The 121050-nt window shown below is 45.6% G+C and overlaps 9 protein-coding genes, 1 long non-coding RNA gene and 2 pseudogenes across 16 annotated transcripts; 8 read left to right on the top strand and 4 right to left on the bottom strand.

Annotated features, from left to right (window-relative positions):
* The first annotated feature begins 1761 nt into the window (after nucleotides 1–1761).
* Nucleotides 1762–6899, top strand: LOC307221699 (claudin domain-containing protein 2-like; annotated as a pseudogene). Its single transcript, XR_013843847.1, has 4 exons — nucleotides 1762–1977; nucleotides 2916–3056; nucleotides 4822–4944; nucleotides 5741–6899. The product of XR_013843847.1 is annotated as a claudin domain-containing protein 2-like (transcript).
* Nucleotides 6900–16095: 9196 nt separating this feature from the next.
* LOC307221628 (uncharacterized protein) lies at nucleotides 16096–39711 on the top strand. Its single transcript, XM_079986330.1, has 6 exons — nucleotides 16096–16925; nucleotides 19716–19868; nucleotides 22308–22436; nucleotides 34650–34802; nucleotides 36605–36733; nucleotides 39191–39711. Exons 1-6 carry the CDS (start codon nucleotides 16748–16750, stop codon nucleotides 39283–39285), a joined length of 837 nt encoding a protein of 278 aa, XP_079842456.1. The 5' UTR covers nucleotides 16096–16747; the 3' UTR covers nucleotides 39286–39711.
* A 1905-nt stretch (nucleotides 39712–41616) lies between these two features.
* Nucleotides 41617–47464, top strand: LOC307221712 (uncharacterized protein). Its single transcript, XM_079986488.1, has 4 exons — nucleotides 41617–41992; nucleotides 43662–43814; nucleotides 44531–44665; nucleotides 46987–47464. The coding sequence occupies exons 1-4, from the start codon at nucleotides 41815–41817 to the stop codon at nucleotides 47064–47066; spliced, it is 546 nt and encodes a 181-aa protein (XP_079842614.1). The 5' UTR covers nucleotides 41617–41814; the 3' UTR covers nucleotides 47067–47464.
* A 1345-nt stretch (nucleotides 47465–48809) lies between these two features.
* On the bottom strand, nucleotides 48810–56629 carry LOC307221709 (uncharacterized protein). Its single transcript, XM_079986484.1, has 5 exons — nucleotides 56500–56629; nucleotides 54679–54874; nucleotides 51457–51603; nucleotides 49531–49665; nucleotides 48810–49334 (listed from the first exon to the last, which is right to left on the bottom strand). The coding sequence occupies exons 1-5, from the start codon at nucleotides 56500–56502 to the stop codon at nucleotides 49246–49248; spliced, it is 570 nt and encodes a 189-aa protein (XP_079842610.1). The 5' UTR covers nucleotides 56503–56629; the 3' UTR covers nucleotides 48810–49245.
* A 3647-nt stretch (nucleotides 56630–60276) lies between these two features.
* Nucleotides 60277–69103, bottom strand: LOC307221706 (uncharacterized protein). Of its 3 annotated transcripts, XR_013841446.1 has the most exons (7): nucleotides 68850–69103; nucleotides 67928–68109; nucleotides 67321–67510; nucleotides 65777–65923; nucleotides 63776–63907; nucleotides 62676–63122; nucleotides 60277–60588 (listed from the first exon to the last, which is right to left on the bottom strand). XR_013841446.1 is itself a non-coding variant. In XM_079986476.1 (6 exons), exons 2-6 carry the CDS (start codon nucleotides 67949–67951, stop codon nucleotides 63034–63036), a joined length of 582 nt encoding a protein of 193 aa, XP_079842602.1. In that variant the 5' UTR covers nucleotides 67952–68109; nucleotides 68850–69103; the 3' UTR covers nucleotides 62617–63033. The 3 variants fall into 3 exon arrangements, 2 of the variants coding, with proteins under 2 accessions (XP_079842602.1, XP_079842603.1); XM_079986476.1 differs by lacking the exon at nucleotides 60277–60588 and having other exon boundaries at nucleotides 62617–63122; XM_079986477.1 differs by lacking the exon at nucleotides 60277–60588 and having other exon boundaries at nucleotides 62617–63122; nucleotides 67928–68087.
* A 110-nt stretch (nucleotides 69104–69213) lies between these two features.
* LOC307221770 lies at nucleotides 69214–71656 on the top strand. The gene is made up of 3 exons (XR_013841494.1): nucleotides 69214–69289; nucleotides 70366–70493; nucleotides 71211–71656. It is a non-coding gene; the product is annotated as an uncharacterized lncRNA (long non-coding RNA).
* On the bottom strand, nucleotides 69958–77030 carry LOC307221692 (uncharacterized protein). Its single transcript, XM_079986454.1, has 5 exons — nucleotides 76878–77030; nucleotides 75151–75349; nucleotides 73398–73544; nucleotides 72109–72243; nucleotides 69958–70279 (listed from the first exon to the last, which is right to left on the bottom strand). The coding sequence occupies exons 1-5, from the start codon at nucleotides 76893–76895 to the stop codon at nucleotides 70170–70172; spliced, it is 609 nt and encodes a 202-aa protein (XP_079842580.1). The 5' UTR covers nucleotides 76896–77030; the 3' UTR covers nucleotides 69958–70169.
* A 1440-nt stretch (nucleotides 77031–78470) lies between these two features.
* Nucleotides 78471–89253, bottom strand: LOC307221686 (uncharacterized protein). Its single transcript, XM_079986447.1, has 5 exons — nucleotides 89074–89253; nucleotides 87791–87992; nucleotides 86398–86544; nucleotides 80085–80219; nucleotides 78471–78772 (listed from the first exon to the last, which is right to left on the bottom strand). Exons 1-5 carry the CDS (start codon nucleotides 89149–89151, stop codon nucleotides 78711–78713), a joined length of 624 nt encoding a protein of 207 aa, XP_079842573.1. The 5' UTR covers nucleotides 89152–89253; the 3' UTR covers nucleotides 78471–78710.
* LOC307222788 (AF4/FMR2 family member 1 pseudogene) lies at nucleotides 81861–86082 on the top strand (annotated as a pseudogene). The gene has a single exon. The product of its transcript is annotated as an AF4/FMR2 family member 1 pseudogene (transcript).
* Nucleotides 89254–91929: 2676 nt separating the features above from the next.
* On the top strand, nucleotides 91930–101048 carry LOC307222435 (uncharacterized protein). Of its 3 annotated transcripts, none has more exons than XM_079987690.1 (7): nucleotides 91930–92161; nucleotides 92568–92626; nucleotides 94926–95129; nucleotides 96385–96507; nucleotides 97247–97378; nucleotides 98609–98761; nucleotides 100478–101048. In XM_079987690.1, the coding sequence occupies exons 2-7, from the start codon at nucleotides 92608–92610 to the stop codon at nucleotides 100582–100584; spliced, it is 738 nt and encodes a 245-aa protein (XP_079843816.1). In that variant the 5' UTR covers nucleotides 91930–92161; nucleotides 92568–92607; the 3' UTR covers nucleotides 100585–101048. The 3 variants fall into 3 exon arrangements, 2 of the variants coding, with proteins under 2 accessions (XP_079843816.1, XP_079843817.1); XM_079987691.1 differs by lacking the exon at nucleotides 100478–101048 and adding an exon at nucleotides 100183–100461; XR_013841764.1 differs by lacking the exon at nucleotides 100478–101048 and having other exon boundaries at nucleotides 97221–97378; nucleotides 98609–98624.
* Nucleotides 101049–105298: 4250 nt separating this feature from the next.
* On the top strand, nucleotides 105299–110569 carry LOC307221676 (uncharacterized protein). The gene is made up of 4 exons (XM_079986434.1): nucleotides 105299–105836; nucleotides 106480–106626; nucleotides 107661–107795; nucleotides 110268–110569. Exons 1-4 carry the CDS (start codon nucleotides 105662–105664, stop codon nucleotides 110447–110449), a joined length of 639 nt encoding a protein of 212 aa, XP_079842560.1. The 5' UTR covers nucleotides 105299–105661; the 3' UTR covers nucleotides 110450–110569.
* Nucleotides 110570–111752: 1183 nt separating this feature from the next.
* LOC307221657 (uncharacterized protein) lies at nucleotides 111753–120094 on the top strand. Its single transcript, XM_079986389.1, has 4 exons — nucleotides 111753–112089; nucleotides 117444–117593; nucleotides 118719–118853; nucleotides 119751–120094. Exons 1-4 carry the CDS (start codon nucleotides 111873–111875, stop codon nucleotides 119963–119965), a joined length of 717 nt encoding a protein of 238 aa, XP_079842515.1. The 5' UTR covers nucleotides 111753–111872; the 3' UTR covers nucleotides 119966–120094.
* The last annotated feature ends 956 nt before the right edge of the window (nucleotides 120095–121050 follow it).

The following is a 121050-nucleotide window of genomic DNA, read 5'->3' as shown; positions in this document are numbered from 1 at the left end:
CAGTGTTGTACCAGAAGTTGCACGAAACCGAAGAACGAGAAGAGAGCCTTGCAGCAAACTCTGTTGGAAACCTAGCGTGAACGTCTTTGAACTCAGCAAGAGGGAATAAGGCGGAAAACATGACCTCTTACAGCATGGACTACAAATACAGCATCCGCATCTGAATTTCCCTGGAGATTTGTGGCATTCCAAATTACTTGGTGCTGTTTCCAAGGTGGAATAAAGCCACTGGAAATCCTCTACCATTATATTTTGGAGAGTATGGTGTACGCACATTGAGTCCCTTTCGATTATTTGTGCCTTCCAGGACAGCTGTGCTACTAGCACACCTGTTTGCGTTAATTAAAACACTGTGAAAAATAAACTGAATTATTTCATTTAAGGTCTTTCTACTCCACATTTTGCAGCAGAGCCTGATGATGGCTTGTAGTGTAAGCATTAAAAATATAATGTGTTTGCTTGTTTACTTGTTTGTTTGTTTATCTGATCTAATATGCCCGCCCTTTGCACAGGCCATAGGGTGGGGAAGGTTCACAATAAGATCAAGTCGATATATCCCATTTTTATACAGAAACTACTTAAGGTACCATTTAATGGAATAACAACATGAACAACAAAAGAGAAAAGGGGCGGTAGATTTTAGCTCCAAGTTTCCCTCTTCCCAGTGGACTTGCAAATTGTAGCTCTGCCAGTGGAATAATATAGGTCTCCTAACTACTCTCAGAACCCTTAGCAAAGCAGAGATCCCAGAATTATCTGGAGGAAGCCCTGACTGTGTAAAGTGTTATGATACTGCTTTAAATGTACAATGGAGACTGGGCCTTTCTCTGGAGAAAGCCTTTTGCATTGCAATGGCTTCAGGATGGGCAGGAATGCAGTCAGGGAAGACATACACAACAATATGTCAGAAGCAAAACCCTTTGGAGAAGAGTGTTGGGGCTTTAGTTTTCAGTGACATGTAGGGACAGGATAGTAATATGGTTTGGTTCACACTTTCATGCAAGCATCCCTCATTCGCACCTTCCATCCAGCTCCATCAGGCCTCCTCTCCATCAGGCTGCCCCAGTGGAAGAAGCAGGAAGCAGGGCTCCTTCCATCGGCTTTGCTGAAAGACCAGCTGCATTAGGTACCTCCTTACCCCTGAACTGTGCCAGCTGGGGATTATAAGAGCAGCTGTTTAGAAATTGGTACCTGGGTTTGACTTTTTCCTCCTCCCTCCCTCTTCTGTTCTCCTTGTGTGCCCTGGCGTTTTTTGGCGGGAGGCTGGAGCTTAGACTGTAACTATCTTGTTTTAATTGATTGTATGTAAGCCACTCTGCGAGCCTTTCTGAGGGATACATCTGTTCTAAACAGATAAATAATAAATATATGTCGCTGTCCTCAGAAATTCACATGTCTCTGAATTTTGTGACGCTGTTTTCCAACCCCTTCCCCCGCAAATGGGAATAACACTCATGCTTATCTGTTCCATTTTTGAATCACTTCCTATCGGGCACCCATAAGTGATTTACAGTATAATAAAGCCTACATAAAACAGTTACAGTTAAAACAATTTCATACATAAAAACATATATATATATATATATATATATATATATATATATATATATATAGTTTAAAACAACAGCGGCATGTACATCAATCCACACCCAGAAATAAACAAACAGAAATAAATGTCTCCTTTTGGAAACCTTGCTGAAAGAGAAGTTTGCTGAAAGGGCAATAGAGAAGGTGTCTCTCTGATGTGTAAGGGGGTTTTCTCCAGAGCCCAGCTCAGCTTCCAGAGACCTCCAGCAATGTGGCAGATCCTTCTCCTGCTCAGCAGTCTGGGCTGCTGCTTGCTTGGCTCCACAATGCTAATTGCTTCCGTGTGTACCACTAACTGGATTATTCAGCCCACCCTATTTGGCTATTACTATGAAGGGCTCTGGAACTTCTGTATAGAAGAGCAATGTATGAGCCTGAATCGAGATTAGGGTGAGTCTTTCTCTGGTGGCCAGTATGCTAAACTCTCGATGGATGTGGGTGGGGTGTTGTTACCAGATCAGGGCTGGCTCAGTGATGAGGCAAGGCAAGGTGCCCATCTTGGGTGAAGAAGCGAAGAGGTGGCACCCACCTCGCCTCCACCTGCCACCCTGCCACCCTGCCACCTCCATCCCTGTACCAGATACTGTTCCTGTGCTTTTGACAGCAGCTTAATCTATATGCATCCAGAATCCATAATGCTTATCTCTAGCCTGTGAAAAAGACATTGCTTGTTAACTCAGATGTGGCGAATCTCTGGCCCTCCAGATGTTGTGGACTCCAGCCAGCATGGCCAACGATCAGGGATGATGAGAGTTGTGGCCCATCAACATCTGGAGAGCCACCGGTTCCCATCCTGTGGGGAAACCCAGCCAGATCTGTGGGGTATAAATAATAAATTATTATTTTGAATTATGGTGCTGGAGGAGACTCTTGAGGGTCCCATGGACTGCAAGAAGATCAAACTTCTCCATTCTGAAGGAAATCAGCCCCGAGTGCTCACTGGAAGGACAGACCCTGAAGCTGAGGCTCCAATACTTTGGCCACATTATGAGAAGACTCCCTGGGAAAGACCCTGATGTTGGGAAAGATTGAGGGCACAAGGAGAAGGGGACGACAGAGGACGAGATGGTTGGACAGTGTTCTCTAAACTACCAAGATGAATCTGACAAAACTGCGGGAGGCAGTGGAAAACAGGACAGCCTGGTGTGCTCTAGTCCACTGAGTCCTGAAGAGTTGGACACGACTAAACAACTAAACAACAAAAAAAGTTATAACAATACCAAATACATATCCATATACAGAGATTTCTCTACACATGGGGTAATGGTAGAAGGCAAGCATATCTGATTTTCCAGTATTACTAATTCACTGTTGCTTCTCTTTTGCAGCATACAAAGTGTTTGTTTTAGGATTCCTGAACGTGGGAACATTTTCTGGATTCTTGTGCAACCTTCTTTCTCCACTCTTGTGGGTGTGCGGAAAGAAGGAGCAGATGCGAAGGGCTACCTTCAACTCAGCTTTCCTGTCAGGTATTGCAGATACAGAACACCCCCCTCTCCAACTACAGTACTCCGATTCTTCTAATATAGCCATGGGTCTTTAAGTATCAAGAATATGATACTTAAGAGCCACTAAGCTCAAACCAGATCCATAAAATTGTTTCTGTTTTGCCCTGCACTGGAGGGCAGGACCCAAACCAATGGCTTCAAGTTACAAGAAAGGAGATTCCAGCTAAACACCAGGAATAACTTTCTGACAGTAAGAGTGAATGAATGAATTTACTTTATTACGGTCATAGACCAGCATAAGCAAAACATCTAAATAAATAGCATAACAGTATGAATCTAAGCGAATAATTATTAAATAAATGGGAGCAAGAACCAAACATAGATTTAAACATATACATAGAATACTTAATGAAGCATAGATAATGAGTGAGTAAAAATTGATAAGAAAAATTGAAAGATCAGTTAACACAGGGTGGGCTCCAGAAGTGTGGGTCTAACAATATGGGCCTTCAATTTAGGACTGAATTGTAGCATAGACCATTCTTCGTCAGATATCTATCATGGCAATCTAGAAACAGTGGCTCATGTTCTCCTGTCCTGTCCCCTTTATAAAGATCTGAGGAATGAGATCATCACCCCACTCTTGCTTACCATCCCAGGCTGCCCATCTGCGGCCACATTGTTCTTTATTTCTTCAGATCAAAATGATCAGACAACAGCAAAGGTTGCTAGATTTATCGAGGGTGCAATGAGATTAAGGGCCACTATCTGAATGATAACCATGGTCATTTGATTGCCATTTTACCCATTGTTGTCTTTTTAATTGTATATATTGCTTGTTTTATGTTGCTATGGCCGTTGGCTAATGTGAATAAAGTTTATCATCTATCATGGCAGCACAAAATCTGGTAACTGAATATGTGACTTCTGGGCTCTCGTCCTGTAGTAATAGGGAGATGTTGTGTTCTTCTGAACGCCCAGGGAATTTATATAAGATGGGTTGGATAAACCTAGTTCGAATGGGGTTGGACTCGATGGCCCTTGTGGTCTCTTCCAGCTCTATGATTCTATGAATGTCTATATAATACTGGCAGTGAAGAAGGGCATGCTCCATTGTTTCCTGCTTCCCAGAACCACATGGACATTTCCTCTCCTCATATGGTATCTTTCTATAGCGGCCTTCCTGAACTGCTGAAGGGAGGGCCTGACAACAGGCCAAAGTTGTTTTGTTATTTTGAGATTAGCTATGTGTGGCATTTAGGAAGTCAAGTATCTTCTAGTTTTGCTAATTAAAATTTGGGGAGGACAGTAACAGGTGTTCGATAGTGGAACAGACTCCCTTGGGAAGTTGTGGATTCTCATTCCCTGGAGGATTTTAAGCAGAGGTTGGATGGCTTTAGTTGAGATTCCTGCGTTGCAGGAGTTTGGACTAAATGGCTCTCGGGGTCCTTTCCAACTTGACAATTCCACGAAGAGCCCACCAGGCTCAGTATAGCTCAGTTACACTCTTAAAAACAAATGGATCAAAAGACCCAAGTGAACAATATCAACAGCCATAAGAATACCTTCTAAGCTAGAACCACAGATCAAAGTGCACATCGACATGCCTGGGTAAGCTTCCCTAAGCAGAAAAGTTTTTAGGAGGCTGCTAAATATTTCTACCCAGCTTTTCAGGTGAGGTTGGCTCAACAGGATGAGGTAGTGGGGGTGTGGTAGGTAACAGTGCATCTGACAGCTGACTCTGGAAAGAGTCACTATTGAGATGCTTCCGTTTGCTCGTTCCTAGTGGTTACTACGTTGATTGGAATGAGTGTGTACACAGGGAAATACACTTGGAGTACACCTCTGGAATACCGTGGGTGGTCCTTCATCTTGGCCTGGTGTAGCTTCTCCCTCTACCTTGTTGCTGGTGAGTGCGACTAGCAGAAATATCCAGTAGACTGAGGTTTGCTTCCATTCTGATAACAAGAGTTCCTCCCCCCCCCCCCATCATTGCATCTGCTATTGTTTCCTGGGATGCTCAATCGCTATATCCCAGGGGGAATCAACATGGCGCTCTCCATAGGTTGCGGACTTCAACTCTCATCATCCCTGTTGGTCTGGCATGATGCCTGGGTCTGATGGGAGTTGTGGTCCAAATCCTCTGGGTGGGACTACAATGGCTACTTCAGCTATAAACAAACTTGGTTCTCTTATTTGCTTGTTATGTGGAGTCATGGGAAAGGCAGCACAGGGAAAGATAGAAACAGATTATGGTGGTAAGCATATCACTTGACATCAACTGGGCTTACTTTGGAGTAAATATGCTGTGGATGAGGCTGCCGATTTCTTTTCTGTTAGAAGAACAGAAGAGTGATCAGCGGCAAAACACCCGCTGTGTATGCAAAATGCCCCAGATTCAATAGCCCTCAATAGCTGCTTATTTTGGGGGAGAGAAGAGAGAGAGTCTGCATTTCCAAAAAAGGAATAAATCATGGCCCAGATTTGCATAAAAATTGCATGTGTGAATATATGGCAAGGGAGGTGGAAAGTATGGTAAAAAGGAGTGTAAGAAATCTAATAAATAATAATAAATGCTTTCATTTTTAAAGTAATTTTAATTGGTTTTCATAAATGTGCAACAAAATGTAGCTAGATAACTAAGCATAACATAATCTCGCCAGTGACCAGTTTTCATGTCTTTATAATATTTGTTCCTCTTTTAGCTTTCCTTCGGGTTTTTCCCTTGTTGTTCGGTCAGGGTTGTGTGGATACCTCCATCTTCCAGAAGTCATCTCCTCCAACTGAAGTATCAGCAATTGCCAACGGTCATGGCAACAAGATTTGTAGTAATGAGGCTGATAAAATATCTTCCACGTAGACCCTTTTGGTTCATATATAAAATAAGTGGCCACCAGATGGAATAAAAGGATCCATTTTCCTGTTTTCCTTTCAGCACTATTACATTACTGGTAATTTTCTAAGCTATAGCCAGCTTCCATACATTTCTGTACCACAGGTCTATTCCCAAATCCTGTAGATTTCAACACGTTTTGGCAATGGATAGCCTTGTTGCAACAAGCAAAATTTCAGGAGTTTTCTTCTTTTAATGGACTTATTGGACCTTCAGAAATTGGCAATGAACACAACTGTGGGGTAAATCAATTTCTTCCCATGAAATATGAGAAAATTCTGAGTATATCCCCCCCCCTCAAAAAAATTGTATTTTGATGTCAGGGACTGGGCAGAGGAGGAATGGTGGAGACCGCCTCCCCTGCCTGACCCTTCCAGAGAAGAAGACAGTTCAGAATTACAACAGGGGTTTGAGGGAGGTCACAGCTCAGAAGAAGATGAGAGGGAAAGTTGGGAAATAATGGGAGAGGGGGAGACAGAGCTGGAGCAGTTGGTTGATATGTTATCACTAGAAAGCATTCCAGACCCACCATCTCCCAGAACCCAGCGAGCCTTAAAAGTAGGAGAGCAAAGAGCTCAAAGACAGATGGCCCTCAGTGCCACCCATAGAAAGGATGACAAATGAGGAAATGGGAAAGAAGGGGAAGGGAGATTTACCCAGGACAACACCATTATTCCAAGAGGCAGCATTTCCAATCCTCTCTCTGTGAATATTGAATAAAAAGCAATTGCTAAGAACTTTTGTTTGTCTTATCTGTTCCTGGCGACCTGCCTTGGGGGTTGGATCCACTGCCGCCTGACGGTTGCGCAGCCCCACCGCAAGTGGTGGTACAATTGCAATCTCTGCACCTCGTTGATACTGTTCCAGAAGTAATATGGGACAACTGTACTTATTCTCTATAGATGCAAGTGGAGAAATAGCCACTACATAGTAAATAGAAATACAATATATCTCAACACAGTGAGGAGGGCAGTGACCAGATGAGCTGTGTAAACTTGCTCAATTTACTGTTGAAAGCACTCACTGTGAGTGGGCAGCTTCAAGCCCTCCTCCTCACTTTCCTTTCATGGTGTTCTTTAAAAAAAAATGAAGCAAATGAATCAAATCCATACAATAACAATAATAAAGGTAAAGGTAAAGGTACCCCTGCCCGTACGGGCCAGTCTTGACAGACTCTGGGGTTGTGCGCCCATCTCACTTAAGAGGCCAGGGGCCAGCGCTGTCCGGAGACACTTCCGGGTCACGTGGCCAGCGTGACATCGCTGCTCTGGCGAGCCAGAGCCGCACACGGAAACGCCGTTTACCTTCCCGCTGGTAAGCGGTCCCTATTTATCTACTTGCACCCGGAGGTGCTTTCGAACTGCTAGGTTGGCAGGCGCTGGGACCGAGCAGCGGGAGCGCACCCCGCCGCAGGGATTCGAACCGCCGACCTTTCGATCGGCAAGTCCTAGGCGCTGAGGCTTTAACCCACAGCGCCACCTGCTAACAATAATAGTGTTCTTTAAATTTAAAACCATCTTGAACTGGTCAGCCTTCAAAACAGAGGATATCTTCAAATAGAGCAACTGTATTCTGTGGCATAGGACATGCAGCAATCCTGCCCCTACCACCAAAATAAACACAGCTAACAGGATTTGGAAATAAATAAAATAAAAGTTGTCCAGTAGCACCTTAGAGACCAACTAAATTTGTTCTGGGTATAGGCTTTCGTGTGCATGCACACTTCTTCAGATACACTGAAACAGAAGTCACCAGACCCTTGTATATAGTGGGAGGGTGGGGTGGGGTATTTCTCAGAAGGGTAGTAGGAGATGGGTGATTGACTCAATGAGTATGGTAAACCTGTTGACGACTGTTAACGACCGCAATTAAGTCCTACAGGAAAAAGCAAGGGATAGTATGCAGATGACCAAAAATAGCTTTAGCATGTATAATGAGACAATAATCCAATATCTCTATTCAGACCAGGTCTCTCCATAGTTTTCAGTTTGGTAATAACTTGTAATTCAGCAACTTTGTGTATGCCATCAAATGCCAGCAGTGCTCTTCAGCTCTCTGTATTGTACAAACAGGCCAAACCCTACGCCAAAGGATAAATGGACATAAATCTGACATCAGGAAATACAAGACAGAGAAACCAGTGGGAGAACACTTCAGTCTCCCAGGACATTCAGTACAAGATCTCAAAGCAGCTGTCTTATTACAAAAGAATTTCAGAAACAGACTTGAAAGAGAAGTTGCTGAATTTACCATACCCATTGAGCCAATCACTCATCTCCTACTACCCTTCACAGTGGATTTGCTCCAAGCTTAGGAAGGGCAGAGGCTAGACCCTAACACAGTGCGACAAGCCCTTCCTTCTGATCCCAGAGAATGATCCGTCAGCGGTAAGAAGAACACACTCTGCACATGCTCAGACATAATATTTATTATAACTTTAGATATTCCAGGGATGAGCACTAGTGGATTCAAGAGGAGGGTTCTGGAGGAGGCCGGCGACAGCAGCCATTGAGAAGCTCAGGACAAGTGCTGGCTCATCCTGTGAGAGCCAGTGTGGTGTAGTGGTTAAGAGCGGTAGATTCGTAATCTGGTGAACCGGGTTCGCTTCCCTGCTCCTCCACATGCAGCTTCTGGGTGACCTTGGGCCAGTCACACTTCTCTGAAGTCTCTCAGCCCCACTCACCTCACAGAGTGTTTGTTGTGGGGGAGGAAGGGAAAGGAGAATGTTAGCCGCTTTAAGACTCCTTCGGGTAGTGATAAAGCAGGATATCAAATCCAAACTCTTCTTCTTCTCGGTGGTGGCTGTGCTAGAGGGAAAAATCGCGACATTCCTGAATCGAATCAGAATCTGGGGTAGCTTCTGTAATTCTGGGAGTGTCCTGGGGAAATTGGGATGGCTGAAGGGTATGCATCATTTGTTTAATGAAAAGATAAGGGCCTAAGGGAATAATGGTACTTGTCAGCCTGGAACACCATTTCATAAATGAGTGAAAGGTCAACAAGATATTGACAGCTGCTAATGCCAGCCTGAGAAAATTTGTCACACCCAGCAGCACTCAGTTCTCGACCATCTAAGTGGAGAGTTATCAACAAGGCTCAACTCTTTGCTGGAGACTTTCAACCCCCAACACATGAGAGGCTGCAGCGACAGGTGTGTTCAGGTGGGGCCAATGGGTTCCCAGCTTCTCTCTCCCTTGTGTGATGTATCAAGCTGACTGGGTGGCGTAACCATTAAATAGGTGATAACAACTGCCAGAAAGCAAGAGCAGTACATTAGGCAATCCAAGGACTGTGAACCCTGCTGCCAAACTGCTTGGAGCCCGTTTTGTTGGCAAGATGCCTTCTGCTATAAATATCTGATAAGGGGTGGAGGAACTTTTCTGGCTGGATTCCAAGCTTCCCATCCCTGGCTGGCTGCTTTGACAGGTGGGAGCCAGATCACCCGCCTATCTAGTGCCCAATATCACGATACCAGGTGGAAACTGCGAAGGGGCTCACTCTTAGCATCGATCAGGAGGTTGAAACTGACAGCAAGCCTTCCCCCCCCCAGCTGTACTATGGGGTTCCCTAGCACAGCAGATCCCAGTGGGGATCGCTGTCAGTGCTGTTCCTTTATAGCCATGTTTTTATATGTCCCAGACCTGACAGATGTGGGGCAGCTGGGGGCAGCTTGTAGAAAACAGCCTCGTGGGTCGAGTTTAGCACTCCTGCCGGGTCTAATTTGTCTCATGGACTGGAGGTTATTCATGTTTAATAATTTATGATGATGATGATGTCTGCCCTGCTACCAACACACAGTGGTTTAAGGAAAGGAGGAGGGAACACGAAGGAAAGTCCCATTTCATATCGTTCCAATGACTTCCTTTTGCACCATATGGGCCGACCGTACGTATGTCTGACTTTGAAAAACTTTGCACTTTGTACGCAGCTAATGATAGCTTGCATCACACACGCCAAGGATATTCCCTGTTATTAATATATTTGCTGCTTCCTGTTCCTTTTCCTCCCTCTTGCCTGCGGTGTTCCTATGCGATAGCACCAAAGAGCTCTGACTAGTTCTGCAGTTCTTCCGCCTAAAGATCCAGCTTAAGAAGACCACCAGCAATGTGGCAAGTCCCTTTTCTCAGATTTGGCTGCCTGGGTCTTCTAACACTCAGCACGGCAATGCTACTTACTGCTATCTTTACTGGGCCCTGGGTTGTTTGGCCTTCCATTTTCGGACCTGCATATGAAGACCTCTTAAAGCAGTGTTTCCTATCAACCTGCATATCCCTGGAGCGAGGCTGGGGTAAGTGGCTGGTTGGTGACAATCACTCCAAACACCTTGGATGAAATGCCCCCATCTAGGGCAGCATTTCTCTGATGAAAATAGAGACCCCCACCCACCTGACTGGGTTGCCCTAGCCACTCTGGGTGGCTTCCAACATACATAAAAACATAATAAAACATTATATATATATATATATATATATATATATATATATATATAATCTCTCCTATACAGGGCTGCCTTCAGATGTCTTCTAAAGGTTGTATAGTTACTTATCTTCTTGGTTTGGTGGCGGGGGGGGGGGGTCACATAACTCCAAACCCTCCAGCATTTATCCGATTAAAATAGGGACGTCCAAAGAAAAGCAGGACATTCCGGGATCAAATTAGAAACTAGGATGGCTTCTGTAAATTGGATTACTATCTTTGGAAAATGGGGACACTTGGAGGGTCTGGGGTGGCCAACTTTTCTTCTCTTCTTGCCAGTCGCTGCTCCTCTGTTTTTTAACAGCAGCTAGATCTAGATCTTATCTTATATCCCTGTTCAGGGAAGTTTTTAATGTGTGACATTTTAATGTATTTTTAATCTTTGTTGGAAGCTGCCCAGAGCCGCTGGGGAAACCCAGCCAGTTGGGGGTTACAAATAATTTATTATTATTATTATTATTATTATTATTATTATTATTATTATTTACAATGGTCGCTCCGGTTGTGCATGGGATCTGTTTCGGAGCTCCAGTTGGATCCCGAGGAATCCGCAACTGGAGGTGCTGCTTCTGCGCATGGTGCGTAGAGCACTTCTGTGCATGTGGAGAAACCCGGAAAAATACTTCTGGGTTTGCCACGTTCACATCCTGAAGGATACACAACCGGAGGTGTGTATGTCCAGAGGTACCACTATATATCTCATCTCCATGTCAAACAGAGCACCCTTTGCTAATAATTCCTGCATATAAAGCTCCTCTCAAATGCTCCCAAGAAATTCCAGAGCATTGGTGCCACATGATGACGTTGATTACTGGTGTTTCTCTTTTGCAGTGTACGATCTCTTTGTCATAGGATTCCTTGGGCTTGGGGCAACCGATGGAGCCATTCTGGTTGTTGCTTTCATGTGGTTCTCCATCTGCAAGAAAAGCAAGACGGTGAACAAGTTAATGGATAAACATGGCGCCGTGCCAGGTATTTCAGTCACTGAATGTCCCCTTCTGCCCAGTTCGGGGTTGACTTTCCTGACCCGTCGCGCTCAGGAAGTTTCTAGGTGGGCCTGAACTGTATTTCCACTGTTGGAGGTGACCTGCTTCTGAACACCAGTTGCTGGCAACCATGGAAGTGCCTATTTGATCTCACATCCTATTTGTGGGTTTTGTCATCTGGGTGGCCATGATGAGAACAGGATGCTGAACTGGATGGGTCATTGGCCTGATCCAGCGGGCTTGTCTTACATACTTAATGTTAGCATTGCAAGTTGTATACTTCTGCCATGTTGGGGGGTGGAGGATGGCTCCAACAAATTTTCCTGATCTGATAATGCTTGCAAAAATCCCAAAACAAAACCCTAATGCATAATCTCCTAATCTGTGATGCCTGGCTATTATTGCTCTTCTTTTTCTTCTTTTTTAAAGCACTAATTACACTCTGAAGATTGGCACAAACAGTAATGTCCAGATTGATAGTGGAGCAACTTGGGTGTATTATGTGAGAATCGTCGTGGGTTGTATTCAACAAACCTTTACTCAAGAGTAGACCCATTGAAATTAACTCCGAGTTGTAAACCACTTTTTTAAAACAACAACTACTACAACAACAAAGCAGTGTATATATTCAAATAAATAAATAAATAAAAGACTAACCTAGGTCCATTAATTTCAGCTTTTAGTTGTATTTCTAATTACATTTAATAAATTTTAATAAATTTCACATATACATTCCAACGCATAATATTTTTTTCTTTTGCTTGGTTGACTTCCCACCCTATTTCCCATGGTGTGTTTTTTTATTACTCCCCCTTGCTGCACCCCGTCTTCCCTCTCTTATAACAATCATACAATAATCTCTAATTCCTTCTGATGCTCATAGTTCAAATCTTGCTTGCGAATTCATCGTACTGTAATATTTCTTTAAATAGGTCCAGTAATTTCGATGGCTCTGCTCTGAGTAAATGTTAGTTGAATACCAAAAAAAAAGGGAAGAAATGATTATAGGCTCCTGTGGGTCCTAAGTACTCATCCACCATATAAGATTATTTGCAGCGCTTCTGCATAGTTGGTTGCTTTGGCCTTGAATTCCTTCAAGCAGTACCCAATGTTGGGATGGGGATGGGGAAGAGCAGGGTAAGAAGACAGCAAGGTGGGGGGCAGCAGCCCCACCATTGTGCACACACCCCAATGTGGCTGCTGCTGGCAACCCAGAACAACTCTCAGAACAACGCCATCCCCCTCCTGCCCAAAGTGTACAGTGCCACTTCTAGGAGGATCCCAATGCTTCAATCTCATGAGTTGCCTTATCTGAGCATCAGCTTGGACTCCATCACGTCCAGTGAAGAGAGGTAACCATTCAGAGGAGATGTCTTTTGTGTCTCGGTGTGAGTCACTGGACTTCCTGCTTTCAACTGGAAGGTTCACCCAGGACCAGGACAAAACCAGGGCAGGTTGGGATTCCTCTTGGGACAGGTCATTTGGACACTTGCCTGCTTTAAAAGCAAACCTATGGAGTGTGCCACCTCTGGCCATGTGTACCTGTGCGGACGTTCCCCAAGTTTCTGGTAACAAGCCTTTCTGGTTTATCCACAAATGACAATTGGAATGTCCAACTTCCCCTATATCTGCATCACTGGTTGACTGGACAATCTGTAGTGAGTCAGGAGGACCCAAAAAAAGCAATGAGGACCAGAGGACGAGGCAGGATTCAGAAGGCGTCAGATTAGGAACGAAGCCCCAAGAGCAAGACCTGACCCACCAGATCTCAGGTAGAACTTGGTCACCCATGCAGAGTCCCTTAGCCTCCTTATACTCTTTCCTTCCCAGGAGGAATTGGTAGCCATCGTGGAAGGCGTCAGCCCAGCAGCTGCTGTACTGAGAAACTGCAGTGATGCAGCTCCCCACACGGGGCAACAGTCAACATTTCCCGACAGGGACAGAGTGGGGCAGGGCAACTGTGTAAACTAAGGGATATTATGAATACTCCTCTATTTACTCCTTCCTAGTGGTCGCTACGTTGATAGGAATGTCTGTATATACTGGGAAATACACTCCACAAGTTCCTGTGAAATACCGTGGGTGGTCCTTCTTCATGGCTTGGTCTTGCTTTCCGCTTTTCTTCATTGCCGGTGAGTTAAACAAAGATTGGGGGGTGGGGTGGGGGACTTGGACTTGCATCTCTTGCAAGGGGCATGGAGCCCATGGCTTCCTTCTGGAAGTGGTGGCATCTCTTGAGAGGGCCTTCTTGTTCGTTGCAAGGAAAAGATAGGCATTCCCTGGACGCTGTTACCTCCTGAGCTTTTGCAAATTTGGGGGTTCCGCCTAGCCAAGTGACACCTCTCTCTTGCATGCAGGGGGTGATTGGGGTGGTTAGACAATTGTGACAAAAATGGAAGCAGAACCAGATCTTGTGAGCTTCTCTTACTCACCCTATGTCTGGAACGGGAATCAGTCCCAGGAATACATTTTGTATCTGCTGCTACTGTAGCTTTCAGTCCCCTGATGATGGCATAGTCAAATATGTATATTATGTAAGTTACTGCATTTTGCCACACACTGGGCACACTGAATAAAATAGTTTCCGGTGGGAGATGAACTGCAGCAGAGAAGGAAGTATGAATGCAGAGAAGCGATGAATACAGGGTGGAAGGAAAATGGCGCCTTCTTACATCCCTAGGGCTATTTTGGTGGCATAAAGATAAATGCTTACTGCCTGAACTTTGGAACTGGAGGAAATTATTTCCTCTCCCCCCCCCCCGACATTCTGACGAACATTTCTCTCTCTCCCACAGCTGTAGGAATCCTGTTTTATCAAGTGTACCAAGAAATAGAAGAAGAACAGCTTGAGGACAATGTTGTATCCCAAGGGATGCCAAATGGCAGCTATTCCTTGGAAACGGAAAGGGCTAAAGGCTGAGCTTTCTCAGCATGGATATGGAATGCATCCAGAATTATTTGCAATTTATTCTCGCCCCCACACCGCCACCACCACCAAAGATTTGGAAGTTTAAAGTTACTTACTCCTTGCATACTTCTTCTTCTTCCCTGAATTAAATATGCATAGGAATTCTCTGTCATTCTGTTCATAGATCCAAATTTTGTAGACTTTGCAGCAGGTTTCAGCTCCTTTGCATCTCTCTTAAACACATGTATTAATGCACATATAACACTACGGAGACTTCGGGAGGCCCTTGTGTGATGCTGGCCTTAGGGTCCAAGCTCCCCAATGTGGCTGCAAAGCATCAGGTGGCAGAATTTGTCATCCGATGTGATTATGTGTATGGGGGCAGGTACCCACATGGCTTGAAAGGAGCAATAAGGAGCTTAAAGTGGGGCCTCTTGCTCATTTGCTGGAACAAGGTGCACTCCCCCCCCAGCCATCAGTGCATGGGCAGTGGTGTGGAATGTTTTTCACTGGGAGCAGTCAAATACAACATTCCTTGTTTTCCTAGAGTGGGCATGCAAGGGAATGTTTGGTACAGCCAGTTGAAACTTCCTGTTCTTCCTGGCCTGGAGCATCCTTCCTTGCATATGACTAATAGGTGGGTGTGACCTTTCCAGACCTGGTGAAAGGACAAGGCATGCTGCCTCTCTCTCTCTCTCTCTCTCTCTCTCTCTCTCTCTCTCTCTCTCTCTCTCTCTTCCATCTTCCTTTTGTCCTGCGAACTTCCTGGATTGAACTGCTGGCTGCCAGCCAAGCAGTCCCCCAGCACATCTCCCTTATGGGGTAAACCTGCTTTTATACATTTGTAACTTTAAGCCTAAAGCCTGCCTTCAGGGATCACACTTTGCTTTGCCTGATTATGAGTAAACTTTATTTTTATTGCTTATGAATAAGACTGTGGTGTCTTTATTCTTTTAGGATGGATTCAAGGGGTCTTACCAGGAAAATATTAGAAGACATTTCAATCCAGACAAGCCAGATTGAATTGTGTATTGTCTTAAGAAACACAAGCCAGTTTGCAACTAGTTTTCTTTTGTGTAATGTGGCAATGCACTCTGCTAAGTAAAGGAACTTGCTGGCGCAAGTTAGGAAGGATATTAATAAACATTATATCCTCTCCTGCCACCCTGAGCCTTCCCACAAGTAGGAGTCTGCCTTGCTCCAGAATCAGAAAAGAGTTTGCATGGAAACTCCTTCTAAAATGGAGGGGGGAAGCTCTGTTTCAGCAAGGGTTTCAATGCCACCACCTTTCTGATCTTGGAGCAACCCTCTGCGAAGGTGTGCTGGAAGAGGGTCATTGTGCCGTCAGGTGATGGAATTTGTCATCCACCCAACTGTTAAATTAAACCCAGGATGGGTAGGTCAGAAACAGTTTTGGTCTGCTGGTGGAGGGGAAAGTTTCTCTATCACTGCATGAAATGAACTACAGGACACGGGTGGCACTGTGGGTTAAACCACAGAGCCTAGGACTTGCTGATCAGAAGATCGGCGGTTCGAATCCCCGCAACGGGGTGAGCTCCCATTGCTCGGTCCTTGCTCCTGCCAACCTAGCAGTTCGAAAGCACGTCAAAGTGCAAGTAGATAAATAGGCACCGCTCCGGCGGGAAGGTAAACGGCGTTTCCGTATGCTGCTCTGGTTCACCAGAAGCGGCTTAGTCATGCTGGCCACATGACCCGGAAGCTGTACACCGGCTCCCTTGGCCAATAAAGCAAGATGAGTGCCGCAACCCCAGAGTCGGCCATGACTGCACCTAATGGTCAGGGGTCCCTTTACCTTTACCTATATAATATCCCCTTACACCCAGGCTAGTAGTTACAGTTCCTACCTCCTCCTTCTTTGTCCAATTTATATACCACCCTTTATCAAAAGATCTCAGGGTGGTGTGCAACATTCAAAACACATTACAAGACCTCAGTGATAAAAACACAGTAAAAAGCATATTGACAGACAGCATAATGGTGAAATTATAGTAATACCCACACTTCTACAGGACATAGATTATTTAATAGCCATGGGCCTGGGTAAAGAGGAATGTTTTTGCCTGGTGTCTAAAGACATGTAATGATGGCACCAGGCGAGCCTCCCTTGGGGAGAGCATTCAACAATCAAAGAGCCACCACAGAAAAGGCCCGTTCCTTGTTTCCACCCCCCAACCTCTCTTTGGCCTTAACTTGAGTGAAGCATTGCAGATATGTTCATATGAACCTGCCCAGGTTCTGTTTTACCAAGCACATGGAAGTTCCATGGCAGTTGGAGTCTTAGAATGATAGAAGTAACGGGAAATAAACATTATCCCAGGACCCTTCTTGCACTGTACTTTACCTGCCCCCACCTCCTGTGTAATTCTAGGGCAAGGCAAAGGTTGGGTTAAAGGGAAATACAAGCAAAGCCTGTCCTAACTTAGGCCCAATGTCTCTGCACAGGGCCATAGGCTTTTCACTTTCCCTCATCCACGTTGTGCTGCTCTTCATTGTCCATGCATCTCATGGCTGGATTATGACTGATTCTCAAGTAGACGAGTATCATGCTGGCCTCTGGACCATCTGCTCAGAAAAATTTGGATGCAAGCCCCTGAGATCTCATGATGGTATGGTAGATGGGGCGAAACAAAAATCAGTATTGTGGTTTTGTTTGACATATGAATGTAGAATATACCATATGTTTTGCTCTATAAGACTCACTTTTTCCCTCCTAGAAAGTAAGGTGAAAGTAAGGTGCAGCCTGGAGCGAGTGCAGGCTGCACAGCTATCCCAGAAGCCAGAACAGCAAGAGGGATTGCTGCTTTCACTGCGCAGCAATCCCTCTTGCTGTTCTGGCTTCTAAGATTCAGAATATTTTTTTTTCTTGTTTTCCTCCTCCAAAAACTAGGTGCATCTTGTGGTCTGGTGCGTCTTATAGAGCGAAAAATACGGTGATTTATTGTGATTTGAAGCACCCTTTTATTGTGATTTGAAGCACCCTTTAGAAAGAAGAAAGAAAAGAAAGAACTCTGTTGCAAAGTAGCCAAATTATCCACAGCAGGGATGAAAAACTGATAGCATTCCAGGTTTTGTTGGACTATAGCTCCCATCATCCTTGACCATTGGCCATGCTGGTTGGGGCTGGTGGTAGCTGAAGGCCCCAACAACTTCTGAAGAGCTATCAGTTCTTCACCTCTAATCTGCAGGGCCAGAGCAAAATATTTTGCCTCTTCAACTGGCTGCTGTGTAGGAAAGTTAATAGTCCAAGAGTTCCCTGGGAAACGGGGTTGACTGTTAAGGGTGGAGTGCAGTGACATTCATTGCTGCATCAAACCACGTCCACTGGTGCAAGAGAAATTTAGCATGACCTGCAGGTATATTGGTCAAAAGGTCATGGCTCCATAATGCCACAGTACTGAAATGTGAAAAGAATGCTAGAAAATGGTGGTACTAGGGTTATGTCAGGGAACTGCAGGCAGCGAGGGAGCAAAGAATTGGAGGATACAGGGAACAATCTCCACTGCTCAGTACTGAGTCCTCCTCAGAAGACAGAGAAGAGGATAGTGAGTCTGGGGAGGAAGGGGTGCTTGAGAGAGAGGGGGATCCACATCACAGGGGAAAACGGAAGGGGCTGAGCCATTGGCTCTGTTGGTCTCGAGGGAGAGGGAAAAGAGAAAGTAGTTAGAGCAACGCGTCATGAGAGACGGGTCGTGTAATGGGAATTATGGTTGCTTGTGCGTAAGTAGCCACTGCTCCAGACAGCGTTGTCCGGCTAACTTTTCCCTGGCTGCACAGCCCTTACTCCGTGGCTGTGTCAGTCACTGGTAGAATCTGTCAGTGGGCGTTTCCTGAACTTCTTCCAACATAAAAGCTCCTTGACCCCAAGTCTCCGCCTGGCTTCTCTGCACGGAAGCTTTCTGCGCAGAGTGGGCGTGCCAAGTGGAGGTCCTGCGCTCCCCCCGCTGGTCTCGGTGGAAGAGTCTCTGAGCCCTTCCTCCGAAGCCCTCTCATGCTCCCCTTTCTTCCTGGTGTGGCTCTGATTTCCTTCCCCAGAGGAAGTGCTCTCTCTCTCTCTCCCTCTACTGGGTCCTTCCCCTGCATCGCTGGGGAACCTTACCTCCGCCCTTGGCTCGGATGGCAGTTCCCTGACAGGTCGCTTTGATTATTCTGCATGTAATCTTGTCAGAAGGAAATAAAGAAAGGAATTTATGGCTGGCTGCCGGGAGTGTTTCTCTGCTAAGTGCAGCAACGCATGCAGCTGGCTAGCTGACAGGTTATAATTGGGAAAACTAATACAATATTCCCCACATCTGAATGCACCCAAACACTGTGGCTGAAGGAGCTGGGCTGTTTAGATTGGATTCCTTGAGCATTAACCTGTGCCCTGCTTTCTGCTTTTTGGGGATATCTGAACACTATAGCAGACGTAGTCCCCGCTCTGACATCATGTAGGATTGACAGAGAGCCAAGCCACTGTATTGGGAGAGGTAAAACATAACTAGCTGTGTTTTCCAGCTTGCATCCTCTAACTTCTCTGCCTAGTGCCATCTGCTGGTTCATGCCTGTGCAACTAATGTCTCCATCTTATGGTTTTGGCTTCATGCTTGTTTGTTGCTGCTCACTTACCACGATGCCCAGGACTCTGTTTCACCCAAAGCAGCAAAAAGCTTGCCCAAAGGTCCTAGCCGCTTATCGAAAAATGGCACAGGCGTGACACAACGCCATATTCACCGTACATTTGAAGCACTGTGGTGCCACTTTCAAAAGCCATGGCTTCCCCCAAATAATTCTGGGAGCTGTGGTTTGTTATTATGGGTGCTGAGTGCTGTTAGGAGACTCCCTCTTCCCCTCCCAGACTTGCAGTTCCCAGAGTTTCCTGAGAAGAGTGACTGATTGTTAAACCACTCTGAGAATATCCTGTCTTAAATCTCAGGCACTACAAATGTTAGAAATACTCCCTCTCTCTTAAAGCTGGCAATCTGTGGATTATGGTTCATCCTTTGCCAGCCCCCTTGCCCCCCCTACCTCTGTGGAGAGATATGCATCTAAGTCCTACATGTTTTTTCATGGGAGATACACAGGCTCTCCCTTTATACCACATTATTTCAAATACCACACCTCGTTTTGAGTGCTGCAGGTCTAAATTTCGTAGGAAAGGGAACTGCTTTGTGTAACAACAAGCTCCCACTGGGTTTTTCTTGGGGGAGGGGGGAAGGAACCCTGGGAAATATATTTGTTTAATCTGTGTCGTTATGAATTGATTCAGACCCATTGCCGACCACACCCCACAACTAGAGAGCCATAGAATAAAAACTTAGTTGCCCCACCTATCCACTTAGCCAGACCTCCACTCCTCCCCACCTTTGGATGATGGAACAGAAGAATACCTTTCCCAAAATTCCTCCTTTTTCTTTTAGTGCACCTGGACCTCATCCGAAGCTTCATGGTGCTAGCAACACTTGCATCTGTCTCAGCTATGCTATGGGCAGTGGAATGGGACCACATCATCCACTGCAACTATTGCTTTCCTCCCAAATCCCTGATTACTTCCATCTTCAACTTCCTTGCAGGTACCATTGTGAACTGAATAAATTTTAGGTGGGCGTTGTTTGCATCCTATCACTTTTTGCGTGGAATTTGTTTTGGTCTGGTGCTCTGGTGCAAGCCAATGATTCGTGTGAGAGCATGAAACTCCCCCCCCCCGTTTTTTGGTCTGTCGCTCTGTTGTGATGGCAGACAAAAAAGGGGGCTATTCCAGGATCCAATCAGAAGCTGGGATGGCTTCTGTAATTCCAGGATGTCCTGCTCAAAACGAGACAGTTGAGGGGTGTGGACTACACAGTCCTGCAGGCCACCATTTTGTCTGCAGTATATGAAGCTGCTTGGAGCAGCTATTTGGCATTTTGGAGCGCACATTCTCTATTTCTCTGCAATGTCTGAATCAGCAGAGGTTGTGCAAGCCCTGCACTGATGCCGTATTGCAGTGGTGGACTGGATGAGAGCCAATACACCCTGCGGGTGGGTGGTTCCTGGGTCTGCAAGATGGGCCCATCTCCTGTTCTGACATGGTTTCCATCCCTCTAAGGAAGCAGGTACAGAGCTGGACGGTACTCTCCTGTATACACACCTGCCATTAGAGTCCCAAGTGACCCCTGTGGCTGGGTGTGTTTTTTGCCAGCTTCATCTGGCATGCCAGCTATGGCTATAACTGCAGAGTGCAGTGGCTGGACTGCTGATTGGGGCAGATGGCCATTGGCCAGTAGCATTTGACACTTTGGCTAAGACACCAGCGGTATGGTATGGGGTCAGTTTCCTGGTTCTTGTGCTGAAAGCTGGGCTCCAGGATACCTTAAAGACGGTTTGAGACCTTACTTCCCAACTCAGTCAAGGCTGTCTCCCATGCTATGGAGGTCCAAGTGGATTCAGCTAGATGGCGGCCATTTAGTGTCGCTAGTCTCATGCTGTGGAACGCTCTTCTAGCAGAGATCTGGCAAGCATCCTCATTTTTTAATTTCAGGTGTCTCTTGAATATGTTTTTGTGCCAGCAAGGCCTTTACAATCGTTAAAGAAATTGGAGTTCTTGTTGAAAGTACACTAAACAGGATATACCAAGAGCTCTGGCCAAAAGTTTCAATACAAGGAATAATTCCTACTCGAGAGTAGAGGGGAAAAACGTGTATATTCTGCTAAGAATACCAGTGTTAAACTAATAGTAAATTTAAACACGACGTATAAGTGCAATAGTTTTAAAATAAACACAACGTTTAAGTACAGAAATAGTGTAGTTTCAAATATGAAATGATATAGTATAAAGGTACATAAAATACCAGTACACAACAATAGTTTTATACAAGTCTCAATGGCAGTCAAAAAGAGTCCATATTATATAAAGTCAGAATGAAGAATCAAATAGGGCCAAAAAGAAGTATCCGTAGTATGAATCAGATGTATGACTCAGTAGTGGTGACCAGAACAGGGCCCTGTTTCGGAGTAAATGCCTTCTTCAGCTGGTAATATCAAATAACATGTCAAAATAAATCAAGGTTCTCCAATATCATAAATCATAAATATATTGAAGTACATACATTCTAAAGTGTATTAACACATATCATGATATTTGGTTCCATACCTCAGTTTTTTAAGGAATATAAATCTGTTGGAAGTTTGTATCATTCAATTCTTTTGTGTTTCTTTTTCCAACATGCGTCTAGAAATGAGAATGTACAAGAGTTATTATCCCAGTCAAATTGTTCGTAAAAAACAGACATCAGTTGAGTGTTTTCTCACCTCAGTTGAATGAATCCAAATTTTCTTGCGTTTCTCTGTGCGTTTTCTATTAGGGAGTGAGATAATTGTCTTATATGTGTGTCTGTGGGGGAGGAGGATAGGCTCTCCCTTCTTAAAGGTGTAAACCAAGAAGAGATATAAAGTCCAAGGTAATCTAGTGGTTTTTTAAAGAAACGAATTGTAGTCTTGATGTTCATTTAAGCCCTTTAAGACAATGTACAATCTCAGTACAAACCCAATTTCTGTACATAGGCACAGAAACTAAAAGAGATGGTCATTAAGGGGATGGACTAAACAAAAATCAAATTGCTGTAAAGGCCTTGCTCACTAGGTACAGTGTTGATCCCTTGGAACAACCTTGGACAATAAATCAGCAGGAATTTCATTACCTGGCATGTAGGACACCGTTACGAGTCCTTTCTGAACACATTCTCTAGCATGTTGCAGCTTCAATTGCAAGTGCTTCGTGCTTTGCTTACAACCCGTGCTGGAAACTCTGCTGGATGAAGAATGTGCCTGAGGCCTTATCAAAGGCTCAGGTCGTTATTCGTCGGGAGGCGATTCCGAACGGCTCGGGGGAAGAAAATGAGCTTTATCATCTTGGCCGAGCGGAGATCCTGACAATCTCTATGTATATATGGTGCTTTTATGTTTTGAAGGTGCCTTGATATTTAACGAGACAGGAATACCTCTATTAATCAAACAATCAATTAATTCCACAGGAATCTTTGTGCTGGTTGCTGTGATGGTGTTTCACATCAAAGTCAACCAGTTATCAACAACTGTGCCTCCTTCTAAGAAATGGGCTTTCTACTTAAGCTGTGGCATCTGCATCCTGTGTTTCTTGACAGGTGAGTGTGAAGGGATGAACATTATTCCTGAAAGGCTAATATTAATATTGTGAAATCTCCTGTGTTTTTATGTCACTCTCTGGCAGGCCAAAGAAAGGAAAGGGAGCCAAATCGGCTCTGTAGGCTGCTAGGGTACACAGGAAACACCCCCACTATAAATAAGTCAGAAATTAGATCGTTTAAAATATATATGGAAAAACGTGTATAAATTATATTTATAGCACGTTCAAATCATTGTTCCTTTACTAATGTAGCTGAGTCCCTAGTTGCCCACCTGCTCTCAAGAGCTCAGTCCATTTACTTACAAGGTGGACTATGAATTATTATTCTATGAGTTCAGAGATGGGACAATCCAACACACACTTTTTTAATGGATTGGGCAGTCTGTTTTCATCGGTACCGGCATCTCCATGGTCTATGCAATGGAGGGGGTTCCACGCAGTCTCCAATTTGTCACCAGGCACCTCTGAGGAGGAGAAAGGCTCACTGCTAGCATCGTGCTCGGGGTAGCTCTGTAGCAGGAGGAGCCCAAAAAAAGAGTGTCTGATATAACACAGGGGTGCAATCTTTCCCTCACAACCGACTTGGCCCTTCTCCAGGAGCCACATCCTTGCTTCCCTGCCTGCAGACCTTCTCCTCTGCCACTGAAACTGTTTCACAGGCATTGCCTTCCAAACCCCGCTGGGACCTTTCTCTCTCTTTTTTTGTAAATATTTCTTATTAAATTTCCATTTACCAAACCAATCATATCACATTAATTATTCCAAATTATATGAATACATATCACAAAGTCCAAATATTAAACCATTTTTTTTTTGTGGGGGGTACCCATGCTTCAAGTTCGGTAGGAGTCCAATTATCTTATATTTCTGCTGCTTTGATGTTCACAGTCCCATCTTCTCATCTCCTTGTCGTTATCCTTTTTCTTCTTAATAACCTTCGAGTTGTCTCCACAAGCGAGTTGAAAGAAACAGCCTTGTTTATATTTCTTTGTGAACTTTGTAATGCTCTCCCGTAATTCATCTCACATAGATCCAAGAATCCAAAAGTCCTGTTCAAGCGGCAGTTGCCATTTTAGTCAGTTCCGATGAAATACAATCTAGGCGTCCACTCCTTAATTTTCCCAGACCAGTTGCACCATAAATCAGTCTTTCCAGAAGGGTTATTGCTCTTTCAAATTTACGATCCAAACCTGATAACAGAACAGTGGCTCACCCCCCCCCAAGACTGCAAATCCCGCAACAAGGTCTGCCTCTTAATGGCGGATCGCTTTTGTAACTACGCCACAAGAAAGCCTCCCTTCTTTCCAGATCTTTCACAGAGTAAAACCTTTTATTAGTATTTTTTATTTCCACATAGTTTATTTTTCAGTCTCACTTGCTATCAGTCATTGTGACGGTTCTTCTGGGGGGGGGGGTTGTTAGGTAAATCATATTGAAAAAGAAGAAAGTCCCCCCCCTTTCCGTTCCATTCAACATACCGACATGGCTGTGATTCTTTGATGCAGTCCTCTGTTCATTCTGTCCCATCACTCTATCTTCTCAGTGGTAGATTTATTTAGCAGATAATACACTCCTGACCTCGCTCGAAACATGTGCATTTACTTCTCCAATTTTTTTTATCTTAAGCAACGCAGCTAGTTTCGCTCTTGAAAGCAGCGTCCAGGAGCTCCAGAGCTCACACAAGGGGTTTCCACGCAGTGCCTCCACCCCCTCCTTCTTTCGAACTCGGGGGTGATTTATGGGCAACCGCGGGTGAGGCAGCCCTTCTCCAGGAGCCACATCCTTGCTTCCCTGGCTGCAGACCTTCTCCTCTGCCACTGAAACTGTTTCACAGGCATTGCCTTCCAAACCCCGCTGGGACCTTTCTCAGAGTCATATGGTTCTCACATCCAAGCTCCTCCCAACCCTCCTCCTGATCTGACCACTCTCTCCAAGACACCACCACAGAGCTCATGACAGTACAGTGGCACCTCTGGTTACAGATGCTTCAGGTTACAGATACTTCAGGTTACAGGCTCTGCTAACCCAGAAATAGTACCTCGGGTTAAGAACTTTGCTTCAGGATGAGAACAGAAATCGTGCAGTGGCAGCGCAGTGGCAGCAGGAGGCCCCATTAGCTGAAGTGATACCTCAGGTTAAGAACAGTTTCAGGTTAAGAACGGACCTCCGGAATGAATTAAGTTCTTAAACCGAGGTACCACTGTACTGCCATATTTGTGTGCGTGCTTGAGAGATCATATAACACCTATAGGAAACCGTGGGTGAGGTCAAATGCGTATTTAGAGAAAGATGCCCTTCACTAGGCTGGCAATACACACCTCTTTTTCGTCAGAGGATGAAAGAAAGAGAGGAATGGGGAATGTCAGGTTCAGGGGCCAAATGTGGGCCCCAGGCATCTCTCATTGGCACTGGGTCTACATCTCCTCCTCCTCAGACACATCCCCTCTCCCAAGGCTACACCCTTCACAGCCCCTGCTTCTCCTTCCAAGGGTTTTTGCCTGGTTGGAAGGTGTCCTTGAATTGGCCTTGAGAATGCCTCTTGCTTGCCTCAGTGCAGAACAGAGAGGGGCATTTGAGTGTGTGTGGAACCTGCCTCCTTTACAAAGGTAAAATTTACATTACAGTGGTACCTCAGGTTACAGATGCTTCAGGTTACAGATGCTTCAGGTTACAGACTCCGCTAACCCAGAAATAGTACCTCGGGTTAAGAACTTTGCTTCAGGATGAGAACCATAGCTGTCAACATTCCCTTTTTTGTGGGAAATTCCTTTATTCCAGTGCCATTTCCCGCTGCTTCCTGCTGCTATCCCGGATTGTTAGATATCCTGTAGACTGTCCCTGGGACAGGTGAGGCTGCTGATCCCTTATTTTCAAATCTGAAAGTTGACAACTATGATGAGAACAGAAATCACACGGTGGCGGCAGGGCGGCAGCAGAGGGAGCCCCATGTTAAGTGGTACCTCAGGTTAAGAACAGTTTCAGGTTAAGAGCGGACCTCCAAAACAAATTAAGTTCTTAACCTGAGGTACCACTGTACAGTAGAACCTCACTTTGCGAACATAATCCATTCCGGAAGTCTGGAAGTTCGACTTCCGAAACATTTGAAAACCAAGGATCAAAGGGCTGTCAGCAAGTTCAATGGGGGAAATTGAGAAAGCCATTCGACTTCCGAGGTGCATTTGAAAACAGAAGCATTCACTTCACGGTTTTCAGCATTCGGCTTACAAAACAGACGAGACATTGAAAAACCGAGGTTTGACTGTAGTTGCTCTGCCTCTTTTGCCTCTGGTCCAGCCCACCACCAGCATGTTGCTCAGAAAGGACTGTGGCCCTCTGTCTGAAAAGGTTTGCCCGCCCCAGGCTTAATATGTAATATGCAGCTATGCTGAGGTTCCCATCTGTCTGAGGTCTGCCGCTCTCCAGGCACCTCAAGTTAACATAAGAACCTGCTGGGTGAGGCCAATGGAAAACTAGCCCTGCTGTACATCAGGGAGAGAGTCTCTTCCTTTAAATTCCTAGGAGTTTATCTCAGTGAAGACCTTACTTGGAAAATCAATATAACCCAGGTGGTTAAGAAAGCCCAACAGAGGCTCCATCTCCTCAGAGTATTGCGAAAGAACAATGTCAATCAACATTTGATGATCTCCTTCGACTGGTCCATAATAGAAAGTGTCCTTTCATACTGCATCACGGTGTGCTACGCTGGTTTGACCTCAACTGATAGGAAGTGCCTACAGAGGGTGGTGAATACAGCACAAGATATTACGGGCTGTCCTGTAAATCCACTGGATGACATTGAGGAAGAACGTTGCCTCAAGAGAGAGAGGAAAATTCTCAGGGATGATTCACACCCTGGCTGGCACTTTCTTGATCTCCTGACCTCGGGCAGAAGATATAGAAGCATGATTAGTCGCACCAACAGGGTAAAGAACAGCTTCTATCCGTGGGCTGTTAAGCTGCTGAATGAAAAGATAACAGGGCAACTGACTTTCGGGTTTGGTGGGTGTGCGTCAGTAAACGAGGGGAATTAAGACCAAGAGAGCTGAGTGGGGGGTGCTCGTGTAATCTCACTGTATACAAGTTGTACAAGTGACAATAAAGTATTTCATTTCATTTCATCTAGTTCAGCATCCTGTTCCCACAGGGGCCAACCAGAGGCCTGCAGGAAACCCGCAAGCAGGATTTGAGCAGAAGAGCCCTTTCCCCTCCTGTGGTTTCCTGCATGGCTATTCAGATGCATGGCTGCCTCCGACAGTGGAGGCAGCGCAATGCCATCATGGCTAGTTGGCTGCCAGAGTGGTGCCCCTTCATCTCACAATGGAGGCAGCCACTGTCTGCTGGTGCTAAACACCTGCGGAGTGCTCCTCACAATTTTAAGCCTCTTTCCACCACTTCTCTCCCAGGTATTTACAACTTCTTGTGCTACAAGTTCTCAGTGTGGGGGACAGGAACGTCAACCACTCACGTTGGCCCGGAAATTGAAACACCTGTGCTGCTTCCAGAAAGACATAAGGCTGTGCGGCCTTCTCTGCTCTGAACGAACCAGGTTCTTAATGTCCAAATTCATCTCATCGTGTGGGCATGCTCAGTGGAGGAGCCTCCTCCTTGCAGGGCAGGTCACCATCTGCACCAGCTTCTTTGAGATGTCCTCTGCCATCCATTTGGGAGGACTCTTTGATTTTCTGAACACTTTGGGAACTACTGAAAATCTCCCTTCTTTGCTTTGTGCTACTCAGCAACACTGGAGAACATTTTACTTCAGGAGCACTTTTCTTGATCAATGAAATATTCCTTTTGTTACCTGGACTCTCGTCCCCTATGTTAAACATCCATTCACTCGATATGTTTCTGCTGACTGTACTTCAGTGGATAGACATGTACCTCCCACCCCATCTATTGCTATTAAATATCCCTTTACTGACCAGGATGCTTTCTTGTTATGCCACTGGGATCCTCTCCTTTTTGGTCTGTGTGATGGTGTGTGTGTGTGTATGTGTGTGTGAAGGGTATATTTATATTTATAAATAACTAGGCAGATAGATGGGGACGCGGGTGGCGCTGTGGTCTAAACCACAGAGCCTAGGGCTAGCAGAGTGGAAGATTGGCAGTTCAAATTCCCGTGATGGGGTGAGCTCCCATTGTTCAGTCCCTGCTCCTGCCCACCTAGCAGTTTGAAAGCACATCAAAGTGCAAGTAGATAAATAGGTACCACTGTGGTGGGAAGGTAAACGGCATTTCCGTGCACTGCTCTAGTTAGCCAGAAGCAGCTTAATCATGCTGGCCACATGACTCAGGAGCTGTCTGTGGACAAACAATGGCTCCCTCGGCTTATAGAGCGAGATGAGTGCCGCAACCCCAGAGTTGTCCGCAACTGGACCTAAGGGTCAGGGGTACCTTTAGGCAGATAGATAAAAACATCTCTCCTAATATCAAACTCGGGTGAAGAGGGCTGTACATTTGTAGCCAAAATGGGGCCACTGAGGAATATGAGAAAGTTGGAAGTATGCCTGGAGGATTCTTGAAATTCACAGAAGTATGGGAAAATAATATTTACAAAGTGAGTGAATCACATAATAAAGCATAATATAGAAAAAAAAAACTGATATAAAATCCGCCCCCCAACCCCCCCCCCCCAAAAAAAAATAAGTACAGTACCAACAAGAAAACCAAATCAGTTGTGGAGGTAAAAGGTAAAGGGAAACCTGACCATTAGGTCGAGTCGTGACTGACTCTGGGATTGCGGTGCTCATCTCGCTTTATTAGCCGAGGGAGCTGGCGTACAGCTTCTGGGTCATGTGGCCAGCATGACTAAGCTGCTTCTGGCGAACCAGAGCAGCACACGGAAACGCCGCTTACCGTTTACCTTCCCGCTTCCTACTTGCACTTTGACGTGCTTTCGAACTGCTAGGTTGGCAGAAGCAGGGACCAAGCAACGGGAGCTCACCCCGTCGCGGGGATTTGAACCGCCGACCTTCTGATCAGCAAGTTCTAGGCTCTGTGGTTTAACCCACAGCACCACCCATGGTACTTAAATAATTCCCCATCCAAATCAACCCCAAATAAAACAGTTTTTCCTCACAGTTTCTCTTCAGCTGCTTAGTGGAGGGAAGCAGAATCTGGGGCCTTCCAGATATGGCGGGACCACAGCTCCTGTCATCTCTGACCAATGGCCATTCTTGCAGTGGCTGATGGGAGTTGGAGTCCAACAATAGCTGGAAGGCTGGTTTAGCCCCTCACTCCCCTGAGTGCCCCCCAAAAGCAAGAGGCAAGTAGCTGCTACCCACAGAAAAAGCTGTATTTTAAGGGTACTTTGTTAACAGCACAGGGTATTTTGTAAGTACAGCACTGGGTGTATGCCTCTTGTTATCTTTCCCCTTTGATCTTCGGTTTGCAGATCAGTAACAGTGTGCACCTAGCCTGGATCTTGATGAGCTTTGAGGGTAAGCTATGTAACTGTCACCCTCTTCTTCTCTCAGGTTCTCCCTCCACCACTTCAGCTGGAAGGACACTGAGTTGTATTCAGTCATGGTGAATGAGCTCTTCACGGTTCCCTTAAGTGGAACCCAACCGCTCTTCCCAGAGACACACTCTCCTCTCTTTCCTTGACCTAAGAGGAAACCTAAACTACAATTCCCACCAGCCCCAGTAAGCATGCGTAATGGCCAGGGATGATGGGAGTTGTAGTTCAGAAACATCTGGAGAACCAAAGGTTCTCCCACACCTGGCCTAAGGCTTGAGCAAAGAGCCCTGTTAGTGAAAGGCGCTAAGTTGGTGAAGGATGGCTTAGCATTATGCATAGACCAGACCTGCATCCTTATTGCCCATTGAACCTTTGGTGTCTGAATTCCAGCTCCACACAAGTACTGGTGATTCAGCTGATTCATTGACAGCATTCAATGGAATGCCCTGGCAGGGCTTCTTTAGATAGGCCTACAGGAGGGTTTCTCTTAGGGCAAGGGAAGGGAAGAGTGTGCATCTGTGCTGAGACTGCCTCTGCTCTACTTAAGGCAGTGGTTCTCAACCTGTGGGTCCCCAGATGTTGTTGGACTACAACTCCCATCATCCCTGAGCTCTGGCCTTGCTAGCTAGGGGTGATGGGAGTTATAGTTCAACAACATATAGTTATATGGGTGATGGGAGTTATAGTTCCACAAACCCACGTGGGGAGAAAGTTAAACTACTAAAACTAGTTAAGCACAAATATTTCTGTGGTAAACAAAGAACAGAACTACAAAGAAGAGCATCTGGTTATAAACAATCAGTACACATGATAAGAAGGATGGCCAGGAGGACAGTGACCATTATCCCCTTAATGTGAGATCTGTTTCCTGGCCCTAAGATTAACATCCTAAGATTAATATACATCAGAGAAACTTGCCCACTATCTTTATGGCCCAGGATGCCTGCCTGGCGAAGCAACTGCTGTATATGTGACATGTGAGGAAGAGAGGAATGGAACAGGGATGCAGGGGTGTAGATTGATCAAGAATCATATCAAAATAGCTTAAACCCAGTCAACGCAATGTTTTCATTGCTGACACAGATGGCTCACTCTATATCTGTTATAATTCCTCATAGCAATCCCACCTGATCACTACATCTCTGGATATTTGCACTCCTACAGTGGGGGATTCACAGAATCTCCACCTCCTGTTCTAGGTGTTCCAGACTACAACTTCCAAGCTGGCTGGGGCTGATGGGAATTGTAGTCCAAGACATCTGCTGGGTTCCAGTCCATGTAGACATTGCAGAGCATTGGGTCAAACATGCCTAAGGCAGCCTCCCATGTTACTTAGCAATGACCTGGCATCTCAAAGGTGGTTCAGTCATAACTTCTTGAGAATCATTCTATACTGCTCTGTATATCGGTCCTGGAGGTTCTGCTTAATATGATTAGAAAGGACCAATTGGTTAAAGGTATACAAGTCGGAGCTAAACAGTATAAATTGAAAGCTTTTGCCGATGATTTAGTTTTGACATTACAGGAGCCAGAATCCAGTACTAAAAGAGTATTGCAATTAATTCAAGAATTTGGTCAGGTTGCGGGATTTAAGTTGAATAAGCTGAAAACTAAGGTGTTAGAGAAGAACTTAACAGTGACTGAGAAAGAGAGGTTTTAGAAGGAGACAGGATTAACATTGGTTAAGAAAGTGAAATACCTGGGGGTTAATATGACTGCTAAGAATGTGAATTTGTTCAAAGATAACTATGAAAAACGTTGGATGGAAGTGAAAAAGGATTTAGAAATATGGTCAAATTTGAAGTTATCATTGCTAGGCCGAATTGCTGTGATAAAGATGAATGTACTGCCAAGGATGTTGTATTTGTTTCAAACATTGCAAATTTTGGACAAGGTGGACTGTTTCAAGAAGTGGCAGAGAGATATTTCTAGATTTGTCTGGCAGGGCAAGAAGCCTCGAATAAAATTTAAGATTTTAACAGATGCTAAAGAAAGAGGGGGATTTGCCCTGCCAGACTTTAAACTTTATTATGAATCAGCCGCATTTTGCTGGCTGAAAGAATGGCTGCTTCTTGAGAACACAGATATTTTGGACTTGGAAGGTTTCAACAATGTATTTGGGTGGCATACATATCTGTGGTATGACAAGGTCAAAGCACATAAAGCGTTTAAAAACCATATTGTCAGGAAAACACTATTTAATGTTTGGATAAGATATAAGGACTTGCTTGAAAATAAAACTCCAAGGTGGTTGTCACCAATGGAAGCTAAGGCTCTGAAAAAACACAATATGGAGGCAAATTGGCCGAAATATTGGGAAATTTCGGAACAAGAAGGAGATAGATTAAAACTGCAGAGTTTTGACAAACTAAAAAATAAAGTACGAGATTGGCTTCATTATTATCAAATAAGGGAGGTTTATAACCTGGACAAGAAAATTGGTTTTCAGGTGGAAAAATCAAAATTGGAAACAGAATTGCTAGATCCTAAAACTAAGAATTTGTCAAGAATGTATAACTTGCTGTTGAAATGGAATACACAGGACGAAATGGTTAAATCTGTTATGATCAAATGGGCTCAAGATGTTGGACATAACATTATGATGGCTGACTGGGAAAAGTTATGGACCACAGGTATGAAGTTTACAGCATGTATTGCCTTAAGAGAGAATATAATGAAAATGATTTACAGGTGGTACTTGACACCAGTCAAGCTTGCAAAAATTTATCATTTGCCCGATAATAAATGTTGGAAATGTAAAGAGATTGAAGGTACATTCTTTCACCTTTGGTGGACATGCCCAAAGATTAAGACCTTCTGGGAGATGATCTATAATGAATTGAAATAGGTATTTAAATATACCTTCCAGAAGAAACCAGAGGCCTTTCTCTTGGGCATGGTCGGCCAATTGGTGCGAAAGGAGGATAGAACTTTTTTTATGTACGCCACAACAGCAGCAAGAATACTTATCGCAAAGTATTGGAAAACACAAGATCTACCCACCCGGGAAGAATGGCAGATGAAGGTGATGGAATACATGGAACTGGCTAAGATGACTGGCAGAATCCGGGACCAAGGAGAAGAGTCGGTGGAAGAGGTTTGGAAAAAATTTAAAGTTTATCTTCAAAAATATTGCAAAATTAAGGATTGCTAGAAAGATGTTGGGAAAAGAAAATTATGTGGTTTTAGCAGAAAAGACATAAAGGATTAAGTAAAAATGAATTGGTGAAAGAGAGAATGTAAAATTATAGTATATTAAGACAAATTATTAAGATAAAAATAAGGTTGGAAGGATTTGATGGAATATCAAATTGAATTAGAATACAAAAATGGGAGGTGTGAGGAGGTCAAGGAAGTGAGTGAATGTAAGCAAGCGGTGTATAGGTTTGATTTGTTCTTTATCCTTTTTTCTTTTTTCTGTTTTTTGATGATATGTATTGTTTCTTCTTTTTCTTCCTTGATTGTTATATATATTTTTGTTCTTTTTTCTTTTCATTTTTTCCCCTGTAACCTTTAAAACCTTAATAAAAATTTATTTTTTAAAAAAAGAGAGAGAGAATCATTCTATACTGCTCTGTTCCAGAAGCAGAATGGAAGTTCCATGGCAGTTGGAGGCCAGAGTGGAGGGAGGTGTGTAAAACTGCCACCCTTGGCAGGAACTGGGTGCTGCTATCCCCATGGTGGGGTGGAGGGTGTCCCTCCTGTTCCAGACCTCCCTTCCCAGCTCCCCTCTATCTGTCTAAGGCTGCAGTTGAGGCAAAAGGAAGATTATCTGGGAAGGAAATTGTGGAGATGCCATTCGTGGCCTCGGGTCCTTTCTACAGAAGCACCAGCGTTCTCTTTTCCATGATGAATTTTCTGCAACTTGTCATTGCCCATGCATCTCCCACCTGGACTTCGTATATTGCAGATGTGGACCATTTTGTTATAGGACTCTGGCTCCTCTGCTCAGACAAATATGGATGCCAACCCACAGGAACTCGTGATGGTATGGTATATGGCGGGGTTAGGGAACTGTTGTTAGCTCAACCTTTTCAGCAACCTTGGGGGGTGGCACATGTGGGTGGGGCCAGAGGCAAAAGTGGGCGGGGCACCATGTTATCTTTGTACAAGAGCCTAGCTTCTACAGACACCTGCACATCCCTCTCTGACCTCCATCCAGGCATGCAAAAAGGTGTTATCCATGTTCAATGACAAATTGCAGCCAGAGGTGGGGGTGGGATATCCAAGAAAGATGCAAACCAGGACCCAGCAGGATGCTGACCTGTGAAGAGAATCTGAAGGCCAGATGGAAAGGGTTGAAGGGCCATATTTTGCCCCTGGGCTTGACATTTCAAACCCTGCCCCAATATATAAGGTGCAACGGAAACCAATATTGTTGTTTTATTAACATATGAAAGTAGACCTGCGTCATTTGAGCATGCATTTGAAAGTATGAGAGAGAATGGGGGCAGCATTTTCCTTTGCAAAATAAAGGTCTTGATCAGGTGTGGGGAACAGCCCCAACAAGCATGGCCAATGACTAGGGATGGTGGGAGTTAAGCAACTTCTGGAGGTATGACGGCTCCCCACACTTGCTCTAGAGGCCTGTCCTCAAATGTTTTGCTACTCTAATTAGCTGCAGTATATGGTCTGTCCTCCCAGCATCCCTTGCAATGTCCCAAAGGATGTTGGGGGCACAACTCTTGGATTTCATGGCACTTTGCCAATGCATGTACAAATACTCTGGTCCTGAGCAGCTCGTTCCTACTTTTAAAACTCAAATGCAATCTGGGGCCCAAGTTGTTTACCCTTTCTGCATTAATGTTGGAGCAGCCATGTCATTGAATTCGATTTCCCATCAGCCCCAAACAGCATAGCAGGCCAACAGTCAGAGATGAATAGGACCTGGATTCTAACAACATCTGGAGGGCAAGATATTGGCTGCCCCTGCATTGATGTGAGCACCTTGAATTGGGCTCAGAAGCAAATGGGATGCCAGTGCAGATGCTTCAGGATAGGTGTAATATGGGTTCTCCAGTCATCCCAGATGACATTTGGCACAAGTTGCAGCCTCTGAGCCATCTTCAAGGGGAGCCCCACATAGAGTGCATTGCAGTAGTCCAATCTGGAATTTACCAGGAATGGAATGCAGTTACCCAGTCATTTCTGTAGCTGGCAAACCATCTAGAACTTGAAATAGGAGTGCATACATTTGAATCATACACGTCTCCAAATAAGAAAGGTACACAAGTTATTCTATTGCACATTATACAATGGGCAAGGTAACTTCTGAGTGTTCCCTGGGAAGAGGGACCATTGGTTAAAGCACACTGCCATTTATAGCTCTGTGGGAGAATCGGGGTCTCCTAACAACTTTCACCATCCTAAATGAACTATACTTCCCAGGATTCTCTGTGGGAAGCCATGACAGTTTAAAATGGTGTTACGGTAGTTTAAATGTATAGTGCAGATGGGTTCTTACAAAGAGGAATCTGTTTCAATGGGTCTGCTCTTAGTAGGCCCAGCACTGGGATGTAACCCATACTTTTTGACTGAAAATCAATTGTATATTCCATGTGAAGTCACTGAATTTGTTCTTTTTGAAGTAGCACCAAAGGAACAGTAAAGGCCAAATGATAGATCTGACCAATTTCCCCATGAGTACAAACTGATGTGGCTGGGACCAGGCTCTTGCAAGGGGGGAGAAAAGTCTGGGAACTAGCCTCCGTTTTCACAAAATCTCTCCTTTTTATCTCTCTCTCCTTATAGTATCCCTGAATATCACCCGGATCTTCATGATACTTGCTCTCATTATGTCCTTCGTAGCTTTGGCATTATCAATGCCATGGGAGTGGATTGTTCGCTGCTCCTCTCCCTTACTTAGCAGGCCTCTGCTTATTTCCATCTTCAGCTTCATTGCAGGTATCATGGAAAGTGCATAAATATACATATGACAAAGTTGTAATTTGCGACAAGCACCGTGAGTTGCAAGGAGCCTCCCTGTTCCCCTCAAGGAGCTGCAATTCTCAGAGTTCCCTGGGAAGAGGGATTGATGGTTAAACCACTCTATGAACTGTAGCTCTGTGAGGCATATGGGAGTCCCCTGAGAACTCCCAGAATTCTTTGGGGGAAGCTATGTCTGTTTAAAGTGGTATGACAGGGCTTCAAATGCAAGGTGTGGATATCGCCAAAATTGTATCACATAATAATTTCAATCTAATAATAATTTATTTAATTTATTAAATTAAATTAAATTTATTATCTTGTCTTTAATATTCTGCTGGGAGCTGCCCAAAGTGGCTGGGGAAACCCAGCCAGATGGGCGGGGTATAAATATCTGGCTGGGTTTCGCCAGCCACTCTGTGCGGCTCCCAACAGAATATTAAAAACACACTAAAACACCAAACATTAAAAACTTCCCTAAACAGGGCTGCCTACATATGCCTTCTAAAAGTCAGATAGTTGTTTATTTTCTTGACTTCTAGTTGGAGGGCATTCCACAGGGTGGGCGCCACTACCAAGAAGGCCCCCGCCTGGTTCCCTGTAATCTTGCAGTGAGGGAACAGCCAGAAGGCCTCAGAGCTGGACCTCAGTGTCCAGGCTGAATGATGGGGGTGGAAACGCTCCTTCAGGTATACTGCGCCGCAGTTGCAGAGCTGCAAGCTCTGGCAGGGGGGGGCAGAGAGCGGGGGGCAGCCACGATGGCACCCCAGCGGGATTGTGCCGCCGGGAGCAGTGCGCTCCACCCGCACCCCTGTTCCTCTGACAGTGCTGGGCCAAGGCCGTTTAGGGCTTTAAAGGTCAGCACCAACATTTTGAATTGTGCTTGGAAACGTACTGGGAGCCAACGTAGGTCTTTCAGGACCGGCGTTATGTGGTCTCGGCAGCCACTCCCAGTCACCAGTCTAGCTGGTGATGCAGCTGTTTTTAGGGAAGAGCAGTGAAACATCACTTCCTCCTCTGGGGAGTGGCAGGAATAGTTTGGTACATTATGGCTTCCACAACGCCTTGGTGTATTCAGAGGTCTGGTGTATTCAGAGGTCTGTTGGGCTGGCAGAGGTGGGGAGACCTATGTCTCATCCAACTTCTACCTCACCTCAGTTGCAGCAAATTGGGGAGGGGGAGAGGGTTGGATTTCAGCCATACCTTTTTGAAAAAGCAGCATTCTAAAACTTTGAGGGTCATGTATAATATAAAGCACATCTTAAACAGAACAGTTTTGATAATCTATTTAAATGTTGGCAGAGAATAGGTGAAATTAGCCCCCCGAGAGGCTGAGTTTGAGCCAAGGGGCCATCAGTAAGAAGGTCCTGTCTGTCAGTTTCACAATTTTCCAATCTTTCAGTTCACCCGATTTCCGTTTCAGCTTCTGTTGCTGTTTTTTTAATCATGAAAATTCATGAGCAAACATTTTTGCAAAAAAATTCCCCAAACATAACACATTTGGGTATCTTCTGCCCCTCCCATTAATATAAGCACTTTCATGCACACTCTGCCTCAAAATTATACTTAGGGACCATGCATTAGAGTTTAAGAATTCCCCCTCTTTCAGGTCTCTAAAAATATCACACAGAAGCCAGAGGCCAGATTTTGTTGGACTTCAGCCCCCACCAGCTCCAGCCAGCATGGCCCACAGTCAAGGATTATGGGAGCTGGAGTCAAACAACAGATTTCTCCATCACTTATCAAAATGGAATTCTAAGTATCTCCTTTGTATTTTGTAGCAATCTGTTCGCTAATTGCTGTGGTGGTATTTGGGGTCCAAGTTGATCGGAAGTCAGACTCTGCACATCCTTCCGGGAAATTTGCTTTTTACTTAAGCTGTTTCACCTCTGCTTTTTCCTTCTTGGCAGGTAAGTATCAGTGGGGGGGTTCTTCTTCTTCTTCTTCTTCTTCTTCTTCTTCTTCTTCTTCTTCTTCTTCTTCTTCTTCTTCTTTATATACTGCCCTATATCCAGAATACAGAATAAAATCACAATATTAATCATAATATAGAGACCTCACCCTTAATTATATTCCTTCCACCTTGTAGGAAACTGCGTTGCTCACTGTGGTGGTATTGGGAAGTCTAAGACTTTGACTTTTTGCTTTATCTGTGCCTTCTCTTTCCTGTGCTTCTAGTTTCAGCATTCCCCATGAAGAAGGATTGATTGTTAAACTACTCTGGGAGCTGTAGCTCTGGGAGAGGAATAGAGGGTCTCCCAACAGCTCTCAGCACCTTTAACAAACTACAGCTCCCAGAATCCTTTGGGAGAAGCCATGCCTATTTACAGTGGAATGATACTGCTTTAAATAGATGGTGCGAATGTGGGCTTGAGCATAACAAGGAGCCCATTGTATACCTTTGACACTGTACCTATTTATAACTCACAGGGGGCTCTTTCCTTGGGCATAAGTGAAATGGAGAAATGTACCTGTGCAGATCATCTTTATTTTAGTGGGGCTTGAGCAGGAGATTTTCCTAATGGATTGTTGCCAATCATGCAGGCTTATTGGTCTGCTATGTGGTTCCCTTGTTGTTGTTTAGTTGTGTCCGACTCTTCATGACCCCATGGACCAGAGCATGCCAGGCACTCCTGTCTTCCACTGCCTCCCGCAGTTTGGTCAAACTCATGTTCGTAGCTTCGAGAACACTGTCCAACCATCTTGTCCTCTGTCATTCCCTTCTCCTTGTGCCCTCAATCTTTCTCAACATCAGGGTCTTTTCCAGGGAGTCTTCTCTTCTCATGATGTGGCCAAAGTATTGGAGCCTCAGCTTCAGGATCTGTCCTTCCAGTGAGCACTCAGGGCTGATTTCCTTCAGAATGGATAGGTGTGATCTTCTTGCAGTCCGTGGGGCTCTCAAGAGTCTCTTCCAGCACCATAATCCAAAAGCATCAATTCTTTGGTGATCAGCCTTCTTTATGGTCCAGCTGTCACTTCCATACATCACTATGGGGAAAACTATAGATTTAACTATACAGACCTTTGTCGGCAAGGTGATGTCTCTGCTTTTTAAGATGCTGTCTAGGTTTGTCATTGCTTTTCTCCCAAGAAGCAGGGGTCTTTTAATTTTGTGACTGCTGTTACCATCTGCAGTGATCATGGAGCCCAAGAAAGTAAAATCTCTCACTGCCTCCATTTCTTCCCCCTCTGTTTGCCAGGAGGTGATGGGACCAGTGGCCATGATCTTCGTTTTTTTGATGTTGCGCTTCAGACCATATTTTGCGCTCTCCTCTTTCACCCTCATTCAGAGATTCTTTAATTCCTCCTTACTTTCTGCCATCAGAGTTGTATCATCTGCCAGTGATTGCTGTCTCATTTTTGCATCTGCCTCTGACTGCTGCCCTGGCAATTGAGGGGGCCAATGCCATGTGATGTGCTCATGCCATGCATGCATGCATTCTGTGCAATGTGCCAACGTCACTCACACATGCCGTGCAACATGCTGACATGTCATGCACAAGGTACATGAACACACCATACTGCCTGCACATTTGGCATGCACACGGTTGCTGCAGAATATTGAGGGGGCCCAGTCCCCTCCTTGAAATTTTTTTGGGGGGCCTCAGCTCCCCTGCCCTTCCCCCAGATGGCACCCCTGCTACATGTGAAGAACAGCTTCTGCTGATGTTTCCAAGCAGTTGATATTTTAGGATGGGATTCAATCACATACCAGCAAGTTCAATAAAAGCTGGTCTGGAGTTCTTTTGCGACAAATCGGCTTCTCCCGAAGACCAGACTTTTGGTGATAAGAAAATTGATGGGCAAAATGCAGCATAAACATCATCTCAGCTCCCTGCTAACAAATCAGCATAAATGCTAACTCAGTAGCCAACATCACCTGATCTCCTTGAAAACAAATCTGGATGAATGTCCTCCCTCCAGTTGCTGGGAATATCAAGTGGGGAGTGTGCTCTTGTGCTTGAGGGTTGGCCACTCTCAGAAGAGGATGGTGGGCTACATGGGCCTCTGGACTGATCCAGCACACCTTTTCTTACTTCTTTATGCTCAATACACAGTTCATCTGGAAGTGCCCTGAGTGTCCCTCACAATTTCTAATGGAAAGACATTATTATGCACAGTGCAAAAGAGGAGAATGTGAGACCTCCTTCACGTTATAAAATATTTCGGTTGCTATGTTTGCATGTGGTAATGGGAGCTGCCACGTTAACTGGAATACAGAAACTTAAGGAGAAGTAAGTTCTGATGTAATTCAACCACCACATAGGCGGTTGGGTTTTATAGTAATGCTGGTTTTTTGTTCTTTATGTAATAAAAGAAAGCAAAAGAAACAATTTCCAATTTCTTTTTGCTGCTTTCTCTTCCAGCTGTTTACAGTGGTTTGGTCCACAAGTTTTCACTCTGGGAAGTTGCAAGCTCAGGCCGCGTTGAAGATACACAAAAGCCGGATGAGACAGCCTAGAAGCCAAGGCCTGCAAGCTCCATCGCTCTCCAAAGTGGACTCTAAACCCCGAGATCTATTTGCTCCATGGACATGTGAGGCTGTGAAGTGACCTCAAGCAGGGCAGATCACAATCTTCATCTCCTTTGAGATCTCCTCTGCCTGGACTCATTATGACATGGCAATCCATTGGAAAAACTTCTTTTTGCCTACAACACTTTGGGCACTGCTGAGTAATCCCTTTGTGTTTCAGTGCTGCTTGGTAATCCTGGAAAGATCGTTACTTGGGGAGATATTTTTCCTCTTCAGTGAAATACCCCTCTCCCACCTGAACTCTTCTCTTTGTTAAAATCAGTCAATATATTTCTCTTGGCAGAACTCATATGGACACATATTTCTAATGTTTAGATTGCATTATATTTTATAAATATAATTCTCAGGCATGTGGTTTATTGTATGGTTCATGTATGTGCAATTTCAGTTTTTAATGGTGTGCTATTTTGAAATTTGCAATTAACATGCAAACACCACATCACTAGTGCAAGCACTTTGCCAGTTCCCATGCAGTCTATCTACCCATAGGAGCCAACTCCTAACAGCTGTGGTGCCTTCGCCCCTTCAATAATTGTTGAATTAGGACCTGGGAAAGCAGGGTTCAAATCCCCACATGACCATGAAGCTCTCTGGGTCACCTTGGGCCAGTCCCTGCCTTTTAGTCTAACCTACCTTGCAGGATTTTAGTGGGGATTAGTTGAGGAGGGGGAGAACCATGTATACAACCTTAAGCTCCTTGAAGGAAAAGATGAGATATAAATGCAACAAACAAATATGGATGGGCGGATTCAGTTGGTTCCCATTTTATTGTGGAAACCCATAATTGCGTAGCGAGTTCCCGCCTCCCCCTGGTGGAAATAAAGACACATGACACAAATATTTAGGTTAATGGGCAAAAAAATGGCCACAACTTTATTGGTTACAGGAATGAGCGGTATTGGCTTAGGCATTGGTCCTAACCGAATATCCGGCTTCAGCCCGAATGCTTGAAGACTGGGAAGAGTTAATCACCAGTAGGGGGAGTCCTGCTGATGCACATCAACTAGGAACTCCCCTGGGGTCACCACTCGGGGGCATGCCTTAGGCCCTCACCTCCATAGGCTTCGGACAGGGCCATGCCCCCCGGAATCCTTTACCGGACTACCCTTCGATATTTGGGGGAGGTGACGGCGCTTCCTCCCCCCTTCATCTACATGACAATGCCCCTACCAATGCCCAACCGCCACTCGAGAAAGCACAAAAATCCCTTAAGCACAGCACGTGAAAACAGACGGAGAAAACAAGGCAGCTAAACCCGATGAGCTGAGGCGGCAAAAGAGGGAGATCCCTGGCCGTGCCAGTGTGCTATTGAGCAAGCCATGTTCCCCCCTCCCCAGCAGATGACGCAGCCAGGGATCCCCTCAATCGTGCGGAGGCTGAGAGCCAGCCCCTGTGCACATGGAGAAGGTGTGAAGCCCGCAACTCCACCTCCTCTCGAGTTCGGAAGTGGTTTTAAAAAACCCTACAACAATATGTATGGGACGCAGGTGGCGCTGTGGGTTAAAGCCTCAGCGCCTAGGGCTTGCCGATCGAAAGGTCGGCGGTTCGAATCCCTGCGGCGGGGTGCGCTCCCGCTGCTCGGTCCCAGCGCCTGCCAACCTAGCAGTTCGAAAGCACCTCCGGGTGCAAGTAGATAAATAGGGACCGCTTACCAGCGGGAAGGTAAACGGCGTTTCCGTGTGCGGCTCTGGCTCTGGCTCTGGCCAGAGCAGCGATGTCACGCTGGCCACGTGACCCGGAAGTGTCTCCGGACAGCGCTGGCCCCTGGCCTCTTAAGTGAGATGGGCGCACAACCCCAGAGTCTGGCAAGACTGGCCCGTACGGGCAGGGGTACCTTTACCTTTACCTTTTTACAACAATATGTAGCCAGAAATACAACCTCCTTCAAAATTCTCACTTTTCCAACTGCTGCAATGCAGTTCTCCAATCCAATAATAATAATAATTTTTAAAAATTGATACCTTAGGGGAAAGTGTGAAAATAACATACAAAAAATGCATTATGTTCAGGGAAATGTGTTTGCAAAAAAGGGGGGGGGAGGGAGGGAGGCTGTATATCCTGAGCCTTTCACACAAAGTTGCCTGGTTGAATTTCCAAGAGAACTATAGTCCAGTAAATGAGTCACAAACTGATCCATTGAATTGTGGAGAACTGAACTTCGGCTCAGAGGAAACAAGAAGCCAAGGGGAACTGAAATGGACAGATTCGTCCAATACTGAACTTCTAGCTACTCCCAGAGGAAGGTTCTCTCCCACCCAGTTCAAAGGTTCCATTTCAGTTGAAGGAACGGAACAGAGGAATCCAGTAGAAACCGTTTGAGGAGCACGTTGTCCGGTGGAAACTGGATCTCAGTGATCTCCTTGGAGCCTCCTGGGGTGACCTCGCTAGCACCACCACTACCCTCCTAGCCTCTTCAGGCTGCTGCCAGAGCCAAAGATCAGGAGAAGGAACCCCACCATGCTTCTCTACAGGGGAATTAGCTGCCTCCTTTCCTGCATCAGTTTTGTGCTTCTCTTGGTTGCTCAAGTATCCTCTGGGTGGGCAGTGCACGAAACAGATATTCTGGAAGCCTCATACACTGGTTTATGGACCACCTGCACAGAAGACGGCTGCAGTTTCTTGGCCATCAGAGAATGTACAGTATGCCTGGGTTGGGCTGGGTGACGTTGGGTTCAACAGATATTGCCGCTGTTGTTTCCCTCAGGCTTTGAATTCCTCTTTCCACATCCACACAAACTATGGGTACTGCTGCTACTAATAATAATAAATAATAAATTTTATTTATACCCCACCCTCCCCAGCCAAGACCGGGCTCAGAGCAGCTAACACCAGGTATAAAAACAATTGATTAAAATACAACTTAAAAACAAGATTAAGTACAACATTAAAATGCAGCCTCATTTCAGTAGAAACTCAAATCAAAAACTTTTTGGGGATGAAAACGTCAAATCTTCACCAAGGCCAACTATCCAGACTGGCCCTACATGGGCCAGAAAAAAGCCAGGGAAGTCCCCAAATAGGAGTTCCTTAACAGAAGGAGAAAGGAAAAGGGAAAGAGGGGGAGGGGATCAAGTTGATACCAAGCCAAAGGCCTGGTGGAACAACTCTGTCTTACAGGCCCTGCAGAAAGAAATCAGATCCTGCAGGCCCCTGCTCTCATGAGACAGAGTATTCCACCAGGCCGGAGCCGGTGTTGAAAAGGCCCTGGCTCTGGTTGAGGCTAATCTGACTTCCTTAGGGCCCGGGACCTCTAGTGTGTTGCTATTTGTGGACCTTAAGGTCCTCCGCGGGGCATACCAGGAGAGGTGGTCCCGTAGGTATGAGGGTCCTAGTGACTTGTGACAGAAAAAAAAGATGGCTTCCCTCATAGATACAGCTAAAAATGTTTTTGTTATTTGTTTTAAAGAACAAACAAATAAACAAATGGAAAAGGAAAACCCAGAAGGCTCTTAGACTGACTCTCTGGGTTTTATAGTTGCTTGGGGTTTTTTGTACAGATTTTTTAGGATGTTATTATTATTATTATTATTATTATTATTATTATTATTATTATCATCATCATCATTTCTATACTTTATATTTTTCAGAAAAATCTCAAAGCGGTTTACAGCATATTAAACATCAATAAAACAATGCAGAATCAAACATTTCTGAAGGAAATTCTGCCATTCAACAGAATGGGCTGGCCAGTCTATTCATGTTCAAAGCACATGAGCTGGATTAAGATCATTCCCTATACATCCCTGACTGGATCCTGCCCATGTTTATTATGACTAACTGATATGATTGACATTTGCTATTATTATACAATCACGAAGGTGTTTTTATTGCAGAAAGTGTTTTACTATGTCATTGCAAATCACTGTTGCCATTATTATTCCACTATTCATTTTTCTCTGCAACCATAGCAGCTGAACGAGCGCAGCTCTGTGAGGGGGATAAGGGGTCTCCAGACAACTTCCAACACCCTTCCAACTACAGCTCCCAGAAATCTGAGAGGCGCGGGGAGAGAAGCCATGACTGTTTAAAGTGTTTTTGTTGTACTTTAAAAGCATGGCATGAATATGACCCTATAATTTAATTGTCGCAACCTAACATTGTGGCACGCTCTTGAGTCCCTCCTGCAAAAACACTGATGATCTGGAGGCATCCATAAATTTCATATCCTTTTATTCCCAGTCACAGAATTTGGGTTGCAGAAAGGAGAGACTTTCTCCATGTTTCCTGAATGCCGTTGTTTGGGTGGGGAAGAGCTGCCTGGGACCACCCTCAGCTATTTTTACAAGTCTCTTATTCCGCTTTAGTGAAACTGGACGTCGTCCGGAGCTTTATGCTTGTGGCTCTCTTTTTTTCCCTTCTGGCCATACTGTGCTCTGTGGAATCGAAGTACTGGATGAAATGCACTGAGGACTTTTTCATGGATGGCCCTATTGCGGCTGTCTTCAGCTTGACCTCAGGTACCAATTTCGAGATGAATCATTTGTGTCCAACTGGGATGTAGCTGCTTTTGGGGACAAAAGCAAGGAAACTGGCGGGGAGCAGGGGGAGCACAAGTACTCGAGAACTGCCTTCCATAAACAGGACATTTATTTGTCTGTTTATAGCATTTATGCCTGTCTTTCAGCCAAAAAAATTCTCAAGGGTGGCTTACAAACACCAGTTCTAAGATGGCCGGTTCCCTCAGACTCTTGATATAAAAAGACACAACACATGAGGAAATGGGGAATGGGAGGGAGAAGGCAAAAGCAAACTGCTAAATGCCATAACTGCTAGTTCCTAGAGGCTGAGGCTGTTTTGGCCCCCTCACCAAATAATAATAATAATAATAATAATAATAATAATAATAATAATTCCCTGCCTCTCAGTCGAACCTACCACATGGGGTTGTTGTGAAGAGTATATGAGGAGAGGGAGAACCATGTATTCCACCTTGAGCTCCTTGGAGGAAAAAGGTGGGATAGAGATGCAATAAATGAATACATAAATGCTAACCTGCCGTCCTGGGCTCCATTAGGAGGAAGGGAGGGGTATAAATTGGATAGCTAAATAAAGAACCACAGCATACCAGGGAGAATAGTGTGTGAAAATCATCCATTCACCACGAGCATTGTTGCATTTGCAGGACTAGCCAAATATAATATTTGAATGGACCCTAATCCACTGTTTCTTGTAGGGATCTGTGTGCTGGTCGCTGTGGTGGTATTTGATAACTCCGTCCGCGAGACAACAGAGCCTCAACTGCAGGACCCTTCTGCTAAATGGGCTTATTTCCTAAGCTGTGTTGTCTGCGCCCTTTGCTTGGGGACAGGTAAATGCAAAGGCTAAAATGGTTATAATGGCTATTATAGTCCTTGGCTATAATGGCCTATAGCCAATTACACTTTAGAGTAGACCCATTGAAATTAATGGCCTTACATTAGTCATGTTAATTTATTCCAGTGGGTCTGCTCTAAGAAGAACTGGCCACAATTCATATAGAGATAGAGGTTCCAACTTTCTCCCTAAGATCTCAGGTTGGGTTACAACCATTAAAACACAGTATTGAAAACAGTTTTAAAAACAACAAAAATTTACAATCGGAGAAAGCAGGTGGGTCATAAAAATAAGGTCCATATAGTTAAAGCTATGGTTTTCCCAGTAGTGATGTATGGAAGTGAGAGCTGGACCATAAAGAAGGCTGATCGCCGAAGAATTGATGCTTTTGAATTATGGTGCTGGAGGAGATCCTTGAGAGTCCCATGGACTGCAAGAAGATCAAACCTATTCATTCTTAAGGAAATCAGCCCTGAGTGCTCACTGGAAGGACAGATCCTGAAGCTGAGGCTCCAATACTTTGGCCACCTCATGAGAAGAGAAGACTCCCTGGAAAATACCCTGATGTTGGGAAAGATGGAGGGCACAAGGAGAAGGGGACCACAGAGGATGAGATGGTTGGACAATGTTCTCGAAGCTACCAGCATGAGTTTGGCCAAACTGCGGGAGGCAGTGGAAGACAGGAGTGCCTGGCGTGCTCTGGTCCATGGGGTCACGAAGAGTCGGACACGATTAAACGACTAAACAACAACAAGTGTCAAAAGCCAGGGTAAAGGGGTGTGTTCGGTGTTCACTGAAACCTGTATAATGAAGGTGGCCAGACACACCTCCATGGGGAGGGAATGCCACAGGCTAGGGGTTGCCACAGAGAAGGCCCTTTCCAAGACCACACACACACCCGCGCACATCTGAGGAACTGCCAAGAGGGTTAACTCTGCCAATCTTAGCATCTGAGAAGATCTGGAGGGATGGAGGTGGTCTTTCAGGTATCTGAAAGGAGACGTTCAGAGTAACCAGGTCTCATGTTTTGACTCAGAGTTTCAGCATCTTGGGAGGGGCTTGTCATGCTGAAAAGTCAGGAACAAGGGAGGATCCCCCTCTCTCATTGACTATGGAATTTGCTCCAACAAGACATAGGGATGGCCACAAACCTAGATGGCTTTAAAGTAGGATCAGACCAATTGATGGAGGAAAGGTCTATCAGTGGCGGTTGGTCACAACAGCTATGTTGTATCACCACTGTATGCCTCTGAATGCTGGTTGCTGGGAATCACAAATGCGGGGGAAGAACTTTTGAGCTCAGGCCCTGCTTACAGGATTCCCAAAGGCATCTGGTCGGCCACTGTGAGAACAAGGTGCTGGACTAGATGGTAAAAGCAACTTATGCAAATGCCTTATATTAGAGGAAATGGCCCAGTCAAAACCTCATTGAACAATGTGTTACCTTGCAAGAAAACTACTAAAATGCAAAGTGGGTTTTTAGGAGGAGAAATTCTCTTTTTGAAAATTTCAAACTGCTGCGAAATGTGGATAACCAAATTTATGACTGGAAAACAAGAAACTGAGAGAATGGAAGTTGATAGGCCTTCCACACCTCAAGCCCTGAGGATTTTTCTGGTGCCTGCAGGGTCCCACCCCCTGCCCCTCCCCCTGCTGAAAGAAACGTGGAGATGCTTACGGATAAGCAAATATTTTTCGGTGGCAGAACTGCATCTCAAAATTTGGATAAGTGTGAATTTTGGAGGGTGGTGGTGTTTGGGTTAGCATACTGCTATAGAAAGTGTGAATTTGATAGATTTTTTACTTTAAATACAGTGGTACCTTGGTTCTCAAATGACTTGGTACTCAAACAACTTGAAACCCAAACACTGCGAACCCGGAAGTAAGTGTTCCGGTTTGCAAACTTTTTTCAGAAGCTGAAAGTGCTCCATTTTGAGTGTTACGCTTCCGATTTGAGTGCCACACTTTTGTTTTGAGTGCCACACTTCCGTTTTGGGTGTTAACACTGAAGTCTATCTGTTTTTGCTATTTATTTTGCTTTTTTGTTTTTGCGGATTTTTGTTTTTTAAGAGTCTAGAACGGATTGATCCATTTTGCATTACTTTCTATGAGAAAGTGTGCCTTGGTTTTGGAACACTTTAGTTCTGGAACAGACTTCCGGAACAGATTACGTTTAAGAACCAAGGTACCACTGTATGTACTGAACCATATTTCTCCTTCCCCCCCTTCCTGAGAGTCCATGTGTGTCCACAGGTACCATGCTGACAAACCATGCCATTGCCCACTCATCTCTGTACCTCTCTCTTTCTCTCCCAGGAATATTCAGCCTGGTGCTGTACCATCTCTCCCTCTGGAAACCAACAGCTTATTCCTCACAGGTGGCTCCCAAAGGGTAATCAGACACCAAAGGCCAAAAGTCTAGAAGGAAGAAAGCATTGTATGCTTCCCCCCATTTTTGAAGTGGCACTGGATCCTTGGAATCTACATTGACCATGTGCATTTTTAAATGGAGGAGATGTCCACACCCGGGCCACAAGATTCACTGTTTGCATTGGATATCATCCTGCCAGCACACCTTCAAGTACATACCCACTGGACTTAGTGAGATCAGAATCTTTGAACAACCCATGTGCAGCTTACTGCATTTCAGCAGCACTGAAGAAGAAACGACCCTTTCCCAGGTCTCCTCTTCATTGCATCCCATTTGATTTGTATTTAGACAATTTTTTTCTTCCTTTCTTTTCTTCCTGCTTCAATGCCTTGCCCTGCTATTAAATCATTGGTTTGTATGGAAGATTGATAGCCCTCTCCACCTCCTTGATCAAATGAAGGCCAAAGCAATGAGTTACAGATGATCATGTGACGGCACAGGGATTGGTTAGCTATGATTCCTGCATCACAGGGGAGCTGGACTCGGTTGACTCAACAATTCTATTATTGTGATAGCAGGGCAAAGCAAATAGCTCATTCCTTGGTGGTGGAGCTGCCATTACGAAAGAATGCTATGGGTGAAGATGCTATTCATTGCAGGGATGGGGGATCTGGTGCCCTCTGAATGTTGCTGGACTCCAACGCTCATCTTTACCATCCTCAAGAGCAGCGCTCTGTTGTGTAGGTAGCACACAGAGAAGACCACACGGCACTAAGGGGGGGCGAGAATCTATGGAATTTGGCTCCCCTCAGCTTCTCATTTTTGCTATCTTAAATTCAGTTCACATTTCTGCAGCAATTTGTAATAATAATAATAATAATAATAATAATAATAATAATAATAATAATCACAAACATTTGTCAACATTTTAGGGCAAATTTATCACAATATATGTGTCTTTGTATGACTCTTTTAACTAATTTTCACAATTTTGCAAACCATTTCCATTACCACAATGATTTTTTGTATGCTATCTTCAGTAATAGATATGAGTAATTCCACACTCACTTTCCCCTAATATATGCTTTTCTATACCAATGCGGGTGGCGCTGTGGGTAAAACCTCAGTGCCTAGGACTTGCCGATCGTATGGTCGGCAGTTCGAATCCCCATGGCGGGGTGAGCTCCCGTCATTTGGTCCCAGCTCCTGCCCACCTAGCAGTTCGAAAGCACCCCTAAGTGCAAGTAGATAAATAGGTACCGCTTTATAGCGGGAAGGTAAACGCCGTTTCCATGTGCTGCGCTGGTGCTGGCTCGCCAGAGCAGCTTCGTCACACTGGCCACGTGACCCAGAAGTGTCTCCGGACAGCGCTGGTCCTCGGCCTCTTAAGTGAGATGGGTGCACAACCCTAGAGTCAGACATGACTGGCCTGTACGGGCAGGGGTACCTTTACCTTTATACCAAATGTTTAGTTACAGAGAACCACATTGCAAAATTCAGAGATGTGTAAATATTGCAGGATAATTGTATTTCACTTTGCATATTGGTATGAGAAGTGTGAATTAGATAGTTTCTGATAAAAATACAAACAAAATCATTTTTCTCCCCTATCCCTACATAAGTACATCTGGCTCTGTTCTCCACCCCCTCAGTTGCTCCCTCTTCCTTAGCATATGAGGTCTGAGCAAGCCCCTTCACTCTTCCTAATAGTAGGACCAGCCCTGATTTCAAGAGATTCATGAATTTCCAGTAATATGAGAAGCAAAAGTTGCTATAAGACATTTAATACTTAAGTGTTCATCCATGGCATCACATATGACTGAGATGTGGCCAGTCCTCACAATATATACATATACTGTAATAAAAACAGCAGCAACAACAATTAGAAGCAAGTGGGGAAATGGGGCAGTCTTGGAAAGCAAGAGGGATATTCCACCCAAGTCAGAAGCGATTGCTGAATAAAAGGTATCTCGGTAATGGATGAGATCATTTTGATGGTTCCAGCAGGGCACTTGGGTAAGATGGCTTCTCAAAAGTGATGTCGCAGAGATGAAAGTGGGCATCTTTCCTGCAATCCAGGCTTATTCCAAATGGCTCTTGGTTAAGTGACATCACCAAACAGAACGCCCATTGGCCAGTCAGGTTTGAAGGCCCCACCTGACTGGGGAACACCTGTGACAGGTGTCATAGGCCGTGGGCTATACTCAAGGGTCACTGGGTGTTGATGGCTCTTCCTCTTGGGATGGTTTTACTCTTTTGTGGAACTTCCTGTCCCATAGCAGGTTTTGTGTACCTGGAAAAGAAATTGGAAAACAAGAAGAAATTGGGAAATGAGAAGACTAATCCTGGAAGTGTTAGAAAATGAAGCTTTTATATGAAATTTAAGCTCATTTTCTCACATATATATATTCATTCATATATATGAGAGAAAACGCAGCTGACCCCAGTTTACCAAGATTGTTATCTGACTCAGAATAGGATGTACTCACCCAACACTAAGCTGAGAGAGAAGGAGACGCAAGCTATGCAGAAAGCCCAGTCTGGTGCCAGGTGTATAACATCTGCATCTATGACAATACGAACCTCAAACAACACAATCATTAGAGAACTGACAGTGCAGAGTCCTGCAAGCAAGCAAGAAACTCTTATTAGACAGGGATGTCCCAAGACATTTTGCTGCCTGAGACAAAGGACAAGATAGTGAATCTTCCGCTCCGCCTCCAACCCCCCACATGGATTGTACTAAGCCCTATGAGACTGGCGACTCAAGGTGGATGGACCTTTCAATTATAGTTTGGTTTAACCCATTGCAATTCGTTTATTTGAAGTGGAAATTTGTATGTGTTTTTGTGCACATTTTCAAAAATAGGTGCACTTTCTTACACAGTTTTGCCTAGTATAAGCATTTTTGCAAGCAATTTAGCCCTCACCAACCCCACGTCGAATGCGTTTCTTTAGGCTGTTTTCAGTAATATGCACATTTTTGTAATCATCCCTTGGTTGGAGGCCAACCACCATTCAAAATTACAAAATTCAGAGAAGGGCAAATTTCAAAAGAGAGGTATGTTTTGGTTTGTATACTGATTTGAGAACATTGCATTAGAATGTGAACTAAATGAATCCCCTCCAACACACAATCCTTACTGGAAAATGAATCTAAGGTCCCACCACCATTTAAAGCCATGTCGCAGGGGCCACCAAGCCCATAGGTGCCACAGTGCCCAGGAAGGTTTTCACTACTGCTCCCAGGCAAATGCCCCAGACTCTGAGCTCTCATTAAAAAAAAATGAGTACATCTCTAGCTCTCTTAGAAAGAGAGTTGTAAAGCAAAATGTGCTGGCAGCCTTCTAAGCAATTTCTGTGAAATGAGCCAGCCTGGTTCTCGCCTATCAGTGTTTTTAGCCAATGAGTGAAGTCAGAGCTGTGATTGACAAGTAGGTTGTTTGGACACCAGGCAACAGGAATCCCTGGAGTCCTAAAGAGCTTCTGTTTCCTCCCCTTCCCATTAGTGTTCCTACTTTTGTCTTATTTTCAAGTAGTCCGTAGAATCTCTGCATTTTGCCCTTTCTTTGTCCCTTGCAACCAGCAGGCATCTTTCCTATGATGCATTTGTCTGAGATTGGCTACTTGCTAAAGATTATTATCTTTAAATACCACTCAACAATAATTGTGTGTGGATGTTAAAGAGTGCTGCCCCCCCCCAAAAAAAAATATCCAAAAAAATAAATATGAAAACTTGGGAAAGAGACTTGGGCATGTTTCTTGCTATGCAGGAGCTGATGTCCAGGCACTCATTAATAATGTCCAGTCACACATGCCTATTTCTGAAGTAAGTCTCTTTGTGTTTAATGGAGCTTTCTTCCAGATAAGTAGGTACAGGACTGGCATTAAGGAAAACAGAGTTATTGTCCCATTCAGAGCTATATCTTCACAAGGATACAACTGACTTTCTATACTTAGTATGAGGGTAACTAGGGGCAGGAACAATGAAACAGCAGTGGCTGTGCTCTCTCTAATGTTATGCCATGCTGACCACAGCAGCCATTTTGTCTTACTCCATGTCCCCTCCACGGCAGCCATTTTGTGACTGGAACCCTCGGCACTCTCAATATTGCCCTCTGGTGCAAAAAAGATTGGCGACCCGCTGCTGCCTCGTGCCATTTTCAACAGTCATGGCTTCCCCAAAAGGACCCTGGGAACTGTAGTGCTGAGAGTTGCTAGGAAACTCCCTATTCCTTTCACAGAGCTACAATGCCCAGAGCATGCAAACAGTCAAGCCCTCTTCCCAGAGAACTCGGAGTTCCTCTGAGCATACTCCACTCTTGCCCATGGCTGGCACTGTTTCTGCTCCACGTGGAGAAGCACTAAACTAAATTCACTGTTATGCAAGATGATGAAGTGCCCTGATATGATACCTGCACAGTAGATAGCAATGGAAGAAATCATACAGTCGGGAATCTCCCTCTTTGTGATGCGACTTAAAAGGTTCTGTCCACACAGCAAGGCAAAGCAAGTAAAAATGAGGGATATTATCATAAGGCCTCGGACAGCCTCCAGGCTCTCTAGAAAAAAGGAAAGAAAAACAGTCCCATTGCAAGTGCATTCGTGGCATTATGCCAGTGCTTCTAAGAACGGATTTGCAGTGCATTCCTAGTCAGTGTATATATGAATGGGAGGGTCCACATGCAGCCAGGGTGGCAATTACATGTTGAGTTAATGTAGTGTCAGGGAACAGGTGGTGCAGGAGGTGCTCCTGTGTCAATTTAACTGTTATTCTTAGGTACATGCTTTGATCCATGTATAGCCAGCATAATGTATTGGCCTGGCCAGCCGCAGAGAAAAGGAGCATGAGAAAGAAGGGAGTGAAACAGTTCACTTCAAAGATGAACTTTGTCTCAACTCTGGCCGAGACCCTCCCTGCCCGCAGACTGTCTTGCCAGAGTGGTGCATGCTCTGGTTATCTTCCGCTTGGACTACTGCAATGCGCTCTACGTGGGGCTACCTTTGAAGGTGATCCAGAAACTGCAACTAATCCAGAATGCGGCAGCCAGACTGGTGACTGGGAGTGGCTGCTGAGACCATATAACACCAGTCCTGAAAGATCTACATTGGATCCCAATACGTTTCTGAGCACAATTCAAAGTGTTGGTGCTGACCTTTAAAGCCCTAAACGGCCTCGGCCCAGTATACCTGAAGGAGCATCTCCACCCCCATCGTTCAACCTGGACACTGAGGTCCAGCACCGAGGGCCTTCTGGTGGTTCCCTCACTGTAAGAAGTGAGGTTACAGGGAACCAGGCAGCGAGCCTTCTCTGTAGCGGCGCCTGTCCTGTGGAACACCCTCCCTTCAGATGTCAAGGAAACAAAGAACTATCTGACTTTTAGAAGACATCTGAAGACAGCTCTGTTTAGGGAAGTTTTTAATGTTTGAAGTTTTATTCTGTTTAATATTCTGTTGGGAGCTGCCCAGAGTAGCTGGGGAAACTCAGCCAGATGGGCGGGGTATAAATAATAAATTATTATTGTTATCATGAACACCTGTATCAGAAATGATGTAATCTTGGCACAGAGCCCCCACAGCCTATGTGCAGGCCCTTTGCCAAGATTACAGCTCCAGCAATTCAATGAGACTTTCGCCACGGGGTTTCCGGGAGCTCTGCCCCAGAACATCAGACTGGCCTGTGCCAGCCATCCATTGTAATTGGGGTCTCTCACAGCAGGAACGATGGGTGGCTGTGCTAGCTTCACAGCTTACCTTTAAGTATTCTTTTATGTCCTTTAGTTATCTTTGCTTTGTATACTGGCACCTGTCGCTGTTTCTACACTTAGTATTATAGTATAGTAGTTATTAAAGTTTGCTTCTGCTCCTTAAGTGTTTGTTGCCCTCCATTTACTGAGAATCCAAGGGACCTGATACTGCTTAGTGGTTGCTTCTGACCGGGGTAATTATTGAGCAGGCAGAACAGTTAAATACAAGGTGTTCATGTGAGCTGTGTTGGCAACTGCATATCCAAGTCTTCCAAACCACTGAGATTGCAGTACAGAGTGGATGATTCCAGGCAGCCCAGAAGCAGGGCATGAGGGCGATAGCTTCTTCCCATTGTTGGCCCTCTCTTAAAGAGGAAAATGGCCAGTAAAGGTTCGATATCAGCAGTGAGCAGAAAGCAGATCAAATCTAGCAGAGCAGAACTCTGAGAGATTTCGAACACACCAACAAAGATTTCTGGCTCTGCATTGTTTAACAATGGGAAAAAAGGACATTTGTGTATGCATTGTGCATTCATTCTTATAAGAAATTAAAACTCTGTTTGCTTTGATAGGAAGGCTGGGGGGCAAACCAAGGAGATTGCTGAAATCTAAGAGGTTTGGAGGGGTTTTTTTTGGCTTGGAATCCAAACCAGTCACAGCTTCATCTATGACCTCTAATAGTAACAGTGAACTACAGTGGAAGGCTGCTGTATGATTTATGTATTTAATCATATGAAGAAGTTTACGTTAAATAATATAAAACATAAGAAAACAACTCCTAAAATCAACAGTTTAAAAAGCAAGAACATCACCAAAATTTGGCAACAACATCACCAAAATTTAGATAAAATCAACAGTTTTACAAACAAATGTGCAAAACAAACAAAAATTGCACGTCCCTCTAGGCTTGTCTAAACAAAAAAGTTGTTAGCAAGTGTTGAAAACAACGGGCTGGTTCTCCACTAACTTTTACTCATAGTAGACCCATTAAGAGTAATGGACCTAAGTTAGCTATGGTCATCAATTTCAGTGAGCCTACTCTGGGTAAACACGAATTGGCTACAACCAAGGTGTTAGCCTAATATTAAGTTCCAGAGCATAGATGCTGCCACACTATAACTCCATCTGCCCTGTACATTTAAAGCAATATCATACCACTTTAAACAGCTATGTCTTCCTCCACAGAATCATGGGGACTGCAGTTTGTTAAGGGAGCTGAGATTTATTAGAAGACCTCTATCTGCCACTACCCCAGAGCTACAGTTCTCAAAGTAGTTTAACAGTCAACCTCTCTCCCCAGGAAACTCTGTAAATTGTGGTTCTGTGCAGGGAAAGGGAGACTCTTAGCAACTCTTAGCACACTTAACACGCTATAGTTGCCAAAATTATGTGTGGGAAGCCATGATTGTTTAAAGTGATCTTATATTGCTTTGAATGATGTGTGTGTGTGAGAGAGAGAGTTTGGATTTGATATCCCGCTTTATCACTACCCGAAGGAGTCTCAAAGTGGCTAACATTCTCCTTTCCCTTCCTCCCCCACAACAAACACTCTGTGAGGTGAGTGGGGCTGAGAGACTTCAAAGAAGTGTGACTGGCCCAAGGTCACCCAGCAGCTGCATGTGGAGGAGCGGGGACGCGAACCCAGTTCCCCAGATTGTGAGTCTATCGCTCTTAACCACTACACCACACTGGCAATGTATAGCTGAGGTCTGAAAAAAATGCTACTTCTGCAGACAAAAGCTACTGAGTGGGTACCTAAGGGGTAAGACCGTCATTCAAGTCAACTCGTCCTAGCCTTCACTGCATGGAAATAAAACTCCTACCCAGAAGTCCGTTTGGCCCATGACCCTTAACCCAAGAAAGAACAGTAAACCAGTTGTGCCTCCTAACCGATGCTGTATGGGTGTGGTTTACAGCTCTTCTCAAAGCAAAAAAGCCACAACCCCAAATGGACATTGGATTTCACACAGTGATGGACCAGCCAGTTGGGAGATGCTATGCAGATGATGAGCAAGACGATATTGACGCAGCACATGACGCTGTATGTTTTTCTGACAAAAGGCATTGGCCGGACTTTGGCAAGGATCTGCAGAAAGAGGAAAGGCCAAGATTCAGAAGCCCTAAGAATGATACTTGGAATCCAGGTATGAAGGATGTGCTGGAGGGGATCATTTGCCAGCTTGGTGGTCTGTTCTACCCCAACGTCATATGGCCTCCAGCTATGTGGCTTCCGGTTACAGGGCATGCCTTGGCTACTAAGATAATCTACAGAGGCCCTCCTCGTTGTGCCACAACCTGAAAAAACTCAACTAGAAAGAAGTCCTTTTCTATGGTGGTATCCACTCTCTGGGGCCACAGGAGCCAACCAGATGCATGTGGGAAACCCTCTAGCAGGACCAGAGTCCAAGACAATTCTCCCTTCCCACAGTTTCCAGCAACTGGTACCCAGAAACATTGCTGCCTCCAACTGTGAAGGTAGAGCATAGCCATGATGGCTAGAAGCCACTCTTAGCCTTCATGTCCATGAATTTGTCCAATCTTCTTTTAAGGCCATCTAAATGGGTGGCTATCACTGCCTCCCTTGGAAGTGAGTGCAATGAATTACATGCTGCATGTCAAAGGACTTTATTTTATCTGTTCCGAGTCTCCCAAGAGTCCCCCTCTGTTTCATAATTTTCAAAGGCGATGATCATGGAAAAGTTTGGGGTACAGAACCTTACAATCCTCTGCCCTTTCCTCCCCAGAGTTGCACAACAGCAGCAACCAGGTCAGTTGTAACTGCAGCAGGATTAAGACTGAGAAGGCAGATGTGCCACAAGGCAGGTCTGACCAATGAAATAGACCTGAAGCTTCTGTTTTCCATAGGGGCCATGCATTTCCCAGCAACCTTTATTCAAGCTTTAGCATAGTATTGTCTTCCCAACCATTATGCATCCAGGGACACAAAATGGAACCATCCATTCTTGGCAACCCTCAAGTTTAGACTCGGGGCTAAAGACTGGCCTTGGTCCTCAAGTCCCCAAACAACATCACCTTGGCTATATATATATATATATATATATATATATATATATATAATGCTATCTCAAAACAGGGGCCAAACTTCCCTTGCAATGTGGGACTCATACCATTGCACCTTAAGTTGGCAAGCATAGAATCACAGAATTGCAGAGTTGAAAGGGACACTGAGTGTCATCTAATTCAACCCTCTGCAATACAGGAATCTTTTGCCAAACGTGGGGCTCGAACCCATCAGCCTGAGATTGAGAGTCTCACGCTCTACCAGCTGAGCTACTCCAGGTCCATCATAGGTTTAGCAGAGCCCTCCATGGAAAACTCAATTTTTTCCCCAGCTGATTATTTGTGCCTGATCATCTGTTGCCTTTTTAAAAGCATATCAAAGGTTCTCAGGCACCCCTTCTTTCAACTGAGTATTTTACCTTGCCTTCAATATCCCTCCCTTGGAGGAATACTTGAGGGAGGTTCTTAAAAATGTTTTCAATATTGTTTACAGTTGTTTTGGCAAATCGTATTGCAACTTGTCTTGGGCCCTACTGTGTGGGGTAGAGAAGAATACTATTTACATTTCTATTCTATTATTTCCATTATTGATGTTCTTCTTTTGGATATGTCTAATTTCCTTGTGGCTTAGGGCCTCAGTAAGTGGAGAAAGGGAGGCACAAAGGCCATCCCTCTTGCTTTTGGACTCACCATAATTCAACTTGAAAGGTGAAAGCTTTGACCACCCCACATTCCAGGCATGCACCATACCCTCTTCTTTGTGGTTGTTCCTCTCTGTTGCAACCCAAACAAAAAAAAAACAGAATGGCCACCCAGCTTCTGAGAGTCTTGCTGTTCAACTGTCATGGAATTTTCCCTCCTTCCATGAACAGAGGGTTGTCTCCAACTAAGTTCTACTCGGAATAGACTGGTTGAAATGAATGGACCTAGTCTTATTCATTTCTGAGTTCCATTAGCTGTTGCCAGACACTTCTCAGAATTCTTTTTCTATATAATTCTTTTTCAATTTACTCGTAACTCATATTAGCTTTATATTACATGGATACCCTGAAATGGATATACAGCCAATGTCTGAGCCCAAATTCCACCTACACTATTTTTAATCCAGATCATTGTCTGTGTAAATTCATTCTATTGCGCCACACAGTACTCACTGCACAGGGGAGGGTGGAACTGCAGGCCTCAGGTGTATCGCCTTCACACGGGGTTGCATTACAATGACAGTAGGAGCATTTCAGAGTTGTCACTGCATTAAAGTGATAGAAGTCGATGCAGGAGTTTTTGTGAGATGGTTATGAACTTAAAGGTATATTGGATGGAGATGGAACAGTAAGTCTATATAAAATATGAAAGCCCCACATGCAAGTATGTCAAATATATTTCAGATTTATCCTTCAAATTTTAAATTTAAATTTGAGAAAAATCAGAATATACAAGGGTTAAAATACTACAACAGATTAAAATTGCAAAAACTTTCTAAGCATCTCAGGAGGCTTGTCTAAACAAGAATGTTTTTAGTAGGTGCTGAGCAGAATACAGTGAGTGCCCCTGACTGTTCTCAGTGCTAGAGAAAGTACTAGCAAGAAATCCTGCAGAGTAACTGAATTATTTTGCTAAAAGACTATTTCCCAAAATTCAGCCACTTAATAGTACGACTAAAAGTGGAAATATGGCCCTTAGATTGTTCTAAAACAACCTTGCCCATCTGGGTTCGTATGGCACACCTGGGCAGCAACCCCACTGCACTCTCAAAGGACACACAGTGCACTAAGCACAGGTGCACATCTTGACTGACCCACATTTTGGAAAGGATCAAAGATGCATGAATCAAAATTTGCTCTATACAGTTTTCAGGACCAAAAATAGCAAGGATTTGACCAGGGGAAATGCAAGGCATGCAAGGAGTGAGGAATGGACCTAGTTCTCTACCCTTACCAACTTCCTTAGCAATCTTTTTAAAATAATGACCTCCATCTGTTTCACTGATTTCAAGCTTTGGCTAAACTGAAAAACTCTCAGACTAATATATGTATATATGACACAGGATCCTAAAACCTTTCAAATTGTAAGTAATATCATTTGGGTCTGGATAACCCTTCAACACCTTTTGTAAAACTAACAAATTGATGGGGGTTGATTGTTCCCATACAACCTTATATACACAACAGAATACATTTCTGAATGTATTTCCACCCACCCCTAAAGTTCTATTTTTGGACAGCCCTGCCACAAGCGGTGGCATGGCTCCCTCTAACTAAAAGCTCTGCAACACATTGGTTCTTTTCAGAAGCAATATGGACCATTGCTTTGCAACTCTATGCCATCTATGTATTACTTGAATGTCCAAGGGACTATGGGAAGTTACAGGGTCCTTGATGGACAAAGCAATATACTGGCTATGAAATACCATTGCTGTCTTTCCTATAACTTGGTGTGAGCTCTAATTTGGTTCACAGAAGCATTAAAAAACCCCACACACAATAAAAAACTTCCATGACCCAAATCAAAGAACAACTAAAGACTCAAGGTATGGCATGGGTGCCTGCTTAAGTAGCCAAACTAGATAGAGCTCGAGGGAATTGGACAGGGATAGGAACACCATGGTATGCACTGAATATTGGACAATGGAGCCAAAGTTATTACTGAGAGCTATTAAAAATCACTATTAGAATGTGGAACATTGTTTCTCCTTGTTCCAATTGCATCAGATTGTTGGGAAGGAGACAGGATACTTTGAGTCATCTGATCTGTTTGGTGAGACTGTACTGAATTGAACCAAACTTGTCATTTATGCCTCCTTCAAATCCCATCTTCAGTGCCATCCTTATCCATATGTCTAAGACAGAATTTGGAGAGATCGGTTGGCTTTTAATTGCAGATAAAATGGAGAATACTCTATTCCAAAGGTTTTTAACATGGGGGCATGACCACCCCATATGGATAAATGAACCAAGTTTTCCACAGCTGTTCGAAAAATGAAGGGGAAAGGGAGGGTTTAACTTTTGCCAACCAGACTGGCATCCACTGCCAGTGGAAGATGACCTTGAGTGTGGTTTCCTGCAAGTGAGCAGAGATCATTTAAGGAGCGGAGGGGTCCAGGCACCTTAACATTTGTGCTATTCAGTTATGTGGTCTAATTCTGATTCCCATACAATTTCAAGGCCTCTAGCATTCCCCGCTTCATGATCTACTAGATTGCTGTGTATTAGGGAAGTGGTACCCTTCGCGTCATATGCTAGATTTCTGCATAAGGATTCAAACAAGTTAAGTGTATGTAGGTGTATGTATGCAAGTGTATGTATGCAAACGAATGTGCCTGAGTGACTTGAAACCAGGTACCTCGGGTTAAGTACTTAATTTGTTCCAGAGGTCTGTTCTTAACCTGAAACTGTTCTTAACCTGAAGCACCACTTTAGCTAATGGGGCTTGCTGCTGCTGCCACGCCGCCAGAGCACAATTTCTGTTCTTATCCTGAAGCAAAGTTCTTAACCTGAAGCACTATTTCTGGGTTAGCAGCCTGTAACCTGAAGTGTATGTAACCTGAAGCGTATGTAACCTGAGGTACCACTGTAGTATGAATGCCTTTTAATTTACCTTGCAGTTCCTCTTTGGAGATTGCTTTGGGAAAGAGGCAACGGATTGTGTAAATGCCCACATCTTCCCGCCACATGACCACCAGGTCCCATTCAGTTAATATTTCTGCCACGTTTGGGTTGCAGATTTCGTTCACAGATTGGTGCCTAATTTGGTCCTTGGTTTCATCTCTGCAGTTACTGAAGTCTCCACCTATTGTAGTTTGTCTTCTTTTAAAATTGTTCTAATTCTGTGAGCGTGTTCCAGAGAAAGCATTCTTGTTCTGAGTTGGGTGAATATAGACAGGTGATGGTGAATGGTTGACTGCCTGTGACATCACAAACAAAGAGGTATCTCCCCTTTGGAACTTCCAAACTTCCCCCAAAACTCAGAGGGCCGTGCTTGCTTATCAGGCTAGCAACTCCCCAAGTTTTCCCAGAACCAGGAATTTGTAGTTGCTTGCCTATCCAGCATCCTTTGAGATAGGCAGCTTTTTGGTTCTTGCATTGATGTGTCTCCTGCAGGAGAACAATGTCTGGATCAGGGCTTTTTTCAGCTGGAACTCACCATAAATCAGTTTTGGCATCTCTCAGGTGAGCACCATTGCCATTCTAAGAGAACTGTAAAGTCTGATTGGGAATGTACTATACAGACTTAATGGGCAGGTCTGTATTTTAAGATATATATGTATCAATTGGTTATCACTGTACTTTAATTGTGCATCTATGCATATTCTGCAGTATCCATAGAATATTTTTTATCTGCTTTTTGGTTGAAATGACCAAGATGGTTGCAACAACAACAACAAAACCTGGATAGAACTGAATTGACTATCAAATACCCATTCTCTTCACTCCACACATTCTACACCAATAAAACATACAGATATATTAATGCAGATGTGCCAAAACAGTTTATTTTTATCATGAATTTCACCAACTGTGATAAAGAAAACCCAGGAGGCCAGAGAATCTACTCTCATCACTAGGCCCTAATATTCTTCTGTGGAATTCAAAAGGAGGAGACTTTTCCTTTCCCCTATCTACCCTTCATGGTCATTCTGCTTTGAGGAGTTCTCAGGGTCGTAGCATTTGGCTTCATATGCTTTTGATATAATTATTTTATAATGTAAAAGTTTTCCTTGAAAGGCACACAAGTCTTCAGATGCACAGCCTTGGAATGTCAGTTTCCGTGTGAACTTCCAATCTGGGAAATTAAAAACATAAGGTTTGCATGAGATTGGATTATGATGGTTATTTAAACTCATTGTGCTTAGAACCAACCCACTATATGATTAATATGGCTACCAGATATCCCTGGTGCATGCCTTAGAAACCTTACCCTGTGAGCAAAATTAAACCTAGCAGTTGGCCTAATTTCACCCTTTTACCAATTCGAAATCACTTGCCTTCAACTGAGATTCTACTACATCAGATATGTGGCACGTAAATTCACTGCTACAGCGAAACAACTGGGATTTCTTGAAAACCACTCTGAATTGCTGCTTGAAAAGCAGGGCTTGCAGACATAGCCAAAGAGCTGAACCCCTTGTTGAAAGAAAGGTATGGTCCTTAAAAAGTTGGTTATATTGTTTATGTATGCTACCATTGCAGCCAGAATTTTGTATGCACAGTTCCAACAAAAGTGGAGTGGGCTTTAAAACTATTGGTTTTAAACTACCGTATTTTTCGCTCTATAGGACGCACTTTTCCCCCTCCAAAAATTAAGTGGAAATGTGTGTGTGTTCTATGGAGCGAATGCAGGCTCCTTGGCTTCAGTGATAGCAACGCGAAGCCTCCAAAGCGCAGAAGGAGCGCTCCCTCCGCACTCCGGAGGCTTCACATTGCTTTCGCTGAAGCCTGGAGAACGACCCCTCTCGCTCTCCAGGCTTCAGGGATAGCCTCCTGAAGTCTTCAGAGCGCAGTGCAAGTTCCTGCTGCTCTCCGCAGGCTTCGGGTTCCTTTTGCTGAAGCCAGGAAAGTCTTGCTCCGGAGGCTTCGGGATGCCTTCTGCCTTCTACTGAAGTGCACCAACCCCTCTCGCTCTCCAGGCTTCAAAGATAGCCGCCTGAAAGCTCCGGAGCACAGCGGGAGCTCCCGCTGTGCTCCAGAGGCTTCGGGTTCCTTTCGCTGAAGGGTAGGTGCCCCTTCAGCTAAGCGGGAGGAGAAATGGAAGGGGCTCCGTTTCTCCTGCCACTTCACTGAAGGGTCGCTGCACAGAGAGGGGGAGATTTTTTTTTCTTGTTCTCCCCCTCTAAAACAAGGTGCGTCCTATGGTCAGGTGCGTCCTATAGAGCGGAAAATATGGTATATGAAATGGACAGCAAAAAATAAGATGACCAAACTAGCATTGCATCAGGTGCAACCCCAAAGGCTACACTCAGATGACGCTTCTTTTCCTTTTCCCAATATTTCCTTATCATCTGTTAATTTTTGCATTTTAAGTGATCTTTCACACAACATAAAAGCCAGATCTAGTGGAATCTAGCAGATGTTTAGCACTAATTTAGCACTAATCTCCATGATAATGGTTTCCAGAAAAGAAATCCCTCAGCAGTCATGTTGACTCAAAATTGCCTGGCACCCTTGGGTACAATGGAGGACACTGCCCTGTTGCCAGTGTTGATGTAAGAGTCAGCTGTCAGACAACTTTTGTACATGGATTAGGAGGCCAGTCTCATCTTGCCCTTTGCCTCAAGCAGCAAAATGCCTGGGGACAGCCCCGAGGAATGACTGAGAAAAATGCATTCATCTCTATAGCTATAGGTGTCATGTGGAACTAAGATGGAGACATAAGAATTATCTTGGAAACAGAAGAAAGATCTTTTGTTTCAGAGCAAGAAACAAATTTGCTTTTCAGTAGTGGCAATGTGAAAATAACCTAGTAGCAGCTGGGATAATGTGAGCGTTCCTGTAGGATCATATTGGTATTGCACAAACGCCCTTCCACATCCCCAATGGGTCCTGGTGAGGTGACATGACTGCTTAGATTATGAATGTCTATTGTCCATTTGGACTCCAGGACCGAACATTTGCCCCAGAGAGTAGAATGCCTGTGCTTGATCAGTGCCTGTGAGATGACCAATGAACCCCACATTAAAGATACTATTGGAGGCAAGGATTCGTTTTTTAAAAAAAGTCTTGTCCAAACTACCACCGGCTCTTCAGAGTGTCCAAGATCTTCAGGTCAAGCAGATGGTCCCCAGTCCCTCACCATTCATTTGACAAGAGAGGGTTTTTTAAAAAATATTTAAAAATCTGATTTATTTATTGTGAATTTTGCAAGTAATATACCCCAAAATGTGGAGAGACATGGACAATTGTCCTGGACACAGAAAGGGATGTGTTCTGTTTTCGGCAGAAATGGTTAGTTGTTAAATATCGCTGAAGAGGCCGCACCCCCGGGGAAGGTCAAGCAGGGCAGAAGACAGCTTTTCAGAAATGACGTTGCGGAAACAGGCATCTCCCAGAGTCCCTTCCCTCTCCAAAACATCAGCACTGTGCATTGTCCAAACAGGCTCCAGGACCGTTGAGCTTGTTTCAGAGAGCAGAATGCCTATTATGGTGGGCACGGCCCAGCAAATATCTCATTACAAGACCCTCCTATCTGCTGGTGTGATGGACCAAGGGAACTTTATTTGCTCTGCAGTTGTCATGGTGCTTCTTCTGCTGGGGTTATTTGGGTGGCTGCCTTTTTCTGGGCTGAGACCAAGTGCATGTACCACCATAGGTTGACTGTAGCTAGAAAAGAAACAGAAAAAGTAGAGGCCTTTAACCACCTGCCTACTTCCTTTAAAGCAGGTGTGGCAAAACCTTTGCCCTCCAGCTGTTGCTGAGCTACCACTCCCCATCATCCCTGTCTACAATTCCCCAGAGTGGGTTAACAACCAATCCTTCATCCCAGGGAATTCTGGGAATTGCAGCTCTGTGAGGGGAACAGGGGGTCTCCTCCCGGGAACCTGAACAAATGACAGTTCCCAGGGTTCTTTGGGAGAAGTCACAACTGCTTCTCCCAAGTGCTTTAAATGTACAGTGCAGATGTGGACTAAACACTATCTGTGTATGCCAAAGGCAGAAATCCCAAAGCCTGTCCCTTGCACTGATAATGCTTATTTATTTGGGATCCTTTGGCGTGGGTCTTTTTTTAAGCCACAACAAATGCTTTGAAAATATTCTGCCCTCCCTCCTCATTTAAGGGCAATTTAACTTTGTGTGCACATTAGCATGTGGAGCTTGCAGAATTTTGCCCTGACATTCCTGTCCACCTGGCATTGCTTGACTACACAGCTCTGGATTCTAGCTTAAATTAGACATCCTCTGCTTTAGATTGTTGGGCCAGACTACTGAGTTCACCATCTCACTCCACACCCTCTGGCCTGCCAGGGTATATTTACCTAAGGCGAAGTACAGAACAAAGACAAAGCAACCAAGGAAGAAATCCTGGCATGGCGACAGGAGCACAGCATCATCTACTGAAGTTCTGAGCTTTATGTATATAATCACTAGAGCAGTCAGCATGCAGATTGCTGCAGGCAAAGAAGAGAGTATTAGGGTTGTGGTGTCCTTCATGATCCCCTAACAGCTTATCCCCACCTTCCCCAACCCAGGGCTCTCCAGAAGTCATTGGACTACAACTCCCATCAGCCCCAGACAGCATTGCCAGTAGTCAGGGAGATAATTATAGGATCCGTAGTCCAACACATCTGAGGGGCATCAGGTTGGGGGATGCTGGGAGCATTACAAGCCTTTAAATTCCCCTCCATGCATTGTATAGGGGAAGTTTCAGGAGGGAAGAAATGGGAAATGGCACCTGACCTCTCCCCTTTCTGTTCCCAGAAACCTCCCCTCCTCCCCAATAAAAGATAGTATTATTGGGATAGTTCTTCGGTCACCATTCCTGAAAACAAAAATTGGCTCAGACTGGAGGGATCTGCTCTTTTGCAATGAGCACAGAAGCAGACTTCTGGTGGTTCCCTCATTGCAAGAAGCAAAGCTACAAGGAACCAGGCAGAGGGCCTTCTCGGTAGTGGCGCCCACCCTGTGGAACGCCCTCCCACCAGATGTCAAAGAGATAAACAACTACCTAACATTTAGAAGACATCTGAAGGCAACCCTGTTCAGGGAAGTTTTTAATGGGTGGCTATTATTCATCTACTACCCTGTTGTTTACTGGGTCTCAACCGTCCTCTATCAACTGTAAGGTTTCCTTTCCTCTCCCCCTGCACCGTCGCTGATTCTCCAGGGCATTTTTTGGTTTGTTTTTGTTTAATGCCAAGCCTAAATAAAATGTCTTTAAAGCTCAAACACTCACTCACTGTACGTGTGTGCACGCACACACCCCTCCCGCCCCCCGCAATATGGTGTAGTCATTAGAGTGCTCGACTAGGACCTGAGAGGCAAGGGTTCAAATCCTACCTCAGCCATGAAGGCCGCTGGGTGACCTTGGATCAGGTCACCGTCTCTCAGCCCAAACTACCTCACAGGGTTGCCGTGATAATTAATTGCAAAAGTTGAGAACTAGGAGCTCCCCTACCCTCCAACATTTCTCCAATGAAAATAGGGACAACCTATTCCATAATAACAATAATATTATTATTTATACCCTACTCGTCTGAATGGGTTGCCCCAACCACTCTGGGTGGCTTCCAATATATATATAAACATAATAAAAGGTTAAATATTAAAAAATCTTCCCTATACAGGGCTGCCTTCAGATGTCTTCTAAAGGTTGTAGAGTTACTTGTCCACTTGGCTTGGGGGGTTGCATAACTCCATACCCTGCAACATTTCTGCAGTGAAAATAAGGAAGACCTAAGGAAATGTGGGATGGATGCAGGTGGCGCTGTGAGTTAAACCACAGAGCCTAGGACTTGCTGATTAGAAGGTTGGCGGTTCGAATTCCCACAAAGGGGTGAGCTCCCGTTGCTTAGTCCCTGCTCCTGTTAACCTAGCAGTTCGAAAGCACATCAAAAGTGCAAGTAGATAAATAGGTACCGCTCCAGAAGGAAGGTAAACGGCATTTCTGTGCACTGCTCTGGTTCTCCAGAAGCGACTTAGTTATGCTGGCCAGATGACCCGGAAGCTGTATGCCGGCTCCCTCCCGATAAAGTGAGATGAGTGCCGCAATCCCAGAGTCGTCCGCGACTAGACCTAATGGTCAGGGGTCCCTTTACCTTTTAAGGAAATGTGGGACATTCTGGGATCAGATCAGAAACCAAGACGGCTTCTGTAAATCTGGGACTGTCCCTGGAGAATAGGGACACTTGGAGGGTCTGAGCTCTTTGGAGGAAAGGTGGGATGCAAATGCAACAATAATGAATAAAATCTACAGCTGTAATATAAAGGCATCCTGTTACTCTACCACCCTTCGTAGGTGTATGGCATATACATAATACCTGCAATGAAGTTAGTCACAAACGACATTATGGCTTTGTCAGTATTCTCTTTCAAACAGTGAGAAAAAGAAGTCCACGATGTGATCAAGGCCGTTAAACCACAGCCAATGGCTATTATCAAAAGGGCCCGTACAACAAATAGATATACTAAAGGAAAGAGAAAATAACAAGTACATATAAAGTTGTCTTACTATAATGTGTCATTCTACTGAGAGAAAAGAGTTTCAGACTACGACCTGGGCAGCAGTCTCCACCCAGCCATGAATACTCATTGAGTGACCTTGGGCCAGTGCTCTCTCTCATTGTCCCCTTGACAGGGTCCTTGTGAGGCTAAAAACGGGGAGTGTGGAAACAACTATGTCGGGATGGGGGAATTTGTGGTCCTCCAGCTGCTGGTGGTGTCCCAACTCCCCATCACGATGGTGGAAGTTGTTGTTCAGCAACATCTGGTAAGCCAAAGGTTTGCCATACCTGTGTTAACTCCACAAAGCCCCATAGCCCTGACCTGGGCATTTACAGTTCCACAAGAACACCAACCATTGGCCAGGCTAGTCAAGGAATTTGTTTGTTTTTCATTCGGTTCAGGCTTTTGTCTAGAAAGACGGTTCTTTTTGCTCAGACCTATGGGTAAAAAGGGGATGTGGGTGGTGCTGTGGGTTAAACCACAGAGCCTAGGACTTGCTGATCAAAAGGTCGGAGGTTCGAATCCCCGCGATGGGGTGAGCTCCCATTGTTCGGTCCCTGCTCCTGCCAACCTAGCAGTTCGAAAGCACGTCAAAGTGCAAGTAGATAAATAGGTACCGCTCCAGCGAGAAGGTAAACAGTGTTTCCATGCGCTGCTCTGGTTCTCCAGAAGCCACATGACCCAGAAGCTGTATGCCAGCTCCCTTGGCCAATAAAGCGAGATGAGCGCTGCAACCCCAGAGTCGGTTATGACTGGACCTAATGGTCAGGGGTCCCTTTACCTTTTTATGGGTAAAAAGCTTCCCCCTAAGAAAGTAGCTCAGTTTTCACTAACTGGAAGCTGATCTTATGATGAGCACCTGTGTTACCTCATCTAGGTGGGTACCTCAAGTCCACAATGGCAGTTTGATAATTCCTCAGTTGTGAGATAACACACTTCCTTTAATGTTCTGAAAAGCCAAATCCTTCTGAAAAACTACATCCTACAGCCTGATTGGCTAGGAAGACACACCAGTTGTTAGGCCAAATTCTGGAAAGTTACTCATATCCCTTTCTTTGGTGCCTCTCGTTTTCCTTGACTGACACCTGGGCTATAGCAAATATTATAAAATGTCAGCAGCGATCCCTCCTCTAGAAGGAAGTCTGGCTCAGAAAGGGCTGGTGCCGGTGCCAGTGTGGTGTAGTGGTTAGGGTGTAGGACTAGGATCTGGGAGACCAGGATTCAAATCCTGTTTCAGCCATGAAACCCACTGGATTGCCACATTGCATAATTTAGGCAGATTGTATAACTGCAACATCCCCAATTGTAACTCATTTGGCCAAGGACACTAAGCGATGTGAACACAAGTCGTGTCTCTTACCTGACCTTGCAGAAACGAGGCCACATTTTTTCTGAAAGCAATAAGTCCAAACCCCCATAGTAAAATTGTTTGCCTCTGCAGAATACTCCAGCCAGTAGGGAGATATGGTGATGATTATAAGCACCAGAAAGTTGACACAGCCGGCACCATAGTGTAGTTTTTTGTAGAAACCAGGCCGGAGCTTGAAGAACTGCAGAGGGAGGGAGAGGAAAGCTCAAGATCAGAATAGTAACTGGCACTGGTTGTTCAAAGCACTCCACATATGTGATGGAGAGGGACATGTGCAGAGGAGGGTGACCAGGATGATGAAGGGTCTGGAAAACAAGCCTTATGAGGAACGTTTGAAGGACTTGGACATGCTTAGCCTTGAGAAGACTGAGAAGTGATATGATAGCCATCTTTAAAAACGATACCCTGAGACCTCTGTGTATAGGGCAGTATATAAATTCAATTATATATATATATATATATATATATATATATATATATATATATATGTATATATGAAGGGCTGTCACAAGAAGTGCTGTGAGATTCAAGGCCCCTTCCAGCCATTTCTTTACTGAGGTGGCCTGTAAACAGGAACCCACTGCCTTGGCAATCTTACCTCTTCTGTTGTGTCAGCTTCCATGTCAAATCCACTCCCTGTTCCATGGTTTTCTCTTCATGCTTCTTTCAAAAGGGATCTAGAAGGGTTCTCCCCTGCTCTTCCAAATATCTTAGATGATCGATTGTTTCCCCTTAGGGATTTCTCCCCCTTCTCACTACTGCACACACATAAAGTAAAGGCTGAAAAATATTTTCCATGTAGGCAGGTCATATGCGCATCAAACTTACTAGTCTAACACATCCTCAAAACACACTCCCACTCTGTGACCAGGGTTATAACTAGTGCTGATTTTCTAGAAAAAGAGGTGCTGGAACTCACCGTAAATGCCTCCCTTGTTATAAGGACAGTGGTGCCCACCTGAGAGGTGCTGGAACTGAGTTCTGGCAAGTTCCAGCTGAAAAAAGCCCTGGTTATAAGCAACCTTACATGCCTCTAGTCAGCAGAGGAAGGGGTTGAGAGTAACAAGTGGTGGGAAATGCACTTTGTGGTTTCCCACCAAACTCTGGCCCTTCCTCTCTCCTGCATGAAGCGGCCATGAGAAACTAGCTGCCATCATGCAGGTTTAGAATCCCAAGCCATCATTGTAAGTAAGAATAAGCTGTGAGTAAAGAACCTTTCTTCCCCCTTTACCAATGGGATTTCTGTGTGTTTTATTTTATATTTTTAAAGCAGTGTGTGTATTAGACATAAAACACAACATAAAGGGTAATGGCTACATCCGGCTTCCAAGCTCTTAACTCTGCTCTAAAATAGAAAGCAATTTTATTTTTTAAACCCAAGAATTTCAATCTCGCATCTTCAGCCCACAGCCCACAACCCAATGCCTCTGTGTACACCAGAAGTGCCCATTCCACTCCCTGGCAAGGCAGGTTTCTTGATCACAAAGAGGCTATGAATATGTTCAGGCAAATGCACTTACAAGGCCTCTCTGATAACCCATTATGTTGCTTTCCAGGTGGGGCAGAGATGCTGTATAAGCTGTCATTAATATTGCTAGGGTTCTTGTTATCCTGGAAATGTCCTGTGGCTCAGGGCTGCAGTTAGTGGAGGAGCAGAAGCACAAAGACCCCCCCCCCCAAACACACTCTTGCTTTTGGCTTCACCACAATTGAGCCTGAAAAGAGAAGGCTTCAACTATCTCCCATTCCAGCCATGCTCTCTACCCTCTTTGTTTGCACTCCTGCCTTGTCATGACCCTAACAACAAAATGGCCACCCAGCTTCCAAGAGTCTTGGCTTCCAACTGCCATGGAATCTTCCCTCCATCCAGGAAAACAGTCTCGAGGAGAGAGACCAGAGCAGCTGCTTTTCATTAGGAGACATCCTCTTTTGTTCCTCAGGAGAAATTCACACTAAAATGGTGATTGACATAAGGGCTTTTAAAAATAACTACAACGACAAAACGGGTGGGGGGGTGTCAACTGCAGCAGAAGAGTGGAGAACTGAAATTTTCATTTGTTTATTTATTGTGTTTACATCCCCAATGTTTTCTCCAAGGAGCTCAAGGTAGCATACATGGCTCTCCCCCTCCTCATTTAATCTCTGCAACAACCCTGTAAGGTAGGTTAGACTTAGAGACAGTGACTGGCTCAATGTCAACCAGTGAGCTTCATAGCTGAGTGAGGATTATGAACTTTCAGGTCTTAGTTGAACACTCCAACCACTAAGCCGTACTGGCTATAAGCTTGGAAATATGAGGAAACGGAGATAACTGGAATGGGCAGGTTCCTACATTCCTCCTGTTGGGAGGTAGTTAGGGGCTGTCCTGGCCATGAGACGTCACTACATCCAGCAAAACCGGGTGCAAACATGGATGGGACGGATGGTATGAGGCAGGCATGGTTGGGGGAGCAGCCTGGAGATGGCAACTCAATCTCTGCCTACATATGAGGCAACAGGCAAGACTGAAAAACCAATAACCCTGAGTAGCACTGATTAGTACAGAGACAAAAAATAACCATGAGGTGTTGGAGAATTATGTGATCATCTGTTGTCTTGCCTCTGACTGAGAAACATTCAGATGTCAACTGTTTTTATTATTTTATTTTATTTTTCAATGTTGCTGAGTAAAAGTGATGTGGGTAAAAATTGAGAGTAAAGTAATCAGCTGTTCCGGGAAGATGTGGAGGCCACCAGGTTGGCCAAGGCAGACCATCCTAAACCATTATCCAATCATGTTCCAGGGCCCCATGTTTAGCTCCAATAGGGAAACGTCTGTGGTTGTAGATATGGACTATGGTCTACAATTGCAGCTCTGTGTGGTGGTGTGTACTCTTCTCTGGGGATATTTCCACGCACAACCTCTCCTCTGTTGAAGTGAAGCCCAAGTGCCGCAGCAGGCTCTGTGTGCCTGGAAAAGGGGAAAAGAGCGGATTATAACGAATCGTCCTGCAACTTGGCTGTTTCATGGTGCTTTTTTTTTTTTTTTGTAACTAGTAAAAATGCCCAGAAGACAGGAGTGCCTGGCGTGCTCTGGTCCATGGGGTCACGAAGAGTCGGACATGACTAAACAACTAAACAACAACAAAGATGCCCAGGTGACAATGTCACCAAAGTAGTTTCAGGTGAGCACCAACAACTTCAGCCAACCCGCCCATGTTAAAGGACACTACCATGCTGAAATGGTGAGCCATAGCTCAGTGTGCAAACACTCAACAATCCTGCAAAAATATTCAGCAACCCCCAGCTGAAAACCGGTGGAGGGGAAGTCCCGTCTGTAGCCACTGAGAGTCACTGTCCGAGGGGAGAAAAAGCACTGAGTCAGCATAAGGTCGCTATGAGTTCCTATTGTGCATAGTGTCATCTTTCCTAAAGGTAAAGGGACCCCTGACCATTAGGTCCAGTCGTGACCGACTCTGGGGTTGCGGCGCTCATCTCGCTTTATTGGCTGAGGGAGCCGGCGTACAGCTTCCAGGTCATGTGGCCAGCATGACTAAGCCGCTTCTGGTGAACCAGAGCAGCGCATGGAAGCGCCATTTACCTTCCCACCGGAGTGGTACCTATTTATCTACTTGCACTTTGACGTGCTTTCAAACTGCTAGGTTGGCAGGAGCAGGGACTGAGCAACGGGAGCTCATCCCGTCACAGGGATTCAAACCACCGACCTTCTGATCGGCAAGTCCTAGGCTCTGTGGTTTAACCCACAGTGCCACCAGCGTCCCTGTCATCTTTCCTAGGAATGCTGGAAAAAAACAATCAACCTTTGCTTTGAAAAAGGTTATGGGTGGGAACCTATTTATCCCATACTAATGATACTACTGGTGATGTGTTTGTTTTGAAAGCTTCAACAAATCAAGGACCGCTTTAATGCTCATAAATCTCTGCTCTTCTAACTGGCCAGCGTGGTAACATTCTGCTCAGTGAACACCTCATTGTGGAAACAGGGAAACAGAATCTACAAGTCACTTCCATTCATATTGCAGTTTCTATAGGTAGCCTAGAGAAAGGTGAGCTTTTCCCTACTGAGAGTTCTATGCAGACAACCCATTGGCACTTTGATCTCTTTCTGTGTAATTGATTACTCTTTAAATTACTGACATGGCAAACCAAAACCCTTCTATCTTCAATAGCAATGAGGAAGCAGAGAATAGCAATGAGGAAGCAAGAACTTCCTTTTGGTATGTAAATTCATCTCTATTCTTTTTATGTATTTCATGCTGTTTGTATCAAGTGTCATGTGGGACTGGTCAGTTTCAGATACAGTACTCTGTTTCTAAATTTCCCAGCCTTAAGTTCACTTTGCCCCTTCCCCAATTTCCACATTAGTTTTGAGAACTTTTCTTCAAGAAGTCTGCCTAAAAATCTCATAGAATCATAGAATCATAGAGTTGGAAGAGACCACAAGGGCCATCGAGTCCAACCCCCTGCCAAGCATGCGTTTTCACAGAACAAGATGACTTTTCACCTTGCCACGTCTCATTATGGTGCCCTTTTCTAGTCTAGCACTCCAACAACAACATGAAAAAGAAGAACAACAACAATGCACAAATTCAGTCTCTCACTCCCACAAATTATGTGGAGTCCCTTGCATTTGGGGAAATCCCAGGAGTCAGCACACCCTGAGAAATCTACCTTCATGGTCATGTCAGGTGAGAATGTAGACTGGCTCTCCTAGACTCCCAGCTTCACCTACATCCCATTCCTTCCCACCTGTGCCATGGTCCCATTGAGTGTACTCACCCAAGAGAAAGCACAAGATGCAGACAAAGCAAGCTAGGAAGAAACCGCAGAAAGGTGTGAGGCGAGTGCCATCTGTATCTACTTCGCTTCTAAGCTTCATGTCTGTAATCACCAGAGAGCACACCAGGATGATTCCTGCAGGCAAAGGCAAAGAAGCGTTGGGGTGATGTGTGTACCTCCTTGCCTTTGGAGCCTGGTTTCTCTTTCTGTCCCTGTTCATCTCCTCCACTCTTCCCACATTCCACCATCTTCAGCTGACCGGAGGTCTCCCTTGCCATTAAACAATTCCACCCATTATCCCATGCTGCCGTGTTGCTGCTGGTTGTCAGGACTTCAAAGCACTATGCTGGACTCTCTTCAAGCACCCAACTGGCTGGTTGTCAGAGTTTGTAAAGAGCTGTGTGGGGTGCTGTTCACAGTGCTTTGCAAATCCTTTGTTGGCTCTGCACCATCTTTACCTGCACACCTGATTTCATATATGCATGCAACTCCAAAGTTCATGAAATCAAAATCATCACACGTCTGTCCAAGACGCCATTCCCACCTTCCATTGCTGTTTCCTCATCAAATGTTTTAAATTCTAAACTCCAGTGGAGTAAAGACCTTTCTTACTTGTTGTTTGTGATGTTCTAGGTATGCAGCTAGCACAATATAAATATAACTGTCATAATGTACTTCTATCTGTTATCATTACTATGGACATCAGGCACTGTGTACATTTACAGCCAGTGTGGCATAGTGGTTAAAGTGTCAGACTGGGACCTGGGAGACCAGAGTTAAATTCTCCACTCAGCCATGAAGCTGACTGGGTTCCCTTGGGCCAGTCACTGTCTCTTGGCCTAACCCACCTTACAGGGTTGTTGTGGGGATTAAATGAGGAATTGGGGAGAACCATGTACACCCACCCCCTTGAGCTCCTTGGAGGAAAAAAGTGGGATATAAATGCAATAAATAAAATAAAAACATTATAAGAATGTATTTTATCATTATTGCCAAGAACATCGGCCAATGTGTACATTGACTCAATTAAATCAACAAAATTCTGTGCTCAGATGATCCTGATCAAGGATTCAAATGACCCCCTCCCACCTCTATATATTATGCCAATGGTGCAGAATTGCATATTTCCTCTGATTTAGTATGCTTTATTCTTTTTCTGTTAGTTAGGAGCAAGATGATATTTGAGGCACTGGAGGCATACATTGCAGTAAATGGTGTTCATCTCTCCCTGGCCCCATCCCTCTGGTTTCTGAGGTTTCAGAGACAGTGCCACATGCTTTCAAGCGTACCTGTGGTGAAGTTAGCCAGAGAAGAAATCAGCGCTTCACATATCTGCACGGTTGCAAGGCGAGAGAGGAGATCCCGTGATGAAACCACAGCAATTAAACTCATAAGGACAGCTAATATTGAAAGGACCTGAGTAGCCTCCATATATCCTGGAAGGGTTTTTAAAAAACAAAAAATTATTAAATATTAAGCTTCCTTAGACTCACCTGTGGCCCTCTGGTTGTCATTGGACTGCAACTCCCATCAGCCCTGGCCAGCCTGGGCAATGACCAGGAATGATAAGAGCTGTAGCCCAGCAGCCTCTGGAAGACCACATGTTCCTCACCCCATTTCTGCCCCAACTAGAATTTTGTGTGTCCAAGACCTTCTGCATCCCCCTTCCTAGATTTTTAGAGATTTGTTCCAGTCAGTATCACTCCATTGTAATACTGAAAGGTACTCCTTTCCAATACCCAGGGCCAACCCACCCATGAGACAAGGTGAGCTGACTGCCTCAGGCAGCAGAATCCCCTCCCACCTTGCCCCTGATGTAGCTCTTGCCTCACCCCTCTTCCCTGGCAGGGAGGGGAGCACCATTTTGGGGACCCCCTCAGGTTCCGAAATGTCTTGGGCCACCCCCCCCCAAACATCTCATTTCAGATCATTGGCTTTGACCGTTGTGCTGAGGTCCTGAGCCTTTCCCCCAAATGATATGTCCCTGGCGAGTGTTTTATTATTTCATGATTAATATCTGTCACATAAAGCCATTCTTCTTGTCTCAGAGAGACTTACTTTTTTTATAAAAAAGCAATGAATGTCAAATTGAAATGCACAAAAGATTTTTTTAAATAAAAAATTACCTAAAAATACTCATCCTGCAACAACTAAAAAAGGCCACATCTGATCCCAGCCCAGCTAAAGGATGAACACCAATTAAGAGCAAAATGTCTTTGCTGATTGGATGTTCTGCCTTTCCATATAAAATGTGCAAAGCAGCAAACAAGAAAATGCATAGTGAAAGATAACCAATCAAAAGCAATAATAAACCTGTCAGCAATAGCTCAATGAGAGCTCCACCTCGTTATGAGGAGATGGAGGTGTTTTTGGTTGGGATCATGATGGAGAGGAAAGAGTCTGGCCTCTCCTGTCTGCATGCTGTGGCTCTGGTGGGAGTTGCTCTCCCCACAACATCTGTTTACTCATTTAGAATACTTACATCTCCCCTGCATTGCCCCCAAAGGCTCTCAAGTGGCTTTCAAAATATTTTCATGATCAAAACCATACACAAGTCTGGTATCAAGAACAGGAGTAACCAGGTGCCTCTATAGAGCCAGAATTATCCAGGTGGCAATTTTCTGTTCTCTCTCTTTGTTGATGGCCTTTGACTTCTGCCTACTGGGTAGCAGAGCCCCCACGAATCATCTCTAAGAAAATAGATCAACTGGATCTTGCTCATGATGGAGGCAAATGTTACCCTGCTGCTAGTTGAAGTGCTGGATGGACGGGAGAAAAATCCCAGTATGTCTCGTACCTACAATGGTCCGACCCTAAATTTGGCAAAGTAGTAGAAATGTGCAGACTACAGTATGCAGTTTAAAACCTGCATTAATTTGCTCAGTTGGTTGTTGTTTTTGTGGTGGTGATAGTGTTGCTAACATAGCATAATTTCAGCTTAGCATACTGTACCATTTAAAGCCCTGATAATCAATTAACAGTTACCCATTTGGCCCAGGAACTCCCCACCCATCCCCAATATTAACCAAGCATGCCACTTACCATTTATGACAAAAATGGCATCGCATCCTAACTGATCACATATGGTCCACCATCCCAACATTAAATATTGAGCATCTTCATAATGATGCCATAGCATTAAGGGAGATCCTATGACAATTACGAGCAAGGTGAGGTTGATGCAGCACAAAGTAAAGTATGTCTTTTCCCGGAAAGTTGCCTGGCAGATCTTGAGGAGGACCTGCAGAAAGGGGAGGGGGGAGTCCATCGTCATCAGGCATCCTTAAAATAGTAAGACATCACATTGATATGTCAGAGCAGGTGTGGGGAACTGTCCTGTTCTGGTAACAGGAAGGAGGTGATAAAACAATGCAGGTTGCTTGTTTCAGTACCATGGAGACCTCCTAGTGAGCGATGGTCACACTCCAGTCCACCTCGTCTAGGCTACGTCTCCTTTTGAACAACTAGAGTCTCTTAAAGGATCAGCCCTCTGGCCTGATGAATGGCACTCCATAGGCTCCTACCAGATGTGTTCTCTGTGCCATTGGACTTGCAAGGTGGTTTGGGAGGTGCTCATAGGAACAAAGGAAGCTCCCTTATACGGAATGAGACTATTTGGTCCACCTCAGTAGAGAATGGTCCATTTGGAAGAATGGGGAAATGCCCAACAAACCTCAGTCTGCTCTCAGAAAATCCTCACATGCCTGCCTTCTTACTTCGAAACAGTTGAGAGGGTAGTACTATCTGTCAGTTTCCAGGCCTTCCTTAGTTTTCGTGTTTACCCTTGTAGAACATAACTTGGGAAGCCGATGGGGACAAAACTAGTATTAGTTGGCTCTGCTCTGGGATTCTTCTGAACAGAGTTCCACCTGCCCTAACTGCACTACACATTTGAAGCCATATCATGTCGCCTTAAACAGACACAGCTTCCTCCAGGCAGAGGGCCTTCTCAGTAGTGGCACCCGCCGTGTGGAACGCCCTCCCATCAGGTGTCAAGGAAGTAAACAACTGTCTGATTTTAGAAGACATCTGAAGGCAGCCCTGTTTAGGGAAGTTTTTAATGTTTGATCTTTTATTTTTTATTTTTTTCAAATCCTGTTGGAAGCCACCCAGAGTGACTGGGGAAACCCAGCTGGATGGGTGGGGTATATATTATTATTATTACTACTACTACTACTACTACTACTACTACTCCAAAGGATCCTAGCAGCTGTGGTTTGCTAAGCGCGTTGAGAGATGTTAGGAAAACCCCTTTCCTCCCTATGCAGAGATACAGTTTTCAGAGTTCCCTGGAAGAGGGATTGATTGTTAAACCCCACCAGAGTGTTGGACCCTCCACTCCTGGAAAAGAATGCCAACTGCCTGTGCTTCCCAGTTCATTTTCCACACATTTGTCCCTAGAAGAATGGGGTAAAGAGGAAGGAGAAGGGGGGGATGACTGGAAGGCAGAGGGGCAAGAACTATATGGAACTTAAGAACACAAGAGGAGCCTCTTGGATCAGGCCACTAGCTCATCTACACAAGCATAATGTTCTCTCAGTGGCCGACCAGATACCTGAGGGAAACATTTAAACAGGACCCGAGAACAAGAGCCCTCTCCTCTCCCACAGTTTCCAGCTACTAGTATTCAGAAGCATTACTGCCGCTGGAAAAAAGTTTGTGAATAAAGGAGCAGCTTGCCGGAGTCTTGCCTACTCTGTCTTCTTGACCAGATGCAAGATACAGAATGATTTGGTAGCATATTCTTGGGTCTGTGGACTGGGATGTACCTTATTGCTCAGTATCATCTCTCCCTATAGTTGGTTCTGTCCTTCAGCATCAGATCACAGGAACACTGTCTCCTTTCCTCTGTGCTGCTCATCTAGCAAGCATGATTCTGGGTGGTTTCCATGTCTGCCTTTGTGATATTTCCAATGATGTCACACACCCCTCTTTCTGCCTAGACCTAACAATCCCCAGCTCCCATGGGAACAAAGAAAGTCATGTTTTAATAGCAATGTACTAGCTGTCCTGAGGGACGCAGATGGCACTGTGGGTTAAACCACAGAGCCTCTGGTGTTGCTGAACGAAAGATTGGCAGTTCAAATCCCTGCGACGGGATAAGCTCCTGTTGCTCTGTCCCAGCTCCTGCCAGCCTAGCAGTTCAAAAGTATACCAGTGCAAGTAGATAAATAGGTACCGCTGCAATGGGAAGGTAAACAGTGTTTCCATGTGCTCTAGTTTCCATCACAGTGTTCAGTTGTGCTAGAAGCGGTTTAGTCATGCTGGCCACATGACCTGGAAAGCTGTCTGTGGACAAACACTGGCTCTCCTGGCCTGAAAGAGAGATGAGCACCGCAACCCCATAGTTGCCTTTGACTGGACTCAACTGTCCAGGGGTCCTTTACCTTTTACTAGCTGTCCTACACAAAGTTTCTTCTTTAGAATGAAAGAAGCCTCTGATTTCATACCACAGGTAGCCAATGTGGTGATTTTAGCACTCAGAAGGGTCTGTTGGCAGTCTTTCAGATATTTGGGGCCTCATTTAAGACTTTAAATATCCATGTGAGCACCTTGAATTGGGCCTGGAAACTCTTCTCATCTCTTCCTCTCCTCTCCCCCCCCCCATGCCAGAAAAAGCCTCCCTTGTAGCCATTGCTTGGCTGCAGAATTGTACTACAAAATTCAGATAAGTACATGTTTTAAAGGATGGCTGTGTTCCTGCTCACATATCATTGTGCAAAAGGCAAGTGAGGTAAGTTTGCCTCTAACTGCGAACTGAATCAAATTTATCCCTCATGTTCACCAGACTAAAAATAGTGCAAAGTTGTCCAGAAATATGGGAATCTATTAATTCCAGTTTCTCTCAATTTCTTATTCACATTTCCACATTCTGTATGTGATTTTAAAAAAACCCCACAAAAACAAACAAACAAAATGTTTCTGCATGAAACATGGGAAATCCTCCTGAAAATTGTGTTTGCTTCATAGTTTCTTCGTAGTTGCAATTTTACCAAATTATTAACATTATTTCAAGCAGCTTCCGACTATATAATACATGTTCTTCTGCCATTCTACCTAACATAAGCATTTTGATGCACACTTTGCCCCTCTACACACACTTACTTCTGTACCCATTGTGGGTTTGGAGTCATATTACAAACTTCAGAGAAGTGCAAATTTCAAAGGATAGCTGTGTTTCAGTTCATGTACTGATTTGGAAAGTGAATTGTTCATGCTGAAAACTGAACTGACTTTCTCCCTCATCCCTAGCCAGAAGTGAACATTTGGAGAGGTGTGGGCTTTTGAATAAAATTAACGCAGAGACAAAACTAGCCACGAGAAAGTGAATAATAAAGTGAGTGTGCAGATTGAGAAACATCCATTTGACAAACAGTTTATTTTTAATGCTGCTATGTGTATCTTGCTGAAGTCCTTCAACATCTCCAGTGACTCTGTTAAGTGACATCACCACACAGAATTTAATTTTCCAGACAGGCTCCAGGAACTGGTATGTGGCTTATGGAGAAGAATGCCTGCAATGATGGGTACAGCCCAAAGACTGCACAGGAGGTATCATGTGATCCAACAGTAATGCACTTTGAACCCATGGCTGGTGTTATTTAGATCTTCATTATTTTATTTCGAAAGAACCACCTCCTGTGCTGCAGCAGACTCAGGGTTCCTGGGTGCAGGGAGAGTAGAAAATTAAAAAAGCCATCACTAGTCTGGCAAGACTGCTGTTCAGAATCCACTAAGCAAGTAATAACAATAATTTTAGATTTTCAGCTATATGATTAGATTTATTTAGCAAGCAAAGGTGTCAGAGCTACAATTCTCAGAACGGCTTAACAGGCCATCCCTCTTCCCAGAGAACTCTGGGAATTGCAGCACTGTGCAAGGGTCTCCTTACAACTCCCAGCACCCTTAACAAAGTTTGCTGAACAGGTGTTGCTCACCAGGGGTACCAACTTGAAAAAAATAATGGGGAACCCAGGTAAGCCCCACCCCACATAATCAATCACAAGATGACACACCATTTGAATGGCAATGACCACCAGCTTTGCAGGGGCCTGGATTCCTCAAATATTTTATTGTGGGGATTGAAGGGACCTCACCCCCTAGGAGTGCCATAGCTGCTGTGCCGCTCACTGCTGGTGGGCAACGACAAGTCTCCTGCAGCTCTCCCTTCTGACGGCTCCTAATCATAAAAGTGAGCTTGTGTCAGTCAACTCTTCACGTAGTGGGCTGCCCTCTGAAAAGTAAGGTGCCTGGGCAGGGTTGGAGTGCCCTGTTTTGCCGCCTAATGTGAAAGGGGAAGGTGCAGCCAGTGTAATGTAGTGGTTAAGAGCGGTAGACTCGTAATCTGGTGAACCGGGTTCACTTCCCCGCTCCTCCACATGCAGCTGCTGGGTGACCTTGGGCTAGTCACACTTCTCTGAAGTCTCTCAGCCCCAATCACCTCACAGAGTGTTTGTTGTGGGGGAGGAAGGGAAAAGAGATTGTTAGCCACTTTGAGACTCCTTCGGGTAGTGATAAAGCAGGATATCAAATCCAAACTCCTCCTCCTCCTCCTCCTCCTCCTCCTCCTCCTCCTCCTCCTCCTCTTCTTCTTCTTCTTCTTCTTCTTCTTCTTCTTCTTCTTCTTCTTCTTCTTCTGTTGCGCCCACTGCTGCCCCCTTTACCTGGGCATAGCTGTCAACCTTCCCTTTTTTTGGTGGGAAATTCCCTTATTCCAGTGCCGTTTCCCGCTGCTTCCTGCTGCTATCCCGGAATGTTAGATATCCCGTAGACTGTCCCTGGGACAGGTGAGGCTGCTGATCCCTTATTTTCAAATCTGAAAGTTGACAGCTATGTACCTGGGTGTCACGGTGGCTCCCACAATGACCACAATGGCAGCAGGCTTGTGAGATCTTGCAGGGTAACTGCCATTTCTCTGCCGCCTGTGGGGTGCCCACTGCATGGGTGAGCCACTCCTGTGTATGGGCTGTACTTACCTAAGAGGAAACACAGGAAGCAGGCAAAGCACCCCGCGAAGAATCCCAGGTATGGTGCTGCATGAGTCCCATCTGAATCAACCTCAGTTGCAAGCTTGCAGTATGTAACCACTAAAGAACAGAGCAGGAAGAAACCTGCAGGCAGAAGGAGGACGAAAAAAGGCTTTGTGGTGATCCCATTCTCCTTCCCCTCTTCTTCTGGATGCCTTAATTTTATTTTCAGAATTATCTGGTATGGACACCTTAAACATACATATCCATCAATAGTTGACATAAGGTTTCCAAACACCCAAGATCAACTTAAAATCACACATAAAAGGTAAAGGTAAAGGTACCCCTGCCCGTACGGGCCAGTCTTGACAGACTCTGGGGTTGTGCGCCCATCTCACTTAAGAGGCCAGGGGCCAGCGCTGTCCGGAGACACTTCCGGGTCACGTGGCCAGCGTGACATCGCTACTCTGGCCAGAGCCAGAGCCAGAGCCAGAGCCGCACACGGAAACGCCGTTTACCTTCCCGCTGGTAAGCGGTCCCTATTTATCTACTTGCTTTCGAACTGCTAGGTTGGCAGGCGCTGGGACCGAGCAGCGGGAGCGCACCCCGCCGCAGGGATTCGAACCGCCGACCTTTCGATCGGCAAGCCCTAGGCGCTGAGGCTTTAACCCACACATAGTCAGCCCTATATTCCATGGCTGAGCAACCTTTGGCCCTCCAGATGTTTCTGGACAGCAACTTCCATCAACCTCAACCACTGGCTATGCTGGCTGGGGCTGATGGGAGCTGGTGTCCAACAATGTGTGGACACAGATACTTGACCCATGCCCTACTCTCACTTTCTTGAGAGTAAGTCCCATGGACCTTAGTAGGCTTTATTCTCAGCAAACATGAATATGATTGCATGAGCAATGCACATATAACAACAACAACAACAACAACAACTTTCTTATTTATACCCTGCCTGTCTGGCTGTGTTGCCCCAGCTTCTCTGGGCATCCCTGTCAGTGATAAAGGGAGGAGGAGGAGGAGGGAAGAAGGATGGCACTTGACATAAGAAATGACCAGCTCAACCTGGCCTTGTTCACTCGCATGCATGAGTTTCTGACTGAAATAGGAAATCCAAGGTCTTCACATAGGTTGGGGGAAAGTGAAAGGGGTTTAAAGATATCTGACCAGGAGACGTAACATACAGACATGTATATACAGATGTATTTTTAATATCTGCCAGCATTCGGTGTACAAAGCTGGGGCTTAAACAGAGAAAGGAAATGAATTATATGGACTATTTTCTTTTTCAAAGATCCATTTTTACTTTTGACCTTCCTGTTCCAACTTGTTTAATTCACACACACACACACACACACAGAGAGAGAGAGAGAGAGAGAGAGAGAGAGAGAGAGAGATGGCTTAAGCAAGGGACAACCCCTATCAAAGTAGTGTTCATTTATTTATAAAGCCAATTTGCTTGACATAATGGCCTTCATGAGCCCTGGGAATTTAGAGGCTACTTGCCTCCTGCTTTCCAAGCCAAGTGTGGGGTACCTTTCCTGCTTCCACCCAGATGTTGCCAAACTGAAGTTCTCATCATCCCTGCCCGGTGCAATGGGGCTGTAGAAGCTGCAGCAGCAGCAGCAACAACAGGTTATGAAGGGCGCAGAAAGCAAGAAAGCGAGCGAGTAAGCAAAGCCTCTCCTGGCTCTCTAAATCTGCTGCTGCTGGAGGGGGAGGCCGGTCCAGGCTTGGCCCCCTCCTCTCTTCGCTCCTGATGGGGTTTGCACGGCTGTAGCGGAGCTTGTACAATGAAGAGAGAAATTTGCTCCGCATCCAAGCAAAAGAGAGGAGGAATCAGGAAGCTCTCCAGGAGAAAGAATCATTCCCTGCTGATATCCCTCTCTTTGGAGAACCTTACAAGAACAACAAAGCAGATGAGCTATCCAGCCGGATTCAGAAGATGTTTGGCAATTACGAAGAGATGAAGGAGCTTATCGCCATCAAGTCTCAGCAAGATTTCATAGGGATCCCCACAAGCGTCATGTCTCTGATCCCTCAGCGCAAGCCAGATCGCCCACTCTTGCCTGAAAAGACCAGCAGCGTGGTACCCGCCTCATTCCAGAATGGTAGCCATCACCGCAAGCCCTTGGGACCCATTGCTTCGGGTGCTCCCTCTGCGGGCAACTCTCTGCACCACCAAAAAATTCACTCAAGGATAGAACTGGCCTCACAAAGCAGTGGGCTGCCCAGCAACCAGAGGCGAAGTCAAGAGCAGGGCCGCAAGACTCAAGAAGGCCAGAACAGCAGAGGCCAGAAGAAGAATGAAAGATGCATTGAAGAAGCCCGCAAGCTGCAGCCCTCCCTTTTGGAACTTTCTCCCTTGCTGTCCTCGTTGTCTTCCCCCATAGCACCCTTGTCGCCTCTACATTCCAGCCAACGTGTCAATTCCAGGTCTCTCGGCAGCATCAACAAAAACCACGGGCAGAATAGCTCCCCTTCTCTGGAGCTGGTGGCTGGAACACGTGAGAATGAAACCCAGGACAGCTTGAGTGCTCCTGTAGCCGTTGCTGCCCAGCCTTCCTCCCAGACTTTCCCCGGATCGTTGTCATCAAAAACCAGTGCAATACAGCAGAAACCAACTGCCTACGTGAGGCCAATGGATGGTCAAGATCAAGCTCCGGATGAGTCGCCGGAGCTCAAGCCACTTCCTGAGGAATACCACGAACAGTCCTACGGGAAAATAGCAAACGTGAAAACAAACGTCAAGCCCAACTTGCCCAGCTTGCCCAAATTGAAAATACCTGTTGAAGCGACTGAGCAATCGTTCTCCAATGAAGTCCATTGTGTTGAAGAAATTTTAAAGGAAATGACCCATTCATGGCCACCTCCTTTGACAGCCATCCATACTCCTAGCACAGCTGAGCCTTCAAAGTTTGCTTTCCCTGCAAAGGAAACCCAGCATGGTGGATCAGTCATACAGAGCCAGAAGCAGTATGATGCACCTTCTAAGACGTCTATTTCTCAGCAAGGAAAATCAATGCTACATGAAGACCTTGAGATCAGCGATAGTGACGAGGGTGACGATGACCAAGTTTCTGATAAACCGTCTTCCTCATCCACTCCTCCAAGTGCCCCACAATCACAGCCTGAGAGTGTGGCATTGGCACATTCCAGCAGTCCAGAGTCTGGGAGCACAAGCGACTCGGACAGTTCCTCTGACTCTGAGAGTGAGAGCAGCTCCAGTGAAAGTGAAGCAAATGATCCCCCAACAAGAGCATCCACACCTGAGCCCGATCCACAGACATCCAACAGATGGCAGCTGAACAACTGGCTGATCAAGGTGAACCAGCCGGTGTCTCCCACCGAGAATTTCCTTGAGGATGACCGCAGCAGGGGGAGTCTCCAGGAAGGCAAGGGGCAAGGGAAAACTTGCAGCGGCAGCAGCAGCAAAAGGGAATGCTCGCAGCCGACAGATGGACACTCGAAAACTGCCAGCAAAGCACCCCGGTCAGCTCAAGAGGTACACCTTCCTACCAAGCGCAGCTACCAGAAGTCTCCGGTGCACACAGAGGAACCCCAGTTCCACCAAGTCGTGGGCAGTAAGCAGCCCAGGAAGTCCAGCAAAGTCGCAGCACCGGAGGAACCGAAGCGAGGCCTGACGGTAGAGAGTGAGCCGCCCGGTCTGTATGGGGCGAAGGACCAGTCTTCCAAAGACAAGCCCAAGGTGAAAACGAAAGGGCGGCTGAAGTTTGGCGACAAGAAGGAACAGAAGCTGGCAGTGCCGGAGCCCGCCGAGAAGAAAAAGCACAAGAGCTTGCACCAGGCCACTGTTAAATTGTTCTCGGACCGGTGTGCTGCAAAAGACATTGTGGCTGGCAGTGCCCTGGAGCTTTTGCCCCTCAGCCCTTTGAGCCAGAGCCCCAGGGTTCCCGCCACCAGCAGAACTAGCGGCACGAAACCAGCTGTTGTGGTAAGAGAGGACAAGGACAAGTTTCTCTTGCCTATCAGGGATAAGAAGTTGCTGTCGCCCTTGAGGGATTGCCCGGTCCCTCCCTCACTTGTGGTTAAAATTGAGCTCGCTCTCCTCTCACGGGTCCCACATCCACCCCGGAAGGGGGGGGACTGCCCCAAAAGACTGGAGGTCAGAGAGAGCCACAGCTTGAAGAAGCAGGATGTAGACAAGAGGAGACAAGAGGATGCACCAAGCAAGACTGTCAAAAAGAGAAAGCAGGAAGATTCTCTGAGAAACGATCAGAAAAAAGTCAAGATGGATAGAGAAACCAAATCACCCCCGTTGTCAGGTCACAAAGACTCCAGTAAAAACAAGATTTCAAAGCCATCAGTAGAGACACAAAGACAAGAGATGCCACTGCCGCCGCTGCCGCCTCCACCGCCGCCACCACCACCACCGTTGTCTCCTGCGCAGAAACCAGCCAAGATGGCCCAGAAGAGGCCAAAGAATGAAAGCGGTGCCTGCAGCCAGCCTCCTGGTCTCAGTATCAGCACTACCAAGAGCAAGGAAAGCCACAAGGATTCTTCATCCTCCAAGCACAGGAAACTGGAGGGGAAGCCTTCCGAAAGCTCAAAAAGCAACAAAAGATCTGCAGACGATGTTCCAAATCCTTTTCCAGTGCCTTCTTTGCCAAATGGTACCTCCAAGCCAACAAAACCTCAGGGCAAGCCGCACAAACAACATCCAGTGGAATTTCACTTAAACGAGGCCAAAAGGTTGAGGCACAAAGCCGACACAATGACAGATGACATTGGAAAGGCCTTCAAGTACTTGGATGCTGCCCTATCCTTGATTGAGTGTGGCATTGCCATGGAATCTGATCCCCTCTCACCAAAGCCAGCCTATAGCATGTTCGCAGAGACCATAGACCTCATCAAATTCATAATGACATTAAAATACTTTGCGGACTCTTCAACAAACACGCATGAAAAAATCTTCATTGTTTTTTGCATGCGCTGCCAAGCCATTCTGTACATGGCAATGTTTCGCTACAAGAAGGACACAGCAATAAAGTATTCCCGGACCCTTATTGAACACTTCAAGAGTTCTTCTAGAATTACACAAGCACCTTCTCCGTGTGTTGCCAGGAGTATAGGCACACCGTCCCCTCTTTCCCCGATGCCCTCTCCAGCCGGCTCTGTGAGCTCCCAGACAGGTTCCAGCGCCAGCAGCTGCGGAAGTGGAAGCATTGGCTCCTCGGTCAACGTTCCTCACTTTATCCCAACCATCACTTCTTCCTTTGTTGGCATCACTTCTTATATTCTCTATGCCTACGATTTCTGGGAACAAGCTGATGTTTTGGCCAGGAAGAATAAGAAGTTTTTCTCCGAGCTCAGTGCTGCCGCCTGCCCTCTCTCGCTGAACAGCAGTATGATCGAACTGGTACACTACACCCGCCAGGGTTTGCAGTGGCTGAGACTGCAACCAAGTACGCCTTAACTGGTGCTTTGAGGCGAGAGACCCTTGCCTTGGACTCTTTGCACTTTGAAAAGCCTCCGAAAACAGCCTGGTTGGCTGACTTGTTGGGATATATAAGCACCTGGAACAAGGAAGGATGGAGCTTGGTGGAAGGGGGTCTGGCGCCACTGGAAAACTTTAAGGACTATATTTGCTACGGTGCCAATAGGCCACCTGGAAGATAAGAAGTGGAGAAGAGGCCTCAAAAGTGGAGGGTGCCTTTCTTTCTTTCTTTCTTTCTTTTTTTCAAAGGACAAAGTGCAATGTTCTCTTTTTCATTTCTCTTTTTCCCGTCATGGTTCAATGTGTCAATGGTCTATAAACATTTCGTTACATGAATAACCAGCAGGACAAAAAAAAACAAAATGAAAAAAAAAAGGACACACATGAAGAAGTGCCGGTGAGAAGGAAAACCGTCTCCCAAAGAATTTTCTGCAACACCTCAAAGGATGCAACGTCCATGGGCCCAGCGTAGGCTTCAGATTTGTTTGCCTCTCTTCTCCCCCCCCCCCTTTTCTTTTAAATGTAAACCACAAAATGCAATCTGCTCATTGGTCATGATTGGTGGGGCTGTTAGGAGTTGTAGTTCAGCAGTATCTGGAAGGACAAAACTCCCCACGCCTGCTCTAGGGAAAGACTATCACTCAGGGAGGAGGCCTCACCGTATGGCACAGGATTCCTGTCCCCTTTCACATTTGCTCGCTTTTGCAGTGTTCACAGTTGGTCCTTTCTCTTCAGTCCTGAATCAATATTCTTCCAAGGCTCACTGCTCTGTGATTTTTAGCTGGTTCGTGGGGGGGGGGGCGGAGGTCGGGAGTGCTGTTCTATCATATATTGCTATTATGGCTTACACAATACCTGCGCTGAAGTGGGCCACAGAAGAAAGCAGGCTTTCGGATACCACCTTTCTCATGAGCTGAGCAAGAAGCTCCCATGACAAAAAAAGGGCAACGAAATCACTGATTAAGGCTAGTATCAAAAGGAGACGGACCACATGCAGATATTCTAGAGGAAGTGAAAGGAGGGGGAAAGAATTAATGATATATAAAGCTGCCTTATACCATATCGGGTTACTTAGAGTTGGAGCAGTGCAGTGCTTTAGGCCATATGCAAAGCACACATTTAAAGCAGTATCATAAACAGTGATGGCTTCTGGGAGAGAATTTTGGGAGCCATTGTTTGTTAAGGGTGCTAAAAGTTGTTAGGAGACGCTTATTCCCCTCACAAAACTACAATTCTCAGAGCAATTGCTCTGCCCAGGGAAATCCAGGAATTATAGTTTTGTGTGGGGAATAGGGGTCTCTCCTGACAACTCTAAGCACCCTTAACAAACTGGAGCTCCCAGAATTCTTTGGGGGATGTCATCACTGTCTAAAGTGGTGTCACATACCCTCCAACACTTCTCCAATGAAAAGAGAGATGTTCCCTCCAAACGTTTCTCCAATGAAAATAGGGATATCCTATTCCCTACCCTCCAACACTTCTCTGATGAAAATGGGGATATCCTAAGGAAAAGCGGGATACTCTGGGATCAAATCAGAACCTGGGATGGCTTCTGTAAATCTGGGACTGTCCCTGGAAAATAGGGGCACTTGGAAAGTCTGGTGTCTTAGTATGTTTAATGTGTGGTGTGAACATAGCCTAGGAGTGGACAGGTGAGGGTTCAAGTCAACATTCAGCTATGAAGCTCTCTCACTGGTTCATCTCACATATCCTGTGGTGTCCAGTGGACGCTCGGGTTGTGAACATGATCCATGCGGGTTGCATGTTTGCAACCCACAGCGTCCGCAACCCGCAGTGGCGCGTCTGTGCACATGCAGGTTGCGATTCAGCGTGTCTGTGCATGCGCAAAGCACAATTTAGAGCTTCTGCGCATGCGCGACTGCCAAAACCTGGAAGTAACCCGTTCTGGTACTTCCAGGTTTCGGCGGTCCGCAACCTGAAGCATCTGTAACCCGAGGTATGACTGTACTGGTAAATTCTGAATTGCAGGAGCTAATAATGAGAGACCCTGTAGCCACACCCCCAAGGAAGGTCCAAAAACACATCTGTGTCCAAAAACACAGCAAACCTCCCTCCACCCCCAGCTCAAATAGCATCAGTACTATTATAGCATGATAGCCAGTTTTTTGTGAACCGCACATCCTCAATCCCTGCAATTTACATGGAACAGAATATATACAGCCCCGATCATTCCTAACTCATTTGTCCTGGGACTCAAGAAAATGGAAACCAGTCTTGTGTCTCTCACCATTGACGGGGAGAAAAACATCATCACACTCTAGCTGATGGTTGCATATGGCCCACAATCCGAAAACAAAATAGCCGTCCACATAGTCGTGTCGGAGCCATAAGGGAGTCGCCATGACATTCACGAGCAGCATGAAGTTGATAAAGCACAAGGTGCAGTAGGTGCTTCTGTAGAAGGATGCTGAGCATATCTTGGCAAGGATCTGAGGAAAGAGGAAAGCCCACATCAAGCCATCCTAAGAGAACAGTAAGGCTTTCGTGGTGGCGATTGGTACAATGATGGAGAACATTTATTATTTTGATGGGAGGCACCCAGAGTGGCTGGGGCAACTCTGGCAGATAAAGTTGATGGATTATGCCGAAATGGCAAAAATGACCGGAAGAATCAGAAATCAGGAAGACCAAAATTTTAAGAAAGAATGGGGGAAATTTATAATTTATCTATAATAAAATTGTTAGTAGGATTGGAATAACACTTGTAGATTAATGGTGAATTTTGGATGTAACAGAGATGTAAAAGATTTGGATTATTATAAATGGTGGAGGAGGAAATGACTAACAATAGGACCCACAAAGCAGAGGAGGGAAGTCCAGGAGATTCTTTGGAATCTTGTTTTTAAGTTGTATGTGGGATATGTGATTGTAAAACTGTAATTTGAAAAACCAAATAAATAAATTAAAAACAAAACAAAACTGAGTGGCTGGGACAGCCCAGTCAGATGGGCGGCTAATAATAATAATAATAATAATAATAATAATAATAATAATAATAATAATAATTTGTTGATAGACTGGCTGACTGACAGACAGAGAGATAGAGTTTTAATTCTAATAATGTCTAATAGCTTTTTAATAACTGTTTTCAATATATGCTTTTAGCTGTTTCTATTTTATCTGTAAGTCACCTTGAGTCCCTTCTGAATAAAGAAGGGATATCAAGATGATGATATCCCTCTCCTGCTGTGGCATCCTTACTGTAACCCTTTCCAACTTTGTATTTCAGACTCGTGTCTCTTGAGAGCTGCAGTACAGGTGTGGGCAACATTTGGCTTTCCAGAAGTTGCTGAACTATAACTCCCATCAGCCCCAGCTAGTGTGGCCGTTCAGCAACATCCAGAGTGCCAAAGGTCCCTCACTCCTGACCCCATAGGAAGAATGAGAGGGTGGTGAGAGAAAGAGAAGGGAGGCGAGATCAAAAGGAAGCAAGAGGCGGAAGAAAGAATACATGAACGATAAAGGAACCGTTTGTTTGTGTCCGAGCCTTGCCTACTGTGTCCTGCTTACCAGGGGCAAGAAAGCAGGCAATCTGGCAATGGATCTTTGGATCCTATGTATTGTCAGACACTTCTTAGTCACTATCATCTCTGCCAGGAGTTGTTACGGATCTTTGGCATCAGAGAATAAACAACTGGTTTGAGGCCTCCTTCGCTCTGTGCTGGTCACCTAGCAACCACCACCTGATGTTTCCACGCCTGCCTTTGTGATGCTTCCAGTGATGTCACACACATTCCGCAGAAGCGGATTTAGGGGAGCATGACTGGTTCTCCCACACTGGGTGCTGAGCCGAGAAGGCGCCTCAGGGGGTGCCGCAACAATGGCTTAGAATGGAAGGCGAGAGCCAGGGGACACTGAATTTGGGTGTTGCATACGGCGCTGCTGAAATTTGAAGAGGTCCACCACTGCATTCCACACATCACCTCTCTTCCTGCTTGTTCCTGGCGTTCCCCAGCTTCCACGGAAGCAACTGAAGTCATATATATATATATATATATATATATATATATATATATATATATTTATGTTATATTAGTATGCTATTCCATGAGCCCATTGGCTATGATACAGCTACGTGGTGCCAAGTGACCTCCATCTATTTATTTGTTTATATGCATTTATAAACCACTTGATTAATTTTTTTAAAATAAAGAAATAAATCTCTGTGTGGTGTACAAGGCTGCTGCAATTCTGCAAAAGCGTAAAAACGTGGAGCTGGTTGCATAATCCACTGTCTCAAAAAACTCAGGTTCTGGTGCTCACCTACTGGAATGATACAGAGAAGACTAGCAGGAAACTCAGGTTTCTGATTTAAGGACCAAGCAGGTTCCCAGTCCTTCCTGTTGCGAATATATGCTCACAAATGTCCGGGGAGTGCCTAGAAAGGCCTCATGAACCATAGGAGCTGCTCAGCTTGTGCATTTGTTACATCTGAAGTAGCAGTTAAATATCTGAAAGACCATATACATCCCTTACTGACTGTCTCAGGCATTAAGCTCTGCAATGGGGGCTTATTTGGTAGTTGCATCACCCTTAGAAGGGCAGAGAATAGCAGCCCAAAGAGGACTTCCTCCATGACAGCCCCTAAATTGTGGAAATCTCTCTTATTGGAGAGGCATCTAGCACCTTCAGGATACAGTTTCTGGCACATGCTTAAGGTAAACAATTTAAAAATTAATATTTTGTTTTTCATGACCCACCTGGATTTATGTTGTTATGTTCCATCTTGGAACGGTATTGTGTGTTTTAAAATTGCAGTGATTTTTATCCATTTTAAAATCACGTTTTGTGTTTGCTGTCACCCACCCTGGCAATGTGGGGATAATAAAGCTTATCAACCAATCATATGCTTACATTACTTAGACCAGGGATCTAAGCAGCCATGGACACAAATAATGCCAACTCTGTCCCTATATCTGCTCTGGCAACACACATTACAGGACCTAACCATGTCGCCCATAGCATCAGGGGGTTCGTTCGCTTGCTCATCTTCACAAATCACCCCCCGAGAGAGGAAATGTATCACCAGGACAAATGAGGACACAAATCGGCAGAAGTCTGGCACACACCAATTTATATGTACAGCTGCAAACTTAGAAATCATGGCTATCAATTAAGTAGAGTCATAATGCGTCCTATTGGAGTGAGTAAGACCAGGTGATCTGTGTGCCTGCTCAGCCTGAAACTTCAAGGTCTTTCCTGCATCTCCCCCTTTTGATGGTTCTTTATCTCTAAACCAGACTTGGGTTGGGCAGTCCTTCAAATAGACGGCACCTTCAAATGGAGGACCGTCCAATGAAAAGTAGGACACCTGGACATCATTGCCATAGGCTATGGCTCTAGTCTCTCTTTCCCTTGGTAATGTCTACCATTACAAAACATGTGGCGTGAAACCATTACAAAACATGTGACTGAAATTGACGGACTTTGCAGAATTGGATAAATTAACAGGGAAGATTCGATATTTGCGAGACCAGAAGTTCATCGAGGACTGGGGAAAATTTACACATTATCTGAAAAGTATATGTGATGAGCAGACAACGCTTGTAGGTTTTCAAGATGTTCTGTGAAAATATAAGGAATATTGTAAAAAAAGGAATAAGATTGGGGAGGTTATAATTTAAAGGCAATAGAAAAATTAGAAATGTGTAAACAAAAGAAAAGATTAAAACGGAAGATTGGCAGAGAAACTGAGGGAAGTCAAAAAAGAAGACTATGTAATAAATTTCGAAAATGGTTGTATAAATTTGTATTTGAAAATGAATAAAAATATTTTTTAAAAAAACATGTGGCGTGGCATGGGACTACCATGGAGAGAATTTCCTGGCCATACTTAATTAAGCAAAGTTGAGATATGGCATCACATGTTTTCAGTTTTGACACCATCGAAGGGAGCCAAGCTTGATCCCCATTCACAAGCTGCTCCATCACCCACCCACCACTAAAGCATAGGGCCGGCTGGTGCCTGTGGGGTCTAGTAGGGCAGAAGGCAAGGAGACCGACATTAGTTGGCGCCAAAACCAATGACAGCCAGAGCCAACTCACTCTAATTTTGCTCCTGTTCTTCTGCCTGCTAAGTTCTACAAGGGCAAAACTGAGCTTGAGGGGGGAGGAAGCTGACAGGCAGTTCCACCCACCTGGACTGGTTGCAAATACAAGGTAGACAGGCAGGGACTGGCTGAGGGCACACTGAGATTGGCAGGATGGTGGCCCATTTACCCAACTGGGCCAGCCTCCCCTGAAAAGCTGTCATATTGAGAGTTGGGTCTGGGTGTGGGGAGGGGGGCTGAGGAGGGAGTGTGGCCTGGAAAGAGTCCCCAGGGGCATATAAGGAGGCCTGGAGGGTCAAAACTGGGCCACTGTGGAGAGAAGTTCTTCTGAGAGCCAGGTGGGCGAAGAAGGTTCTATGGCAGTTACCGACATTTGGAACCTGGCTAGGAGATTCCAGAAAGCTGAGCTGAGCTGGGGATGTTCTACAGAAGAAGGGGTGCGTCCCACTGAGCTTGTTGCTGTGGCCAGAGGAACTGCTGACTCCAGAGGGTGAAAGCAAGCATCTAAGAAGCAAGCCTGAGTCACGTACATGGGAAACAGAGGACTGGTAAGTGGAGAGGAACCAGAAAAATAGCCACAGCAGGAAACAGATGTATGACAAGGATAGATACTATTTTAGAATAGCCCTCCTCTACATTGGTCGCCAATGTGGTGCCCATGGGCACACGTGTACCCATAGAGGTCTTCCCAGGTACCCCTATAGCAGGGATTAACAACTGCAACAGGTGGGAAAAGGTAAATATCGTCTCAAAAATCCACTATGCATGAGAATTGGCTTCAGGGTGGTGATGTCAGAGCGAGGGCAGGAGAAGGAAGTCCTTGCTCTGCCTTCATTCTGGACTCATCATCTGCACAGGAAGAAAAGCTTTGGCCTCTGCTCTGTTTTTATCCAGTGCTAAAATCTCTCTGCTGAAAGCTGAGCCCAAGTTTCCTTTGGTTGTGTCTCTTGACAGTGCCTCTGCTGTGTTTGTGACTCTTTCCCACCGCTTAAAGATGCATTTTACGAAGAAAAGTAAGTATGAACAGCACAAAAGATTTTGACGGAGACATCTCCATTTATTTAATGTGCCTACTATTTAATATGAGTTAGATACAGAAGTGTAGAAAGAAATAGATCTTATGATAAAATAATAATAATTTTATTATTTATACCCCACTCATCTGCCTGGGTTTCCCCAGCCACTCTGGGCAGCTTCCAGCACATAAAGGTAAAAGGTAAAGGTACCCCTGCCCGTACGGGCCAGTCTTGACAGACTCTGGGGTTGTGCGCCCATCTCACTTAAGAGGCCAGGGGCCAGCGCTGTCCGGAGACACTTCCGGGTCACGTGGCCAGTGTGACATCGCTGCTCTGGCCAGAGCCAGAGCCAGAGCCGCACACGGAAACGCCGTTTACCTTCCCGCTGGTAAGCGGTCCCTATTTATCTACTTGCACCCGGAAGTGCTTTCGAACTGCTAGGTTGGCAGGCGCTGGGACCGAGCAGCGGGAGCACACCCCGCCGCAGGGATTTGAACCGCCGACCTTTCGATCGGCAAGCCCTAGGCGCTGAGGCTTTAACCCACAGAGCCACCTGCGTCCCTTCCAGCACATAAAAAAACATAATTAAAAAGCTAAACATTAAAAACTTCCCAATACAGGGCTGCCTTCAGATGTCTTCTAAAAGTTGTGTAGCTTTTTATCTCCTTGACATTTGATGGGAGGGTGCTCCCTGGGCAGGGTGCCACTGTCTGTCTGTCTGTCTGTCTGTCTGTCTGTCTGTCTGTCTATCCTATCTCTATGACTTCATCTGCGTTATACATTTAAAGCTGTGCCATGACACTTTAACAGCAATGGCTCCCCCCCAAAGAACCCTGGGAAGTAGCACCTTATGTATGCATAGCAGATATCCTGCCATTAATCTACAGCCCGTCCTTGAGTGCTTTTGCCTGGCTGGAATGTGCTCTTCAGCTGGGACCATGCCTCTTGTTTGTCTGGAGAGAGGCGAATGGCCTTTGTATATATGCAAACCATTGACTCTTGGGTGACTGCAGCGCAGCCTCCTATAAAGAGTTAAGTACAATACCTGTTGCTTTGCCTACTTTTGCCTCAGTTCCTGCCCACCTTTGCTACATGGTCCCTGGAGAATTGTCTATGGGGAAAGGAGGCTCTTGTTGTAGGCCCCCTTGAGCTTGGAGAAAAGCTTGGTGGGAAACAGCAGGAGGAAGCAGCCCAGATAGCAGTTTCAGCCCCTCACCAGCAGCAACCTGAGGCCAGAGCAATGGAACAGAAATGAGCAGATGGTCAGGGGCTATATCTGGGAGCTCTTGGAGGAAACTGATTTTCTAGATCTATTTCAGTTGAGATTTAGGCCTGGTTTAGACACGGAAACTGCTGTGTTTGCCCTTTACGATAAACTCTCTTGGGAGAAAGACAGGGGAGATGTGTTCCTGTTAATTATCATCAAACCTCTCAACGGCTTTTGGAGCAACTGTCTGAGTTAGGCCTGGGAGCCACTGCTTGGTGGTGGTTCTGGTCTTACTTGAGTGGTCATTTTCAGAGGGTGATGCTCGGGGAGAGCTGTTCAGCCCCATAGAGCCCTCAATTTGGGCTTCCTCGGGGTTTGATTTTATTCCCCTATGCTCTTTAACATCTACATGAAACTGCTAAGTGGGGTCATCTGGAGGTATGGAGTATGTTGCCAGCAATATGCTGATGACACACAGCTCTGCTTATCCTTTACATCTGCAGGTACTTGGACCCTTGTCTTGCCTTGGTAATGGACTGGATGAGAGCCAATAAACTGAAGCTCAATCCAGATAAGATTGAGGCACCATTACTGGGTGGTTCCCTAGACCAGATGAATGGGAAGTCGCTTGCTCTTGATAGGGTTACACTCCCTGTGAAGGATCGGGTATGCAGCTTGGATCCTTTGCTCAAGCATGCTGGTTATATGAGGCTGGTGACCCTACAGATTCATTTATTTTTTAAGTTCGATTTATATTTACAAATTCCAGAGCAGTTCACAAGTCACACTGTCAAAAATAGAACATCATCATCGTCATCATATGAGCAGACCTTTCCAGAGAGGATGCGAGACTCTTCTTTTCCATAATGAAGGTGCCTGGTGCCTAACATCCTAGCATAGGATTCTATGCTGGCATTGGATGTTAGCACACTATTTAGAATACTGCTGCCTGCTTGTGTTTTTGATGTGGATGTTTGGAATTTAATGTTTTCACGAACCACGTTTTATGGATGCTGGTGCTTCTGGCTTGTTAGACGGGGGTTAAAGCATCTCACTCCCATCACCCCTTCCCATCCCACCTCCCGGCAGAAGTCCACCTTTCTGAAGATAGCCATTTGTCCTTCCGGTACAAGTTCTTCATCAGAATATTCAGCTGCGTTGGCCTGGTCGGTTTGTTTATCAGTCTTCTCTCTCCGTCCTGGATTGAGATCTTCCACAAGGATTTCGTCACCAATTTGGGCCTTTGGAACATATGCATAAGCAGAAGATGCAAGAGAATTAGGCTGAACTCAAGTAAGGCAGCCCCCTTCCCTCCCTGCCTCCCTCCATCTTTCCCCACCCCGGCAGTGCACCTGGGGGTTGGTCTTTGAATTTTGGCAACCCATGTCAAGGATTGGGGAAATGTGTTGCCAGGTCTGACTCTACCAGTGAATGGCAAGGGAGGAGGTGGAGTGGGAAAGTGATGTAGGGTGGGGCTACGGGCGCTCCTGCACCCCCTAAGTCAGGGTGGTCCACTATGCAGTCCTGAAGGCCTGTTTTGGCAGGCTGGCAAAAGCTTAGTTTACCAGCACCGACTATAAATGGCTTTGGGTGCCTGAGCACCCACAAACTAATGTGGGTGTTCAACATCCACACCATGGGGTGTCCAATGTGACTTCCAGTGCCTTGCAAAGCACCAAATGTCACATCTGAGGCCTCATGGGTGACAGGAATGTGCCCCCCCCTCCGAGTGCAGCAGAAGAGTCAGCCTCAGAAATTGAGCTGAGTGAGCAAGGGGCTGCCTCTGGGGATGAGAGCTGTCTGTCAGAGTTTAGAAAAGACAGCCTGCCCCCCCTCCTTCCCAGAGAACAAGCTGTTAGCTCCCAAAGAGAGAAAGAGCTGGAAGTCGGCCCAAGTGTTGCCAGGCAACCAGCAGATAAGCCAGAGTCGGAGGCTGCGTCTTCTGGGGAAGAGATAGGCCGGTCGTGCAGTCCCCATATGAGGAGGTTGGAAAGAATCAGAGAGCAACAGAAGGGAAGGAGAAGAAAGGCGGGATTTTGGCATCCTTCCTTTTGGGGGAGGGACGATGAGTCAGACTGAGCAACTAAGGTTAATGAGAGCAGGCAGAACGCCATGCTCTGGATGTTTTTTTCTTGTAAATAAACTGGCGAAGAGTCCTTACTGCTTAACAGGCTGCTTGCCTGCCAGATATCATTATAATGGGGGCCCCAGGTGCTGCTGCAGCGTATGCAACGTGATGCAAGTTGATGCCCTTGGCTTAGTGTTTTCCCCACTTTGGGAACAAGGTGGTAGGTCTCTAGGACCCTGTCAGTGTCTCCCACTTCCTTCCCAAAGCCTGGTACCACAATTAGTCCACCCGCCGTGTGACACGGCAATGTGTGGCCTGCAGGTCTGAAGTACCCTTGTGGCCCACTTGGTATGAAAAGTTGGACTGCTCTGCCCTAAGGGGTAGTGAGGAACACTTTCCTATTACCAGTGTTGAAGGAAGATTGAGGTGCCCGCCTGATTGGCACACAGGAGCGGGATGCCATCTTGTCCTTTGCCTCAGGTAGCAAAATTTCTTGGGCCAACACCATTGTCAGGGAGTGGCTGGAAGATGAGGAGTGGTTGGAGGCTTCAGCCAGGGAATTCCCAAGTGAAACTCCAGAGGAGGAGTGCTCAGAGCCAGGAGGTTAGTGGTGGAACACTGGGGAAAGTTCAGAGGGAGGGAACTGGGAGAAGGGGCTGGATGCTGAGGGGGGCAACAGGGTTTTGTGAGCAGGGAGAGCCTGTGACAAGCAGAAGTTCAGATTCCAAGGCTGCTGAAGAATCCCAGGAATTGCCGTCTCCTGCTGCAGCAAGCCCCTATTCCCCCCCCCCCCCGGTCTCCAAGAACATGCAGAATAATGAGAGCAAAACAGTGGCCAGAGGTGTGCAGACACAGTTTGAGACAGCTTGGAAAACATCTGGGAAAAGAGGAGCCTTAGAAAGGGTGAAAGGCAGGACCCTTCAGCCCTGGCAACTGTCCATAGAGGCAAGACCTGCTGGGAAGGGTTGCTGAGTTGTCTGCCGTTTCCTTGAATAAAGAGTTAACTTCACTGACAATTGACTCTGCCTCTTCCTGCTGACGTGCTTGGCTGACTCCAGTCCTGGCACCTGTGTACTTGCACAATCTCCCTTAAAAAATGCTTTTCTGTGCTCATTCTTTGGTTGCAGAACTGTGCTGCAAAATTCACAGGAGTGGGGATTGTAAAGGACAGCTGTGTTTCAGATTCCACGCTGGCTTGAGGAGTGTGCATGAGGGAGCTCCTCATTAAGATGCAAATAAATTTGAATGACCCCCCCCCCCGTTCCCTACTGTTCTGTAATGCTAAGAACCGATTCTCTCGCACATCTGTCTTTCAGCATCACTCACCTTTGATTCTCCCCAGACATCCTCCTTGTCACCAGAATCTTGATGTCAATCAGCACATTATTTGGCATGGTGGCAGCTGCCTGCACATTGCTGTCCAGCACCAGCTTAAGGCTATCCAGGTGGCCAGCTGTCACCAATTTATGCACAGGTACTGCTCTCTCTGCAAGGCTGATTATTTGCCCTTAGCATTTGTGTAATACTTCAGTTCTACTATGCCCACATTGCATTATTGTGATCTTTACAGCTCCCCTGTTAAGTAAGTGAGCATTATTCAGTGCTGGGATGACCCTCCCAGTTTTATTGCCTCGTAATTGCTGCACTCCCCATAGCCTTGGATGTGATAGAACTAATGTCTCAGGGCCATTGGTTCCAGCCCCACATTGGGCAAAATATTCCTTTATTGCAGAGGGTTGGAATAGATGGCCCTCATGGCCCCTTCCAATTCTACAATTCCATGATTCTATGTTTTATTTCCCAGTTTATATAACACCCAAGTAAGGCTTTAGAGTTTCACCAGCCTCTTCAGCAGGCAAATTGGGGAGGAAAAGTTGCAAACGTCTAGCTTGTTCGCAGCTTGACTCCCCTTACTTGATCTGCTAGTGAAAGTGTAAGTAGGATGTTGCAGTTAGGCTATTAGGAAATTTATACAAATAGGATATTAGCAGACAGAGGGAAAGCAAAGAATTGTTGTAGAGGAAACAAGGAGATAGAGAACTTTTTTCAGTTCAAAGGCGACTGAGGTCCAAAGTATTGCTGGGAGGGCAGGTAAGCCTTGCCCGCAAAATCAATCACAAGACATATATACACTCATCATTTGAGTGGCAATGGCTATCAACTTATTTGGGGGGGCTGTCCCCCTCCAATATTTTATGGGGGGGGGGCAAAGGGACCACAGTGCCTATGCTTCTGGGCAGTCTTCCAGGAACCCCATGCCAGTGGTGGGCACTGCCCTCTGGTGTCACATTTCAATGACGCATTATGAACGTTAAAGGCAGACCGTAATGTGTCCGTCTGCATTATGAAACCCATTCCTTAACACTTCCTTAGTGTTATAAACCATGAGTGTAGATCTGCTCTCACAATTCTCTGTCCTCCAGCCAGGCGAGCAAGAAGCACGGTCAGAGTTCAAAAATGCATTCCAGCCAGGCAATTGCATTCAAGGAGGGTGTGAAACAGTGTCAGTAAGGGGTGTCCTGGGGAGGGGGCAGATGGAGAGGCCTGGAGGGATGCTGTTGGCCTCCAAGCCTGAGTGAAATGATAAATGTGGGCCGAGGATCTTCGGTGCATCGAATAGCATACTGCAGGGTACGGCAACTCCCTGCAGGAGAAGGGTTTTTGTCAGGGCTTTCTGCTGAGTCCTCTTTTTTTGTACCCACAGGAATCATTTCCCTGGTCACCATGGTGTTGTACGGCACGTCAATCTCACCCAACAGCGCCTTGGGCAGCCCAATCCCTCATACGACCTCTCCAAAGTATCTCTCCTGGTCCTTTGGGATAGGCTGCTTGGCCAGCTTCCTGTTCCTGACAAACAGTGAGTTTTCCTTTTGCGCCCTGATATACGGGGGATGCAGAAAGGAGGAGGGAGACAGAAGGGAGGGAGAGGAGAAAAGAGAAGGAGCCGGCTGCTGAAGCCACGCCATGCTTGGCTCTGCATTTTGCCGCTGTGCTTTCTAGATGTTGAAGGGACTCTGCCCCACCCCAAAAATATTGGGAAGGAGCTGGCATCCCAGGGGGCTAGAAATTCTTTAAAAATATTTAACAGCTTAAAAGCATAGGCATGAAGTCCCAAGAGCCGCGGCAACAAAACTACTGCAGCAGCAGCAGCAGGCACTCTCCTGGACCGACCTGCGCAAACCGCCTTGCTCTGAAGGACCCCAGCCTTGCCTCAGAGCGAGCCAGAGGGGAGGAGGAGCCTGAGGCTGAAGGCATGGCAAATGGTACCCACATGTTAGTGGCTGCAAAAGTGTTAACAAGGGGAACGACCAAGCAGGAGCCAGGGCAGTGGGGAAGAGGACAGGTTGGTTCTGGAGGGACATGTGCAGAGCCAGTACATCCATGAAGCAAGTTTAGGTGTCTGCCTCGAGCAACAGGATCCACTGGGGCAGCAGATCCAACCACCAAAGAATACAGTGGCAGCAACAGCTGTGGCACACTCCTTAGAGGCCAGATCTGCTGCCACTTGATGAATAGGCGGTGTGGCTGGTCTCCTCTTACTCTTGTTCCTAATGTAGACCTTCGTTTCTCCCTTGTTCTTGATGTGAATCTTCACTCACCCCTTCTTCCCTGGCTGGGGGCGTGGGGCACCTCAGGTTTGCCTCAGGTGCCAAACGCCTTGGGCCAGCCCTGGCCACATGCGAAAGCCAGCAAGTGAGTGGAGAGCCTGGGGGCCAAATTTTACACCCAGCCATTGCCTCAGTTTGCTAGAGCTGGCCTTGCATGCGTCGATGGGGGCTGATGACTGCCAGCACATAGCTCTGGTGCTGAAAAGCTTGCACTGGCCGTGCATAGATGACCGGACCTGCTTCAAGACACTTGCACTGATTTACAAGGCCTCTAGCATCTTGGGTATAGTATAGTCTGCCCTTATACCCCTTCCTGATCACTAAGATCTTCGAAGAGTCTCTGTCATGGCTGACATGGCTCAGATATACAGCTTGACACTAACTGCAAATGATGTATTCAGTTTTGTGGGCCAAAACCTGTGGAACTCCCTCCCACCTGACATTAAGATACAGAGCCCTCTTTGCTGAACTTCAGGCCCATGGCAAGGGGCTTCTTATTCCAGGAGTCATTTTAAGGTAGTGTTTGGTTTTATGATAGCTTTTTATTTTTATTTTTTGGGTCTCTGTTTGGTCTCTTGCTTAGAAATGCTAATGATTAATAAAATAATAAATAAGTCTACCAACAACTTGTGTTCTCCCCAATCTCCCCCACCCACCCTGCCTCAAACAGTACTCCTGTTCATCCTGATAGAACTTGAGGGAAACAACAGCACACATGATGGCCTCAAGCCAAGACAACGTCGCCTGATCTTGGTCACATAGAAGAGTGCGGAAGCGCATCAGACTTGAACCAATCTAGAATGTCCACATTTAAGGATTCTGATGCAGGAGTTTTTTCTTCCCCCGTTGCTGAAGAAATACCCTGGAAGGAATATCCAAAAAATCTTGTTATATCAGAATGCAGGTTTTTTTTCCCTAAAAAAAAAAAAAAAGATTTTTATTTATTTATTTATTTATTTATTAAGGATGCAGAGTGCAAGAAAGAAAACCAAGCAAGAATAACCATATGCAAAAAGCTTCTTGCACATCCTGCCTGGATCCACAATGGTGTGAACAGGGAATCCCAACATAAAGCAGAGTCACAAGATCCGAAATTTACTGTAACAGGAAAGGGCCAGGAAGTCAGCCTACATCTTCAAACCCCAAGTGTGCCATTCAGCTATTATTATTTTTTACTGAGAGCTGAACCATTGAAACGAACATCCACGTGGGGACTAAGGGTCCTGTGTTCTATATTTCTAGGCACAGGTCTGGGCTTTCCGGGTCCGAGTCCAAGGACTTTATTTGCTTGTTTATTTTTGCCCCAGCACTTTCCCCATGAAAACCCCACTCTTTGCTGATGAAAACAATTACAATTTGGTGGTAAAGACTGAGTTTACCTGAGGAGAGTGGCAGTGCAAGGGTGAGAGGTAGGTATCACTGAGCCCAAACTTTGGTCCCTTAATTTCGATGCATTTACTTTGAAAATTTGTTCCATACAAACCCACTGCTATGAAATTTAGATTTGGTAAATAATGCTAACATGGAATGCAAAAACTTGTGTGTGCATCTCTCTCTCTCTTTTTTAATGTTCCGACACCTAACTTTTTCCATTCTCCTGGGGCGGACTTTGATAATGTAGCGCCCTGTGCAAGGCTAAAATCTCTGAACCAGAGGTGGGTGGAGATGGTGGAGGGGCGATTTGCAGCCCAAGGCTGATGTGGTTGCAGCTCTTGGAGCCCAGCCACCCAGGGGGAATCTCAGTAGTCGGGGTGGGGGGCAGCTTTATTGCAGATATTATTGTGTAGCTTGAAGCAACTGGATGCATATAAACTGACTCCTTTTGGAACAAAACATTGTCCAGACCCATCAGATATTACTCAAAACTCTATTTGCAGAACTTTCTTCAAAACAGAACTGAAAAACAGTAAATGATATATCAAAATAATTCCACACAATATCTTGCGCAAGTCCAGCACATGTTCAGCATCTTAGGGGGGGGGAAAGATAATTCCAAACAGAGCCAGTGTGGTTTAGTGTTAAGAGCAGTAGACTTGTAATCTGGTGAACCAGGTTCGATTCCCCGCTCCTCCACATGCAGCTGCTGGGTGACCTTGGGCTAGTCACACCTCTCTGAAGTCTCTCAGCCCCACTCACCTCACAGAGTGTTTGTTGTGGGGGAGGAAGGTAAAGGAGAATGTTAGCCGCTTTGAGACTCCTTTGGGTAGGGATAAAGCGGGATATCAAATCCAAACTACTACTACTCTTCTTCTTCTTCTTCTTCTTCTTCTTCTTCTTCTTCTTCTTCTTCTTCTATAACTAATAGTCTCTCTCTTTACTGTCTCCATTTTGCTTGGAGCCATTTCCTCTCCCTTCAGGGGACTCGTTTACACATCCTTACTCCCACAGAGCCTGAGAAACAGACTCAGCCACCACCCTTCCAAGATTGAGAACTTGCGATCCAATAGCCTCTTATGTGATCTAAGGTTAAACACTCATGTCAGAGCTACCAGAGACAAATAACAGTTAATTATCAATGCATCAAGAAGTTCAGATATCACTTAGTATACTCCAGTGGCATTTCCTCATGTTACACCTTTTCAGCAATACACAACAATTATATTTAACAGGAATTTTTTTTGGGGGGGGGGATTATAGAGTGTTCTTTGACACATTCATTTACAAATTTCTGGGGTGGTTTTTGCACCCCCCGGGCTCAGTGCTTCATGTGGGGGAACCAGTAACACTGCCCAAATCTGCCTCTCGTTAATTCTTCTGTGGATCAGGCCACAGTTATCTCTGGGAAGTGTGGGAAGTGTGGGGGACAGGACAAAAAAAGAAAAAAGAAGATATGGGACAGAATCTACAAGTGGATATGCCCACACACTGTCTCCTAAAGGCACAATTCCCCCCCCCCCCCCCCCCGATCTGCACTGTAAGGTTTCCCCATTGAACAAAGAGGCCCAATCTGGTTGTTTGCCTTGGAGACATTGGCCAACCCTCGGCAGCTTTCAGCTGAGTTTTCCCATTTCCTCAATATGCCTGTTAAGGATTCGTGTGTGTGAACTGATTTACTCAACATTTCCAAACTTCACCTCAGCTTTTGCATGGATTTCAAAGCTACAGCGACACCTAATGGTCGCAGCGGTTGAAACACACTAGTGTGGGTATGGCAAGGACAGGGTGTCCACGTAAGGCTAAGCAGTGATGTGGTGAGGCACCAAAACCGACAGATGAGCCCATATCTATGCACTGCCCCCCATTCAGGGCACATGGTGTTGAAACTTTGCAGTCCCAAAACTGTCTTAACTGAGGGCAGTGTGCGTGATTGTTAACCAAAGAGATATAGCACAGTAATAGGCCCGATAGGAAAGTCTGTGGCCACATCCATGCCATACATTTAAAGTGTGTGATTTCCCCACCACCGTAAAGAATCCTGGGAATGGTAGTGTGTTAAGATTACTGGAAAATGCAGCACTGCAAGGGGTAAACTACAGGTCCCAGGAATATTTGGGAGAAGCCATGTGCTTTAAATGTGTACACCATCTGTGCCAGATCTCTCCCCTGTGTGGTGATGCACTGAACTGAAGGGGCCATGGCTATGTCCAACCAGCCTGGCCACTGGAACCTCTAGGACAGGAAGTGGGTCTGAAATGCTTCCTGTCTCAATTGAGTTGTGCTTGAGCATCATGGTCTTTTTGTACCCTTGGCTGGCCTGGCCACTTTGTACCCTTGGCTAGGCCTGGCCACTTGATCCTGCCTCCTGGCTTTGGTGCTTTGCTCACTGATTCCTGGCTTGTCCCACAGTTCATGGTTGCCAGTTTCTGGCTCCCCTCTGATGGCTCTCTCTAACCAAGCCTGGGCAACCTGCCACAGTGCTCTGGAAAGAAGCATCAGTCCTTCATTCCAGACATGTGGTATGTGTCATTTCTGTTATTACAGTAGTACCTCGGGTTACAGACGCTTCAGGTTACAGACTCCGCTAACCCAGAAATAGTACCTCAGGTTAAGAACTTTGCTTCAGGATGAGAACAGAAATTGTGTGGCGGCAGCAGGAGGCCCCATTAGCTAAAGTGGTACCTCAGGTTAAGAACAGTTTCAGGTTAAGAACGGACCTCCGGAATGAATTAAGTTCTTAACCCGAGGTATCACTGTACATCTGTTGATACAGCACTGAACTTCAGGGAGTTACACAGATCTCTGCCCTGAGGAGTTTACAATCTAAAATATATGGGCATGAGGGTGGGGAGAGAGAGAAATGAAAGCAAGATTGGTACACTGCTTAATGAGGAAAGTCACTCTCCATGTGCTAACAAGCACTAAATAGAAATATTCATATTTAGAGCAGGCAAGGGACATGTGGAAGGAGGCTTTGCATATTGCTGGTCTGTTGGGTTGGAGGAGTTCAGTGAGTCTGAAAACCACACTCAGGTGATATATTTAAAACATTATGATACCGCTTGAAGCAGTCGGGGAAGAACACCAAAGAATTCTGGGAGTGGTAGTTTGTTAAGGGATCTGAGAGTTGTCAGGAGACCCGTTTTCAGTACCTCAGGACCTAACCAACTACCTCTCCCTATACAAACTGTTATCTGTTATCTAAGGCCCCTCTCTAGGGGCACGGGTGGCACTGTGGGTTAAACCACAGAGCCTAGGGCTTGCCAATCAGAAGGTCAGTGGTTCAAATTCCCACGACGGTGTGAGCTCCCATTGCTCGGTCCCTGCTCCTGCCAACCTAGCAGTTTGAAAGCACATCAAAGTGCAAGTAGATAAATAGGTACCACTCTGGCGGGAAGGTAAACGGCGTTTCCATGCGCTGTTCTGGTTTGCCAGAAGCGGCTTAGTCCTGCTGGCCACATGACCCGGAAGCTGTACGCTGGCTCCCTCGGGCAATAAAGCAAGATGAGCGCCACAACCCCAGAGTCGGCCATGACTGGACCTAATGGTCAGGGGTCCCTTTACCCTTTTAAGGCCTCTCTCTATGTCCCTACTCCTAAAGGGGTTCAGATGGTAGCAACAGGAGACTGGGCCTTTTCTGTGGTGGCTCTCCAACTGGAATACTCTCCCCCAAGAGGCTCACCTGGTATCATCATTACATGTATTTACGTGCCAGGCAAAAACATTCAGCCTTACCCAAGCCTTTTGGTCATTAAATAATCTCTGGCCTGTTAAAGCTAGGCGAGGGGCCAACTATTATGGTAATTTTATTATTATGGTGTCTGTTATTTATTATGCTTTTTTACTGTGCTCCATAAAATACGTTCTTAATGTTGTACACTGCCTTGGGATCTTTTGATAAAGGGTGGTATATAAATTGAGTTGTTGTTGTTGTTGTTGTTGTTGTTGTTGTTGTTGTTGTTGTTCTCCCCCCTCACAGAGCTACCATTCCCAGAGTTCTCTGTGAAGAGATATTGATTGTTAAACCATTCTGAGAACTGTAGCTCTGTGAGAGAAATACAGTGGTACCTCAGGTTAAGTACTTAATTCATTCCGGAGGTCCGTTCTTAACCTGAAACTATTCTTAACCTGAAGCACCACTTTAGCTAATGGGGCCTCCAGCTGCTGCTGCGCCACCGGAGCACGATTTCTGTTCTCATCCTGAAGCAAAGTTCTTAACCTGAAGCACTATTTCTGGGTTAGCGGAGTCTGTAACCTGAAGCATATGTAACCTGAAGCGTATGTAACCCGAGGTACCACTGTAGAAGTCCCCTCTGAGAACTCTCAGCACCCTTAAAAAAACTACAGCTCCCAGAATTCTTTGGGGGGAAGCAATGACTTTAAAGTGCTATCGTGGTGCCTTAAATGTATGGTGTGAAGATGGCCTAAAAGCCCTTGCACCCTATCAGCGAAGATGCACCCACCCATTAGATAGTTAAGTCAGGCCTGCTTGGCCAACAGAAACCCTACTGATGGCTATGGGATGTTCCACGGTAGTCAAGGTAACCAAGAAGCAAACGATGGAACTAGGAGTGGGATTTGACTCTAAAGAGAAGGCTTTTAAAGAGGATTCCAGGTTGTGAGCTTTTCATAAATCGAGAGGAGGCAGGGGTAGATTGCCATTTCTGGCCATGTCGAGAAATCCTGTCAGGAAACCACTGTTCAAAATGGGATCCGCTTAGAGAAAGCAAGTGCCGAAATAGAGGGAAGCCCCCAGACCTACTGACAGAGCTATGGGGTGGAACGAAGTCTTGGCTACAGGGTTCACAGTCTTCACTATCATTTTGCTTGTCTGTGCTGTCATGGATCACCACTGGATCCTAGTCGAGACCAAGATGCAGAATTACTACAGCGGCATTTGGAAAGTCTGTATCAAGCAGGTGTGCTCTGATCTCATTGCCGCTTCACGTAAGTTTCCCACACCTGCGGACAGCCCCAGATTCTTTTCCTCAGGAATTGGTCATTCAGAGGTTTACCTATAAGGAAGGATATAAAAATCCACCTTTTCCCCATCCTACCTTGTGCTATTTTTTTTAGAAAAAGAGGCGCCAGAGCTCACCACAAACTTCTCCTTAGTTCTCTTAGAATGGCAATAGTGCCCACCTGAGAGATACGGCAGCAGAGCTCCTGGGAGTTCTGGCTGGGGAAAAAGCCCTGCCTATATCACAGCTGAATTGTAAAAGATAAATAATGGCACTGTGCCTCTCAAGTGTTTTTCACCTGACAGGAACATGTCCTTTAGCTGTGGCCATACCTCTTGCTTGTTGGGATAGAGAGGGGTGATTGTTGGTCTTACTGTGTGTGGAAGCTGGCCTAACTGCGCAAAGGTGAAACTTAGATAGTTGCTCAGAAGGGAGTGAGCTTTCAGTCTGAAAAAGGGTTCCTTCTATAAAAGGTACATTTCCTTGATGGAGAATTTTGGTTTGGGAAGAGACATGGGAGTGTGTGTGTGTGTGTGTTGTGTATGAGAGAGAGAAGGTGACCATGGAAGAGCCTCGCTATTCCCCCACCTCTAATAAGTCTTCCTTTGTTTTCTGTTCCACCACTGCAGCCAATGTCTATGGTGCCCGGACGCTCCTGGTCTTAGCCCTTTTCTGTGGAATTGTTGGGGCCTCATTTATGACGTTCACTTACCGCTACGCCTCCCCTTTCACAATATACCGCTACCTGGTTGCTGCAATGGGATCTTTGATTGCAGGTATATATATATACACATATAAAGAAGTAGAAGAATGTTGCATTTCAGGACACATACAGAATGAGCTTACATTAAGTCAGTCCATCTGTAACCTGATTTTGGGGGTGGGCAGACAGCAGGTGGGAATGCTAGGTCATTTGTGTGGGAATGGGGTGATGGTTATTGTTTTGCTACTTTGTTTTAATGATTTACTTGTTTTTATCCTGTATTTTTGGGACGCGGGTGGCGCTGTGGTCTAAACCACAGAGCCTTGTGCTTGCCGATCAGAAGGTCGGCAGTTCGAATCCCTGCGATGGGGTGAGCTCCCGTTGCTTGGTCCCAGCTGCTGCCCACCTAGCAGTTCGAAAGCATGTCTAAGTGCAAGTAGATAAATAGGTACCGCTCCGGCAGGAAGGTAAACAGTGTTTCCGTGCACTGCTCTGGTTTGGCAGAAGGGGCTTAGTCATGCTAGTCACATGACCCGGAAGCTGTACGCCGGCTCCCTTGGCCAATAAAGCGAGATGAACACCACAACCCCAGAGTTGTCCACGACTGGACCTAACGGTCAGGGGTCCCTTTACCTTTATCCTGTATTTTATTCTGTGAACTGCCCTGAGATGTTATGATTAAGGGTGGTATATTAATATTAATAATAATAATAATTTTCAGTAGAGCAGCAAGGACTTCTGCCTTCTGGTGGGGAAAATGAAGAGTATGAGATGTGCCAGTGAGAGGACTTTCTGAACTCCAAGGACCCTCAGCCAGTGCCCAACTCAACTGACCACTGGCACTAGGCTTGGGGCGATCAACAGTCAAGCTCTCTCCCAAAGGAGCTCTCTCTCTCTCTCTCTCTCTCTCTCTCTCTTTTAGCTGGGGAACCTCAGATAAGCACCTGGCAAAGCCCAAGTTCCTCAGGGCACAGTTTGGTTTGGTTCAGGGGGCCCAAACCAAAAACTGGCCTAAAAAGTAGAAGCTAGATTGTTGCAGTTCTGCTGTCTCTCTTAAAACATTACAGGGGACCACACACTAAATTCCTCCTTGTGTTTTCCCTCCAGCTGCCTTGGTGTTCTTAGCTCTGAGCATTTACACCATCCGTATCTCCACACACTCCATCAGCAGAACAGGCAATATCACGTACCTGTGGTCTTTTTACATGGCCTGGACCTCCTGCCCTTCCTTCATTTTAAGCGGTGAGTCAGGAGGGGAAAGATATTCTGTCCGATTTGCATTTAAGGACAACTCTTGTCAGAATTTTGTGACGCAGTTCTTCAGCCAAACAACATTGATCAAAAAAATGCATATATATTTGGGGAAAGTGTGCATTAAAATGGATATATTAGTGAAAACGATACATAAAAAAGGCATTGTATTAGGAGAAAATGCTTGCAAACAACAACAGCACCATGTTAACTGCATACAAAATGTGTTTATTAAGATAAATTTGCCCTATAGTATTGAAGAATTTGCATTAGGATTTTTATTTTATTTTTTACTGAAAATTGCTGCAGAAATGTGGAGACCTGAATGTCACATTGGAAAAAATGAGAAACTGAGAAGAAACCAAAGTTGACTGATACTTCCATCCCTAGTGGTGAGGGAAGAGGATAATGTTTTAGGCTGCTTGTAGTGTGGTACGTTGGGGAGGAATAATAAGAAACTGGCTGCTCTGAGTGCTTAAACTGGGAAGGAGTTGCCATGCAAGTTTCTGTACCCAACACAAGCTATGCATCCAGCTCCTGTGTCTCGTGGACCTGCTGTCTTGGCAGTTCTAAAACCCTGTTCCAGCCTCACAAAAAGTCCTGGCAGCAAGGTGGCCATTTTGGGGTAGCATCAGTTTATTCCTATTATCCTAATGTGTGTCAGGCACATGGATGTCTTTATCCCAAATGGGTATCGTTTACCTTTTATGGTTGGTGTCACATCACCTTATCGTTCATCAGCCGGATGAAAAAATGGTTCCAATCGAGAATTTGTGTAATTGCATTCAGGGCCGCTGCCATTTTCACTTCTGGACTTTGAAACACCTGCACCTGCACATTCCTCTGTATTTTGCTACCTGTTGATGCTAATTCTTAAGGGATGTGGGTGGCGCTGTGGTCTAAACCACTGAACCTCTTGGGCTTGCCGATCAGAAGGTTGGTGGTTGGAATCCCCGCGATGGGGTGAGCTCCCATTGCTCGGTCCCTGCTCCTGCCAACCTAGCAGTTTGAAAGCACGCCAAAAGGTGCAAGTAGATAAATAGGTACCGCTCCGACAGGAAGGTAAACGGCATTTCTGTGTGCTGCTCTGATTTCGGTGTTCTGTTGAGCCAGAAGCAACTTAGTCATGCTGGCCACATGACCTGGAAAAACTGTCTGTGGACAAAGGCCAGCTCCCTCGGCTTGTAAAGCGAGATGAGCGCCGCAACCCCAGAGTCATCTGCGACTGGACTTAACTGTCAGGGGTCCTTTACCTTTTCTTTTCTTTTCTTTTTTAATGCTAATTCGGCATTTTTATGCCTGTTGATGCTAAGGCCATGGTTTTCGTGCATCTACTTCTTTTTGTAATATGGATGTATATTTCTTAGAGTCAAATTCAGTTCAGTTCCTGCTGCCTCCCCCTCCCCCTTTGCTTTGTCTTCTTCAGTGAATGTGTTTCCCCTCCCTTCTCTTTTGTGTTGCCTTGGGCTTGGACTGTATCCTGAGCTGGCCTCCCCATGAAACAGACTGGAGTCAGGATTGGAAGGGCTCATATATGCCTTGATGAGTTGCATTTCCCACCTCTGGACACTAGACGGCACAAGATCTCCTCCCCTGTGTGCACCTGTTCCAGTTCAGACTGTCTGCACATTGAGCATGAAGGTGCAAAGGGGGATACACGGGGCATTCAGCTAGAACATGCTTAGAAGCCTCCCTGCCACCAGAAACCCTGATCTTAAAGCCAAGCATACTTTGGCCACATCCACAACATACATGCAAAACTCGCTTCGATCAGTTTCACAGTGATAGCTGCACTCACCAAGTATCTTTGGGGACTGTAGTTTACTTAAAATACATAAAATGTGCTCTGGAAGAAATGCTGTAAGAGTTCTAATATGTGTATGTATGTATGTGTACACACACACACACACACACACAAACACAGCCTACATGGCTCATGGTGCTGGTAATCCCAAGGTTGTGGGTTCGATTCCCGTATGTGACAGCTGCATATTCCTGCAAAGCAGGGGGTTGAACAAGATGACCCTCAGGGTCCCTTCCATATGATTCTATGATATAGCCTAGAGAGGAAGTTGCAAAAGTATGAGGTCACCACTGAAACTATATTAGCGTTTCAGCTTTCCCCAAGGTCCAGGGGTAGGGGGAATCCGAAATTCTTGTCTTTAATCTGGATTCCACCCTGCCAAGTTCCTATCCAGGAACTGTGCTGGAAATTCAGAATGCCAGATTCATTCTCGGGATTACCAAACTGTCAGTCCTACTCAGGGAATATTTGCACCTTATGCTGGTGCTGTCATCTTTTTTTGCTTGAATAGGTTTTAGGTCTCCTTCCAGGTCAAGGCAAGCCATTGAGTAGATCCCTGAAACAAGGGATCAAGGAATAAGAAAATAAATTCTAAATGAAATATCTAATTTTTGTGCTGCTACCGCCACTTCCCTTCCCCACCCTCACCCCTTCTGTAGGTTTGTTCAGCCTGATGGCACATCAGCGTTTGCTGGTGCACGGATCCAGTTTCTCAGATGGAGAAAGCTCCACAATCACTTCGAGCTCCTCAGAATGGACCTCGAGTTCGTCAAGCTATTTGGAGGATTCAGAAGGGGAAAGAAAGACGTCTGTATCAACAAGGCGGTCGATTCATAAATAATGGAGAGGGGTGCTTGTCTGTGTTGTGTTTGTCGGGGGTATATGGGTCCCAAGCAATCCTTTGTGCTTCAGAAATTGTCAGTGCATGTGCAGGAGGTGGGGGTGGGGGGAGAGAGGAGATGCCTCCTTGGATGTAAACAAAGATTTGTAAATTGTATGCTGCCTTGTTGGGGTGGGGTGTGGTGGGAGGGATGAAAGTGTGGTTTATAAATTCTTAAATAAATGAATAGTGCCACTGTCTGGTCTTCAATCTGTTTGTTTGTTTGTTTGCTTGTTTGTTTGTTTGTTTGTATAGTGGATATGTTGCTTATACTACAGCAAGGCAACATAGGTTAAAACAAACAGCAAATACAAAAACATTGCAAAAACACGCACCACAAATGCGTTGACAATTGAATGAAGCATCCTTTGGGGAATCAAAATTCAAATTGTATCTAAAAATCAAGAACAGGTATAAGGGGAAACAATCATCGCAAATAACTAAACCTCTGTAAACACCACAAAGTAAAATGCTATAAATTGTGGTTTTATATTCTAAACTGCCTTGTGACCCTTGGATGAAGCACAGTATAAAAATTGTAATTATGATGATGATGAAAAATGAAATAAAACTAAAAACTATGAGTACATTTTACTCAAAGTAGGCCCACTCTGAAATTAATGGACCTTAGTTAGTCCTGGCTATTAATTTCAATGGGGCTACTCTGAGCAGGAATAACATTGGATACAACCCGTAAGATATGATTGACCGTTGGGCCAAAAAAGACAGGAATCAGCTTAGTCTTTTCAGTCACTGCCCCTGCCCCTATTATATCATTACCATATTTTTCACTCTATAAAACGCACCAGACCACAAGACGCACCTAGTTTTTGGAGGAGGAAAACAAGAAAAAAAATATTCTGAATCTCAGAAGCCAGAACAGCAAGAGGGATCGCTGTGCAGTGAAAGCAGTAATCCCTCTTGCTGTTCTGGCTTCTGGGATAGCTGTGCAGCCTGCATTCGCTCCATAAGACGCACACACTTTTCCCCTTACTTTTTAGCAGGGAAAAAGTGAGTCTTATAGAGCAAAAAATATGGTAATTATCATTATCATTGCCACCATCAATCATCACCAATAACGCCAGCATTACATTTAAGACCTGCCCTTCACTGATAGGGGCCAGGGCAGGTTAATAGAGATTTAAAATTCAAGATCAAAAACAGTTTAAACAAATCACCACCACAGTAAATAAATCAACCCTGCGCCAGGCCGCTTCCTACCCCCTCAACCCAAAGAAGTAAAGGAAGTCAAGATTCCACGGCAGTTGAGACCAGCCTAGAAGTATCTGCAGGAGCCTTAACTGCTGCACAGAGACTCTAGGAACCACTGTGTCTCCACAAGTTCTCGGTGGTCCTCTGTGGCTGCTTCTTCCTCCTAGCGAAGATGCCCCCAGCCAATGGCTGCCAGTGGCTCCGTGTGAGCTTGCCCTATCGAGCCACCACAGCCGCCTCTACTTGCATCAGTTTCCTCCTCCTCTCCATCTCCCTGCTTAGCCCCTCCTGGATGGAAATCATTGTCCCAGACACGAACGGGCCTCCTAAGCCCGTGGCCAACAAACTCTGCAACAACGTGGCCTGCACTCAACTGAGCAGGAGCAGTGGTAAGGAGGTGCACCGGTGCCTGCTCGTCTCAGTCCTACTCCTCCTGGCACTCCGCCCCAAACACAAGCAACCGTCTCCTCTTGCCCCATGGCTGCATGGCTCCAGTCCTGGGGGATCTGCCCTTCAGGAGATGTTTAAGTCAGTTTTTGGATCTCCAGCGAGATCCCATGCCAACATGTACTGATGTGTAAGCCCAAGTGAAGCTAGGTGTTTTGAACTGTTTATTTCATTTATTTCCAGAGGAGACAAACCTATTGCTTCAAATCCCTGAGACGGGGTGAGCTCCTGTTGCTCAGTCCCTGCTCCTGCCAACCTAGCAGTTCAAAAGCATGTCAAAGTGCAAGTAGATAAATAGGTACCACTCCAGCGGGAAGGTAAACGGCGTTTCCGTGTGCTGCTCTGGTTCGCCAGAAGTGGCTTAGTCATGCAGGCCACATGACCTGGAAGCTGTATGCCGGCTCCCTCGGCCAATAAAGCGAGATGAGCGCCGCAACCCCAGAGTCATCCACGACTGGACCTAATGGCCAGGGGTCCTTTTTATTGCTGCATGCAACCCCAATCTCCAAGCAGTGCAAGATTCCAGGGCCCAGGGTTTGTGTTTCCTTTGGAATGAAGGACAGCAGAGACTATGGTATCTTTATGATTTATGGTTTGTTTACACATATATGCAACCTGAGCCTACGGTTCACAGAATTAACAACCCAAGAGAGCTTGCTTCGCCCATAGCTACAGCCTTGGATTCAAACAGAAAACAAACATTGTTTGCTTTCTCTGTGTGTTTTGCTTCTAGCTCACATCACTCTACTTCCTCTTCACAGCCCTGGCTTTATCCTCCTAACTACCCAGAGTTGAGGGAGGGTGGAGCTTCACCCAATTGCCATCTCCCACAGAGCTGCTTCCTTTGTTCCCCTTAATGGCCCATCACCCAAGCGATTGCCTTAACAGGATGCTAACCTGAAGGCTTGATTAGCTTTTAACACTTATTTGATCCAGGGATTAGGAGGGGTGTCTGCAAACAACCTAACACTGTCCCTCCAACCTCATAACTATTACTATAGATATATATATATATTCAGCTATATCTATATATCTATCTACTTATCTATCATCTCCATATCATGATCTGAAGCAATTTGATATGGAGCAGAGATTTGCTGATTATTGTTAACAAATGTCAAGTGATTGAATTTTTAAAAATCCAGACAGTATAGAGAGATTTGGTCTCGGGGCATAGCTGTCAACATTTTACTTTTTTTAAGGGAAATTCCCTTATTCTGAGTAGGATTCCTCGCAAGAAAAGGAAAAGTTGACAGCTATGGTCAGGGGCATGATAAGGCACCTCCAAAAGTTCAGCCCCTGAACATGCCAGCCTATAGGGAGCAAGACCCTCTTAAGGTATCTTGGTCCGAAATTATTTAGGGCTTTGAACTCCAGTCCCCAAACTTTGAAGCTGGCCAGGGGACAGACAGCTGGTGCAGATGCTATGGCACTGTTGTTACAAGCTGTCAGAAAGTTACTGATAATGATGATTTGTACTAGTATCTACAACCATCAGCGCCTCCTGAGAACTAGAGCTGTCAAGAGTGATGTTTAGAAGGGGAAACCACATCCCATTTGCTGCCTCCTGAGAGTTGAGCTGTTGAGCTGTCAAGAGGCAGCTTTAAGAAAGAAACACTCCTACCCTCTGGAGCAGAGGTCAGGTGCATTGTTATTTAAAGCAAGTAGGGATATTCACAACTGATGATGCATCTATTCGCTTGGTTGTTTTTTTCCTAATCCTCCCCACCCACCCACCTCAACCGTGACCTTTTCTTCCAATGAGCCTGGGGCAGCATGTGCAATTTTCTCCTCCCTCGCCCATTTTCATCCTCACAACAGCCCTGCAAAGTGAATTAGGGTGAGAAATAGCGACCCCAACACCCAGTAAGAGATCCAGTAGGGATTTGAACTGTTCCACATCTTTAAGAATGCATCTTCTGTTTAGGGATTGATGGATATTGGAATTATGTATGTCTGTATTTTTCACTCTGTAGGACGCACTAGACCCCTCTAGTTTTAGAGGGGGAGAACAAGGGGAAAAAATCTCTCCCTCTCTGTGCAGTGTTCCTTCAGTGAAGCGGCAGGAGAAACAGAGCCCCTTCCATTTCTCCTCCCGCTTCGCTGAAGGGGCGCTGCGCAGAGAGGGAAAGCTGCGCAGCGCCTCTCCAGCAAAGTGAAGCCAGGAGAGCAAGAGGGATCGGTGTGCACCGAGCCCTCTCGCTCTCAAGGCTTCAGCGAAAGCAACGCGAAGCCTCCAGAGGCTTTGCGTTGCTTTCGCTGAAGCCATGGAGCCTGCATTTGCTCCATAAGACGCACACACATTTCCCCTTACTTTTTGGAGGAGAAAAAGTGTGTCTTATAGAGCGAAAAATACAGTAGATCAGGAAGGGGAAACCCAAATTCTCTCTGTCCAGGCCTGGCAACAATCTCCATGCAATGTGCCCAAAGTGTTTTTGTTTCGTTTTGCCTAGTGGAACTGTGATCATGCCTCTAGTTAAGGGTTTCCCAAACTTGGGTCTCCAGCTGCTTTTGGACTACAATTCCCATCATCCCTGACCACTGGTCCTGCTAACTAGGGATGATGGGAGTTGTAGTCCAAAAACAGCTGGAGACCCAAGTTAGGGAAACCCCATTTGAGCTTCTCTAGATGGAGGACAGAGTGCTGCTGCTGGTCAGTGTTGACAAAACTAATTTAGACAAGCCAATGATCCTTCTTGCTTCCTATGTTCCATGCCCCAGTAATAAACATTCTATACAGGACATTCTATACAAAGATCTCAAAATAGCTGTCTTATTACAAAAGAATTTCAGAAATAGACTGGAAAGAGAAGTTGCTGAATTGCAACATATTACCAAACTTGAGACCTGGTCTGAATAGAGACATTGGATTCTTATCTCATTATACATGATAAAGCTATTTTTAGCCATCTCACCCATTGCTTTTTCCTGTAAGACCAATTGCAGTCATTAACAGTCATCAACAGGTTTACCACACCTATCAGCCAATCACCCATTCCCACCACCCTTCTGAGTAATACCCCTCCCCATCCTCTCACTATATATAAGGCTCTGGTGACTTCTGTTTCAGTGTATCTGAAGAAGTGTGCATGCACACAGAAGCTCATACCAATAACAAACTTAGTTGGTCTCTAAGGTGCTACTGGAAGGATTTTTTTAATTTTTGTTTCGACTATGGCAAACCAACATGGCTACCTACCTGTAACTTGTCTGGACATGTTTGCTAAGGTTGAACTGTCTTTCCCTCCCCTTTGGTGACATGTCAGTGATGTAAAGATGATATATCAATGATGCTGTGTGAACTGTATTCTGGGATGTGGTGGGAAGTTTTAAAAGTCAATGTTGCTCCATGCTCTGGGTTCACTCGCTGCTGTTGAACCTGTTGCGTGGCTATTCCCGCCCCCCCCCCCCCACAGGTGGAATAAATAAAGACACCGGACACAAGAATTTAAGTTAATGGGCGAAAATGGCCACAACTTTATTGATTACAGGTAAGAGGGGTATTGGCTTTAGGCATTGGCCCCTAAGAGACTAACCGGTCTAACCGGGAAAGGTTAAGCACCAACAGGGGGAGCCACCCGAGATGCATATCCCTGGGCGCTCCCCAAGGGGTTACCGCTCGGGGGCGCGATTTAGGCCCTAGCCTCCGTAGGTTTCGGACGAGGCGACGCCCCTCGGAGTCCTTTAACGAACTACCCTTCAAGCCTTGGGGGAGGTGATGGCAATCATCCTCCCCAACCTCATTTGCATGACAATACCCCGGCCAATGCCTAACCGCCAAAACCAAGGAGTTGTGACGTTTTGCTACGAGGTAGGCGAAAAAACCAAGTGGCTTAAAATTTCAGCCAATTAGCCAAATGGAAAAACTCCTACCAGGCCCCTTGCGGCGACCAGCCGAAGCCCATAGCAAAGTCAAGGGCAAACCTAAAGGGCGGGTGGGTGGGAAACTGCAGCTGCTGAAGCGGAGAAAAGGGGCGAGCCAGGGTCGCCTCGACCTTAAGTGGCCTTAGATCGGCCCGCCCCCAATGCCAGCCGATTGGCTGATGCTGCGGAGAATGCTAATTAAGGGAATTCCCTGTTTCCCGCGAGGCTGGCATCAGCCCCGCGGGAGTGTGGGTGGGGACGTGAGCCCGCAACCCCTCCCCCTCCTGAGGGTCAGTTCGGTAGCGGCATTGTGCAACAATAAAGGATCTAAGTCTACTTACTGCTGTTTTGCTCCAAATTGCTTGGCTAGAATTTTCTTCTTTTACTGACCACATGGACCCACGGGGGACTGGTAGGGACTGGTACCCCAACAAGCTGGGCTGTCTCAACCCAGAATTTTCCTTAAGAAGTATAACTTTTAAAACTCACTTGTAATAAGACGAAGGAGGTTTTAAAATTAAGTATACTGTTAAGTATGCAGTAGTACTTTGGGTTACAGACACTTCAGGTTACAGACGCTTCAGGTTACAGACTCCGCTAACCCAGAAATAGTACCTCGGGTTAAGAACTTTGCTTCAGGATGAGAACAGAAATTGTGCGGAGGTGGCGCGGCGGCAGCGGGAGGCACCATTAGCTAAAGTGGTACCTCAGGTTAAGAACAGTTTCAGGTTAAGAACGGACCTCCGGAACGAATTAAGCACTTAACCCAAGGTACTACTGTATAAGGTTTTATGGACATGCATGAACCAGTATATTATAATGGAACCAAGAGGGGGAGTGGAGGGAAGTCGACCAAAAATAATGGTTTAATTTGGTTATGATTTTTTTTCTGCCCCCCCCCCCAATTTTGTTATTTTTGGAAAATAAAAAAAAAGTTTTCAAAAAACACACCATCCAGGGGTCCTTTAGCTTTTTCACTCTTTATGAAACCAATGGACTTAAGCCACCTGCGCCTAGGGCTTGCCGATCGAAAGGTCAGCGGTTCGAATCCCTGCGGCGGGGTGCGCTCCCGCTGCTCGGTCCCAGCGCCTGCCAACCTAGCAGTTCGAAAGCACCTCCGGGTGCAAGTAGATAAATAGGGACCGCTTACCAGCGGGAAGGTAAACGGTGTTTCCGTGTGCGGCTCTGGCTCGCCAGAGCAGCGATGTCACGCTGGCCACGTGACCCGGAAGTGTCTCCGGACAGCGCTGGCCCCTGGCCTCTTAAGTGAGATGGGCGCACAACCCCAGAGTCTGTCAAGACTGGCCCGTACGGGCAGGGGTACCTTTACCTTTACTTTATGCAGGCATTCTCCGGCATTTCAGACAGGGTGGCGCTGTGGGTTAAACCACAGAGCATGAAAAATCCGTATTAATCTTTCTCTCCCTGGCAGGTATCATGAGAGTTTCGAGAATCCTCCTGGCACTCGCTACGGTCACTGGTTTCGTGGCAGCCATCTCCCTCCTTATCTCCTGCCAGTGCTTGAGGCGTTGTGGGGGACCTTCCAACATGCTGGTGTCCTCAGCAGCAAGCTTCAGCACAGGTAGGAAAGAGAACTCCCCCTAGTTTCAGGAAGGGCTCAGTGGCACAACAAATGCTCACATGCAAAAGGTCTCAGGTTTAAGGCTTCATAGGTCAAAACCAGCACTTTGAATTGGGCCCAGAAACTAACCAGCAGCTAGTTCAGTCGGCCCAGATTTGGGGTAATATGCTCACCCCATTGAGCAGCCTGGCCATCAAATTCTCCACCAGCATTCAATCCCCAGCATCTGCTGGCTGGCTGGGGAAATCCTCTGTCTGGAACCTTACAGGGCAGCTGCCAGTCAGTGTAGACAATACTAAGCTTGTGTTGCCTGTGGCTCCATGGTAGAGGAATTTGTTTTGCATGCAGAAGGTCCTTGGTTCAATCTCTAGGGAGGGCTGGGAGGGAACCCGAGAGAGCCTCTGCTAGTCAGTGTAGAGACCATTGGTAGGCAAACTAAGGCCCAGGGGCCAGATCCGGCCCAATTGCCTTCTCAATCCGGCCTGCGGACAGTCTGGGAATCAGCGTGTTTTTACATGAGTAGAATGTGTCCTTTTATTTAAAATGCATCTCTGGGTTATTTGTGGGGCATAGGAATTCGTTCATTTTCCCCCTTCAAAATACAGTGGATGCTCGGGTTGCGAACGTGATCCGTGCGGGATGCATGTTCGCAACCTGCAGCATTCGCAAGCCACGTCTGCTCATCTGCGCACGCGCGGGTTGCGATACAGCACTTCTGCGCATGCGGAAAGCACAATTTAGTCCTTCTGCACATGCGCGCCTGCCAAAACCTGGAAGTAACCTGTTCTGGTACTTCCGAGTTTCGACAGTCCGCAACCCAAAAAAACGCAACCTGAAGCGGACACAACATGAGGTATGACTGTATAGTCCGGCCCCCCACAAGGTCTGAGGGACAGTGGACCGGCCCCCTGCTGAAAAAGTTTGCTGACCCCTGGTGTAGACGGTACTAAACCAGATTGTCCAATGGTTTGGCTCAGTATATGACAGCTTCCTACCTTCCTGTGCATTCACAAGGCTTATTTTGCATGCTTAAAGCCTCCAACAGGTTCATGAAAAAACCTGGATCAAATGGATCCCCCATCCCTACTCAGGTGGCATCTCTAACTCACTTTTACTCCTTGTTAGGCATCTTCGGCTTTGTCACAATGGCCTCATACACAGTCGACATGACCCAGAAAGATTTGAGTTCTGTCGGCCACCTTCACTTCACATGGAGTTTCTGCCTCGCCTGGCTGGTGTTCACCCTCTATGTCATGAATGGTGAGCTTTGTTAAGCCACAGTTTCTTGGGGCATCCCTACTGGGAAACCGTGGTTCAAGTACTGCTAACAGGCCAGGATGTTATATTAAGCCATAACTTATTAGGACAGCAAAGTGGAAGGTGGATCGGAGCCATAGGGCACAGTCCAGCAGGACATCCTCTCATGTAAGCCCTATGGCAGGCATGGTCAGTCTCTTAGGCCTGTGACCTCCTTGGGAGTTTTGAGTGAGTGCCGAGGCACTACCCCCTCTGATCAATTCTCTCCCTTCTCCTACAGGTCAGCTACCCCTCTGGGGGACTAAAAGAGAGTTAAAGTTTAGGTTTCCCAGGGTATGTGGGTCAAAGTCAGATGCAGTGGAATTAATCAGAGCCTTGCCTTGAACAGGACATAGAGCTGAAAGAGGAAGTTGGGAAGGGCGTCACTCTACCAACTCCTTCCTTCTAATCTCTGCACTTTTTGAGAAAGATAAAGCTAACCATCCTCACCATCTCATAACCAAGCAGGCTTCGTGGACAGCAGGGGAAGATCAGAGGGGCATCGCTGTGCCCATGGGCACCGCATTGGTGACCCCTGCCCTGTTGAAATGAACAGGAACCACACAGGCCCTTTTGCAGAGCTCATGTTCTTCCCAGTTTGGCTTACGCAGGAGAGCTTTTTTGATCCCCATAATTTAACAGCTCTCAGTGTGTTTCCCATTTCCAAACCTGGGGACCCAAATGCTTTCAGTGAGGCTTGCATTATTACTGTTATGCACTGCGAGGAATTGGATGAGTAATTGGGAAGTGCCTGTTACCCTGAGCTCCTAGGAGGAAGGGAGGGACAAAACTGCAACCAATCAATTCAGTTCAACTTAAAAAAAATAGAAAAGGAATATGGTCCTTCTTTTCTCCCCGCAGGTTTCTTTAGCTTGATGACACATTTGCTGACCATACAATCTGGCAGTGAACAACATTTCAACACAATCCTCTTGGAAGGGAGGATGCAGCAACCTGCGGCTGGGGACCACACAGCTATGGGGCTGTCCGTTCTCCAAGGTCAGGGACTGGCTGCTCCACCTGCAAGAAGCCCCCTCCCAAGCCCATCCATCTGTCTTAATTCCACCGTAATCTAAACTCTTCAACCTGATAGTTTCTCATTTCCTCTCATGCTATTTTTTATTTTATTTTATTTTGAATCCGCATTGTCTATTAAAAAAAATATATATCCATCCTACTGCTTCTCTTGTATTATTATTATTTTTTTTTAATATTCCAATGTCTGATTTTTTAAAGAAAAACCAACACCTAAATCTTGCAATAAAGTTGTTTTGCATTTTCAGTGCCTGGTCTGTAACAGTTCCTTCTCTCCCCCCCCCCCCACCTCCCACCTCCTTTTAGGTAAGTACAGCCAAAGAGAGCTGTCCATTTCACCAGGAACTTTTAGGGTCTCCTAACAACTCTCTGCACCCTTAACAAACTACAGTTCCCAGGATTCTTTGAGGGAATGCCATGGCTGCTTAAAAGTGACATGGGGCTGCTTCAAATGTGTAGTGCAGATGGAGCCTTGGAGTGCTTTAAAAATTATAATCCATCGCTCTAAACGGGTTTTCCCCTGACTGTGCTCCCGAGTACGATGCGGTGTTTCTCTTACGTTCTGAAAAAATGGTTGGCATCAGCACAGCATATGGAAAATTGTGATAGATTAAATATTTTCCAGCATGGTGGATGTGTAATAATAGTGAAACTGTCAGCTACTAACTTTCTAAGAGGCAGAGGAGCCCTATTAGGAGGGAGGAGGAAAGCGACAACTCTTGTAACTGGGTGTGCCATGCATAGAAGTGTGTGTGTGTGTGTGTGTGTGTGTGTGTGTGTGTGTGTGTTTGAGAAAGAGAGAGAGGGGGAATTAAAAAAATAACCCTATTAAAAACAGAAGTGAAAACACTTCAAACCATTTAAAAGCATACAAAAATGAAGTAGAACACCCATCCTCAAAAGACCTTGCCACAACGGCCAGTTAGTGGCCTAAAACCTGTGGGAACAAAAAAAAAAGTATTTGCCTGCTGGTGAAAGGAAAGCAGAGTGGCAGACAATCTAGCCTCCTGTGGAAGGGAGTTCCACAGGCCCTCTCTTTTGTCCTCACTGAGCAGGCCTGTGAAGGGGGTGGGGCCAAGAAGATCGCAAAGCCCAGGCAAGCTCACATAGGGAGATAGCCTGGACC

This window comes from Podarcis cretensis (assembly GCF_951804945.1).
Source record: "Podarcis cretensis genome assembly, chromosome: 8".
Lineage (NCBI taxonomy): Eukaryota > Metazoa > Chordata > Lepidosauria > Squamata > Lacertidae > Podarcis > Podarcis cretensis.
Note: the sequence above shows the minus strand (reverse complement) of the source record. Positions and strands in the feature narration are given on the sequence as shown.

What these genes read in the sequence shown, in the direction of transcription:
- LOC307222435 (XM_079987690.1), top strand. An exon ending in GGAGTGCTCAGAGCCAGGAG is followed by an intron (nt 96,508 to 97,246) that starts GTTAGTGGTGGA and finishes GATTCTCCCCAG; the next exon opens with ACATCCTCCTTGTCACCAGA. An exon ending in CTTCCTGTTCCTGACAAACA is followed by an intron (nt 98,762 to 100,477) that starts GTGAGTTTTCCT and finishes TTATTTATTAAG; the next exon opens with GATGCAGAGTGCAAGAAAGA.
- LOC307221706 (XM_079986476.1), bottom strand. Translation starts at nt 67,951, where the DNA reads ATGGAAGCTGACACAACAGAAGAG. An exon ending in AAGCTGACACAACAGAAGAG is followed by an intron (nt 67,511 to 67,927) that starts GTAAGATTGCCA and finishes CTCCCTCTGCAG; the next exon opens with TTCTTCAAGCTCCGGCCTGG. An exon ending in TGTTCTGTACTTCGCCTTAG is followed by an intron (nt 63,123 to 63,775) that starts GTAAATATACCC and finishes TTTCTTTTCTAG; the next exon opens with CTACAGTCAACCTATGGTGG.
- LOC307221686 (XM_079986447.1), bottom strand. Translation starts at nt 89,151, where the DNA reads ATGATAGTGACTAAGAAGTGTCTGACAATACATAGGATCCAAAGATCC. An exon ending in TGCCTGCTTTCTTGCCCCTG is followed by an intron (nt 87,993 to 89,073) that starts GTAAGCAGGACA and finishes CTCTTTCCTCAG; the next exon opens with ATCCTTGCCAAGATATGCTC. An exon ending in TGTGGCCCACTTCAGCGCAG is followed by an intron (nt 80,220 to 86,397) that starts GTATTGTGTAAG and finishes TTCTGCCTGCAG; the next exon opens with GTTTCTTCCTGCTCTGTTCT.
- LOC307221692 (XM_079986454.1), bottom strand. An exon ending in TGCCATTTTTGTCATAAATG is followed by an intron (nt 73,545 to 75,150) that starts GTAAGTGGCATG and finishes AAACCCTTCCAG; the next exon opens with GATATATGGAGGCTACTCAG. An exon ending in CATCTTGTGCTTTCTCTTGG is followed by an intron (nt 70,280 to 72,108) that starts GTGAGTACACTC and finishes CCCCTTTTCCAG; the next exon opens with GCACACAGAGCCTGCTGCGG.
- LOC307221676 (XM_079986434.1), top strand. Translation starts at nt 105,662, where the DNA reads ATGGGGTGGAACGAAGTCTTGGCTACAGGGTTCACAGTCTTCACTATC. An exon ending in TGATCTCATTGCCGCTTCAC is followed by an intron (nt 105,837 to 106,479) that starts GTAAGTTTCCCA and finishes CCACCACTGCAG; the next exon opens with CCAATGTCTATGGTGCCCGG. An exon ending in CCCTTCCTTCATTTTAAGCG is followed by an intron (nt 107,796 to 110,267) that starts GTGAGTCAGGAG and finishes CCCCTTCTGTAG; the next exon opens with GTTTGTTCAGCCTGATGGCA.
- LOC307221657 (XM_079986389.1), top strand. Translation starts at nt 111,873, where the DNA reads ATGCCCCCAGCCAATGGCTGCCAGTGGCTCCGTGTGAGCTTGCCCTAT. An exon ending in TCAACTGAGCAGGAGCAGTG is followed by an intron (nt 112,090 to 117,443) that starts GTAAGGAGGTGC and finishes TCTCCCTGGCAG; the next exon opens with GTATCATGAGAGTTTCGAGA. An exon ending in AGCAGCAAGCTTCAGCACAG is followed by an intron (nt 117,594 to 118,718) that starts GTAGGAAAGAGA and finishes ACTCCTTGTTAG; the next exon opens with GCATCTTCGGCTTTGTCACA.
- LOC307221709 (XM_079986484.1), bottom strand. An exon ending in CATTGCTATCTACTGTGCAG is followed by an intron (nt 49,666 to 51,456) that starts GTATCATATCAG and finishes GCTTGCTTGCAG; the next exon opens with GACTCTGCACTGTCAGTTCT. An exon ending in CTCTCTCAGCTTAGTGTTGG is followed by an intron (nt 49,335 to 49,530) that starts GTGAGTACATCC and finishes TTTCTTTTCCAG; the next exon opens with GTACACAAAACCTGCTATGG.
- LOC307221628 (XM_079986330.1), top strand. Translation starts at nt 16,748, where the DNA reads ATGTCTCTGCACAGGGCCATAGGCTTTTCACTTTCCCTCATCCACGTT. An exon ending in GCCCCTGAGATCTCATGATG is followed by an intron (nt 16,926 to 19,715) that starts GTATGGTAGATG and finishes TTTTTCTTTTAG; the next exon opens with TGCACCTGGACCTCATCCGA. An exon ending in CATCTTCAGCTTCATTGCAG is followed by an intron (nt 34,803 to 36,604) that starts GTATCATGGAAA and finishes TGTATTTTGTAG; the next exon opens with CAATCTGTTCGCTAATTGCT.
- LOC307221712 (XM_079986488.1), top strand. Translation starts at nt 41,815, where the DNA reads ATGCTTCTCTACAGGGGAATTAGCTGCCTCCTTTCCTGCATCAGTTTT. An exon ending in TTTCTTGGCCATCAGAGAAT is followed by an intron (nt 41,993 to 43,661) that starts GTACAGTATGCC and finishes ATTCCGCTTTAG; the next exon opens with TGAAACTGGACGTCGTCCGG. An exon ending in CGCCCTTTGCTTGGGGACAG is followed by an intron (nt 44,666 to 46,986) that starts GTAAATGCAAAG and finishes TTTCTCTCCCAG; the next exon opens with GAATATTCAGCCTGGTGCTG.